Source organism: Paralichthys olivaceus, chromosome 14 (assembly GCF_024713975.1).
Source record: "Paralichthys olivaceus isolate ysfri-2021 chromosome 14, ASM2471397v2, whole genome shotgun sequence".
Taxonomy (NCBI): domain Eukaryota; kingdom Metazoa; phylum Chordata; class Actinopteri; order Pleuronectiformes; family Paralichthyidae; genus Paralichthys; species Paralichthys olivaceus.
This window is the reverse complement of record NC_091106.1, coordinates 5,097,401-5,202,237: the sequence shown is the minus strand read 5'-3', so window position 1 is coordinate 5,202,237 and position 104,837 is coordinate 5,097,401. Positions and strand designations below refer to the sequence as shown.

The window sequence follows — 104,837 nt, the reverse complement described above, 5'->3', positions numbered from 1 at the left end:
GTGGTGGATAGCATGTTTGTCTAACCTTGTTTTCTCTGGTTCTCTTGTTTTTTGGATTAGGAGTTAGCTTAGTGACTTGTCTTGTCTTAAGGTTGTTTCTGTTTGCTGTCGGCCCACCCTAAAGCATGAACAGAGTTTTAATAAACCTTTAAATGGGCTGTAATCATTTGTTGCTGGTGGTTCTTGGGAGCTGAGCTGAGAGGAGACTCAGAGATCATTGATCACTACTTGTTGACTTGTCTGGTAACTGTTACATACACAAACACGTTAGCCTACAAAATTATAGGTTTGGGGCTTTGCATCAACAGGGTGATCTGGAAAGAAGTCAATTGTCCAGCCTGAATCATTGTCCCAGTCCGCCCCTGTGTGTGTGAGGGACAGACAGAGATAACATAAAGTTATTGTTTCACATGAAAGTTACTCAACAATGAATCTGTTACATTAAGGTTCAGTCTCTATGTGCAGTCTTATTCTTTATGTTTCAAATACAAGGAAATGAACTTACAGGACATTAATCACATGTATCATTGATGAAAAAACTGAAAAATCTAAGTAAAATCTCAGTAACAGGAGATTGTAATCTGACATGAAATACCATGTGAAACAGACCCAGTCAGCTGCTGTATTATAGTTGAGTTGACATTTAAAAATGATTGTTGGATGAAAGGTTATTTGTAATTGTGGGCTGCACAGAGGTGGCTCAGAGAGCACCTCCACCTGTACCAGAGGATTAAGGCTGTTAGCTGAAGGCAGCAGAGCTTACACAGGGACGGAGAGACACACACGACAGACTGAGCTGAAGAGATGAACCCCAGCAGAAGGTGCTGGTAAATTAAGTGGAGAGTTTTTGTGAGTTTATGATATAATAAAGATGCTGAAGAGCAACAGTTGTGTCCCTGGCTGTGTGTGGGAGACCCCGGTGGAATGCTCATCCGCCAGTTATTCACAGCTCCCTTCATGTTCATTTTCTCTTTGTTAAATTCAGAGATTCACTTTTACACATGATCCACTTGTTTCTCACACCCATGACAAAGATTTCACTAGTATTAACCAGTAGCAGGAATGTGGGTCATATAATGACAAGTACTTTAAATGACAGAGTTAAACAGACACACTTGGAAAGGAAAAGAGAAATACATCAGAAATAGTGCAGAGGTTTCAACATGTGTTGCATAAAGTCACTTACAGTATATATCATCAACCCACCATGTTACAGCCCTGATCCTGTATTTTTAATATAAATTATTCTGTACAAAATAAGGTGAATCAGAGTCAGTTTCAGTTCAGTAGAGTGTTAGGTGCCATATATGGCATCATCCTCTGGTGATGAAGGAGACGGTAAATTTCACCATGACAAAAAAGGAAGTTGTCTTCATAGAGACACTTTTTCCTCCACCAGCTCCTGAATGTGTTTTATGTTGATCTGCAGCTTGTTCTCAGGATTCTCTCCCTTTATCAATGTCCCCATGTTAAACAGCTCTACCTGCTGGACAGTTTAAATCATTACACTTGATGGAAAATCCCAGCAGCATTGACCGACCTCAGTATGAACATTCTTCATGATTTTATTTCCTCTCAGGCAGCAGCGAAATTAATATAAAAGCTTGTCACAACATAAATTTAAATGCAGTGTTCACCCACAACCAGTGAGGATCTACATCTACTGAAAAAAGAGACCTAATATTTCACTATTTAAACACTAACAATTAAATCTGCAAGCAGCACTGAAGAGCTCTGGCACCTTTGTGCACGTGGTGGGATGCTGCAGATCCATAGTGACGTGATCTGTGGATTCTTCAGAAAAAGAGCAGCATATCATGACAAATGATTGGTTCGTTCAAATAAGTTAGAGATCTTGTCTGTAATCTGACTGTTACTATTCCATATGACATCATTATCTGACTTCATGGTGATGACACAACTCCTTAAATTTAACCCTGAATAAAGTTTCTATCCAAATAAGTCACTATTATGACATCATTTATTATGTATGTGGTATTATGGGGGATATATAAACTGTAGACGGTCTATTTGGAATAAGAGTAAGTGCACTGAATATTTCTATGATTGAATCTTAAATTAGTGGTAAAATTAGAGGCATGAAAACATTTTTTGGTCCCCTGCAAAAATCTAGGTTTCCTCAAATGGCTCCCTGAGGAAAAACAATTACCCACCCCTGCTCTCTCTATAGGCACTTGGGTCCAGGGGACAAAGTTCGTTGTTTTAAGACGGTTTCTATCTTGACTGACAGAAGACATCTCTGAGCAGCCCGTCCTTACGTCAGCAGGGGGCGGGAGGCACGCAGCCGCTCAGCTGTCAGATCCGCAGCCTCGCACAGGAGCGCGCACAGAGCAGGAGGAGGAGAGGCGTGGATCAGTGTCAAACAAATGTCAAGTTTCCAGAAAGAAAATGACGCTGCAAAATCTCTGTTCAGGAGGCTCGAGGTTTTATTTGATGTCATAAAGTAGCTGATAGAGACTCACTGTCTACTCCCCCCAGAGTAGTGACTGACACCCTGTGCTGTGGCTCATAGGACCGTAGTGTTCAGTGTTGCTGGTGGATTGTTGTGAAATAGGGTTAGGGCTGTTTCCCCTCAGTAAATCTCGTTAGTGTGACGTAAAACTGAATATTTTGATCGTGTCTGTCTCTTAGTGCAACCTTGTGCCTGAATTACATGACAGATGTGATATGTTGTCACTGAGCCCAGGAGGTTGGCCAGTGTCAGTCTGCCAATGCTGCTGGAGCCAGATCAGGGAGCAAGCCAAGCAATTATAAATGAATGTGTGTTTTTTTTTTCTCCTACTGAACTCATCTATGAAATGAACCTGTTTTTTTAAAGAAGAAGCAAACAGCTGCGGACACATACATGTGTCCTGCCTCAGCTGGGGTGCACAGAGTGGAGCATGTATTTGCAGTGCTACTACTTAAGCCCCACCTGATCCAGTTAAAGTGTTAGTGCAGAAGATTATAGGGGCTTGGTTTTTAAAAGGAAGAAAGGCTTCTTTCAAATCACGTTCACGCTTTTGTCAAGAGGAACCCATTACTGACAAGAGTCTAATGCGTAAAGTGTGCGTAAAAGTGCGCAATGTGAGCATTGGAAAATGCACAGTGAACAAATATTCCATATATAATGGTATAAAACTTAAACTTGTGATAGATAATAACTCGCTCCTGTGTTAACATGACACCCTAATACTGAAAATGAAAATCTGCATCATGTGTTTCACTGTTTACCTTTGCTAGTCATGTCCTCCTGTGCCTTTATCGTGACCCACACTCCACCCTCCATCCCCGCGCACTCACTCAGAGATTACACATTTATTTCCCCTGGTGTAGTTTGCTGTTACTCCCATCGTATCCGGGGACTACAGTCACCACCGGGACAGAGAGACGATGGCGTCCCGGGTCTCCTTCACCCAGGTTCGGCTGGAAGCGGAGCTGGAGCGCTTCCGGGCCGAGTGCCAGTGGGACAAGATGCCGGCGATCATCGACCAGATGCAGGCAGCGCGGTTCCACGAGGACGGTGAGCTAGTGTTTTTTTTTTTTTTTACACCTAGAGGGTTTGAGTCCAAAGGTGACGCTCCCTGGTCTTGCCATCGCTTATTGTTTCATGCGAACGCTGCAAAAAAAAAAGACCATTGGATTAAAAAAAGTTACAGGGTGACCAGGTTGAAAAGCTGCTCTGTCGCGTAATAAGTGCAGGATCATGTGAAAAGTTATTCTCTCATTTGTTTCAGGAAGTTGCTTCCAGAGAATATGTTGCTCACTTTAAAAAACTGATGCCTCAGATGCTTGAAATAAGTTACATTGAGAACGACGAGGATTCACTGTCAAATTTGTACAACTATATATATATACATTCAAAAAGGATTCACATTTTTTCTGCACAGGGATTTTACAGGAGGCTACACAAGCTGGACTTTGGACTCACAGCTACATAGAGTAAATTACTGTGCCTACAACTTTCCTCAGAATATGTATCCCACATAATAATAACAGAGATAATAATTTTTTATATTTATAATTGTTTATGGTCATAAATCATGATTTGACTCATAGGATGTGACAGGTATGAAATCCTCCCCATTTGTTTTCTTGATGTGGGAAAGAAATGTAGAATCCTCAGAAAGAGCCTCATGTGACTGATCCCTCTCCCCCTCTTTCTGCTACATTCATAAGAAAAGAGAGTGTCCAACATAACTGCAAAGGTGTATCAATGATTAAAGTATTTATACAGAAGAAAAGGTCTGACAGAGATGAAGGGAGCAGTAAGGATAATGATGTATGGTATTGCCAGTACTAGTATATGTGGACAATAATATTTTATATCTAAGCAATGACACAAGTTGATTACCTTTATCGTGGTGCGTCAGAGCAGGGGTCACAGAGAGGTTGTCTCCAAGAGTTAAATGTCCCTGGCTGGAAGTTTACAGTATACACAGTAACAGAGTGTGTACATGATCAAAGGTGTATGTGCCTCCACATTGTGTACCCTCATGCAGGATATACAGACAACGTGAACTATTCACTCTTGGCCTTCAGCCGTGAAATCCTTCCAAACTGTACACGTGCCCAAAGAATGACAAACACACTTCTCATTCTGTTCCTCGTAACACATGACATTGGTAAGTCACTAATGCATGTGCCTCCACCTTAACAAAGTAAATACACTTTCAGGTGACTGTGAATCAGAAGTGTGGGCATGAGGAAGAATGAAGGTGCTAATTCAAACTAACAGTAACTGCACAATAAAATCACACAAATCGCCACGACCGTCTCCCTCAGAAGCAAAAGAGTTAAACGAATCGAAAACATCTCAGACAAATTCAGCATGTGTTCCTAAACCTCTGCCTCCATGTTCCAGGAACTGGTTCTTATGCTTTTAGAGCTGTAGCTTTGACCTCAGTATAATCACCACTTTCAGCAGAAGTCAGGGCAGAAACATGTCTGGGCTTTTCATAGGAAGACACACTGTACCGACAAAGTTATATGAGTATCCTCTAACCTGTGCCACATGCTGAAGCAATGCAAAACATGTATCTGGGTCTTACTCATCAAATTAAGGTAGAACGAGCAACAACCAACCCAGTACAACCACCTGTAGATTTGCGTCACCCTGTGGCTAACACAAGTGACTCATCTCTAATTTGAAGTGCTCTACTTTCTCTCTCCCTATTTCCAATGTTTCCTCCATCCCCATTCTCTCACACTCCATCTGAAAAACTCAAAATCTCTCCCTTTTCCATTTTTAAATTACATTTCCTCCTCCAGTTGCACAGTTTTAAACAAAACTGTGGAACTTTACTGCAGTGAATGCAACCTGAACTACCTCCAACAGCTTGGCAGAAACAATGCACTGACACAAATGTTTTGGTGTCATGTCAGATTTTGAGCAGCTCAAATCTGCCACATCAAATAAATCTGTCTTTGTGAAAATGGTGGATAGTTTTTACGCAGAGACCAAGGTACCACAGTTGGTATCCATTTTTAACTTCATCACCCTGACTAAACATCCAGATCCACATTAAGAACATCCAGTTTGAGTCACAATATACACAACCACAGGGAGAACCTCCTCCTTGCTAGTCTTCATGTGAATATTGGCCTTGTTTATTCAGGCACTTACAAAATATCTTTATTTGGGAAGACAAATTGCCCCAGACAATATATACAGCTGCTCCTGAGTGGAATACTATTAACTGCACGGACAATGCACACAAAAGAATGCAAAATGAATATTCCACTGCTCAAACTCACCTGAAGTGTCGACATTTTCCTGCTTCAAAATTGGATGAAAACCTGCTTTTTATGTTCAGCAGCATATTGAAGAAGGGAGGTCAACACAGCAAATATTTAAAGGAACACTGTGTAACTTTTACTGAGCTACAGCGCCCTCTACACGCACACATGCTGATTCATCCTGTTGGGCGTAATGAATTTAGATAAAAAATTAAATAGGGAATGCTTAGTGCCCCTCTCTGAACTGAAACACAAATAAACAGTGGATATTACCCATGATCCCTAGCAGCCAGGAGAGTTGCTGCTGAAACAAATACACCAAACTCTGTTTAGAATGGTTAATATTTAAAAGTTTCCTCTCTGAATATCAGAGAATATCAAAAAATTAAGTTTTTTATTGACTTCAATGTCTTTTTCACTGATCGTACCCGCTCACCAAAGTTACATAGAGCAAGAACAGACTTTCAGAGTGAGGAGTGGGAATGAAAGCGGTGTGGTGCTTTAAGTACACGAGAAGATGATGAAGGGTTACTCAACATCAGCAGACTATAGTGTGACCTGAAGGCCGTCACAGTGTGTGCTCCACATTTGCTGGTCTGACCTTGTCAGTGTGTTAAAAACATGGAGCATAAGTTCATCTGTGATAGAGGAACTTCATGGCATGTAAATCAATGAGGAAAAAAACTTCCACCCTGCAGTAAAACACCGCCTATGTTACTCTGTGTTCGCAGCTCCCTAAAGAGTAAATATAGGTAATAGAATGATTAATCTGTAGGCTATAAAAAGAACGGTAATATTTATATGAATATGAATCAGCCCCAAAGAAGATTGTTCCAAAATAATATGTACACCAATATTCTACAAGGCCACAGAGAGAACTGGAAGGTAGAAATGGCCCAAAGGGTCGTGTCCTCTGTGTTTTTTCGGGTTTCAGCGTCCAAGGGGAATAATGTCTGACTAATAGAACACAAGGTACTTTGTAGACTGATTCTAGTATATTCTAGATGTAATATTGGCCTATTCAAATGTGCCCTGTGGAGTTTTCTTCCAAACTAACAATATTTGTTAACATTCAGCCTCACTTAAACACACATTATGTATCCTTGAGGCTGAGCAAACATGTGGAATTAATTTCATTGCTCATTAAACATTTGCCGAGTTTTTATGTTTTTCTTTTTGAGTATTATAAAGCTACAGCATTTACATCCAAGTTTACCAGCAGTTTTCTTCCTTTTCCACTTTGTTTCCTCTTTGGTAAATTTCTTAGTGCTTTAGCTCCACAACATGGGAAGTATGTAAAGGATTTTATTTGTTTTCTCTTTTTAGTGAAAACTCTCCATCGGGCTTGTAAATTTAAATGTCATCTTTCACAATGAGACTGTCACTCGGTAGTGTGCGTACTTCCACCAAGGCCCAACTGCCTTCTTAATGAAAACAATCCTTATAGCTAAGGCCACATTTTACTTGTTAGCTACATGTGGTTGTAGTTAGCCCTGTTTATTACCATACAGACAAAACTACAGCTCTACCCCTCACATTCAAATCCACTAGATTTTTATTTGGATCCACACAAAATAATCAACACCGATACCGTAAATATCCCTGAATTTTTTCATCAACATCCATAAAGTATTCTATGAGAAATCAACAACAATGTGGGGATAAAAAACTAACTTGAAATGTAAAGAAAAGTGGGAAAAAATTCCTGCATCCGCACCAAAATTGAACGGGTTCTTTCCTGACTCACAACAACATCCTTTCATTAGATTTAGTGGTAAACTGTCCTGTAGTTGCAAACAAACAAACAAATGGCCACTCTTGAACAAAAACTACAGATTTCAGCACACACACACACACACACACACACAGAGACAGTAAATAGGACAAACCAACCACTGCAACTTGTTTGAAATCTTCTTCTTGTGTTTTTTCCCTTATTTTTTGTGGCTGAGACTCGCCCTGCAGTTTATCCCTACTAAAACCTCCCACCTCACTGAGAGCTTCGCCTTGACTCTACTGATAAAACCAACTGGCAAATATGTCAAGTATATCAGAGCGTAAACAAAGCACTGGCGTCAGAACAAACACTCACACACACACACACACACACACGATGAAAAGTTAAACAGGAAGGCTTTAATCGAGTGTGTGTGACCTGAGCTCCAGCACTGGGCACAGAGTGAATGTCACGTACAATCTGGGCAGACAGGATCAGTTTATCACTCGAATAAACGGTGATATCTTGATTCATTGCAGGTGTATGTGCAGTGTTTATCATGTGATTACAAAAAGCTATTTGAGGAAAGTATGAGGGAGGTGGAAACTGCAGTTTCTAAATAGACTTGAAGACTGTGGCGTTTTTGAACCTTTGTCTCTGAGCCAGTGGGAAATGTTGTTTTTAGTGGCCTGAGTGAGGTTTGCTTTGGCTACAGAAACAAATGACCTGTGACTCTGATCTATGACCTGCTCCAATTCACATTTAACTTTTCGAATCCCTCCCCCAGATGATTATGGGACCCTGATGATGGCTGAGGCGCTGCTGGAAGAGTGTCTGCACGAAAACATGGACCTATTGCGGCGCGCAACACCTTTGATTGACAAGACCCAGCCCAGACTGTACAGGGCCAAAGGCCACCTCAACACGATCCTGAGCCGAGGCCGTCTCACAGTCAGTCTGATCCGTGATGTGTATCTGCTACCTGCTTTTGTTACTTGTTGCCTGTCCCTGCTTGTCATACATACCTGCTCTTGTCCCCCTGTTTGCGTTTGCATGTCAGTCCTCTGCCTTTGCTGTCATCATCTAACTCTTACACCCTGTCCGCCTCCATAAAGCTCATTTTCCTAATATGACCCTAACAAAGGTGCATTAGGGTACAGCACACAGGAAGCTTTATCTTATTCTTTCCCCCAGTTATTGCCAACCATTCATTCCCTCTTGTCCTCCAGCCTAGGTACCTGAATGAGGCTCTGCTGCTGATGGCCAAAGTGCACTATGTGCAAGGCCGCTACCGGGACGCCCAGGGAATGTGTGCCAGGGTGGGACTGGAGGAGCTGACACATGACGACCAGCCAACCTATCACCTTCGCCTGCTGGCTGAGGCATTTGTTATTAAAGGTACCTGAGGCCTCTCTAACTTTAAAGGGCAAATGGTAACAGCAACATTATGTACACTCTGGTTTGAAACCTAAAATCCTACCTACTGTATGTGCTATAGATATAATGATCACAGATCACCTTCCTACTGGTATAGAGCACTCACATGGTGTCAGGTTTATCAATATATAATAAAATAACATCCCCTCCACCTCAAATCAGAATTTGAATTGGAAAGAAGAGTTGCTGTCATCATCACTTATAAACCAATTAACATAGTTTACAATCAGCTTAAAGTGTTTTTGGATGTGAACTTGACAAATGTTAAACTTTCGTCCCTTACAAAGTGCACATTCACCTCTCACAAGCTCCTAACACCAGACTTCTTAGACTTTAGTTATGCCTGTCACACCTGATCCTTTTACTACACACTTGAACACATCGAAGTTGGAACGAATAACACTGCGAGTAACTGCACGTAAATGCTCAGTTAGTTGTTGATGACTAATTTTTCTTCCAAGATCCAACTCTACTGTCAAACACATTTTCCTAACAAAGCAGTTTGGTAAAGTTGTGTTGCACATCCAGCAGCATCAGAGAGAAGTTCAAACTGTTTTGAATATACTGGAAAAAGAGATGTAGGTATTTTATGACATAAACAGGACCCAAGTTCTATTAAAACTGAAACTGTTCTTTTTTTAAAGTGGCGCATGAATTGAGTAAACTTCCTCATGCCTCAGACATCATAATTGTGACAAACAAATTGAGCTGCCATTGATATTTACAGCATCATAAAATCATTAAAAACACATAACACAGAAATAATTTCTTTTGAAAATACTTTTTTATTGTACATGTATTGCTAAGACCAGTAAAATATAACACTGCACTTTCACCATAGTTATCTTTAGAAAAAGCACAGATAACACACACACACACACACACACACACACACTAATGCCAGGGAAGTAAAGCCAAGTAGGGCCAAACTAGCAAAAGCAGGAAGCTGCAGGGTTATTGGAACAAAGTGTGTCAATCAATTACACGATTAAACACATCTGTTCCTAATGGCACACACACACACACACACACACACACACACACACACACTAATGAAATGGCTTCACACTGTTAGCAGTTAGTAAAGTTTGTATCAGCTCACACGTCTTGTGAAGAATCAAAGAATGCAGCTAAGAAATATTTCAAGATGAAGGAACTTCATTCATCACATTTGTAGGACCTCAAGGTTACACATGTTGCATTTTGAATAATTGAATAGAAACATAATTGTGTTGCAAATTAGACAATAATAATTACCACTGCATCAGAGGTATTCAAGTACACTCATGAGACACATGAAATCCAGTCAGTGGAGACGAATGTAACACAGCTGGAGAACATCAGCTCAGTGGGACAGATTATGTCAGTTACATCCGAGTCTATTCAAGTTTTAACCTCAGCGTGTTCATGGAAATGTGACATATTGGCCCTAAACAGAGACAACCTTTGTGTTTCCTCACGGTGTCCATAATCAAGTCTCATATTAGATACATTCAGAGTGAAGAAACTACGTAAAACCCTTCTGGGAACAGATTTACTGCACCGGTGTGTGTCCAGACAGATTTCTCTACACATGCCGTTTTCAAAACCTGCTGACTACGAGTCATGCATTTCTCAGCCACACACACACACACACACACACACACACACACACACACACACTGTCTGAAGTTCAGAAGTTCAGTTTCGTTTATATATGATTTATTTGAGCATTTTAAAAACTGCCTTTCCTAGAGATAGTATCTTTCGTACTTCCGTCCGTCTTAATGCATTGAATACCGACATGATGAAAGTGAAAAGTCACAGAACATTAAACAGCCCGTTGTCCTTGGAGCATTGGACAATCTTGTTACACTCATCATCATCATCATGCCATAACACTCCCTGTTTCCTGTTAATCGGACATGACCTCAGGCCCATGAAACTGAAGATGATTTCATGATAATAACTGTCAGACCTTGATTTCCTTTTGATTGTTTTGAAACCCTCTAAATGATAGAGGCTAGTGGATAGTTTGAGCCTCTGAGGCCACCCGAGGAGACAGATCAGCTCCTGTGGGGCTTGCGTCGCCCCTTCCCATGATTTATTTGTGTACGTAATGTATATTGCTGTGGGAATGAAGTCAGATTTGAATATTTGGATGATGAGGTCTTGTCTCTCGGCAGCTGTCTGCTTATTCGATTAGGCCTGGAGTCTGGCCGGAGGCTGCTGTCCGTCACAGGCCTCGGTCTAGAAAAGTTCCTGTTCTGTCGTTTATTTGTCCACTAAATTGCATCAGAGCAGCATCTGGACACCACTGCCCTATTTACTGCTTCCTCTGTATTCATACATCTACAGTGCTTATCTCTGCACAGCACTGTATTAAAGAAAGTAAAACATGTCTAATAAATTTCGCTTTCCAGAAAACAAATCCAATCGGTGCGAATAATATGTTAGAGTCTAAAGTCATGCTAGCAGCTATGCACAGGCACATGCTCACAATGCTAATGTGCTCATCTTTAGCAGATACACTGTTTAATGTAGCCATCGATGTCTGTTTAGTAATGGACCACCAGTCCCAGAGTTATGTCGCTGCTATGACTAATTTTAGCTGTTTCTTTGTTTAAGGTTCCACTGAGTCATGGTCACATGGGCATCAAAAAAGTCGCAAATATAAATACAAGGAGGAGTGAATAACACACACTAACACAGCAAACAGAAGAACGTAAACGTATAGGAATCAATGGTAAAAATTAATGAGGGAAAAAATGTTCAAAACAATGACATTTCTACCAACAACTCTTAGTTAAGGACGTCCCTGCTGCTGATTGAATGCATGAAAGCAGGAGGCAGACTTATCTAGCTCTGTTCAGGTAGTTGTGACCTTGAGAATCTTCTCAGATTGTGTATTGTAGGTATTAAACCAATGATGGTGTCTTATTAAAGCACTTTCCTAGCATTTGACTATTTTACCAAAGATGACAAAGACGTGTTCTCACCTCTGTCCATTGGTTGGTTGGTTTGTCAGCAGGATATTACAAAGGGACAGATGCAGGAATCACTTTCTTTCACATTGTGAGATATGGCAGGTTTTTTGTTTTTACATTTTCACAAATTTCCCACTGAATAATTCTTGGATGTTGTTGGAAAAAAATCACACATATTTTGAGGATATCTATGAGTGCGTGCCTTGGTGGAGGCACGTGCTCTACAGAGTGCAATAGCTTTTAAATAGAATATCTTATTGTGTATATTAATTAATTACCACCATTGGCTTTATGCTGGTGGGTGACAGCAGGTGATGGTAACCTCCTTGTGTTTTCAGGTTTGTCTCTGGACCATCAGACAGTGTCTTCAATTTCTCGGGTTCGTCTGTCCGAGAGGGAGGAGGAGAGTCTGTCCTGTTACCTCAAGGCCTGTGACACTGCTCTGTCCTTCCTGCAGGAGCTCGATAAGGTGGAGTTTTACACATGTAGAGAGATGTCGGGGTGTTAATGACACATGTGTTTCTGTAGGTCACTAATACTGAAATTAGAGGTGTGTAATGTATGGTTGCATGAATGAAATGTCTGATGGCTGCAAAGTGTCTTTTACTTCTTCAAAAATCAACAAAACATGCAGATGACCCATTAAAGTGCTATTTTATTCCTCTACTTACATTTATTTAGCATATTGCTATTTTATTTTCAGATTAAGATTGAATTGATTAAAAAACACAAAATATTGAAGACTAGTAAATCTACTAGGGCTCAACTAACTTTAACATGAAAGTACTGCTTGCATGTTGATGCACCAGTAGTAATAACATGACAATAAGTGGGGTCATTCTGCGTCATAGTTATTATTACTTTTGACCCTCTATGTTTTGTTACCTATGATAAATGGTGTAAAGTGTTTTTATCTGGTGAAGAAGTTGTTTTCACTCTGAGATGATACAGTACACTGGAGCATGATAGAATTAATAGAAACCAAAGACATTTAAGTTTTACTCAAGTTGTTTTTTATTAATGCCCACCTGAATATAGTGAATATTATCTTTATTGTGCCTGTATTAACAGACAGTAACCACACCCCACACTAAGACAGCCAAAGCCAATCTGCTCCCTCCACCTGTGGACATGGACCTGGGCTATTTCCTGCAAGCTGCGCTACAGAGCGCTTACATTTGTCTACTGCGCAGGGGGTGAGTCGACCAATTCAACACTCAACACATACCCAGCTTCTGTCTGTTCTTCTTTGTTCTCTGCAACTAATTTGTCTGCTCTGTTAAGAGGGCTCTTGTAAATTTTACATTTAATCCATTTATTTCATTTATTTCAGTGTACTCCACAAGCAAAACAAAACAATACACTTATATAAACCTTCAATGAATGAAAAAAGAGCAGGAGGAAGAAAAATCCTTTTATAAATAACATCACATGAGTACAGATGTCTTTTCTTTTTACAAGAAACATAACAAATCAATCATAAATGAACCAATATAATCATAAATGAATCAATAGCCATCATCATAACATCAATATTGCTCAATAAGATCAATACGTTTTCTTATATATATTTCCTATGTATTTGTTTTTCTTTTTAAATAAGTTTGTAAGTCTTAATGAATTTATTATTTTAACTTGAAGTAAAATAATCAACCTTCATTTTAACTTCAATATGATGCAAACATTGTAAAGATTAAATACTGACCTCTAATCAACTGATGGTTAAATGTGAACCAATCAGAACTTCATCTGAGTCAGGATCAATTGTAAGAAAATCTATAGAAAGTGAATGGACCTCTTTAAATAGATTTTTGTGTTGATGGCCTTATGTAATCTCACTCTGATTAATCATAGTTCATCCACCTGTATGACGTCACTGGTTATGTTTAGAGGCTGCGGTCTTTGCTGACTCATCCTCGTCTGTGATGCAGGGAACCATCAGCTGTGACCTCCTGTCCTCGTTTTAGAAAAGTGAGGAGGAATAGAAATCGAGCAAAATGCCTTCAGGCTCTGCATGACCCCAGTGCAGGGGAGATGTGCTGTCATTTATGACCAGCAGGTGTCAGTGTTAAAAAACTAAAGAAGCGTTGATCATGTGTTGCATGCAGCCAGTGGTCAGTTTATTAGGTACTAATACAGGTGGCTGCGGCTGAAGGGCCAGAGCAGTCGGAGGTTTAATCCCAGTATTTCCCATTTGAATGCCGACGTGTCCTTTGGCAAGTTACTGTGAGAATGGCAATAAAAACTGTACTGTAAAAACATTATATAAATCCACACCATTCACCATTTTCAGTATAATAATGCTCAGTTCTTGTTGAAACTACTTTGGAGGAATGTTAATTTAATTGTTTGATCAGTTCAGATGTTTATTCGGCAGTTTGCAATCAGAATATCACTGCTACTGTGATAGAGAGTTATCTGCTCTCCTATCGACAGGTTACTGTGTTTTTATATTTAGGTATTTATTACAATTTCACAGCCTGAACATCACATTGATATACGCCCTCTTTGTATGTTAGTCATCTTGCACAGGGTGCTCACCAGCTGCGTAGGGTGCTCCGGGTGGTGGAGTCACGAGGGTCTCAGAGCTTTAGGAAGGTGAGTTGTCTCTCTCTCTCTCTCACACACACACACACACACACACACACACACAGCCGCTTAATCTTCATTTTTATAAAATATAGCATTGCACTGTATTCCTCTACTTTACAACTACAACTTAATCTACATTCAATTTAATGTTTTGACTTTTAAACGTGGATCACAGCTGTACGATATTAATCTGTTCATAACAATATTTAATGTTCCCACCCTGAGCATGAGGAAAATGGCCGACATGTAATTATGGTCTATTAGTGCAGGTCAGTAGCAATTTGCACAGCTGCGTTCAAAAAATCTGCACAAAATGCTTTTATCAAAATGCATAATTTCCCTCTTTCCATGTGGAAAGTTCCTTCGGTTAACATTTAATATTTGTGCAGTTTGTTTCTGCCTGCGTGATAATCATTTCATACAACATAACCTCATCAGCATGCCAGTTGTCAGGATTTAAAATAATTTATAGTCACTGCATTGTTGTTGTGTTGTAGTCTGCAGCGAGGAAGCTGGCGGGGGTGCTGCTGAGCTCAGTGAGTGAAGACAGCTACTGGCCCCCACTCGGTCCTCCACCCTCAGCCTGGCTCCACAGAGAGGGAGCCGCCGCCTCCAAAGACGCCATCTACCCCACCGTCAGACCACCGCAACGTTACAGCACGGAGTGGTTTGTGTTTTATTTCTTTTTTCATTTTTCTTTTGTCTTAGTCTTTATTAAATGAAACTGCTTAACCCAAAGGTCACCATTTGAGATAGTGGATGTCTCCTGTTTTCTTCCTTTACTGAATCAATTTACTGTGGCATACGAGTCAATAATCTCTGTAGGAATCAAAGTTTCAGACCAGCAGGATGGTGTGGATAAGCAGAGGCAGATTATCTCACATTCCATCCTGCTCTTATCAGTATGGTCTAAAACTCAGCTTGTACTGATCTGAAGCAGCACAGTTTTGTTGCCTGGGAAAATCAACACTACACACCAAAAACACAGCCAGCCAGTTAATGAGCAAAGAAAAGATCTATTTGACTATCAAACGTTAGCTAACAAACCAACGATAATGTAGCCTGCTTATTAATTCACCATATTTGGTCTTATTTAGTTTGCAATCTGTCTCAGAGTAAGTTATCAAGAGATGAATAAGGGCTAGACCACAGGCAATGGGTTATCATAGACATGATATATAGACAAAGTTGTTGCTTATAATTAGCTTATCTACAGAGTAAGGTTTCTGAACCTGTTCACAAGGTTCCTCAAGACCCACTGCTTTGTGTTCAAAGGCTGTTTTACACTGTATCTGTGTCCAGTGAACCCACCTGAATGCCACTAGAGGTCATCATATCTCAGGTTTAATTGAAACCTGAACAGTTAAAGGTCACATGTTAAATGTGTTTACTGCTCAGGTTTCATATCAAATCAAGGCTTAACTGAGTCGGTCATTACAAAGCAACTATGTATCAATTAAAGCAGCATATGCTCAGTACCTGCAGAGAACTGCTACTTAAACACACACTACACAGTGTTTGAAATGTATTTTCAAATTCTTTCCCCCATGATATGTTGGCAATATTCCAAAATCTAAAACCAATTATCTTAACAACAATTTTTCATCAAAGCGCAGCATAGTCTGGCGTCACTTAATTAACTTCATCATACGTCAGTTTAACTTGGCACTTACATGCTTTTTAAAACCCCTAAACAGTTACTGTTCATTTGAATGCAGCCCCTCATCTTACTACGGATTGAAACTGGGAAATGTAGGACAACAATAACTTATGACAGGCTTAGGATTAGATGACAAGGCATTAGATGGCATAGCCTTACATTGCACATTATTGCACATAATATATCAGAACATTATACTGCATAGTAGTATGGCATAACATTGCATAACAGAACCGAATGTAAAATGGCATAGTACACCAAGGCATAGGGTAACATAGCATGTCATCTCAAAGTGACATATTACATATTATACATATAAACTATCTAGCCATAAAAATCCCTTTCACAGTCCTGACCAGACAAGACTGGTTATCTGCATCATTTTGTTTCTGCATTTCCCACTTTGCGGGGATCCTGCACTCGTTGTTCAGGCCCTGTGAGCCATACTTAGTCACCGCCACATGACTAATCCTGCCCACACTATCACAAGTGAAGATCTAAATCCATGTCTGAGATTAGAAGGAGAGGTTGAACAGGAGAATTCACCCAGAGGAACAGTTGTACTCTTCATTATTGTTCGTGGCTTTTGTCATTGAAAAAGGCCAGAATGGTGGTCAATGTGTCCTTGAACAGGACACGGAGCTGACCAGAGAGCGAGGAGAGGCACAGAGAGGGAGGAGGGAGAGGGGTGGGAGGGGTAGAGATGAAGGTGCGTGTGTGTGTGTGTGTGTGTGTGTGTGTGTGTGTGTGTGTGTGTGTGTGTGTGTGTGTGTGTGAGTGTGTGTGTGTGAGAGAGAGAGAGAGAGAGACATCTGAGATGGTGCTGTATAGTGATACACCCAGGGTGGTCCGTGTTATGTTACAGCACCACAGGTGAGACAGAAACTGGATGCTCCTGGAAATCTACCTCCAGACAAACTGTGTGTGTGTGTGTGTGTGTGTGTGTGTGTGTTTGTGTGTGTGTGTGTGTGTGTGTGTGTGTTTGATTGACTTCCTGCTCTTACTATTTCTTGTTTCCTGTGTCCTGGTAGTTGCTTCTGTCCTCAGGACGTGGTGGAAGAGGCAGTGTTGCTGCTGCTCATCACAGAGTCTATGGTGAGCTACACACAAACACACACACACACACACACACACACACACACACACACACACACATACACACACACACACACACTTGCACTCTGCATTTGTGCTACCAAATGTTTCTACAAATTTCAACACAGAGACCTTCCTTTGTCTTCCTACCTGTTCTCTTTCCTCCTCCTCCTCATCCCTCTCTGTCTCCCTCTTCATCCAGGCCAGTGGCGAAGCGGTGATCAGTCGTCTGCCTGACCAGGCCGAGGCTCGCCAGGCCAGTCTGCAGGATGCCACCTCTGTCTATGATCTGCTCAGCATCGGCATGGCCAGGAGGGGGCAGTATGCCATGCTGTCTGAGGTGTGCACACATACTCTATGCTGGAGGTCTGAGGAGTAAAAGAGTGAGCAATGAAACGTCTTAGTAAGAGATTTGCCTTTGCAAACCTTTTAATGAATGTGCTCATCACTTTGAGCTCAGGGATTATGTATCCTTTTCTACTTCTCCTTTTTTTCTTTCCTTATCTTGCTCCAAATTCCTCCTACATATTCTCCCTTTTACGGCTACATCTAACGAGACCGCGACCATAATGTGGGAAGTTGGGGAGGTAGAGGTTGGAGGGGTCATCTCAAGTTAGTTTTGTCCACCTGTCTGAGTGATTCATAGGAGGAATCAGTCTTCTTATAAGGAAGACCACACACACACACTGAGCTACCACCTACACTAGTGGATCAGTTTGCTGATATAAATAAATATATATATATAAAATGCCAGTATGGGCCATTTATTATCAATTCACAGCGGGCCTGCTGTTAAGTTTTATTATCAAATTTCAGTTTGAGGATACTTAAGTGTGTATTAATATTATCATAATGCTGAGTTTTGCAGATGACTCCCGATCAAAATGACTGATAGTTGAAAGATGCTGAACAGTTTCAAATGTAGTTAAGATAAAGGAACAATATCAAAGGTTAAAAATATTCTAGTTCACCCAAATCCGGAAATCAAAATCTTGCATCAGTTAAAGTGGATGAATATTATATGTCCACTATCACTTTGAGATTGTTACTAAAACTGTTAAATTGTTGGATTATCATTACTGCTGCATCATCCTGTGCAGCACTTTATGGTTGGAGATGAAAGAAGTGGAGCTGCTGTTATAAAGGGATTTGCATTGAGTTAAAAGTACAATATGCCTCTCTAAAAAAAGTATTATAAGTTCATATGGTGAATATGTTATCATTCAAACCAGAGCAAGATAAGTATGAATTCAGAATCATGTTTGACTCCACTTGGCCAATGTACAACATGCCCCTTCTATTAGTTCCATTTTGGTCTCCACCCACTCCTGAGGGAAACATCCAGCTCTTTAGCTGCTCCACTATGTTCACCATATGGTCTCTAGCTTTGTCTGCGGTGAGTTTTTCTTTTTTCATAGAAAACAGCCTGGAAATGAGACTGATGAGGGCACTGAGGCTAAACCAAAACAGTGAAGGCGTAAAATGGACCTCAATCTAAATCACAGAGCTGAAAGATGTTGAAACACAATGTGGAGCAGAGAGGATGAGCTGAGTGCTGGTGCTAATTCTCTGGCTTTGTCAAAGCATTAGACACTGTACATATTACACATAGTCATTAGACCAAATGAGTATATAAAAATAATGATTAGTTCAGCTTTAAGTTGAGTCAGTGTCTTAGTTTTCTGTCCCTGCATCTCACTTTGAGTGTACCCTAATTCAGACTCTACTTGTTAACCCTCTAAACAGGGGTTAAACTGGGATTTGTAATGGGCCGGGGCCTGATTTAGCAAGGTTAACAAGGGTCAGCGCTGTTATGTAACAGCTTCAAGTGAATTTATTGAGACCAAGCAAGTATTTCTGAGGCATTACAATTCATGCTTTGCTTAGTTCATAAATGTTGTCTATTTAAGAATGCTTATCTATTCAGTCCTCAGTGAATCGGATCACTCAGAGGTTTGATGTGTGAGGTGAGCTCAGTGCAGCAGGATGTCTTTTTTTCTGCATGTTCAATGGTCAGCAGGCTTTCTATCAAGTGCACATTATTTAATTAGACCTTTCTCCTGGTTGAGCTCACGTCTGCATGACTGATAACATCTGACTGATTGGCGCTCCATGCCATCCTCTGTTCATCCACACACACATCAATCACAGCATTATGTACTGAAACAGCAGAGTGGGTGGTGTGCGGTGACTGACAGGCATTTTAAGCTTGTGAAAATGGAGCCATGGAGAGCGGCTATTCATGTCAGTGGCTTTGTATAGGAGAAAGAATTAGCAAAAATTATTGTTCCTAAACAACATTTTCCTGACTTGAAAATTATTTTCATATTGGTTTAGTGTAAGGACAATTTAAACACAAACACTGTGTCTGTTCAACTCAACAAAAGGACATAACTAACATGTATTTGTGTGTGTGTGTGTGTGTATGTGTGTGTGTGCTTCTTCTCCAGTGTCTGGAGCGAGCCATGAAGTTCTCATTCAACGAGTTCCACCTCTGGCACCAGCTGGGCCTGTCACTCATGGCGGCGGGGAAGGTGAGCTCATTACTCCTTATATACCAGCAACAGACCCTCACACCACGCCACACCCGAAGGAGACATCCATCATCTGCCATGCCTCATGTCCTCTACACTGCGGCGCTCCTTCCTCACAGGCGTGCAACACATAGCATCCATAGCTAAGTGCTCAGTTTGCTTGGAAGGGCAGATGGGTTGAAATTTTATTTGGTCTGGACGAATTAGATATTGCCAAGTAATTGAGACTTACAATAAGGTCCAATAAAAGTCAATCAGCTAGATTTTTGATTGAGGTAAACACTGTGTTGTCCTACAACTGCAACTCCCACCACCATCTACAACTATAACAAATGTAATAATTGGGGAATAATTTTATATAAACTTGCTGCTATGTGAACATGATGATGATAACATGGCATTCTTCAAATTGGAGTCCTCAGGAGGAATAAGGAATCGTGTACAGTCCTCTCTCTCTTTCTCCTCCTGTCTCTCGGTTCCTCAAAATATGTGAGTGGATGGCAGCATGTGTGTGTACACGCGTACGTGTGTGCGCCCATCTGTGTGACAAAGAAATTGATCTGGGTCTCAGGATAAAGTGACACTGCAGATCAATGGAGAGCTCTGGAAATAGGCTGCTCCCTAGAAGGAGAAGGGGCCGCCTCACTGTCGTCAGATCCGCTTCTATTTAGGGCCAGCCGAGTGTGTGTGTGTGTGTGTATGTGTGTGTGTGTGTGTGTGTGTGTGTGTGTGTGAGCGCGTGTGCATGTGCATGTGGTCCATTAATGATTGACCTACATGTATTAAGTGACTGTGTGTCTAAATGGGTCTATTAGGGCTGTGTAAGGACAGTTGATGTGTGTTTGATACACCCGCATATGCGATCCATGTCATCTGTTACTGCATGATAACTGCTGCTGTGTGATCATGAATCACAATTTGTCACTGACGTGTATGTGTGTGTGTGTGTGTGTGTCTTCCAGGGTGTTGGTGCCGTATCTGTATTTAAAGAGTGTGCCAGGATGAGACCTGAGGACCCTTCACTGCCCCTGTTGGCTGCTAAAGTCTGCATTGGTCAACTGCACAGGGTGAATACAAATACACACAACACCTATGAAGTGGTAATGACCAATATGCACACAGGGTCACAGAGTCAGGCCCGGGAGCCTGAAGCTTAAACATACATTGGATGAATAACTGGTGTCTTTGCTTTTAGCGCTTTTGCACAGCATTTCCCAGAGATACTTGTGGCTGTGAATCTTCTGTAGAAGTGTTTCTGTAGGTGGAGCTGTTTTCCATGTCTGTTCAGTCACGTGCTGCCTTACAGTCCTCTTATAGAGATTTTTTTTCACCAGCAAAGGTGTGTGCATGTCTATGAGAGCACAACACTGGACCTTTATTGAGAGAGAAACTGCTTTGATTGACAACTTATTATAAATCCATCCATCCATGCAAAATCCTTTAAATAAAACAGTCTAAGAGGAAGGAAAATCTCTCTTTGCATCTACTGCTCACAACTCATGTCCACACTGTGGCCATAATACACACTGAGACTTCCTAAGTGGACACTGCTTCATTGGTTTATGTTAACATCTGTAGTTTTGGGTGAAATGTCCTACTGTTGGATGGGTGCACACGTTCATTTACAGTTTGATTTGTCATATTTTTTTGCTGAGAACTAAAGATATTCAAGCTTCAGATGTACTTTGTGCTTAGTGATATTTAGCAAATGTTAGCATGCTGCCAACATACTAAACTAAGGTGATGAGAACATTTTTCAGTATGATGCTAAACATCAGCATGGTACTATAGTACTGCACACTTTTATTGTATACTTTTTTTTGACTAAATAACTTTTATCAAATAAAAGTTGTAATCATATATTGATAGAACAGGAAATTGTGCTTAATTGTCTTGAATGTTAAATTACATTTAATTCATCCTATTGCTTAATGTATGTATTTGTATTCTTCTATGTGTTAAAACAATTTCTGTAGAATTACTCAAACAATTTTTTACAGTAATTGGACGGCAAGTTTTTGGCAAAGTTTGCTTTCAGACTCTTTTTGTTTTACCATTTTCTTTACAGTATGTTGGTAACACTGTGCAACCTAAAGGCTCACATGGCTACAGACTCTAAATATTGTTTATTTTTATTTTAACACAACTCACTGACATGTTCTGTGACAAGTGGTTAAAAGTAGCCAATGCTTTGTATTACATGGTTTTCAGACAGAAGAACTTAACGTACACATAAAGGTTGACATTCCACAGGATTACAGCTCTAGTAGCAAGGATCCATTCTCCATCTGGAACTAATGAGATATAATGTGCATGTGAATGCAGTAGCACGGACAATCATGTCTGTAATCCATGCATGTTCTTTTTCATTTAGTTAGACCTGTCCCCACAGCTTCAGTTAACACGTATAAGATGTTAAGCGGAAAGGTGAAATGGTGTCATAGAATTGTGTATTGCATCTGCTGGAGGGTTATACAATACTTAGCGGGCATGGTGGGTGTGTGTGTGTGTGTCTGTGTGTGTGCACGTGAAGTCAGAAAGTCATCGCACAGCATCACTGTGTCACTAATGTTTGGGGATTGACACTGGGGTCACTCAGGCAGATACACATCACTGTGAAGCGTGGCTAGCTTGGATAGTCCTGCTGTTCATGATCTGGGCGTCACAGCAACAGTGGTATTTGGGATGGGGGGGGAGAGAGAGAGAGAGAGAGAATGAGTGAGGGTGAGTTAGACAGAAAGAGAGAGAGAGAAAGAGAGAAAGGGGTCAGAGATTAGAAAAGAGGAGCTAACAGGCGAATGGAGGGAGCACATCTGTCAGTGGCTGGAGATCATGGCAGGCCGGAGACACTAAGGAGCTTACAGCCTTAATCACAATGGGACACTGTGGCCATAGTGCAGTGGGGCATTACATAAATGGGCCACCATTATCCACCAGCAGCCCCACTGGACAGTCTGGACTCTTTATTTAGAAGTTCTTCATGTTTTTATCCACGTATGTGACAATGTGAGGGAGGTCCGGGCACATGAAACCCTCTCATAACTCATGACATCAGCACACACTGAGAGCGAAGCTGCTTTTCTAAATTCCTGAAGAGCAGTTTTGCAGATGCAAGGTTCTCACCCGACAACAGAAACACATTCTTCTTGCACACCATCCTAAGTTGTGCACAGTCGGGCTGTGTGTTTTGAATGACTGGTGATTGTGTGCTGGCTGCGTGGAGTCAGAGAAAGAGACAAAGACAGAACAGAGGGGGAGGATGATGGGAGGAAGAGGAGTATGGAGAAGGAGGGAGGGGGGGTGTCAGAGCAGTTGGCTCACTGTTCTGCTGGCATGCAGTCAAAGGCATTACCCCCTCCCCCTGCGCCCACCTACCCACCTGCCTGCCCACCACCAGCAGTACCTCACACGGAGTGACACACTTTTTCCTCGGCTCAGAGCACCTCGGCTCAGCTCAGCCACACAGCGCCTGCAGTCTACTGCTGCGTGTGTGTCGGTGTGTGTGTCCTTCAGCAAACTCCGCGTCGTCCTTCAGCTAAATCTACTCGGCCCAAACTCACACCAGGCACAGCCATCGATACTCCGTTCCCTGCTGCACTTCAGCTGCATTTTACTGTCAGTAAGACTCATGCTTTTCCTGTTGCACACTCATGTCGAGGATGTTGCAGGTCCAGTTCATCACAATGATTCTAGATCCTTTAAATTATATCAATTATAGGTCATGATATATCTGGATTTGTATGCAAATGCTGTTTTTTGTTGCAGATCCTGAAGAGGATATACACTTAATTTGTGTGTGTGTGTGTGTGTGTGTGTGTGTGTGTGTGTGTGTGTGTGTCTGTGTGTGTGTGTGTGTCTGTGTGTGTGTGTGTGTGTGTGTGTGTGTGTGTGTGTGCGTCCAGTTTGAGGAGGCAGAGGCTCTGTCCCAGAGTGTGGTGTCCATGGGGGAGGAAGCTGGAGAACTTCTGCCCAAAGCCTACCTGGCTCTGGGGCTCAGCTGCAGTCTACAGGCCTCTGATGGTATGGATACAAAGATACACAAACCATCACACAAACAGATTTGTGACCTGGTTTGAAGAGTCAACAACTCCATGTCCATGCAAGTAATCACTGTCTCGGAAGTGAAGGCAGCAGGCTTCAAAACCTGAAGGCGGAGAGTCAGGAAATGGTTGGCAGTCAATATAGGTTTCTTTTAACTATGGCCATGAACTTTCCACATCCATAAAGTTAATCGGATCTTAAATAGTTCCACATTTATTCACTTTCTTCTCTCTAATGGTCAGATTAGCTTGGCATAAAGACCTCAGGCCTGGCTGGTTGAAAGCCAAAGCCCTTTGATCCAAGGTTAACAAACCCACTTTTCAGTTACTCTAAAGCTAATTAATGAACATGTTATCCATTTAGTTAAATCAATATAAAACCAATGTGTAAAAATGTCCAGTTGAGGTTTTCCTTGTAGTTTCATGCCAGAGTACTTTTGGCTGGGACACTGGTAGGTTGCTAGGATACCAGCAAAGATTCAAGGAAGTACCTGCCAGGCTAGTTCTCTCACCCTGTTGCCAGAATATGTGTATGTGCGTTATGGATCATTTTAAAAGACAAATGATCTACTTTGTTCAGGTGATGACTTTTTGAACACATGTTGCTTCAATTCTATACAACATAAACAATTTAAAACTAACTAGTGTCTCTACAGCTTCTCTCAAAGCAGATCGGAATGACTTCAACAAGAGAGCGCTGCAGGCTCTGAGCAAGTACGTCCTGGTTCTCTCTGTTTTCAGTTTCTCAGAAATCAGATGTCCGAACCTTTGTCAGCAAATGAGCCGCATTAATGATACTGATGACACATCAGTTCAGCTGTCATGTGTGGGTTACTAAGACTGCTGCTAATTAGCAAATGCCAACATGCAAAACTATGATTGTGAACATGGTTACCTGCCAAACATTAGCATGTCGTCAGTGTCATGATTATCACACCAAAGTTAACATTCATCATAACACAATATAATATTATATGCATTTATGAATGTATGTAAGTATATATGTATATTTAACTGAGTTTGTATTAATGTTCTTATATATATAAGTAGTCCAACTTGTTTTTTATTATTTTATCCCTGGTATTAACTAACACCCTGGTATTTTGAGTTTGATATAAATGGTAATAAAAAAAAGTGCTTTATTCTGGTGATATAGCGTTTGCTAACACATGTGAAACATCAGGGACGTGTCTCTCTCCTCCTCAGGGCTCACTCATTAGACCCCCTGGATGCTCGGATTGCTATGTACTTGGCTCTGCAGTTGGCACTTGTCCGCCAGGTAAAGATATCTGCTGCTGGAATTGACAAGTTATTTATTAGTAATCGTTGCATATTGTACATTAGACCTGTGTGTATGTGTGTGTGTGTGGCAGGTATCTGCAGCCATGGAGCCCCTGCAGGCAGCTTTAACTCTCCATGGAGATGACTTGCACTCCCTCCACCTGCTCACCCTGCTGCTCAGCGCCCAGAAACACCACCGTCATGCCTTGGACACCGTGGGCCTGGCCCTCAGCCAGCACCCCGACAACTTCAAGTAAAACCCACTGAACCATCCCACTCACACAAGCAATAAGAAATGTTGGTAAAGGTGTTGGTGAAATGAGGATAAAGTGCCAAACGTTCGCTGCCTTTTTTAGACTTTGCATGTGTGTTTTTTTCACATTGGTGTGTGTGTGTGTTTGTGTGAGGGTGGCTCCAGTGAGTGGTGCAGTGAGGCCCTGTCCCAGCACTCTCTTAGTAGGGATAGGGTGTCTCGGTTCTACTTAGTTGGAGGCCGAGCACACACAGACTCGACACCTTATTTAGATGTGCCTGAGTGGAGGCCTGCATTGCAGTACCTATGCCCCTCATACCCTCTTACCCTTTTAACACTGCAGCTCTGACCCCAGCCCTAGTGCTGCTCTCCTGACAGATCCGAGTCGTCAACATATAAACCCACCAGTCTGCTACACCAAGCAGGTTAAAACACAGCATAGTATTTTACTGTATGACACGTTGAAGGAATTCAACCTTTGTGTTGTGTCATGATATCTTTAATCATTTAACATAATATCATATAACTTCAAGGACTTAATATCTGATTTTGGGCTTAAATTCCAATTGCTTTTAAACTTATGTGAAAATAATAATATTTTGTAGCTTTTTCATTAATTTCATAACAAAGAATATTTGAAATAATTTCTCATCTTGAAATTTAGTTCGTGAGTAAAGCCGGCACAGGTATAGTATAGCACAGGCCCCAAAATGTGTTTTAAGATGCTCTCATAATCTCACAGTTTTCAGACAGCCATACTGAACACTAGCAGATTGCTTAGCTGCAGGGGAGGTGCTATAGTGTAAGAGATAAACACCATTAACTGTCCAGACCACTTATTGCACACTAACCATAACATGGAAGCATGTTGCATCATCTTTTTGATGCGTCTTCTCTTTCATTTCAAAGCCCAGCATTTCACAATTCAACCATTTGGGGTCAGTGTTGGCTTCCACGGTCCCTGCGCACACAGATGGGGTACATCCATACATCAGAATCAAGAGGAAGAGAGAGAGGAAATGCAGAAAAACATGAAAATTGATGACATAATGAAGGGAAGGAAGGATTTAAGAGCCTGACAGGAAGAAGAAGAAAACACTGAGACAGTGTGGGAGGATGAAGGAGAGATGACCGTTTCATAATTGCACAGGCTTTACTGATCAGTGCTGTATGTACAATTGGAAAATGAAATCTGTTCTCTCTCTGTCTCCATGCCCAACTGCACACTTAGACACACACACACACACATGCACACACACATATACACCTCCTCCGTAGAGACACTTGACTGCTTTGACCCATTTAAGAGCTCGTTTCTGCGCTCAGCCAATCAAAACGCTCTCTGCGCCAGGAATCCCCATCGCCCCAGTAACCATGAGGTCATATGGGTAGAGCAGGCAGCATCAGTTGTTGTTCCCAAACTGTTGTTATGGAGTGGTAGAGAAACATTGACTAAGGGAGAGAAAGAGAGAGAGATATAAATCTATGCATGTATAATTTGCTGAATGGAACGCCTGCATTAATGACTTGTTACTGAAAGTCTGTTGACTGTATCATTACCTCTCAGATTTATTGATTTATCAATAGAGAGATATAGATCAGCCTGGGCTGAACTTAAAGGTCCAGTGTGTAAGATTTAGGTGAAAGGGAACTATTGGCAGATATTTAATGTAGAAAAATCCTCATAATGTTTTCACGAGTTCATTTCATCTAAATTGTATGAATTGTAGTTTTCTTGACCCCAGAAAAGTCCATTTATATTTAAATACTTTATATTTACATCGAGGGGACCCTCTCTACGGAGGCCGCCATGTTTTTTACATTAGTCCAGACTGGACAAACTAAACACCTTTTGAGTTTTTATGACAATTAAAGGCTACCACAGTTTATTTTTCATGTTTGGAAGGAGAGGGTGAGGTGAGGGGTGTTCAGCTGCAACATGCAACTTCAACACTCGATGTCACTAAATTCTACACACTGTACCTTTAAGTCCAAACTGAACCTTAAGGAATTGAGTGACTAGAAAGTAGCATTGTCACAAATGGTCCTGTCTGCTGCTATATAAATCTGTCCATTATAGTCGAGTTAGCATGAACAGTGCGGTTTACGACATCTCTTCCTATTCACTTTTTGTTGCTATATAGTACACTTTAAAGTCAGCCCTAACAGTAAGGCTGCGAGGACTTAAAGCTGCACTAATCAATATTTTCACATTAATGATGAATTAATTGACTGTGTGAAATGTGAACGTCTCTAAAAGTGCCTCCGCAGTTCCTCTCACTCCCAGAGAGCGTTGTAGCTTCTTCCTGCTAAAGTTCGTAAAAGTTGGCAAATAGATCCAGCCATTTCCCTCAGGAGTCATTGGACATTATTACAAAGCCAATTTGCCAACCAATTATTCATTAGCAGCTAATACAGCTTTAGTAAACCAAACCTATATCACCTTGACTTGTTGGGAAAGGATTATTATAACAGATAGTTTGCAAAGGTGTTGTTTGTTTTGAGAGTGAAGTGAAGTGAAGAGTGAATTCTAGGAAGTCACAAATGAATATGTTTTAAAGGCTTGCAGAGGAGCACATCTCCCAAATCTCTTAAACAAGCTCACATGCTCATTGGTCGATCCAATTTTGTGTTGACAGGTAAGTTTAAAATAGATTGCTCAAAGATATATTATGTAGCTTCATTAAAATGTGTAAAAACCACTCAACCTATGTTATGCATGTTGTAGACTTGTGTACTTACATTATCCAACATGTTTTCAATATTATTTAAAGGTACAGTGTTTAGAATCTTCCAAACACGAAAAAGAACCTGTGGTGAACTTCAGTTGTCATAAAAACTCAAAAGGTGTTTAGTGTGTCCAGTCTGGACTAATGTAAAAAACATGGCGGCCTCCAGAGAGAGGGTCCCCTCGATGTAAATATAAAGTATTTAAATATAAAGGACCTTTTCTGGGGTAAAGAAAACTACAATTCATACAATTTAGATGAAACGAACTAGTGAAAACATCAGTTAGCCAGTAGGCTGTTTTTCCCTCCACAGTTTGTATTGGTCACTCGTAACAGTTTTTCTTTGTCGTTTGCTACGAATCGTGAATTAAAACTGTAATACAATACTTGGCTCTTGAATATGATTTGCGTCAGAGTCACTTCAGGTATCTGCCAAGGTGGGGAATTCTGCATCTCCTATGATCCCACGCTGCTTCAAGATGTCACCAAACTACGTCTTTTGTTGTTGTTTTGATTGAGGGACCCCTCGCGGCCACAGTTACACATTATGCGTTTAATGTCAAACCCAGAACTCATACAGAGGCATAAAATAAAACGGCTGCATGATTGACTCCAATTGACAACTGTGCCTGTTTGCTTACATGCAGACAGGGTTTAGGATTATCAGTATGCATTAATATGAGTATTTTTGCCTTAACCCAACCCAGACCTGCAATATGCACATGAAAATGAATCCAGACCCAGCCAGAATAAGTCAATACCCCTGGGACCCGCTGGGGCTGAGGCCAAGTTGCAGATCTCAGAGTCAGAAAATTAAACAGTGAGACAGAGAGTGCAAGAGAGGGAGAGAGGGAGGATAATGAAAGGAGGTGTTTTCTCAGTAACAAGCTCATTGAATATCATTTGCTTTGGATGTGTGAGTGAGCATCAGGGATCAAAGCTTGTACTGTGCGAGGTGCTCGGCATTCGAAGACAGTTGTGTGTGAATGTGTGTGTGTACTTGTGTGTTGTAATGCCGGGGGGGTTGTGTACATGTGTACAAGATCGTAATCTTGCACATGCATGTTTGTGTGTCACTGTGTGTGTGTGTGTGTGTGTGTGTGTGTGTGTGTGTGTGTGTGTGTGTGTGTGTGTGTGTGTGTGTGTGTGTGTACGCATGCATGTGTGTGATTCTTGTTAGCCACTGCCTCTCTGCACCTCAGCAAACTGTCAGCTCGCTGTAGCATACCGAATTTCTCCTTCCTCCTTTTCTCCCACATCCTCTACCCCCGGCTTCTCTCCCCCTCACACACTCTCCTTTTCCATCTCGTTCTCTCTTTGGCTCTCATCTTTTTTATCTCTCTGTCTGTGTTTTTTCCTTTTCTTTGTAATTTTAATCACCCAAACAGGCATGCATTTCAATGTGAAATGTGATTCTGCTACAGAATGAGAGAGCTGAGGAGAGAAGGGGGATGGTTGCATGTGTGTGTGTAAGAGAGAGAGAGAGAGAGAGTGAGAGAGAGAGAGAGAGAGATCGTGGTCTTACAGTTTGTACTAAAGAGAATGATTAATCCGAGCCTTTGATTCTGCATTCATCTAACAGGACGTTGCAGCATGAGCAAGTGTGTATGTGTGTGCATCTGTGCAAGTGTGTGTATAAGCATGCACATGCATGGCTCACGCTCTACTACACAAAGCAAGCATGTCTGCACAGGCTTGAGTGTGTTTAACCTCTATTCATTCCCATTCAAGTGAAAAGGAAAGTGCTTTCAGACTTTTTTGACCCCACTATATGTAGTACATGTATGTTATGTGTGTCTGTGTGTGTGTATATGTGTGTGTGTATACTGAACACACACTCTGATCTGTGGGAGTAAAGCATGAGTAATACTGTAGATGTACCACTTTTTTCAAGGGAACATTATTAGCTATTTTTAAATTACGCAGGCACTCACTACTCTAGCTGGGCGCCACTGAGCTACACTACTTGCTGCCGTCCATCCACAACCACTATGCTGGCTCTGCACAAGCCAGCCTCATTCCCAGGAGGGTGGAAATGACAGCCTTTGTAATTTGATGTGCAGTTGTGAGTGCTGTAATCTTGATGAAATCTATTTTTTTCTGGATCCGCAAAGGAAACACAAGTGTGTGATCGGGTGCTGCAAGGTGGAAAAGACTATCCTCAGATGCCTTAGATCATTTTGATATTAATTACCATCATGTACCAGGCGCCATGTACTCATGACAAACTACTATGTGAATAAATGTCAAAGAAGTAGTAGTATTGCCCTCCTTTACAGAGCAATACGCCATGTATCATTAACTATAATTACTAACATTCAAATATTAATTTAATTCATATATTCAAACAAAGTATATTTGAGCAAGATGACTGCATATTTTATAATCTACTCCTATATTAGCTGATTTTACTTGCAATTTTAAGTTATCCATTGCAGTCTGTACTAGTTTGTCATTGTTTTTGATCTGTATGAAACTGCTGTCAATTCAACTCATTTTCTTACATAACACCTCTTACCCCGATGGGCTATGACACATCTGCAAGAGTGTTTAACTTAAGAGTAAATGGCTCATATATTTGTAAATGACAATAGCATCTATGTTAAAGAAATGAACATTAATACAAACTCAGTTATTACCAGCTATATTAATTTATGTTATAAACGTTTGTGATGGCATAAAACTATGCAAGAATTAAGTATACAGTGTCAAACATGTGCTTCACCAGCAGGAAGAACATGGCCTTAATTGAAAACAGGCTTACAGTAGAGACAGGCTTCCCTGTTCTTTTTCAACATTTTATGGAAAGATTTGATCATAATTGCGCTGGTATTGCAATGTCAAATATTCTGCATGCATCCTTCATCGCAGCCTGCACAGATGTTTCACATAACAAGTCTTCCAGTGGCTCAAGTGTCATAATCCCTCCATTTTCACATTTATTTCTTGGCAAAAAACGTTGTTTTAAATTACTACTGCAGGGAGAGCTGACTTTGATTTATGATAGTCAATGCGAACAGTATTTGTGTTTAAAAAAACAAAACAAAAGTAGATACATTAACTAATTACACGAATATTTGGAATATTATGACAATTAAGAGTAAACTCAGTTTTGGTGTTTCATCATGTAAGACAAGGGGAAATCATTATGCATGTACCCACCGCCCCAACACACACACACACACACAGCATGTCACATTTCAACACTAGGATGGGTTTTCAGCATCAAAATGCTCCTAAACGCTTTGCCACACTGGTAATGGGGAGCCTAGAAACACACAACACCGCACACACACTCTGGTGGACCCCTACTGGCAGGCGTATCCTTACACAAAGTCCCTCTGCAGCACTTGTCATCCACACGTCAGAAAATCCAACGCCCTTCCTCCCACACACATACACTTCCTCCCTCCATCTTCTCCTCACCCCTCCACACACACACACACACACACCCCACTCCACCAAGCCGTGAGTTGGTAATGAGGCGCATTTCACTGAGAGTTTTCTCCCCTGACACAGGTTCGTCTCTCTCTGCTATTGATCCTCACCCTCCCTGCATCCCTTCGTCCTTCCCTTTCTCCTTCCCCTCTATCCCCCCCCCCCCCCCCACATGAGGGTACAGAATAATTGGAGGAGCCTTCAACAGGGAGGCAGTGGACAGCTAGGCAGGCAGGCGTCAGATATGGCGAACACCATAGTCTCTGTGCCTCTCGCTCTCTTTCTCTCTGTCCTCACACTCATGGATGAGTGATGCCCATGACAGACTGCATCCTCTCAGAGCCCCTTCTGGCAATTACTAAACACGCGCACACACACACACACACACAGATGCTCACACACCAGAGACTCCCACACCACTTAACCAGTTGTCTTCAACTAAAAAGGGCTGAGCAGAGACACTCTATGGCCTCTACTCTTCAACCTCTTAACACTCCGCCACACACACACACGTATGCACTCTTAGAGCTTGTTGTTGATGACAATCTTTACCTCTCTCTTTCTATTGATCCATGGGTACTTCAATCCACATACCTCAGTGAGATGTTGATGGGTCTTAAGCACTTACCCAGCTACTGTCGAGGCTCAAACACTTACACAAGCACATTAATTCATATTTATATGCTTCTTTATTTTTATAGCCAAATAAGCAACTGGGGATATTACCAGCTAATTTGCAGGGATCCATTTTTTTGTGAACACTGTCAAGTATTCAAAGACATGGTCTCATGCAGACTTAGAGTTGTTCAAATGTTGTGCATGCATATGCATCAGTGACAATAAGAACAGGTTAGACCGGAATTTCCTGCAGGTATCCAAACAGCAGCTACTTTACGATAATAAGGGTACATGAGTTCATCACTTAGGTTCATCATATGGCAATAAAACACAAAAAAGTACCACAACATTGAACAAGGATAAGAAATGTGCGTGTGTGTGTCTTTTGTGTTCCAGTCTCCTGTTCACAAAGGTGAAGCTTGAAGAGGCTGTGTTCGGCCCAGCTACTGCCCTACAGTCCTGTGAAGAGATGTTGCAACGCTGGCAAAGCCGATATGATGTCAGTCGCTCCAGGTGAGTGTGCATATGCAACAGGTGTGGATTGTATGTGTGTGTGTGCGATAGTTTGCTAATCTTGTACTGTAGAATAGGTGATACTTCACTGCTCAAGTATTTTTACTGCTATGTTAAGAAAGGAGGGGGGAGCTTTGCTACGGCAGTATTGATTAAATTGATTAGTGTGTGTGTGTCTGTGTGTGTTTGTGTGTGTGTATTCATGCGCTCTGCATTCCTGACATATTGATAAGACCAGTCAGTAAACATCCATTTATTCGGTCTTGTGGGTGTTGCCCCCCTTCAGACAGATTTCCATTTATCCTGAAACAGTTCGGGCCAAACACGACCACTTATTGAAAATAGGTCAGGTTTGTTTTGATAAATGACAATCAAGAAGGCTGCTGCTGATATGTAGGTCCGTTGAATCTGCTATTGTGGCTATTGAACAAACTGCCTGGATGTTTTAATCATTTACGTCATCCACGTTTATTTAGTTTATCCAGATATAGAGACATTTTGGTCTGCAGCAGCTGAGCACACCTCTTGGAAATTGAGAATAACCTAAAAGGATCCAGATCCATTTGCAAACACAAATTGTTCTGATGTAGCCTGATATCAGATATCATTGATCAGTTATATCATGATATGTTAAGATTTTATCTGTGATCTGAGAGAGTGGTTTTGAGATATTAGGCTTTATACTTTTCAGATTTTAAAGATGTATGATTACAAGCTTTTTTTTGTTTTAGATTCAATTTAATTATTGTGGATTAATCTGATAAAATGACAGAAAGTAATGAAAAAGCAAACATTTGAAACAGTGCAACAAGTTTCATCCTTGAAAAACCTGCTGATAGTTGTTCTCCATATTCAACGTGTTTCTATGTCCCTGTACATAGCGATGGCCGAGGAATCATTTGTATGTTTGTCTGCATCTTAATCTGGAGGGAGTCAAGGAACTGATCAGATTTTGATGGACAAAGATGAAGCTAATAATAAAAATCTGCTTTTCATCTAGAAAAACAAATAAAATAATCCTCAATCTGCTGGCTTACTTGTGTTTTCTCTGAGAAAATTATTAATTTAATTTTTTCTTCAAGTTCAAAATGTAATGTCATTACTTTCTAAGTTTTCTTTCTGCCTGGTTCTTCCCAAAAACTGTGATTTGTGGAGGAGGTCTAGGACACATTGTCCAACACTACTGAGCATCCACTTTTAGCCAGCACGGACTGCAGTGACTCTCAGGCCACAGATAGTTTTGGTTGGAATTAACATGAATAATTATTAACAGGAAAATATACTAAAACATTTAATTGGGATTGAATTTAATGTTGAGTTCCAAAAATCTGTCATAAAACAGTTATAAATCAGTGAAACAGCACACGTACTGTATCACTCTCAGTGCTGACTGGCTTCACAGATGGAACCTTATGGAGGAAAACTTTAAAGATACTGGGAGAACAAATTTCAAAATACAAGGCGATTACAAAAATATACACAAAGTAATTTTTAAAAAGAACATAAGAAGCTCATGTATAAGCTGTGTATATCACTGCTTGCATTACTGGGTGTGTTTGCTCATGTATAATGCTAGTACAGTGCATGTCTTCATCGGTGTGTGCATGTGTGTTGCAGTGAGACAGATGACAGCAGCAGTATACCGATGGCCGAGAGGACAGAGGTCAGCCCCGGAGGCAGGAAACCCTCCATCCACCTGACCCTGCCTGACTTCCAGGACGCCTCCACTGGTCTGCTCTGTTGCTGGTTAAAGTCTTTTTAATGAGGGCACTTCCACTGCACATATTTGGATTGTCATTGATTATTTTTAAGTTAAACACATCAATCTTCCTCTCTGGTGTTGGGTAAATACCCGTGAGAAAGGTGAACATGCAGGTCGGTTTAATTTCCCCAGAATTTGACCTTATTATGGATTAAAAGTGTGTTTGCCTGTCCACAACCCAGTTTTGGGCAACAGATGTGCTGTTTAAATAATAATGATCTGACTCACCTCCACATCTGTGCCACGAGCAGGATCTGGGGCCTGTGCACTTTTCATTCAGTCACAGGAAATGTATTGATGTTCTGAGAATGAGCAGAACGAACGTGTTCCTGAGCTCGGCTCTTTTCAGTCATTGTTATTTTCTGCTGACGAATGAACAATTGATCTCTGCTTCATGATCAATCTTGTCAATCTTGACCTGGGTTTGAATATTTGTACAATTTATTTAGGACAAAATATTGTTTTCCTGTGTTTTTCCATTCAATATCCGTAACAAACAGCTTGTCATTCCTCCGTTTCCCTTAACAGGTTCATTGAGCCCTTCGTCAGTTGCAGTGTCTCGCCTGGATGCGGCGCTCTCTGAGGTGTCAGATATCAGCTCCTCCCGTCGCCAAGGACCCACCTACATCTGGACCACCCTGGAACGCATCTGGCTGCAGGCTGGTAAGACAGTGAATCATGCGGCTATAACACAGTTTTTAAACCTCAAGGTTTTGATCTCTTGCAAAATTGGAATTTGAAATTCCTTTTGTCAAGAGGGAATTTCTGTTCAGGTTCAGCAAGTAGCCATATAATCACAGTGTATGTTACATGGGAGTTAATTTTCTGTTGCACTGAGGGAAAAAGGAAACTGACCATGAGTTTATTGACTCTGAGCTGGAAAAAACGTTGGCTGATTGTACTGCTATGGCTATGCAATTGACAGTAATCAGGCTCCATAGTTTTGTGTGTCGCAGTGTTATTAAGCTTTATGAATAATAATCTCATTTGAAGTGCAAAATGGACAGAACATTGATTTCAGACAATCAGCGTTCACTCCTGGATCAAATGGCTCTGCAGTAGACACAGGTTTTTATTAGCTCTGGCTCTGATTGGATTATCTTCTGAGCACCATGAATGTCTCAAAATGTCACGACAGTCCTTTCCAATAGGTGTTAAGTTGTTCTGTCTACTATCAAAGTGGTGGATAAGTGGCCCATCTAACAGACTGTCATGACAAGTCAATTGATTAGTATGTTTTAAAATAACAGACATTAACCAAAGTTCTGTAAAATAGAGAAGATACATAAAGATATAAAACAAACAGCCAAGAAGACAATAACACAATGAATAATCACATTAACTAGAAAACCTAATAAAAATTACAAATAGTAGTTAAAAGTAATACCTAAAAGATGGATGTATCCACTGTTTCGATCTGTGTTCAGAGTAAAGTATTCAAACAGGTCTTACATGCACCTTGATAAAACTGTTGACTCTACTGATAATACTTGGCTCATCTGTCCAGTGGTCATGTCACTCTTCCTGTTTGTTCAACAGGAACGGTTTGACTTTAAGGTGAGGAGATGTGGTGGACCTCAAGGATCAAGCGTTGGACCACACACACTTATAGTTAACCACAACCACCACATTACCATATATGTCAAAAGTATCCCAAAGATGTACGGTCCCAGTAGGGATGGAAAACTTTTTAGGGATGACCTCATCAGAAAATTCCAGATCAGACAAAAATAAAAGTCAGAATCATTGATGGTAAATTTGAATGAAAATGCTCTCCACACAGACTGTTGTACAGATGCTACTATAAAAGCTGTGCAGCCTGACTGTCGCGCACAGCTTACTGACCTGCTTACAAGCTTAGTTGAATTTCAATCTCTCTGGGGAGCGAGACATTGTTTATGTACTTGGTACAATGTGAATACACATTTTTCCTCCATGTTTTTTTGAGCACTGCAGTCACAGAAATTCACTTGGGGGTCACCTCTTTATAATGAAAGTTGAAAAAACCCTGTGTGAACCACAAGGGAGGTGTATAACAACTCCTGCCAGAGATTATATATTTGTACCCTTGTTTAAAACTACGTAATTTAGTGTGACTGCTGCAGCCATTACCTCTGCCTTCACAAACAAGGGTAAATAAGAAATATGTTAACAATTTAGTGGTCAGAGCCATTTCAGTCCCATTGAATACTGCATACCTTATGTAGGAGTGTGTTCTGTACCTGCATAAATGAAGCCACTGCTCTATTAAGGGCAGAATGGCAGTGATGCATACGGCTATTACTTCCACCCCTTCAGCCTTCAGTCTGCATGTGGAAGTTCATGGGAGTGCAGAGCATTCGCAGGAAATGAAGGGAGAGGAGTACAGAGAAGCTCCGCACAAACACTCCATCTATCCACTCAGCTGGAGTGGACGAGGCATGGGAATGGGAATCCATACCGCAGCCGAGTGAGCGCAGTGATGCAACCAGAATACCAGCGTGTTACAATAGAGGATGGGATGCGCGGAGGGGCCAGGGGGTCATGTCCCCTGTGGCCGGGTGTAATTTGAAGGTTAATGTCTAACCTTTGAACCCTACTATTCCTCTGCTGAGAACAGACAAAATAGAACATGCTCACAAAGCTGTGTGTGAGTGTGTGTGTGTGTGTGTCTCTCACTGAAGGCAGAGCCAGTCCTACCCCCAGTGACCCCCTCTCCTTCCCAGCATTCCTCTTCACATCGGTCACTTCCTCTCTCAATCTCACATCCTGATTGACCAAAAACACACACACACACACACACTGCGGGTTCTTTAAAAGCGACACACTGAGCTGCACATAAACACTCAAACTCTCGCACACACACATACCTGCCAACATTTAAATGAACTGTATATGTACACGCACTGATCTAATAGCTGTTTTTTTTTCGGAGAGCTCAGGTGATGAGCAGGAAAAGGCCTTACGTAACCATTCACTGAATCCTTTTCTGTGAAATGAAGCTATGAAAAGAAACCCTGAGTCTGGGAAATGGTTCTCTTTCATCTCGCAGGGGTAGCATGCATCCACTAAGTATTTCCCATCTGTGCATGTGAGACACAGGTAAACAAACAAAACATCCCCTACCAAACACACACATGGGTTCATGCAACGCTCAGGAGCAGACAGCACGTACAATGTATTTGCAGAGCACAGCTTTCTCTATCTCTCTGTAACACACACACACACACGCTCACATGTCTGTGCTCAGAGCCGAGGGTTTTCTTTCTCAGGGTTTATCTGGGTGTCAACCCAGTGTCCACTGGTGAGAATGATTGACAGCTCCCCCCTACAGCATCCTGTCCACACAGTGGTCTGCTCCATCCTCAGGGGCAGATCCTCTGGTGTGTGTGTGTGTGTGTGTGTGTGTGTGTGTGTGTGAGTCTGGGGTTTGTCCTCATCTTCCCAGCAGCAGCAAAGAAAGGAGGCAGCTTTAGTATGCGATGGCCATATTTAGGCAAGTCTCTCATGACTTCCCAGGCACAACATTGCTCCCACTCTCTCTTTCAATGAGTGTGTGTGTGTGTGTGTGTCCATCCAACTGTAGTGTTTTGTGTTTGTCTTTGAGCGCTGCACAGTTTACATTTTAACTTGATGGCGTTGAACTCACTGTTAAGTCTTTTTCACTCATCATTGGGGGGATTAATAATAATAACTCTGTCCCTTATTTTTCCCTGTTTTCTATATCCATCCTTTTCTTACCCTTGCTTCCTTTCCTAAACTCATGTACCCTCCTTGCTTTCTGTCTTCTCTGCCCTCGTCCAACCCTCTCTGTCTTTTCTCCTTCTCCTCCCGCCATCATCCTCCATCTTTTTTCTTCCCTGTATCCCTTCCTCTCTTCACTTCATTCTCCTCCTGCAGGGGAGCTGTTCATGGCAGATGGTCGGTTAAAGGAGGCCCAGTTCTGCATAGCTGAAGCGAGCTCAATATTCCCCAACTCGCACTCTGTGCTGCTGCAGCGGGGCCGACTTGCGGAGCTCCGGGGCCAACTGGACGAAGCCAAAGGCCTGTATGACGAAGCCCTGGCCATCCATCCCACAGGAGAGAGGATACTGGTGCACATGGTGAGAGACAGTGAAAGCATTAGAGGCTGCTAAATTGAATTAGAATTTATAACATTCTGTTCTGTTAAGTGTCTCACTCAATTTATGGTATTAAATTACCAGTGACCAGGATGCATGCTCTCATGTATGCAGCCTAGCATACAACTGTACACTCATGCACACTGAAAACGCTGGGCTTGAATTCACTAAATTACATTACACTGTTACACAAGAACTTGAGAGTTAAGTCAGACTCACATGTGCAGTCATGTAACGTACATTCAGATTTACAAACATATGCAAACAAATTTAAATGTTTTTCTTAACGCCACTAAATTGAATTACACAAATATTAATTCAGTCAGATCTCCTTATCGTAACCATAAACACACCACAAACAGTACAAACAGTACATAAGATTACCTAGTTTCATGTGAGTCATCAGGCAAGAACTTTAAGTCTTCACAAGCAAAGTCATTGCATAGAAATGCAAAGACTTTCCACAGTTTGGTGGAAGGCAGGGAAGGCAGTAATAAAGTGTTATTTATTAGCATAAACAAAGCATTATAACAAGTTCAATTTATATTGTGATTCTCTGTAAAGGAGAGTTTAAAACCACAACCTTCAGGAGCAAATAGGTCAAATAGCAATTTCACATTTACTGTGATAAATATCCACATCAACCGATATGAACATTTTTATCTTCATAACATTTTTAGTCATATCACCCAAAATACAACACACACTCATACACTCAGGAATAAAATTTAATGATTTTCAGTCTGGACATCACATGATGTATATTCAAACACACACATACATGAATGCAAGCATGAACTCAGGCTAACACACACATACACACACTAGCATGCACACCATTAAGATACAACTTGAAAAGTGTTTTAACCCTTTTTTTTGGATATTAACTTTTATGGAGTTTTGAGCTGATTTTACAAATTTAAATAGTCATGGAAATACCAAAATACTTAACCCCATTTTAAATATATGAATACAACTAAACTTATTAATGACTAAATCGAAGAGATTAACATCTTTTCTTTGAAAGGATTCAACCATCAATATATAGACGAATATCTGTGATTCTTCATTACTGCTGTAATGTATTCTGACTTGTTTAATATCTAATCAATAACTCATTATGCTGAATCAGGCGGGCTGGTGGTGAAGCTTAACAAATCCCTCCTTTTGTAAAGCCTGTACAGGAGGTTAGCCTGTAGTAAGTGCTCTGCATTGTTAATGTGCAGCCCTCCTCGAAAGAAATACTGTTGACTGTTGATGAGAAGACAAAATGAATGGTACATACATGATATTTGTGAGGTTTTCATTAACCAGGCTGGTTGATATAATCTTGCAAGCTGTAGCATTGGCAGCTGCTCATAATCATTATGGAACTAAACAATCACCCACTTCCACAAGTCAATAGCATATTTTAGTCTGAAAATTTATATTGAGAGAATATATAAATGTTAGAACAAGGCTAGTTTGTCATTGGTGGTTGATAGAAGCTCCCAAGCTGACAGTTCCAGCTCTTCATTTTATTGTTTCACGTGAGTGCACTGGTCAGTGTCATGATTGTGATCATTGCAGTAGTTCAGTCATATTCTGAAATGTGTTGGGTAAAAAGTTTCAGAAAATTTCAACAAATGACTGGATTTAGCATGTCTGATCTCTCCCCCACATTTCTTTCATCCAAGCAGATCATCTCTCTCTCTCCCTCTCTCTTCCCCTCCCTCTCTCTCTCTCACTCACACACACACAATAAAGAGCCTCTCTCACCCACTTCCATCCACTCCCTCGCTCAGTCTCGCTCCAGTCTGTCCTGCCGATGAGCCACTGGATTAGCCACGGTTGCTCTGACCTTTGAACTTTCTCTGTTGTCATGGTGAAAGGACCAGAGAGGGATATTCCTCAAATCCCAACCCACACTGCCTGATACTTGCTTCGCACAACACATGCATACACACAACTGTGGTCTCCATAGTGATCATAGATGTGCTAGTCGATATTTCTTGGATTCAAGTACTTGCAACCTTGTGACCACATAAGGCTTATGCTTTTGTGCACTTTAATGTGTGTGTGTGTGTGTGTGTGTGTTTGTGTGTGTGTGTGTGTGTGTGTGTGTGTGTGTGTGTGTGTGTGTGTGTGTAGTCCCATTGGGGTAGACAGAGGTACGCGTCTCTCCAAATTTGGCCTGTGGGAGAACCAATCCCAGGGGGTGAAAAGTTGAAACAAAGCCAGCTGGCATTGTCCTACTCTGGGTCTCTTACAGGGCAGCTGTGTTCTTAGTCTGAGTGTGTGCGTGTGCGTGTGCACAGGCACAAGTGCATGTGTCAAGAGATGACTGTGTGTGTATGCTTGTCTGCGTTCATGGATTTGGCATGTAAGTACACTTTTTTTTTTAAACTGTATGTGTAGCGAACCAGTGCAATACAGACGGGGAAGGATTCAAATGCAGACATAGAGGCAGAGATGAAGTGTGCATCCTTTAACTAAACAAGTCAAGTGGACAAGGTTTGTGATGGAGGGGTTGGAGGCGGGCAGTGGTCAAAACCATCCAAAATCCAGAGTGCTTACCAATATGATGGTTCAGCCACGTGTCTGTAGATGGCTCACTTCCCCAGTGCTCACTAGTCAGCCGAGTTACTGTAGCGAGTCAATTCCTCGCTCATTCCTCTCACATAATTATTTTCCCTGACATTTAACATTTTCCGGACTTCTCTTTGAGCTCATCTGTGACGGCTGTAATTCTATTTGACATATTCTCCCTGGTTTATTTCTGCAGTTGCAAATGTCAGAAGACGCTAAGAACTCATGATGAAATGTATCTCTTCTTCGACAGCAGAACATGTTGCATCAGCCCTCTGAAGCTCCTGCAGGTTAAATTGTACTTATATTACACTTTGAAGGCTGATAAATTCACTATAGAGGCATTTGAAAAAAGAACATTTAGTTTTAAGATCGTATTTACACTGGTATTCATTACATTCAAAAATCTGTTTTTAATTTAGGTGTAATTGTCTAGTCTTGAAATATAAGATCATTTTTTAAGATGGACTTCCAGAAGACAAATATTGTCTAAAATGACGGTCATCATGGCATCCTAGCAGCAGAGTGCTGGGCATTGCGGCATAGTTATTAAATGATAGGGGAAGCTACAGGCTGATATGGATGTGGGAAACCTCCCTCTTGTCTGTGGTCAAGATTATTGAGTCTTTTCTGAATAAGACTCACTCTTCCATAGCCACTTGTCAGCTGTTGAGCTCAAAGTCCAACGGGAGCGACTTCGTGCTCGTGGCTGAAGCTGAGGATTTGAGGAGCATTTGTCAAAACCTGAGAATCTTTGGAAAAATGCTGATGTTACATATGGCTTTCTGTTTCATGCTCAGCTGCAGATCACGTTAAACGACAAGAGGCACCCATTCAACCCACTGGAGGCAAGGAAAGGGTTGATACAGCTTAGCTACTGGAGTCAGGAATTGCGTTTAATGATTAACTCTATGTGGGTCTCCTCAATTCTGAAGATCCATGTACCTGGTCAGTCAGGTGGAATTCTTAGGACTACACCAAAGCCCTCTGTGTTTTTTGTTGAGTCATGTATTTGAACTTGGCCAGCTTGCCAAATTAATCTGTTCACCCAGTTCTCATCACAAACTTTGAATTAGCCCTTTGGATAAACATTACGTGTAGGACTTCAGAGGCTGCTGCATCCCCGTTTTGTCTGCTGTGATTCCTATCTGTTGATTATGACTGGCTTGCCAAATTAAACTGTTCTCCAAGTTGTCGTAATCTGATTCCCTTAGGTGTGGCCCTCCCTATTTATTTCCATTCCTACATTTCCAGTTTAACATTATATTAAAGCCCTTCAAATGTTAGTTTGTCGATGTATATATTATCTGGAGTGCTGGTCTAGTGCACAGTTCAGACGTACAGTCTTATTTTCATGCTTTGTTTGGGGAAGTATCCAGGGTTTGGGTCGGGTTTTGTTCACAGGTTCCAATCTCTTATATGTGGTCCTTGTTTTTCATTTCTCTTTTTGTATTCTTGCAGAAATGACTTTGGGGGTAAATTGTTGTATTCCTGAGATCATGCCTGGCATGTCTGTCTATTCAAGACAGATTATGTCTGATAACTTAACAATTAAACATTGCTCACAGGATGTGCCCAGGATCCACATCAGACAGAAGATGAGGAAAAATATATATATAATAAAAGTATTTTCATTCAAGAGTCTTACCTAATCTACTAATCTCCCATTATCTCCTCAAGATAATGTTTTATTTTCCAAATGGTTTCAGTTCTTTTGACTAGAAAGTCTCTCTCAGTTCACCATTTCCCTTCTGCAAAAACCAACTGAAACTACAAAAGTTTTAATGAAGAGTTTTGGTTGACCCAACTTCCCTCTGCCATTATCTGTGGGAAAGAAATGACTCTCAGTTGTAAAGTTTGGAAGCTATTCCTCATTTGTCACTTGTTAAGGGTTAAAGCCCCATGAGACAAATTGTGATTTTTGAATATGGGCTATACAAAGAAATCTTTAATTTTTTGATTTATCGATTGATGAATGCATTGATATAGATTTCTGTATGTTGTGCATTGCAAATTTGACATGCTAATGAAGCATTATGGTAAATAAATGCATCCTTAAAAAGTGATGGAGTCTAAGTGGTACGCTGTGCAGGACATTATATTTGGAGCACTGCCCATATTTCTGGCTTGCATCAGCCTGCCAGAATACAGTCTACAGTTGCTGCTACTCAGTGGCTCTGGCTTCATGCATTTATTTTTACACTGTATCTGCTGTGGCCACTTTGTGTGCCGGTGGCCCATTTATTCCGCTCTGCCTTAAGGGGAATTCTGATGATATTCTTGGATGATATTCTTACACTTGAGCTATTATTCTGCAAAAGAACATACTGTTCTTTCCTAGAATGCCTTTTCAGATCTTATACAGCTTTGTCCAATTATCAGGAGTCGTATATAGTTAAGTATATTTTATATATAAAAGATGTAAGCTATACTCCTTTGCAATTTTTCATTAAGAAAAATGTATTATTAACACATATCATTACATGAGAACTGTAAAATTCCTCTGAAAACTACTTATTTACATTATTTTGGTCATTTGCCATTTTGACACAGCGGACAGTGTCATTATCGGGAAGAGAAAAGTACGATGTGCAACAAAGGTTTCCAGAATCACATTTTGCATTGTGTGCATTTAACCACAATGGCTGTGGTTCCTCTGTTAGTCACAAACTGTAACAATTTCTTGACTAAATAGTATTTGGGAGCATAAGAAATTTTATTCAAGAAATAGCCACAATATGAAACGAAAAGGAAACTCCCTCTAACAACACAGTCTGTTTAACATTTATACACTCATTGAATAAATTATGAGCTTTTAAGACTAAGTAGATTTTGAACAGAGACAGGCAAGCTGTGTCTCCAAACCTCCAGTCTTAATGCTAAGCTAACATAGACTTCTGCTGATTCTTGCATCTAACTTTTAATACTGTAGACATCATTCTGGCCTTGATGGTTTCCTATACATTTTAGAGTATTTTAATGTGGCATCAAAAATTACATTCACGTAAACTACAGAGTGTGGAGTGTAGTTGTACTGTTCTCCACAGTAGATGGAAAGGGGAAATGTGAAACCCATAACTGTAAGCTATACAGGAGGTGTGATTCATAATAACACACCACCACCATCTTTTCACAGTCACAGCATAGGGCCAACCACTTTACTCACTCTGTATGCTCACATCAGGCATGCGTACATGGTTTTCAAGTGTGTGCTTGAGAGAACGAGAGAAAGAGAAAGGCAATGATCAGACAGTGACTTACTGCTCTGGTCAGCTGCTGGTTTTAGAGTATTTTTGGATGGATGTGGGTGTGTTAGTGAGGGAAACCAGTATAGGCCTATGGTATTTTTGTGTGTATCCATGTGTGTGTGTGTGTGTGGTAATGGTTAGCAGGAACTCTCTAATTTAAAGTCTTGGTTGTGGCAGTCCACAGGTTAAATCCAAGTATTTATTCTGTTTGTCAATTACAGAATTAGCCATGACAGCTTTTAAACATTTGCCTGTCTCTTAACCTCATCACAGTGTTTGGTCGACGTGTGTGTGGCATGTTGTGCATTGGTGTCTGTTCCGATGGATAGCTGATCCTGAAACATGGCCCAGCCTTTCCTCAGCTGATGGTATGAAATGAATCTGACCCACTCCCAACATCCTCCACATCCCATCCGTCCTGTTCTGTAGTGGGGCCTCTGAGTCAGTCTGAAACACACACACACACACACACACACACTTTACTTTTCCTCCTCTCCAGCATATTCATACACAGCTTCACATACAGTATGTATGCTTATTCTCAAGGACGAGGACTGTGCTCATTGAATTAATCGCGTTCCAATTATCAAATGCCCTCATCTCTCTCTCTCTCTCTCTCTCCCTCTCTCCTCTCTGTGTGTGTGGATGGGGGTGGTTGTCAGCTGATTAGATAATGCAAATACATTATTTATAACACTTTGCTCATTCTCGCCGCTTTATGGGATTGCCTAGCAACCACGGAAATATATTCTATTGAGCAAGACCTCCGATAACCACAGAGAGGGAGAGAGAGAGAGAGAGGAAGAAAAAATCGGGGTTGCAAACAGGGAGACGATTGGGAGTTGGCTGGTGCCTCCGTTGCTATGTATGGCTCATCTGGGCTCACTCATTTTTTTTCCTTTTTCTTTGACGCCTCTCCCTTTTTTTCTCTCCATCTCTTTTTCTTTCTTTTCATTGTTCCCGTTTTAGCTCTCTCTTGTTCGTTCACACTCCCTTACCTCATCGCGTACTTCTCCTTTTCTTTTTCTCTGTATCACTTCTCTCTGTCATTCTGTCTTCCCCTTGTTTCCTATTGCTGTCTTTCCATATGTGTGTTTTCACACGTATATGTGTCATGATAACTTTCACAGTTTTCTATATTTATGTATCTCCTATAATCTGTAGAAAGGTGAGAATGTTCATGGGAATTGATTCTTGATGCAATGTATTTGTGCCATTTCTTTTTTCTCACTCGATCACACACAAACAACAGGGATAGATACATATACATGCACATTATTTGCCATGCGCTCATGCCACACAGGTGGATACCAACAACACAAAAGATGGCTCAGTAAAAGTGCTGAATAAGATATAACCTCTGCTGGGTCAGAGAGAACTTATTTTGAGTGGATCCTTGAATTTCCAAGGTTTCCACTTATGCCTGCCTACATTTTAGTACATGTGTATAAATGTACAAATCATACAAATTATTTTCATTTGAGATATAGGTAATCAGGTAGGTAGGTAAATAGATACGATTATAATTTTGGGGGAAATACCTCCTTTTTTCAAGAGCTAGATGAGAAGATTGGTACCACTCCTATGTTTGTACTCCTAACATGAAGCATCTGCCAGAAGACATGTAGATCATTTTTAGTATTAACACTGGAAACAGGGGGAAACTGCAAACCTGGCTCAATAGAGCCTCTGACATTCTCTGATCAACACAATGTATCTGGACCACCCTTTTCCCTGCTTCCAGTCTTTACACTCATTAAATCTAATGGAATGCTGGCTGTAGCTTTTATATTTCACTGACACTTGTATTCTCATCTGACTCATCTGCAAAGCAAACACGTTACCTCCCAAAATGTTGAAGTGTCAAAATAGCGAGCACGTTAGGTGAATAATTAAGTTTGCCACAATTGAAGTAGGCAGTAGCCTTGGCTCACCTCTTGCCTTAGCTTTCCCTGTCTGCCCAGACTGATGAGATTAATGGTTCAGGTAAAAGCTCTCTTCCTGGGTCAATGGCAGGGCACCATGCCACTGTGTGTATGTGTGTACTAGATGTTAGCCTACAGGTTCAACAGATGGTTCCTGGGTGTCATTACAAGCCCTCTGGGTGTCACATTGCATTATTGGTGACCTGAACCATGCCAAGCACACTCTTGACCACTTACAGCCTGAAACCATCACAGAACTGTTTCTAGCCTTGAATCTAGGCTCAACAACTTATTGGCTCATTCTTATTTTCCAGGTTTTTTCAATGAGTCGTAGCTCTTTGGCTCTGTAGGCAGCATGGCTGACAACAGCAGATTGCGAGTCTAAATTTAGAGTTCAGCTGTCTCTACACTGTCTAGATAGATGTTAATTCCTGTGTTTTTCTTCTCCGGGAATTGATTCATATGACCATCTTTACTTTTTGCACATTTCATTTTTTTGTACATTTAACTGTGAAAAGATGAAGTAGCCAATTTTCCCATCAATTTACACCCAGTAACTTATTAAGACAGAGAAAGTAAAAGAAATGTTTTTGTCATCCTTTTGGCAATATGGGGTTAGTCTACTTTAGATCTACATCCAATCAGACATTTGCTTGAAGCCTGTATGGCTTTCGATCAGTGTGGCTTTACACGCTAGATTTGAACTTGAATTTCAATGCAAACATTTAATAAAGGAATTAGTGTTCACTTAAGAAAGTTTTGTCATAAAGAAGTTACTCAATAGATATGAGTCCCATAAATACATTTCTCTGCTGTCTTCCTAGTCATAGTTTGTATGTTCGATTATTAAAAAGTGCTTCTTTTGTCTTTGTACAGCATGAAATATAAATTACTCTAACTGACACTTAATAACAAAAACTAATTTCCCCAGATCGATTCCATAATCAAATCTACGTTTGGTGTGTTTGCGTTTGACATTCGGGAAGCTTTAATTCTCTTTAATCTGTCTGATGGAAATATACACTTAACTAAATGCTGTGTGTTGTTGCAGCATTTCAAAAGTCTGCGTAAATTCAGCCTGAAACACCACTGCACTGCCCACTTGCTCAGCTTGGCTCAGCTCAGCTCAGTTCAGTTGTGCTTTAATGGCATGACAAGAAACGAACCTATGCTGCCAAGCTTGATGAGATCTGCTGAGGTAAAACTGCAGACAGATGGCTGTGAGTAATTAAAGCAAAACCAATAGATAACAGTTTTATCAGCGCGATGCCAAAAACATGCGAGAGCAATCTAAATGTTCCCGAGCACACATTTGTTCACTCACTTCCTTTTTTAATCTGCTCACTCTCCCACTGACTTTCATTTTCTGCATGGTTGCACCTACAGTACTGTAAATAGTACTTAAAAGTGAGTCTCCTTCACCCAATCACATCAACATGCCAAGGACAGTGCCCTACAATGGTTCGATACATCTGAAGCAATGTGGGGTTTAGTGTCTTGATTTTATATAAAGATGGATGACATAATTGGTAGCCAGAGCTGTAGTATCGAGGTCCTAACGACAATCCATTGGAACTCTGTCTCAGTTTTTTAAGTTTGCTTGATTTTTAAGTTTGGTCCATGTCCCATCAACTAACATGTAATAGGTGGGGTTTATGGCAGATACTGTGGCCAACTACCAGGGGGCGATCCAGATGTTTTGCCTTCATTTTTGGAAGCAGTCGTGTTGTCCATCTTTAGTTACAGCCAATGGTCTTTCCTGAGAAGCTGGGGGTTGAACTGCCTGTGATTAGTGGATGACCTGTGTCTCGTTTTCTGCTCTCCCTCTGAATAAAAATATTTGCTGAAAATTGCTGAGAAATTATACCAGGCCTCAAGGTTAACAGGTTTAGATGTTTAGGAGACCAGTGTTTACAGAGACCAGAATATTGTTTGTACATACTGACTAGTAAACTGTGCTGTAGCCTGAGCAGGAAAAAGGGTTCCCTTCAAACTTTTGACATTTTTAACATGTCTGTACATGTACAACTTTAAAATAGTTTCATGAAAACAACTTCAGAGGTTTTGTTTATTAAGGTTTATTTGCTTGGAACTGACCCTACTAAGCTAAGTGAACAACATCCAGTGACCAGCTCTGTCTTTAACAGACTTGAGATGAACTTTGTTCTATAGTTGCCAATGTGCGTGTATTAGGCTGTCAGTTTTTCCTGTCGTCGTAGTGTTTATATCAGACCACAGTACACACTATGCAGTAGAATTTATTTGATTGAGCTGCTGACAATGATCAACTTTTCCATGGTTACCAGCATAACTGACATGCCGCACAGATGTGTGTGTTGGTGTGTGTTAGCCTAGTAGCCGACTGTGTTTATGCTAGAGACGCTGGAACAATGTAACCCCTGTGAGAGGCTGGAGAGCACAGACAGTAAGATGTGGACACTAGTGGCCAAACCAGTGGGAAGGAATACATCATACACCAGAGGCATACACCCACACTGACACACACACACACACACACACACACAAGGTGGTAAACCTGTATGTACATCCTGTGACAGGTTTTCTCCATACCCAAGAGTTTCAGTCTTCCTCTGTGTTTTCCACACATCAGCACTGAGGAAAAGGAGGAAGAGAGTGTGTGCGTGTGTGTGTGTGTGTGTGTGTGTGTGTGTGTGTACTCTTTTGAAAGTTGAATCAGAGCCCCTAGACAGCTATGTGAATTTCAGCCCAATTAATCTGGAGCTTGTGAGTAGGGACTGCATAACAAGACTTGTCTGTCTGACCTCAGGCCAGCTCTGTGTGTGTGTGTGTGTGTGTGTGTGTGTGTGTGTGTGTGTGTGTGTGTGTGTGTGTGTGTGTGTGTGTGTGTGTGTAATAGTCAGAATGAGGGAGGGGATGATATTGTGCAAGAGTGGTTGCCTGTTGTCACCTCTTGTGTGCTTGTGACACTGTAGTGTGTGTGTGTGTGTGTGTGTGTGTGTGTGTGTGTGTGTGTGTGTGTGTGTGTGTGTGTGTGTGTGTGTGTGTGTGTGTGTGTGCGTGATTGTGTGTGTGAGAATGTGCAGTATGTTTGTGTGGAAGACAGATTTGACTCCATGCTGTTGGTCAGTTGCACAACGCCCTTTTCTGCTGGGTCCTTAAACACATGGCACGCCAACTGAGCTGAACTCTGAAGAGACAGAACACACACACACACACACACACACACACACACACACACACACACACAAAGTTCTGTATGACCTTTAAAATGGTGACAGTTGATATCATCCGTAATCTCACTCTCTCACATATATCCTACACACCCTGAAACATAATGGCCGTTTATTAAATTTAGACATCTATACGCTTAACATGAAATGCCAGTTATCACACATACACACATACATACATTATATACATTAATACAGTTTAAAAGCAGAGTGTGGAGCTTGCATGCATACCCACCACTCTTCCTGGCAGAGCCAACGCCCAGCAGGGTCCTGCAAATGAACACTTTGAAGTAACATCTTCTTTAAAGGTACATTCCAGTGCTTTTAGATCATTCTTGTTTATTTTTCTGCCTCCATTTTGCAGAATTTTGTTCATTTTTGAGGATATTTTCAGAGTTTTTTAACTTGCCTGCTATTTGTACTGAAAGTGATGACCTGTGTTGGGGAATTAAATGCATTACTCAGTCATTTCTTGAAATGAATGGTGTAAGGGATTGACATTTATTGTAAAATATTATGAAGTGCATCAGTTATTAATCCCAGCAGGCCTCTGTTATTGCAGTATAGAGATTGGTTTGTCAGGTTGGCTTCATCCTCAGCACATTAGATGGACGTTTAGGGCGGCAGTAATAGTTCAGTGTTTCCAAGATGAAATGTTCCCTATGGTAACGCCAAAATTTTCCAAAGATGCTTTCAGACATGCACTGAACTCCTGATAATTTAACATTATTATCCAGAGTTCAGGGGCTTTTAAAGTGAGAGACTCTAAACTTTCTCTGGAGTTTGGCCTGCCAGCCGGTTGGTAGTAACCCCGGCGAATGTCAGAGGTAGCCCATGTGAGAATACAGTAGGAGATTATGTGGAGGACTCACTGTTCGAGAGTGGGCAAAAGCATGTGATCCATAGAGGGGAATTTATACATTCCATGCTGTGCCACCCCTCACCTTAACGCTCCAGAGATTTGTGTTGTAAACACGTCTGACCTGGACAATCCCCTGCTGCATTCTTCAGACTGGAGAGGACTAGCTGGTTAAACTATAATGTCTCACCTTCAGCAAGTAAAAAGTGAATATGTAGTGTTTGGCTGTGCTCACTTTAACAAAGTAAAGAAAGTATATAATGAATTTACCTTAATTGCACCTGCTAAGGAGGTGATGTTTTCTTTGCTATTTGTCTGTTAGCAGGACTACACAAGAACTACTGAACTGGCTGGAAGGGTGGTACACAGGCTAAGGATGAACACTTTAACTTTTGGAGCAGATACAACTAAGCGGGTGGATCCAGGATGTTTTTTAGGAAGTTCTTTAACATTGATATATTTAGACATTTTTGTGATTTTCTTGAGAATCTTGATTTTTGACTTTGGGAACTGCTAAGTGCGTTATCAGTGTGTGATAACTATGTGTGCAATTTGGTGCAGGTTGTTTGAGTCTAAGGGAAATTTGAGGCTTTTGAAGAGGTATGCACTACATGTCTGTTCAGGGATACCCACGATTTTCTTCTTGTGTTGTTAGTGAAGGCAGCATGGTCTAAACCTTCATCTGTGTGTGTGTGTGTGTGTGTGTGTGTACTGCAGAGAACTACCTCTTATCCATTGATTTGTGGATTGTTTTCCCCCTTCAGTTGTACAGTCCCAGTTGAACATGACTCTAAATTCAAGTGGTGTAGAGTCTGTTGTTGTTGCTATTTTGTGACTGTCGTTTTTGTACTAAACTGGTCCACAGGACAGCAGGGATTATAATCCAAGATTTGTCTTGTTTTAGTTTTTTTGTAAAAAGCCACAATCTGCTTACTTGATCTTATCAAGCAATGAAAAATGTTCTAATGTTAGATATTCAGGACCTTGAAAAAACATGACAAATGAGGTTCTGAGGTTTGAAAAAGAGAGTAAGCCATATTCCAGTTTTTATCCTGTAATTTACCTCAGAAGTCGGGTTAATGGAGATTTAATTCAACAATTAAATGACGCATTGTCCCATTTTAAACCAGTGGTTAATTACTTTTTGTTCCCAAATCAAGAACTGCAAAAAACACAAATTGACATGACATTTTTGATTAACATTTTGAAGCAACATTTTACTTCTTCTTTTACCCCTCTATCCATATTCCCATCCAGGGTCGTTTGCTGGTGAAAACCGGGCGTGTCCACCTCGGGGAGAAGGTCCTGCGTGATGCAGTTCAGATCCACAGCACCTCTCACGAGGCGTGGAGCAGCCTGGGCGAGGCCTTGCAGTCTCGGAGCGCCAGCCAGGCCCCCGACTGCTTCTTGACGGCATTGGAGCTTGAAGCGTCTTGCCCCATACGGCCCTTCACCATCATTCTCAGGGAGCTCTGAGGGGGCCTGGCCTGGGGTCTGAGTGAAGGTTAAGGAATTGGCCTCTGGCTGGATGATTATACACTGGTGCAATGAATAGTTTGACATTTAAGGAAATAGACCTGTTTGCTTTCTTTCCTAGAGTAAAACATTTAAAGCTAGAGCCAGGAGCACTTACAGATGTTAAGTGATGTCATCATCTTTGGAACAATGACTGTCTAAAATTATGTCGCCACTTCCTCCCAATTTAGAAAAATGAAGCCAAATTACCCCAGACCCAGGTGCTACCATCTGAGCGACATTTGGAGCCAGAGTCTGTGCAGCATTGATCGTGTAGTGGAACCATGTTATCAACATCCCATCAATACACCTGCCTGACCAATCCGGGCTCTACTGTCAATCTCACAACCTATACTCCAGCCAGCCACCAGGGGGGCAATTAAGAGATTCACTTTTGTGCTCCTGTCATGTCCCCTATTTTATAAACAGTCATTGTTTAGTGTGTAGCCTTGCTAGCTGTTTCCCTGTTGCCAGTGAACAATGAACAAACAGGAGAATGATATGTATTTTCTCATCTAGCTCTTGGCAAGAAGGCAAAAAGGCTTTTAAAAAGCTTCTAATATTCCTTCAAACGTAGGTTGTGTCATGGTGATCCTCTAAGTTTCCAAAACTACTACATCTGTACATTCATAGCATCTGATCTTAGTAAGCTGTGTTGGATAAACAAATTACGAAAAATATGTATCAACATGAAAAGAGAATGATGCAGGTAACAGGGCTGTATAGACAAATGTTTTAAGTACTATATCAATGAACATCTCCTATGGAGTTATTACTAGTGAAGACGTTTATTTCAACAATACTACAAATGATATATTTTTCATGAATCACTGAATTTTTCATTTAATGATTCATAAATTGCAAAGATGTGCTGGTTGCGTCTTGAGATGGACTGTACAGTATGTTGTTGTGTTATATGTGGAAATGCAGATACATGGATTATGTATAGGCTCCCAGTCACAACAGCAGCTCCACTTCATCCTTATCTTAGCCTCTGATGTATTTTTGATGATCACGTTGATTGACACAGCTTTTATGTGCGCGCACACACACACACACACACACACACACACACACACACACTCAAACACAGAGGGATATTACCACCCTTTCATCCTCAAATAAGAGTTCCCATAGGATGTAGAAGGGGCATTCACTTATCATTCCACGTTATGTGTGTGTGTCTATATGTGTATTCATATTGTACATCTCTTACATTATGTATCTTCATGCATGTGTGTTTGTTCAAGACCATCCCTCTGGGGTGTTATCAGTCCCTGTTATGTTTGTTCTGTTTGTACGGTACAGTAGGCGACTCTTCCCCTAATAGTGTGTTTGTGTATGTTCTTTGTGTTGTTTTTTTGACTCATCTCTTAGTAATGCTCTCCATTATAAACCACAATGGCTTTTAAAAATCACTACTGAATGGTGCATCTTCACCTGCCTTGTCACTTGTGACTAATGGACATCACTTCCGAGTGCCTAACCACATTAATGTGAGCAGTGGGACCGGGCTGCCGGCTTATGTAATACTGCCAGCACAGTTTCCTGCCTCCAAACTCCCTCCCCCCTTCTCCTCTTCCTCCTCCTTTCTCTCTCTCTCTCTCTCTCCTCCTGCATCTCTCTATGTCTCTCGCTCTCTCCCAGTTTGCCTGATGTGATGTGATGTGGCTTGGTTGCCTAGCAGCCATCCCCTTGTTTGAGTAACTGGGGAAGGGGAGAGATATCTGGTCTGTTGAACAACACACACACACACACACACACACACACACACACACACACACACACACACACACACACACACACAGCGAGAGGCAGATAATGCCCCTGTTGTGTTGTTTTACAGGCTTGTCAGTGTCTGTTTGATGTCTGCTGTTACCATGTGAGGTATGAGCCAGCTATAATCAATGTCTCAGGCTGGTGTAAATTGATTTGTGTTATGGGAAGAGTCCCTGCCTTTGCTTTCAGCAAACCCACTATTTCTTAACCCTTTAGCTTCCTGCAGAGCTGCAAACACTAATCCCCGCCCTCGCTGTCTTATTTTGAAACCCCCTACCATCGCCCACCTTCCCAACGCTTCTCAGATGAAAATCTCTCATTTATCAATACTTCGATTTCTGCTCTGGAATTATTGATCACTGTCCACTCTTTTCTACCGCCTGAAAAAAAAATCTATTTTTACTTTTTCCCTCCTCGCTCGCTGGCTGTCCCTTGTTCCATCCTCTGCTCATTAACGCCGTGTGTGACACCTACACAGGGGCTCCGGGAGATGAATGGTCTAATCCCTGTGGGTAAGGAGTGAAATATTACATGGTGTGCTCACACATGCACAAATACACGCACACACTGACAATGAGAGGCACACGTACACACCGTGCAGTACTGTTCACATGCTCAAATACACACTGGTTTTGACTGCTCTGGTAAAAGGAGACGAATTAATGGAGGGAATGGCCTGCTGCAAAGCCTTCACCACGACAACAGGCAGATGAAGCTCCACTGGCTCACACACACACACACACACACACACACACACAGTACATACACCTGGGGTCAATATGCCTCATGTATAAGTTCTTACTTATTGTGTTTGCACCTCTGCGTCACTGAAACGTCAGAGCACCCAGGTGTGTCGCTCTGGTTACTCACTTCTACACCCTTGCATCACAAGACCGTCTGAGTGTGTGATAGGCAGGTGCTAGTGTGCATTTACGGTTGCTGTGACCCCCCCACACACACATATCACGAGATACACTGCAGCCATAGTAGATTGATTAGAGGTCAATAACAAACTTAGAAATGACAATCAAGAGTGGTGAACACTTTGATTGAGGTGCCCATGTGTTTGACATTCAGGTCAGTGTGTGTGGGGATGCCAGGTCTGCAGGGGCATATAGAGGGCACGGGCTGGGTGGTGCTGGTATAAGGCGCCAAGAAGGAAACCATAAACCATCATTGTGATGTCCAAACAAGGCCAGGGAGTCATGGATGGGTGAGAGGGGTGTGATGGAGGTTATGAGGATCAGATACAGTTCCATAATCTCATTTATAAATAAAATGGCCAGTACAGTATACATATACATGTTTCATCCCCGAGGGGCAAATGTGTTCCAGCAACAAGACACTCAGTGTTCACATGTTGACAAGAGGATGTGTTGAAAAAAAGGCCTCAAGGTGAGTCGTATATAAAGTGTAGTCTAAGAGATACAAGCATTTCTTTTTAATGGGTCATGCTCTGACGTGAGCTTTCTAAAGATGCACAATTTTTACTTTTTATCGACATAATGTAATCTGCTATTGTCGCTTTTATTGGTGGAATGGAAAAATGAACAGTATGTGTATATATACACACATATAGTCTACAATGAGGACATATGAACCACAAAGGTTCAGGTTAAATTAAAAGTAAAAAAAATCAATACATTTAAAGGGAGGTGTTCACATGTATATTCGAAAAAAATCATTTTATTCACTTGCTTTCTCCACGTGTGTTGTAACAAATTATTTAACTTCAATCATTTATTGAAATACTTGGGTTCAGTGTCACAACTACAATTTAATTATAGCTTTACTGAAAAGCTCAGTTTCTCCAAGACACCATTGTTCTTCTTGGTGTCGAGACAGTGTTATATCATGGGGGATTCTGGCCTTAACCAGTACGTAATTGTACAAAACTCATCCAGCTCATCGTGCAGCTGTGAACAGAAAATACAAGTGTGAAGGAAAAAAGGTCAGACTTTCACAGGCAGAACAAACTTCTACTCTACAAGCCACAAGCAGCCCTGATAATCCTGCTTAACCATTTGAAACAAGGGTTGAATTTGACTCACTTTGTTGCTCTTGATTTTTGGACATGCTCTATTGCTCATTTATAAGCCTGAAATAATCAAGCACAGAGTCCAAGAACGCTGCAGTCAACAGCAGCTTGGCAGAGCATCAATTACCATCAATTACCCCTGCTCACCTGATCGCCCTCCAGCGCGCCCGGTCCACACACAGTGTGACGGTGCCAGCACCATTACCCGCTTAAACAATGACCCCGACTTGTTTGCTAACTGTCGTCCTTTGGAGCTGATTAAACTTTTAAATTTCATTTAATAGAAGGGTAATGTTGCTCCGATGTGTCTGTCAGCGGCTCGAGGGGGAGGGTAAACGGACACCTGGTCACCCTCCTGGCGTGTCACACTGCCCGCTAAATTCCTCCGCTGGCCAGTCATCAGTCTCGGCGCGGGACTTGGTGATGAGAGTGAATGTGACCTGGATTTAAAGGAGACAGGAGGGAGCAGCACCTTTGAACCTGCTGCCACTTTGTGTGACCCTCTCGCTGCTGCTCAAGGTGCTCATGTTATTCAGCTGGGGGAGTAAGGGAGACGGGCCGGATCTGTGATACTGAGCGGCCATTGTAGTTCAACACAATGTCAGTGTAAGAACAATGGCGGCTCTGTTTGAGAGATTGTTGACCAAATGTTGAGACTCAGCAACTGATGGCATTTGTCCCACACCATTATTGGATTATGGGTATTTCTGAGTAACCTCACATTCCCAGTAAATTCCATCCTCACCCATTCCACGGGCACATTTTCTCAGCACGCTGTCTCGACGTAATTGAACATCCTTGACTCTCTCGCCCAGCTGCACCACTGAGTGGCAGGGGTCACCTCCTGTTGGAAGCTGCCAAGAACAAAGATTTGAATCCCGACCCTCACTGACACGCGAAGCTGTTGTGACTCCTGAATGTTCTCATTAAGCTGGTCCTGGAAACTGACGCTGATGTTTGGGCTCCCAGCACGACCTGTCCTGACACCAGATGCTCTTATGAACTTTAATGCAACTTAAATCTCAAATCTTAAATCCCTTTCTCGCCATGCAGATGAAAAGTCTGTGTCAGGATTTGTGCAGTGCATGTATAGTCTTCACTGTTGTGCACGTGTTAGCTATGCTGACCATTTCCTCTGCTGCATTGAACAAGAGTTTATAAAAAACTGTTGATTATTTTAAACCTTTTCAGCATTTGTATAAGAATTTGATTTTTTTAGGGATATTCAAGTCTTTTTCAGCAATAAATCCCTGAGTCCATCCAAGTCCGTGCATGTTTGTGCGTCTATTGGCAAGTATTTTTCAAAAAGCAGTGGATTACCAGGGCACGCGTGTATTTGCATGTATGGCATTGTGCGGCTGCTTGCGTATTCTTTGAAGCAATGTGCGGGGTGCCTGATTGACAGCGAAAGAGCCGGTGCCGGGCCGTGCCTGTGGTTGAGACAGGCTGTGGGAGATGGAGGGTGTTAAGTCGTCAGTATGAGGCATATGTCAGAGATCAGTGCTGGACTCTGGAGATCACTGACATGAGAAGGGAGGAAGGGCGCCGGGGGTTGAGACGGGCAGAGATTACTGGGGGCTTGGTGCGTTGACTCATCACACACAAACACACACGTACAGGCTCACAAATACACATCTCTCTCATTGCATCCTTCCTCACAAGCAGTGGACACTCAGGCCCAGCCCTCCAGAGGCTGTGTGCAAAGCTGCATGTTAATAAGATTGTCTTCCTCTCCGGGTGGAAGTATACGCTCCTTTGTCTCCAGAATAATGACAGCGGGAATAAGAGCCCGGCTCTTGAACCTCTTCATGCTCTTAAGTGTCTGCAACTGAAGGAAAACAGTGGAGGAGACTAAAGTCGGCCAAGAAGATGTGCTGTGATAACGTCCTGCATACCTCGCCTCGAGTGTTGTCACAAAGAGAAGACTGAACTGATGTCAGTACAGCTGGAGGAGTCAGTGCAAGGCCTCTTTATGTACAATGTCTCACATGTTACAAAATCCCCTGAGGTAATCTGTAATGGCTGAGAAGTAATTCTTCAAACAAACCTCTGCCCTCCCTTTAGTTGTATGTACTTGGTTCACCCTGCTGAAGTTCCCTGGAGCATGACACTCCCTACCTGCGTTGGGGATACTGACCCTGAGTGTTAACGTAGCAGTGGAGGTGCCTTGAGATTGAAGTATTGTGATTGTGTCACACAGCGATCCCAATTAAAACCTTTGGGAAAATAACAGGTTGCAGCTCCAAAGGTGTTTCATGATCCCACAGATATTTACAGTTAGTCAGGAGTGATAACATCACAAGCGTTCCAGTAATATGGCTTCAGTTGTCTCTTCTTCACAGTACAAGCCATGTGCCTTGTGCTGTCATTCGCCATGTCAGCAGATTTAAAGGAGCACTAATTGTTTTTCTCTGCCGGTGTTGGTGTTTTTTTAAATCCCTGGTAAACAGGGCAATAAGATGCAAACATAATATTTTCATATAATCACTTTATGCACATCAAGCAAACATGGTGCAACATAAAAGAGTTTTCTGCTCATATAGTCCAGGTCTAAATGTAGGTTGAAATAGTTCTTAAAGTCTTATATTGTCCTTCATATCTGTTTTGGTCTCCACCACATCCTTAAAGAAATATTTGGTTCACCAGCCAGTAGCTAACAGTAGCTGTCTGCTGCTGCTATATATACTGCTGCTGAGAGCAGTGATACGGAATAGAAATAAAGTTGTGGGCATTAATGATTAAACAATTGATTGGGGCTAAAAAGCTCTGAGGATAGCTGCTGTCAAGGATTTGTAAACCTTCACATTGCTCAAGGTCATTTATTCTAAACATTTTTTATTATTATCATCATTACTATTATACAGTTTATCAATAAAGTGCTTCACTTCAATTTCGTAAGGGTAAATCTGGCCTTCTTAGATTTGTGAGTGGAACCAAGTTCATACTTCTTACTGGAAAACTGAGTTCATGTTTAGCTGCTCAATCGGTGGTGACTTTACATATTTTGTTCATTTCACTTATCAAGAGAACACTTGTTGAGTGTCTACATCCAAATGAGATCAAAGAAATGAGCCGAGATCCTCCATCAAAGTCATGACCGCTTTTCTTTCAATGAAGCAGCCAGCAGACTCTTTACTGAATGGGTGATTATTCATGCACTAAAATAAAGCTCAATCAAGTGGGCTTTAATTACCTTGAATCTGATAGCTGAATCTGGGTGGGCCAGTATGGATGAATATGACTGTGCACTCCCTCTGTCTGAACTGGCTGTGACAACAAATTCTGCTGCTGTCAGGCTGTCAGTGTTCAACTCTGTGGATATGAAGCAGTGCTGATAAAGTGCATACATGCTCAGCTTCTCTGAATAAGTAAAAGCTAGGAAAACTATATTTTCTATATTGATATCATGATAATAAACCTGAAATATATTTAATTTGTACCTTTTCCTTGTTATTATCTGCACCACCATTATGTTCCATGTGAGGTGATTCCTATCACCGCTGCTCTCCGTGTTATTGCCCATGTTTGTTCGTCGAAAGAAAGGGTGAGTATGCAGAGTAGGTAGCGATAAGAATAGCTGTTTTATTGTGTGCCACTGCCTTGGCCCCTAATACTGAATGTGTTATCTGAGGGTGCAGCATGCCATACTAAGCTATGTGCATGTGACGCATGGCTGAGCAGCATTCCTCCTCCTGAGTGCATCGTAGGCCAGAGATAGTAGGAAGGCGAAGCAGCCTGACTGCCAACAGAGAGGGAGAGAGGAGCGAGAGCAGGCGTGAGGAGAGATGAAGGGAGAGAGCAATACCGGGAACATGTAGTTAAGTGGAATGAAGTACCCTTTGTTGCAGATAAGATCATTCTGCTTCCCTGGCTGGCGTCACTAAAGAGATTTGAGCACAACGAATGTAGTTGATTATTCGTTGGCGGCCCACAAAATCCATCACTGATAAACATGAGTCCGAGTAATAAGAGACTGGAGGGTTTGTTTGTGAAGCATGATTTTATTGTCGTTTCATCAATGAGGCAGGGTCACGTGTGATCCGACAGTAGGCTGATGAGAGAAAAGATGAAGGGAGGATCAGGGCCTTATGGGAAATAAAGAGCACGCTAGGGAATGCTGCGGAAAAAGAGACTAAATGAGGGGTCCATGATCTCTGTGTTCAGATGGCCGCCAAACTTCCAGTTTGGTTCGTAAGCTCCTGGTCCTGGGGTCTTCTGCGCAACACACACACACACACACACATGAATACATTTTTCATCTCTTACTCATTGTTAAGACATTTTCAAGTACATGTAAAATGTTTACAGAATGTTCTCAAGTGCTGAGCTTATCTACGGTTCTCTTAGCGTCCTGTATATAGGACATATGTGTCCTTTGCTGCATCCTGTTAAGGTCACTTGCTTTAGAAAGTATTCAGACATTGTTTTTACACATTAATTTAATGCAGATTTAATTGATATATTTAATACCATATATAATTAATACGATCAATGTAAAGACCTGACCACAATTCACAGCGTATGGTCTGAGTGCTTTTGTAAACAAGAGTCTTCAGTCTTCAACACAATAAAGTTGGATACTTTATGAAGCCACTTTGATTTCATATATTTCCATCAGTCATATGGAAATCAGTTCCAACACCACAATGAGGTAATTATATTAATGTAACTTTTTACTTGCTCATCAATGAGAAACAACCCACTATGTCCTAATGCAGCCAAGAGGATATAAAGTACAAGTAAATATAAGTTTGTACTTTTACCCATATACGCAAATGGGCTGATTTATTGTGTTCACAAGTAGAGTCCATCTGAACGTATGTCTGAGATAAATGCTGATATTCCATCTTTGCCCTCTGTCATGCCTTTGCTAAACTTTGACTTCCAGGCACCGACAGTAACTAACATTAGCATCCATGCTGCGCTTTTGTAGTGTCTGTGTTCTCACAACTTTGCCACTTGAATGCCAAGCAGACCATGTTTATGACTTCATGTCGTAACCATGAGCTCATAGGTTCTATTTGAAAGCAGCACTACAGTTGCAACCACACAGTTGTTGTCTGGTTTACCTCGCAGAACTATGTGGGCAGGATGACTTGTTAACCCCTCATCATTCTTATTGGTACTCAGGGTTTTGTGACTTAATACATTTCCGCCTTGGTTCCACACATTTTTACCCTGACCACATCTAAAACACCAGTGTGTGTGTGTGTGTTTGCAGAGGTTTTTAAAATGGCTGCACTTCAAATGATGTGGTTTTGTACGTGTCCACAGATGGAGGTGTAAAGTGATGTACCGGACTCACTAGGTCAGCATAATGAAGCCGTGGCAGAGTGGATTTGAAGCAGGAAGTGATGCCTTTCCCAGGTCTGGTCTGTGGATTATAGTGACATGGAGCAGGTCCCTCCCTCTGAGGTGGTCACAGAGAGGAGCTATTAATGGGGGATTGATTGATTGATTGATTTTGTGAGCAAACCTCAATATGCTGCTGAGCATGGCGAGCATATAATCATTACCATGTAATCACACAGAGACTTTTTCCCATTCGTTCTTGATTGTAAATGTCTATATGATATCTAATTAATTCATTAATATTCATTGATATTAACAATGGAGCTTGGTGAGATGGAGGAGCTTTACTGTGTAAAGTGGATGAGCTGTTTGTGGCATGCACCTGAGCTGATTTAAAGTTGATTACAAAAAGAAAATGTCAGGTAGAATGTAGCTTGTTTTTCTTATAATTTCTTTTCAGTTGAATACAAATATATATATATTTTTTTTAATTGAAATTTACCATATGGAGGCTCGAGTCCTCCTGCAGCGTCCGGTCCTGTTCATATCTCAAAAATGTCTGTTGGCAGTAGCTCGTGGCAGGGAGCTTGGTCATTAGGCAAGCTTCAATGACAGAGCATGTTAAGTAATCTGAATTGCAGAGACCATAACTTTAGCTAAATATGATGTTGCGATGTGTAAAGCAGTTTTCAAAGCCCTGATTCACACAGTTCATCAAAGAAACTGACGTGTCCCACTCACTGAACCGTCACAGTCTAACAGTTTGAGCCGATGAGTATTCAGGACTCATGTTCACTGTGCAGTACATTCTGTGAAAAAAATCATCAGATCATCAGGGACAGTCTCTTTAGTATTCATATTGTTGCCATGCAGGTGTTCTGATATTTATATATTTATTTATCTATATTTATTTACTGATGTTCTTTTCATCTTCTAATGCTATCGATAATCACTGACCCATAATTTGTGCTGTTGCTACTTGTTCAAATATGCTACTGGTGACAGGTTTTGTTGTTGCTGTGGTAATTTCCCACCGGAATCAATGATGTTCCCACCTAGACTTGACTCATTTCCTCCTGCAAAGGAAATGACTTAAATCTCCCACTCAATGACTGAGTGTCACCCTGTTAACGTGATTCAAGTGAGTGACTCAAAGTCACTGATTTGTTCACAGGGATCCATATGAACAAATCACATTTTCAGAGATTCTCTGACTTGACTCGGGGTGAGTGACTCAATGACTTGTGTCAGTCACTCAGTGAGTGAGTGTATCTCTGCACGTTCACTCGCAACTGACTGAGCTCAACCCATGTGAGAATTATATGGATCGTTGCAGGAAGTGATACAGCTCAGTTTGTTCACCCAAACAGTCATTGAATCGTTTGAACAACCCTACACTAGCATGATATATAGCTCAAGAGTAATAGACACAACAATCAGGGACAAGGTGTTGGGTAGAAAACACATTACAATGTCAGCTTTTATACAGATATGTTCAATATTAAGAAATTAAGCAGCTTTCTGGAAGGCCGTGATCTTGTGGTTCAGAGGTGAAATAGCATGCGTCATACTTCCATATTCCACCTTTTGAAAGACAACAGTGGCAGCTCTGACACATATTCCAGTGAGAAACAGTTTGTAGCAGTGGTAATTTTAAACAAGGCTAAACACAAAGCACTGGTGAGCTCAATCTGGTTATTATATTTGTAATCTGCCATTGATAATGAATTAGCGTCTGGAAGTAACAGTCAATGTTTTGGGGCTTCGGGTGTAGCCAGCAGGCCAAGACTGGACCAAGACTCTGTCTTCCATTGGCCGTACTTTACAGTACTGGTGGGACGGCCTGGTCGCATCACTGTGATGCAATCAGTCTTTAAATCCAACCTCAAAAGAATGCAGTCCCAATTCTTGCAGTTTTCTACCCCACGTCTTTGCATGTGGGGTAGAAAAGAATTTCATTATGTTACAGGGCAAAGCTAGCATGTGATGTAAGTATGTAAGGTGGTTACCTTTGTCAGGTCAGAAATGTATTAGTGTATTTTTGTGACCTGAACATTACTACCTTGACGGATTTTCCATCTCCTTGTCATTATCTTTACTGGAAGTGTCAGTTAGCAGGAGATGTTGTCAGCAGCCTGCTTATTAGACAGAGGTTCAGTTACCAAGCAGAGTCAAAAATGCAAAATCCAGAGGCAAGAGGAGACTAGTCTTGACTGTAATTAGCTAAACCCCTTTAAACAACAGGTCATGCTCCCTCAGAAGACCACATGGAGTTTTTACGCCACCTGAATTAAAGTTGCATTATTCATAAGAATCCAAAGCAGACAGCATGATTGTGTGAATATCCCCTGAGGCCAGAGAAACTGATTTGCTCCGGTCATCATGACCTCTCACAGTTTAAGTGCTAAATGAGAGATTAATTGTTATACCCTTGGACCTGCACTCATGAAAACTCTATTGTTAAACCCTGCTGTAACTCCAGGCATCTGAGGGATGCACTCTCTGTAAACATGAGACCTATTTTACATCACATATTTTTAAGGACATATCATTCACCATGTGACTGTATGGTCTTTGCTCTGTTTAGGATAAGGTTACTCTCTCCCTCTCCTTGCCTTTCACTTCTCCCTTCCTCTTCCCCACTAACACACATACTGGTCATCATCAGCGGCGTGCCATGCAGAAATAGCATCAAACCCCTCCACCCCCCTCCTCAGACATAAAACTATCTCCCTGTCCCTGAACACCGGACCAGTCTTTCATTCTCAGCTCTGATTCTGACCGAGGGAGACAGGGAGGTGTCTTTTCCTCTTCTCCAGCCCTTAGAGGAATGGCTGCTACGTGCCATTTAAACCATGTTGCCAGTTCACTTGATCGTGTACAACTGTCCCGCTGGCCCCCATCGTGCCTGGGGATGCTCCCAGAGGTGCAAATGGAGGCATATTTCATGGGAGCCAGCAGACAACAGTGAAACTTTTACAGATGTGTGTGTGTGTGTGTCTGTGTGTGTGTGTGTGTGTTTGAACCTCAGCACCTGACCTACTTTCCTACAGTGGCACAGCACATTAAGAGTGTTCTCTGTGGAGTAGGTAGGTGGCGAAGTGAAATTAATATGATATTCTGATTTGAAAATTAGCAGCGAGGATGTTTTGCCTCCATATAAATATAAAATATTTCACATAGCACTACCAATGTTTTTTTTCCAAGGAAACAAAACTATGACACAGCCCTGCTTGTGGCTCTGTACCAGTAGAGTCTGTTAATGCTTATGTTGGCACACTATCATGTTTCCGATTACAATGCTAATGTACCAGGTTTAATGTTTATTTTTACCCAGTTAGCATGCTACCATGTGAATTAGTACAGAATCATTAAAATACATCCTCTGGGCACCATGAATACCTGTATCACATTTAATTCTAATCAATGTTGTAGATGTGTTCAGTTACATGCAGCATCTATTGCACTTCTGTCTGTCCTAGGAGAGGGATCCCTCACATGTGGCTCTTTCTGAGGTTTTTCTTTACTCTTGTTGAGGGTTATGAACAGAGGATGTCTCACCTTGCTAAGCCCCATGAGACAAATTGTGATTTGTGAATATGGGCTATACAATAAAATTTGATTGATTGATTAAATGTAGAACATCAAAATTGTTGAAGAGATATATCCTCACAAAAAAAATGTCAAAACCTCAAGAGAACTAAAAGTCAAGAAAACACCAAGGTCACAACAGGTTACAATTCATCCTCTAAAGAACTTGTCTGAATAAAGTCTGGTTTGCCTGGAAGTGGTGAACTGACCAATAAGAAAAAACGAAAAGTTCTAGACATCAGCCTGGTCTTCAGAGTGTTAAAGTCTGTGATTATGACTTTAATCAAACAGGTTTGAATCTCGAGGGAGAATGTGTTCTTTCTGAGCAGCATGTGCAGTCGATATTGCAAGAAAGCACAACATCTAGGATTCACAGGGGCTTCGGGGGGTGAAGGGTATTCAGCTGCAACATGCAACTTTCTCTATATGTCACTAAATTCTACACACTGAACCTTTAAGTCCAATCATAAGAAAAGAGAACATATACAGCTTATTGTTTTCTTTTCGTGTGTGATGATGCTGTGATGCTTTTGTGTGTTCTCTCTCTCCCCCTCATCTTTCTGTTCTTTTCTCCTGCAGGGCATGTGTGGTGGCAGGGGGCGTGGCTGGCTTCTCCTGCTGCAGACAAGGCTGCTTCCACTCAACTCATCAACCTGTCCATAAAAGCCTGGTCTTCGCTCCACTGCTCTGCCAGATGATTCTGTCTAGTTCTGTAGTTGCGATGCATTTTTTGTTCTTGGTAAAATCTTTCGTGTTTTTAAAAAAGTACCTCACCAAAATACCTCTATGTTTTTCTTCGTTTTACTCAGTAATCCTGTGCCTTGCTGTTTGCCTACACCATGTCACTGAGTTTTTCTCGTCCGTGTGCTCAGCACTCATGCATTCCTTGGGATTCTACCAGCCAGCCTGTTCTCTGCCTCCAGTGCCTGCTCTGCTTTGCTTTTTGTTTAGCAATCAACTCTTCATTTATCTACACCTGTATTCAGTCTCTGCTTTGGGGTCTGAACTAAATCTAGACTTAACATTGTGTTCCCAAACATTGTCAGTTCACAAGAGGTTTCATATTTAAAGGTGTGGAATTCAATTTCATTTTATTCTGGGATCCATTCACAGAGAAGTACAACATTTTGATCTCCCATTTCAGGATGGACCTAGAATTCCCAGAGTAACCATTACAACGCCTCAACTCTGATCCACTAATGTCTAGTCAACTCCATCATGTCAGCTGTCTGACCGATCTGCGATTTCAGTTAACTTTGCTGCGGCACTTCTGTAGCTGCTTAACCTTTGACAGTAAACTTGTCTTTGAGTCGCTATGACACCACTAATGGCAGAAAACTGCTCCCAACTCTGCAGTAATAACACCCGCGGGATTTCTTAGCGCCTTTCCTTCTCTGTCAACACACAGCAGCTGCCAGCACGGCTCAAATATCCATCAGCTACCAGCATGGACACATGGGTGAGGCTGCGACACCCTGCAATATGAACCAAAGCTGACTGGTCAGCCAGTGCAGTGCCATAACAGGACCTCAAATGGGACAAACGATAGAACCAGCCGGGGGAATCGGTTTTCTTTGACCCTTGTAAATGTCATAACTAGCCTGCGTACAGCACAAACCAGATACACGTCATAGCTTGTAATCAAAACCTATTGAAAGTCTATCGTAATGAAGTCCCTTTGTTTGCAATGGAAAGACAGATTGGTCTTAATAACTAGTCTTGGTGACCAGATACTTACAGGCGGAAAGCTGATCCTCTGCACAGTCGACCGAAACATCACATGCCTGCAAGGAGAGGAGGGGGGCTGTCAAAACAAAAAGAAGAACAAGAACAAGAGAGGACAACAATGAGGCGAAGAGAGAGAAAAGAAAAGAATAAGGTTGTGCTTGACCAGAAGCAGAGAACAGAGAGCAGGTTGGTGGTTGCTCTTTCATGTTGTGGATGCGAGGAGGGAGGATGAGAGAGAGGGAAGGAGAAGCTGAATAAGGAGGAAGGACTCTGCGATCAAGGGATGAATCATGGGTTGGCTGCTCCGCTGTGATCTGAGAGTCAAAGTCAGGCTGTTTGTCGAGAGCTTACTTGCAGGGAGTCTTCTCCACTGGTTTCGCCATCACATCGTAGTCGCACGGTGAAGTGTTTATATGCTGGCACAGGGAGCAAAGAAAAAGACCCGTTCATGTGACAGTATCAACATGGGTCTGCTTTCTGTTTGCTCTTGCACACATAGCATACAGTCGGCTTCTGTTTCCAACACAGCTACTGTTTTCAGGTAGTCGGGTTCATTTTAATGAGCAGCTCCTGTATTTTTAAACAAAGCACTCTGATGAAATCTGAATGCCAAATACACTATTAATACTTATGAATAATAAAGAGTGCTTAAGTAAAAGAACCCCTTAGGCCTTGAAACTAGAATTAAGATGCTGTCGATGTGGTGGAGCAACAGTTCCTGCTAATAATATCTTTAGCAGGAAATGCATTGCATCAGTTTTTAGGTTGTGGTATAAAACATAAACAGTAACAGTAACTGTTTAAGATTTTGGAAAAACCAGTTTAGGAACAGGAATTGAATTATGGATTTAAATACACCAAACACAAGGAGGTTATGTTTTCATTGAGGCCTATTTGACTTTTAGCAGGATTATGCAAAAACTGCAGAGCCAGTCTTGGTGAAACCTGGTGGAAGGGCGGGGTATAGTTCAAGGGTTCTTAAGAAATTATGTAGAGGGTTAGGGTTAGTATTGATGAAAGAAATTGGATATGTGTAGAGCGCAAATATCTACGATCAAGTGAAATATGGTGCAGATTCAGATAATGATCCGGGTGAAGCTGATCTCAATATGTGTGCCATATGGTGATGGCCTGTTACTGTTGTCAGAGGTATATCCACTGTCCAAGTGACCCTCGAGTTATATTTTGTTGTACTTGGGAAATGCCTCTATTTTCTTGTATTTGTTCATTTTTTACAAAGAGTAAGATAAGCATCTGTATTCTAAGTGTGCAGGCAGAGACAGGAGCTGATGAAAGCAAAACAGCTAGCCCGGCTCTGTCTAAGCATCAAAAGCACAAATCATTTCTCTGATTAACATCTGCTTTGATTAATTACCACAAAGTCACATAAATGTGTATGGTTTTGAAGGGGAGGTGGGTGATGTTACTCTTTCTTGACAAACAACAGCTGGAGACTTGTCTGTAACTTCCTTAATTCTTAATGTAACCGTAGTTGAAGTTGCATCAAAATGTATCACACATTTTGACCAAATATTTAGAATATCTGCAATAAGAACACATGGTCCCAAGGGAGTAATCTGAAGCCCACCTTGTCTCTGATGCCGAGGGTGACGATATCGGGCCGAGGACAGTTTTTGAAAGAGTAGGACGCCTGGTTCATCAGAACCTCCTGGGTGGAATCAGTGTAATCATATGCTCCAGGCATCAGCAATTCCCCGTTACGTACACCCAGGGTCTTAGCTTTTCTGCCCACACCTTTAAACCCATAGGTTTTCTTCACAGGGTTCAGTTCAGCTTCTTCAATGAAGTCTCGAATGTGATAGAGACCAGGGAGGGGTGTGTCCTGGGAGAGGATGAGAGGGGAAAGCTTTGGGGAATGTTTGGTTGTTGCTGGGATAGGAAAATTGTTACTGTATTAGCATGTTAGCATGTTGTAGGAATCACAGGATCATTGTCTGTATGCACAGCCATTGCCATTGTTCCTAAATTACTTAATTTGAGTCTGTGCAGTAGAAATCGGGGGTGGAGCTGCAGTATCCAAGTCCTGCTGATACATTCGCATGACCAATCACATTTCAGTCTCAGCTGTTAATATTTAAGTTTCACCTCATTTAATAAAAAACGAATTAGAACCATGGAAAAGCCGGCATATATGACTGTGAAGTGGAATTGCAGTCTGAGTCATGAAACAAACTTGTGTTCTAAAAACTGCCTTTGACTTCCCATTAATAATTTCCAACATCACTGAAACAAGCTTCAGGTTTCCTTAAAACAATTTAAACTCTAGTGTCTGATGATAAAACACCTGTTTGTACAAGCAGAGCTCATGTAACTGAACTGCACTGAAGGTAAATGTTGGAAACATTGAGCTGTTTGGTCTATTAATGGTGTGTGGGACACATTGGACAGAAGAAGGAAGCTGTTTAAAAATGGAGACAGAGAGCTTGGATCACATTAATATAAACTGATAATTAATTAGGTCTATGTGTTTTTAGAATATGCACTGTGGACCACTTAGGTGCTGGACTCAGAACAGCGTAAGTGTTTGAATTTATTTCCGGCAGGCAGCACACTTTGGAAAGAGACAACGGGAAAGTGAAGTGCAATAAAAGCCAGTAATTGAAAACTATACACGTCTCAAGAACAATGATGTGTTTTATGTTGCTCTTCTCTGTTTTATTATTCTCAAACCATAACTATTGGAAGGTACCTGAAGGCAGCACGGCACTGCTACAGCTACACATGAGCTAATGAGCCTCTTCACATCGACAAACCAGTGACAAGTGTTCAGCTCAGACACCCGAGCAGTAGCGTCTGCTGTGAGGACAGGCTGTGAAACCACATTGCAGCATGACACCTACTTTCAGTGTTCGCAGCCACCAGCTCCCACGGCCACACAGGTCCACCCTGTCATCACCCTGCAGATAAGACCAGGACACAGTGGATTGTTTCAGTTCTTATGACACTCCTATGCCAACAATGTCCTGATGCATCTCCAGCGTGTATCATTGGAGCAGCTCTGCTCATCCTCATTAAGCAGACACACAGTTATGAGGGCTGTAAAGATAGACCCTTACCTTATCTGTTCTATTACCTCCCCTGGACATTTCAGCGACTTTACAGGCAGCTTTGTGTTTCCATGTGACCGTGTCCTGCGCTGTACTCATGTTGCTCCCTATATCTGCTCGACTGGAGATCCCGTGACACCTGACCACCATTAAAACTGTGACTGTTACTATAGCAGCCACTCCACTATCGATCAATTTTTCAACAAGCTGGCCTGGTGAGGGGCTAAATTTAGACTCACCTACCAGTTATACTAAGAGGAAGACACAATGGCAAGCACAGAGGTACAGTACATACAGCACATGCTGCAGTTACTTAGTCCTCATGATCATCATCTACTCTCATCTGATATTTGGAGGGAGACTATGCGATTGACAAGAATATACAGGCGGAGAGTTGGCAATAAAGAGAACACAAGTCTCATTCTACACTGCATCTGGAAGGAGCAAGCAGGTTTCCAAACTATGGTCTGAGGACCTCCTGTGGTCCAATAACCGAACAAATGCTAACCTCCACCCTGGAAGTTATCCTTTCCATGTATTTGTTGGTTGGTTGGTTTTTTTGTTTATTTGTAAGCAGTATTATGGAAAAACAACTGAACCAATTCCCATCACATTTTGTGGAGGGGCAGGGCATGACCCATGGTGGCAACTATTACATTTACGTGTGGATCCAGGGAGGTTTTTTTTCTACACCTTGATGAAAAGATCTGGCCAGTTTGCAGGACTGCTATCAATGAGGCAATTTGTGCAATCTGGTGCAGATCTAGTAAATTTAAATGTGGTTTCACAAAGGGGGCTGTTGGGCCTTGCCAGAGGTACAGTATGCGCTCTACTGAGTGACATTGTGGTGCAGATCCAGATTATGGTGCAGATCCAGGAATGCTGGAATGTGAGACAGGACGTTTTTTTCAACATTTGCACAGATTCCCCGGGGAGTTATTATGGATCTTGATGAAAAACAAATTCGGCACATATTGTGAACTGATATTTGAGTGGGTGAAAATTGGTGCAGCTTGATTGATTTTAGGGGACCGCTGAGCTTTAATGGAGGTATGCACTCTACTGTTAAATTATGCAATTTATTCTCTCATTTGGACATTTGTAAAGACAGAGAACTCTATCAATCTTTCAGCTTCTGAATACTGTTGTCACCTGAACCTCTTCTCTGTGGATCTTACCTCAAGTATCATACTAGACTGAAGTGTGATGTCAGGAACAAGCACACACACACACACACAGAAATCTGCAGAACTTAAACCAACACCTGAAGTGAAAGTCTCGCTCTGGGAGCAAAGGCGCAACATTCAGCCTCGTTGCTAGGCAACATGGAAATGCAAAGTTTGAAGGAACCAAGAATTCATGTTTATGCTACTTGAGAAGGAAATGAGATCAGAGAACATGAGAAGTACACAAATACACACACATAAAGAAAGAAGTTGTTATCCTTAGATGTCAGTTTCCATCACAGCACCTGATGTATATTCAGTCTACTAAGTGTGGACAGTGCATAAGCGCAGACATGAGTTGTGTAATTAACAGCTTTTTACAAGCTGACAGCAATAACACTTTAAGCTGAGAGTTTTCAGCCATGCGATAATTGGTTTTGACGAGATTAGAATCACTCGTGTCCTCGATTCACACCTGAAATTGTTGTAGGTCACGATGCATTTCTGTTGGCTTGGAAATCAACTGTGCAGACTACATACAACTACCCAACTTTGAGCTACATTCAAGACTGTCATGTGTAGTGTAAATAAAAAGCTGTTTCACATCACAGTTCTACTGCGTGTATAAGCTGTTACTTCACTTAGAATGCTCTATGTTTGAATGTGCATCCACAAGGAAATTCCTCATCATGCATGACTGACCAAAACACAAACAGCCGCCCTAATGACTCCCGACAGACAGTAAAACATCACAGAAGAAAAAAACTCAAGTTGTAAAACTGTTTTTAGAGTCTTCTGTGGAATTCCAACCACTGCATAGGATCAAGGGCACAGCCTTATAATAGCAGCTAAAAAAATCCACAAAGTACACAGAGCAGAGGTCCACAATAGAGCTTTATTTTGTCATTCGTCAAAATAACAAACTTAGTATCTCTGCAAGCTACTGTAACAAACTCAATAATCAGAAATAAAATAAAAAAACAGGTACACCTCTATTTACACCATGGTTTCTGATGTACAATCACCTGCACCTCGTGATTGGGGAAAATGCCAAGTAAGACATGAGGCAGTCAGCTTCTACATGGTGCTGTGCCAACAGCAGCAGACAACACATGGCCTTTATAGTCAGTCAGGGAGCTGGACAGTACAAGGCTAATCTAATGTTGAGTACCATTGCGTGCACTTCACAATAGAAGCCTTTGATCCCACTCAGTGCTTTTATTTTAATGACAATACAATTTCATCTGAGCTTATCTGAACATTAAGAGGCATTGGCTGATGCTCCTCAGTGCTTTTGGGAAATTAACAGGGGACACTTTAAATCTAGAAACGGTAAACATTTGGTGTGTATTCTACGCAACAAGAGAAAAAAAAAAAAGTCCTATTAAAAAAAAGAAAAATAGGAGCATCCTGTCAATACAAAAACGGGAATTATTACAGGGTATACAAACTCAAGGATCCATAACTGAGAAAACAAGACAATTTTCATATCTGGGTAGATTGTAAATTTTATTGGAAAACAAAAATATACAACTTGGAATGAATTATTTGAGGCATGACCAGAGGTCATTAAAAAAAAGAAAACAAAAGAAAAATAAAAGTAGTGAGTAAAACATTAAAAAGCATAAGATTAGTCGTTTTCTGGTATATAGAACAGCAGATACAAAAAGAGTTTGTACGAGTACCTAGGAGATACACCCGTGTCATTTTTTTTGCAATAGTGCAATGCTGAAAGATTTCCATATATACTTTGTCCGTAGTCCATGCAGAGTTTAAACTCCTCTACATTGTTTCCATGCCAACAGTGTTGCCAAGTGACAACCAGCTGACAGGTTTCCAATGTCGCCATGCGTGGAGGGGCCCCGAGCACACAAGACAGGAAGATTCGAAGTTCTCCGGCTCCCAGGGGCCTCCACGAGCATCTGGTTGTACGACCGTTCCGTCACTCCAAAACACCATGACAGCAAAAGAAAGGGACATGGGGACAAGAGCCTATGCAGTTTACATGCAGTTCCTTTGGACAGCAGAAGGAGCAGGGACCAAGGGGGGCTATTAAGATTTTACAGATAAATTACACAAAGAAAAAAGGCAAATTATTTATATACGAAATCTGTACAAGGCCTTCACTTCGCTGTCATCATTTGTACGAACTCTGTGGGAAAAAGGGGGAGATAAAAATATCCATCAGTATCCAATGAGTGCTCCAAGCAGATTACAATACACAATACAACTTATATACAAACCTTCATAGTTGACCTGGCCATCCCCGTCAATGTCTGCTTCTCTGATCATCTCGTCCACTTCCTCATCAGTCAGCTTCTCTCCAAGGTTTGTCATCACATGGCGCAGCTCAGCAGCACTGATGTATCCATTGCCATCCTGAATATTAAGATCATTCAGTAAGAAAATAATCATAATAAATGCTGCAGATACACATGTGCACGAGTGTAGACAGTATTAACCTTGTCAAAGACACGGAATGCTTCTCTGATCTCTTCCTCGCTGTCTGTGTCCTTCATCTTCCTGGCCATCATGGTCAGGAACTCGGGGAAGTCTATCGTCCCATTTCCTGAAGATGAAACGCAGACTTTTATGGGCAATTCCATTCCACACACGCATGTGCTTAACAGGTTCTGAAGCCAATTTTAAGTTCTCACCATCAGCATCCACTTCATTGATCATATCCTGCAGCTCTGCCTCTGTGGGGTTCTGGCCAAGAGAGCGCATGACTGTGCCCAGCTCTTTGGTGGTGATGGTGCCATCTCCATCCTTGTCAAAGAGCGAAAATGCCTCTTTGAACTCTAATGGAAGAAAAAAAAAAAAAAAGAAAGAAGATAGATGAGATCTTTTAAAGAAAGGTGACACACCTATAGTTAGATATGTTCATGAAAACTGACCAGACAGTATGTCAGTGGTTGTAAACAAAAAGCACAGCAGAAGATTGCATCTAATCATATGAATTAAAAACCATGTAAATAAGTCAGCCCAGCCTGTATAAAAATCTCTTCCTCAAGTCTGCATATTACACTGACCCAGCCCTGAATTTGTAAAAGCCTCAAAGAGGTCATTACATCCCTCATGTTTAACTTATAAACTAGCTACAGCATAAAAACAAGCCCGTCTGTTTAGTGTTCCAACTGCAGTCGTTTCTGGCTAAACAAGGAGAGACCACGAGACCAAGCAGCAGGGCAGAGTTGGGCGCCATCAGCACTGAATGACAGCCTGTGTAGTTCAGTTGAGCAATGAAGGATGAGGAATGATAACACACATCAAGTGTGATGAGGCCAGTGGGCAATGTGTGGTGGCATGCAGCAGCTTGTGAGCATCATAAAAACTACAACCTGCCCTGCCCTTTGCAGGGTCAAACACACAGGGCAACACCCTTTGTTATGAGATAAGGCCTGTGGTCTGCAGCAACTGCACGAAATGTCCCTCTGGTCCCTCAGACAATTAAACCTCACATCACAGAAGGTGCTTATTACGCTGTAACTTACCAAAGTCAACAGGACATGTTGACTTTGTTGAGGTGTAAATTAATGCTTTGCTGTTTGTACAAACTGACAATTTAAAAACCTGCACATCAGCATCAAGCACAGGCTTACTCACTGCAAGCTGATACTATGAAATACATTAAGAGTATGATGAGCGTATTGTGAAACCTCAGACCTATGCTAAATCTAGTTTACAGGAGGAAGATATGATCAGTGAAACCACTACAACTGTGCCCCAGTTTAGACAGGAACAGCATATGTTTCAGTCTGAGCACATACTGTCAGCGTACGCAGGCACTCGCCTGCATGGCTTACATTACAACATCTACTCCTCCTCTTAGGATACCAGCATATCAAGCCCAGGTTGTAGCTGCAATTGTTCTTGAAACATTCCTATCCGATGAGAACACACCCAGGCAAAGGACACATCACATAAAAGGGTGACTGCAGATGCCTTGCCAGAACACACAGTGCTTCCAGATTACATCATTTATTACATGGCAACCATGAAAATGCAATGTTTTCCATGAGGGAGTCCTTCTGCGTTCCAGAGGCAGCAAGCAACAGCAGTTTCATTCATTCCTGTTTTATGACCAGTAGGCTACCGTGTGGAATGCCTTAAAAGGCAAAAGTGTAAATCCGCTGCAAGGGATGCAATGATCCATAATGCAGGCCACTGTGCAGGATATGAGGACAGTAGGAGATCAATGCAGCGATGTCTTACCAGCAATCTGCTCTTCTGTAAGCTGATCAGCCTGGAAAATAGAAGATGGAGTAATTATTAGCATGTCAGAGCAGAAATAGAAAAAAATCCCCACTTAGCGTTTGCACCTAGAAGCTACTTTCATCGAGATTTTAAGTAAATCACCTGACACACATTTCAGTTCAGCTGGCAAAATGTCATTACAATGTGCTTTAGGACGGCCATCAATGCAACTGTAATATTGTAAGTATAAAAGCATGGTATTATCGTGGCGGAACCAATCTTATCCCTGGAGGTGAGGGGAAGAACATGGACAAAGCGTACGAGTCCGTGTGACGTTCAAACGTCGTCTCCATTTGAATGCCCGATGACGCAAACTTCGCCACAGACAATGAATGACTTTTGGCGGTAACCGTTAGCTTGGGAGAGCTAAAGTTTGCTAGCTACAGTAACAGACCCCACAGACACACACTCAGCAGAATGACTGATCGTACAACAGTCACCATTATTTTCTCACAACAGCCCCTGTCCTCCAGTGACAGCACACACGTATTTCGCAAATCTGTCACTGACGGGATTTAGCATTAGCTCGAAATGTGTTGGGCTTCCACAAACGCAAGCGTTATTAACGGACCTGCCCTGTCTCGGGTTATGCTAATGTTCTTAACACCGTTGTTTCCTGCATTGATCCAGAGCAGCCCAGCTAAAGCTAACGCTAGCTCTCCCTGACAGCCCAGCGACTACCGAGCTGTCACCTGCTCGTGGGGCACTGCGGTGGTTACAGCTCCGAGCGTCGGCTTAAGCTTAGTCAGCGGTACCGTCCTCTTTTACCGACATTCAGTTCAAGCGTTCCCGGGGAGCTGGAGGACCGTCCGCCATTTCTAGACAGCAGAGAGAGTACAAATGTGGCGTCTCTTACCATTTCGATGTGGGTGCAGCGGCTGATTCACGACAAAATCCGTAAGAAGCGGGGCCAGCACAGAATCCGCGCAGAGACCAGAGTCTATGAACACACTGAGGAAGAGGCGGCAGCACCCGCCTTTAAGCGCTGCCCTAAACTCCGCCTCTTTTCCATATCCCTCCGCCGACTGTCCTCTTCCTCGGTTTTCTAATCCCTGAAAAAACACATTTACAACCATCGCCTCTCACGCGCAAAAACCGACAAGCGGCTGAAACACGCGTGTGCGGCTGTCGCGCGTGTTCTGCTGTCGTTATTCACCGACGGCGTCACCCGTCGCCGGAGGTCTACATGGCGGCGCAGGAATACTTTCCGCTACTCCGCGGTGGGGCGCAAGACGTCGCTGGGAGAAACCGCGCTCTCTGATTGGTGCGTTTGTACCTGCAATGCGTCACTCCCATGGTCTGCGCTGCCGCTGCGTCTTGTCCGCACACATCGGAGCCACAGGCGCCGCAGACAGGCCTGTTGCGCGGTGCGTGTGCACATTGTGTGCACAGACGTGGCTTTAGAAGCGATCGGCTGCGGTTGTGAAACGTTGCTGACCCCGTTCACATGATCAGTGTGTTCATTCCTTATTAGATCACTCGAGGTTGATATTTTTCAAATGTGTGTTACAAGGTTACCACACACTCACAGTCCCTGTGCCTAAAGTTCCCCCTGTCTACCGGTCTGCCACTGCAAGTCCCCATCATTTGAAATTCTACGCAGAAGTGAAGTTTGTGTGAAGTGCAACTGTTTAATAGTTGGTAATAGGTGTGTGTGCACGTTTAGATGTGTGATCTCAGGTCTAATTGTGCTGGTGTGTGTGTGTGTGTGTGTGTGTGTGTGTGTGTGTGGATGGGGGTATCTGATGGCCTGATTGCTTATGCCTGACTGCCCTCCTGTCTCCCAGTGACCACCTGCCTCCGGCCCTCCCCCACGATCCCCACGGGAGATGCCGTGGAGGAGGGTGCAGGGACAGACAGACAGAGACGTGCCAGGAGCATCCTCTCGGAGAATGTGCTAGAATCTCCACGTCCCCCAAACAGCCCCCCTCTCTCTCTCTCCCCTCTTTTTCCTCCTGATGCTGCTGCCTCTCTCGTTAGTAGATGTCACACCACGAGCCGAGCAGCAGGGATTGTGCAAAAGCTCCCAACGCTGATGTAAGAAAACGAGGATCCAAAGTGGTCCCCCCCCCCCCCCCACCACCTCACATCTGCACTGCTTACAGAGGTGATGGCGCCTGCCTCATGTGTTCTGCTGAGCAGCCTCAGAATCACCTGGGCTTTTTTCTCTCCCCCCCCCCCCCCTGCAACCTGCCTAATCTGGAGCACATTGGTTTCCTTTCATTTAAATCTGTTTTTCTACTACAGGGTTTTTGTCACCGTGCAGATTATGTAATGGCAAAGGTGACGGCACAAAGGCCTAAACTTGTCACAAGAATCAGATAAGCTGGAGCATGTGTGAGCGGCAGTGTGTGGAGGTGTATGAATTCACGTTTTGCCTCTTTTAAAATACTTGTGACCTTAGATGCTAATACGCAGCTGCCATGAAGCCTTTTTCTGCATTTCTCCGACATTCTTGTGCAACACCTACAGTGAATTACCCTTCAGAGACAATGCTTTATTGTTAGTGGGTCATAAATATTTCAATATCAGAAGAGCTCTCTACTTTGTCCTCCTGCCCAATTTCTATAGCTGCACTTCATCCAATATGCACAATCAGCTGTTTGCTCGGTTGATGACACTCCCCCTCAATGATCCCCAGGTCTCAGAGGAGCCGCTCCGGGTCAAAGGTGACTGTAAGATGAAGGTTAATATGGACAGGGCATACTGGAACTCAGGAGACATGACTTAATGGTCCATAAAAGCTGAAGCCAATCTTCCTGATGAAAACCAGGAGTTTACCCTCAACGTGGAAGACAATGCAGTAAACGTCGCAGTGTTGCCTTTTATATATTTGCGTTACCATTATGTTTCCCCTCTGGTTTTCAGCTCTGTCAATATGTAACCGCCTCGCAGAATACATACAGCCCTTATCAGACGCAAAGCCTAGCCCAGGACACTTTAATAAAACTGCAGATTTCATTTCCACAGGGGCCAAAGTTCATTTGAGCTGCGCAGAGACGAGGCCGAAATCAGACCCTCCATTTTCATTAATGTCACCTCCCAGCCTGTACAACATCACTCCCACTGATAGCATTGTTCCATTCACAGGACAAAAAAAAAACTTATCATGTGGGTCAGTTCAGTTTGTGGAGATGGGGGGGGGTTGGCACACAGCACATGAGAGACGCTGTGCGGTAGACGTGTGCAAGGTGTTGCACTCAGGACTTGAAGTTAAGCAGCTTTCAAGCAAAACGCATCCAGAGCAGAGAAGGCTGATCGGTGTACCTGACCTGAGAGGACTTTGAGGGATAAAGCACTGGCGACAAATATGAGAAGATGTTTACCTGTGTAACTGAAAGACGCGCACGCCATTATTAATGAATGAGGCTTTGTAATGCACCTGCTGGTCTCATGCCAACGGAGTGGATCACCTTTCATAGGAGAGAATGGCCGTTTGTTTGTCATGGATGTAGCTGCCATAGTGAAAAGACGTTTAAATTGTTTGAGCCTGTGCACATTCGGGCCTGTATGTGTTAATGCTAATCCAACATACATAAGTGTGTGTGTGTGTGTGTGTGTGTGTGTGTGTTAGATTAGCCTATATAATGCCTCTGCGCAGTGCTTCCCTATGCGCACACAGATGGTAAAACCCACAAGGACTGGGTGTGTTCGTGCATGTATGTATTTTTTATAACCCATGGGCAATTTGGCCAGCGCTTCAGGCCAAAGGTCTGGTGCAGTCAATGGACAAAGTTAACGGTCTACACAGCAAACCACCTCCAGATAGGGTGAATGGTTTTACTGCCATGCACTAAGGGCATTAGCCGCGTAAGGTCCAACATCAGTCTGGCCGCCACATATGAGCCAATCCTACCTGTTACTGAGAAATGACTTGTTTTCCAAAATTACATCATGAAGCAGAAATGATTAATGGCCTTAAATCAGTTAAGAGGATTTGCTCGGGCCTGCTATTCGCAGCCTATTTCATTCATGTTGTGATGAAATGGATATAGTGTTAAGCATGCAGTTCTGTTCCCATCCCCCTGAACATGTTTCTGTTTTTGTTGGGACCTGGCTCTTGATCATCAGACGCCTCGAAACTCGCACATGTCACTTGTTTTATTTGAGGGGATCCGAGGGACAAAACCACTTACTGGCTGTCAAATAGAATCCCTGCTGTTGATCTTCACTCCCTCATTTTTCACCCCCCACCTGTCCCCTCTCTCTGTTTCTCTTTCTCTCTCTGACTCTCCCTCTCTCTGGCGTGCCTCCAGGTTGTCTTCTGCAGTCAGCGAGGAGCTGGAGTTCAAACGCCGCAGCACATGAAACACTGCTTGGAACCTTCCAGAAGTGTGACACGACAAAGCTCTCTCTCGCCAAGGTGATTTCATCCTCAGTGGCCGTTTCTGTCCTGCCTTCGCATCACAGGTGTCAGCAACTCTACTCGCTGTGGATTTGTATTCTTTACAGAAGTTTCCTCTGCAAAACCTGTATGTGCTGTTGTGGGCTCAATCTCAGTTTACGCGCCTAGTCAATCATGTCGAAACTGAAACTGGAGGAATCAAGCAGCACTGCAGGGTTTATGCAGGGGTAGCTGTCTGCATGAGTGTGTACTTTTGTGCGTAACGGCAATAAAAGAAGTGACAGGGGCAGGACAGAGTGTTTGAGAAGCTGCCCCGTCCTTGACCCTGGTTGTAGCAGAGGCCAGTTTCGTCTCTGCAGTGGCAGGGACCTGCAGGGCTGCCTCGCTCCGCGTCCCCTTCAGATGATCTCATTCTGCAGGGGGGCAGCAGGCTCCACTGCATGCTGCGGCCACCTCCAGATCAAGGCTGCAGAGCAGGTGTCTAGTCATCTGTGTGTGTGTGTGTGTGTGTGTGTATGTGTGTGTGTGTGTGTGTGTGAGAGAGAGACAGTGCTGCGTTTCTGCTTAAACCCTGCTCATAAACAAATGTGATTGATTTGCCTTGGGTGAAAAGCTCAGCTGAGACACCTGGTGGCTAGTAGAGGGATTGCAGGTCAAACAAAAAAGTTAATGTCTACTACTGTGGATACAAAGGTTGAAAATTACATTTAGTCAACTACTGTATAGAACATGAATTTTTACAATTATTGTACACTTTGTTTATGAGTGCATATTATGATAGTTCATGCTTCTACACTCCAACAGTTTCTTTTTCAGATGCAAAAAAATATAGCTACAATACAAATATTCTACCTACATGTTAATGCACCAATAATAACATCCCTATAATATACATAATGATATAGAGGGATTACTTTTAGTTTTGATACTTAAACAGATTACTCATCTGTACTTTAAGTAAGTTTTAAAGACAATATTGTAATAGAATAAGTAATAAGTATAAAGCTGTTAAAATCAATTACAACTAACCGGCGACAAAATTAAAACCAATGCAATAGCTTTATTGATCTTTACTCTACTGATGGTCGATGAAAATTGGAATGAATTGTCCTTCATTTCAGAGTGTGACGTGTTTTACTGCACTGCCAAGAATAACACTTGGGGAAGATGACATCATTATGTTCATTCGGCATGCACACTTTTTAAAGACTCTGAGTCCTCAGTTACAGCTTGTTAAGTAGTAGTTTGCAGTAAGATGATTCAGTTTCCTCCTCAGTGCCAGGTCACAGGTCAAAGTTAGTTGTAGAAAAAACAAACCTGAGGATGAACCGTCAGGGCCACGTCATAAATTTTAAACCTGGTGCTTTCTTCTCCTCTTATCTCGTTCTTATCAGTTAGCCACAAGGCCATTCTGTCCCCAGCGTGAGTAATGTGACATTATTGTTTCTGCTCTTAAAATCAACACAGCAACATTAATGAGTAATAATAAGTTGAACTTTTTATTGATTTACATTATGTTTACACATCATTTTTTATTTCTATTGAAAGTCCAGGTTATCTGGAGACAGCTTTCAGTTGAACACTGAATTACTCTGCTGTGTGATATGAACTGGGAGCCAGACATGAACAATAATTAGCGGCTGGTTTGTTGTTGTGTGATTCCAAAGTGAGATGAATGCTTTCAGAAAACACTCACATTTTTATGGACTGCGTTAGCAATCATGAACACATCAATCGAATCAACAATGTTTTGCTGTTAATGAGGCAAATTTTCCAAATATTGCTGCATTACTGTACATTTTGGACAAGAGCAGTCATAAACAAGAAGGTGAATATAATTGTGCACAGAGGGCAGGAGGGTGACACATACACATTCTGGTAAATGCTAATGTTGCTATCAAGGATGCTGTTGGCCTCATATCAGCTGGAAGCTAAAGACCACTGCAGTGGTATACTTTTCATCAACATCTCCAGCCAAGAGATTGTCAAGTTCTGCTGGGTCAGACTCAGACTGTAAACTGTCGTCCATGCAGAAAGAAAAAAACCTTCCAGCTCACACTGGGCAGGTCCATCGCTCAGAGGAGAGGATCGGAGATGACCGACATTAAAAGTCACTCAGGTTTAATGCTTGTTTGTTACCAAATAAATAAATGTCATTCATTTTTATAAAACATATACAGTGACTCCAAAAGTGCTTGCATTGTGGAGACTTGTGCGTTTCCGTGTGCAGGGTTCACTGTCTTTGTGTGTCTGTGAGGGATCCGCAAACATATTGCATGTGTGTTTATGGGGTTTTTAGTATGTGCTATCTGAGGCGTTGCCTGGGTGTGTAGTTGTCGATGATCCGGGGGCTGCAGTGGGTCATGTAGTGCAGAGCGGGGTCGGAGTAGTTGAAGGGTGGGGGGTTGTTCTGCTCCTGGATGTGGTCTGGCACCAAGTGGGGGAGGCTGGAAGAAAATACATTAGTCAATCAGAATGCAAAGGCAAACAAGAAGTTTACTGCACTTTTTCAACATTTTCTACTCAAACCAACAGAGTAATGTTCATATTATTCTTACATTTACTTTGAGGGGACGGTGTCTATAACTTGGGCCAAATGGCTCATAATATACTATTGAACAAAAGAGTGGAAGTAATATTCATTTAGCTACAATTTACCCAATTTCTCACATATTTTGCAAACGTTCATCGTCTTCACACTTGTGTATTGTAAGTGGCCCAGGGAAGTGCAGGGTTTTTGTTGCAATTTGAGCAACGCTGAGAAAAATTGAATAAACAGGTGACCAGTGCGAGGAGCAGGGCAGTGAGCCTACAGTATGTGGACAGAATTCAACGTCTTCTTCTTTGTCCTCAGGTAAACTGCAGCAGTGGTCGGCAATAATATCTGACCCGCCATATCATTATGATAATGTCAGTTTATTTATTTCACCATATCAAACTGATGCACACAATCTGTGGAGCTGATCCCCAAACAACATTCATAGAATCAAATCTTTTTTAGCAAGTTCTCTTCAAGGTAAAAGCTCAATGTTCATTTTGTTTTTACAATGCTTTATGGTGAGCAGAATTACAGAGCTTTCATTTTGAAAACTTGTGAACTTTGAACACTGAAACCGCCGACATGCTAAATTGGAATGATTTACTTGTTCAGTAAATCATTCAAACTAATATATAAGCCACACACATGCACAGCAATAAAGCTAATTAAGTTTCATTTTATGAAAAACACTAACTATAATATTTTCCTTGCAGATGAACCAGGAAGGATGAACACAAAGCTTTCTAACTTCACTCCAGCACACAAACTAATAAAAGTAACAGTAAATTGTAAAACTGTTTGAGCAGGACTCACTAATGACAAGGGATAATTCTGGAGCAGGATCTAAACAGGCAGGTGTCTATCAATTCTAAGATTTCTGTATATTTTGTACCCTATTCAGTGGATTCTTAGCTCTGACTACTGCTGACTCTAATTGTCCATCCAGCTGACAATCATCTCAAGCAATTCGTGGACATGTTTGGATGGGCAGCAGTTGTTGTGGAGCACTCAATGACTCATGAATATTCATGCCGGTTCTAGCCTAGATATTCAGAGTGTTGAAAGATGCTGAAATCTGGGGCTAAAGCTGATTCACAACATGGAGCACACATCCTGAATGCTTCTCTGGACTCCCCATGGTGTGATTTGCAGCTCAGACGCATTGTTTATCAATAATGTTGTTCTTTATGCAAATATAGATATCCTCTCTGATAATGAGGTACACACTGTGCAAACGTGTGAGCCATGAATCATTCAAGACACAATTCTAGCCAAATCATTTCTCGCAAAACATTTGTCTGCTCCTTGATTACACTCCATGTTGTGTTTAAAACGCTTTGTCTAAAATGTAGTCAAACACGCTGACATGTTGCATATATTATGAATATAGAATAGTATTTTGTTAATACAATGTTGCAGCGCCCGCATGTGATGATACATAGCTTTACAGGAACACTGGAAATGTTGCATAAACAGTTTTTTCTCCATCTCCATCATATCACATGCATCTGGGATTATTCTTTTATTATATATATATATATATATATATATATACTCTTATTCAGATCATAATCCCACAATGCAGGCACATACCACAGCCATTATTTCCATAGGGTCTAGTTTACAGATAGCAGAGAAAGCAGGCCAGTCATCAGGGGGATTATGGGTCTCTATGCCCCACTAACACCTGGCCCAGATGCCATACATCTGTAGACACACACTGGGGCCAAGGACACACGCACATTATGCTGCACTAAGTCGTGAATACACTGCTGCACACACTCACACACACAGCCATCTGCATCTGAGATGTAACCTATTTTAGAGTGAACTTCCATTCAACACGAAACATTCAGCTTTGTCATGAAATCATATGGTTGTGTGATATTTTTCATGTGATGTTGAGGTTGTGGCTGCATCATTTCAGTCTGTTCATTGTGAATGACTTATCAGTCTGTGTTGTCAAGTTAAACCCTGTCCATTTGTTTGTGTGTAAGCAAGATTACACACAAACAACTAAACAGATGTGCACAAAACTTGGTAGAATGATGTGGTATGGATCAGAGAAAAAACAGTTTTCCAGATCAGGGGCTGGATCCACTTTCCACTTTCTTTACCATTGCGATTTAGGAAGTTTTTCAACATTTTCACTGATTTCCCAGGAATCATTCACAGGTCTCAATGAAAGAAATGTCTGATATCTATCTATCTTGGCTGTATGTCTTCTACTGAGTGGCATTCTAGTGTTTTCATTGTTTTTTGATGCGTGGTGGTAGGGTGAGATATGGGCCAAGAAAGAACTAACTTCAATATGGGGTGCTTTTGATTAAATAAGCAGATACAGAATATTATTTCCCTTTCTTTGATACTGTGAGATCGGGCGTTATTAATGGATGGATACTCACTCTGAGTGCCATTCTTGTTATTCAAATATATAGTTTGACATTTTGGAAAATCAATCATCTTCATTGCTGAGAAAATTTACATATATATACATATATCAAACTAACTGGCTAAGCATCATATTAATTTTACTGACATGAGAGTTGCATCAATCTTCTCAGCTCAGAAAGCAAATAAACACATTCACTCCCTTCAGAAACTCTACCGGATGATTAAAGGAACAACCTCTGATTACCTTGTTTAGTGTATATTCTATTTACTGTTCCTTGGTGTTACCCAAGCAAAGTTTCATAACTCAGACCAAAGCTGTTAGTAGGAAGTGTCTTTGTTTAATATAGTAAGAGAGTGGGCAGTTCATCCTCCGACTGAAAAGTTAAGAAGAAGACAGTGCTGCAGCAGCAGTACAGAGGACAGGATTTAAAGCCTCCGAGCTGCTGAAAACGATTGTCTCTGGGCAGACCTACTTGACCACTGTACCTTGAAACAGTGTGTGTGTGTGTGTGTGTGTGTGTGAGAGAGAGAGATCCAGGTATTATTCATATTGTGGGGACCTAAATCTGTTTCCACATTATGCCTCCTTATATTCTGTGAGGTACTCCCCATTATGTGAATCATGACATTTTTTAAGGTTCGGGTAAGGTTACGTTTAGGGTTTGGCAAGAAGTAGCTATGGTCAAGGTTAGAATAAGGTCTCCAACAAATGAATTGTTATAAAAGTCATGGAGCCACAACGGTTTGTGTGTGTGTGTGTGTGTGTGTGTGCGTGTGTGTGCCATTGTCTGGTCATTCAATGCAGCAGTATATTTTGTGGTGACCTGCGATAAACCCTGCCTCACCCTGCCCAAAGGAGCTGCTGACCCACCTAATACACACATTTAATGTGTTACGTGTTACTTACTCTCCAGTTACAGTCTTCCTGCAGCAGCAGAAGCAGGCCAGTAGAGCCAGGAGAAGCAGCAGGAGCAGAGGGATGCCGATGCCCAGAACCAGCCCCATAACCAGGTCCCGCTCCTTGTTACTCACGTTGCCTCGCTCTGGAACCGGTCAGGCAGTGTTAAATCATGGCAAACTGTGACAAAGCCTCAGCAAATCAGTCACAAAGAAGTGAGAAGGGACAGGATGAATGTTAAAATGTCATTTTTAGATGTCTCTTATAATGCATATAACACCATTAAATGATTTTTATTAAATCTTTAAATGTTTAAATCATGACCTGCAAAATGACACTGGTTAAAGAAGTGTTTAAAAGACATTAATTCAAGTAGTAAATGTAATTTCTAGTAAATGGTTCAATGGTTCAAGGGTTCTTCAGAGTTTGTCTTTCACATGTGGAGAACTCAGCAGGAGAGAATCTCTGGAGCGTTCAGGTGAGGAGTGGCGCAGCAGGCGGAGGCAGGACGTACGATTTAATTTCACAGCAGAGATCACTCTCTCGAATCTTGTTGTCCTTAACATCTTCAACTGTGTCTTCTACATGTATGTCATTTCTATCCAGAGACCCTTGTGTTCTTTTTGGGGTTTTTTCAATTGTGCATCTGTCCAGGAGAAGCTCCGCAGAAAGTCCAGAGTCTATCCAGTGTTCAATGCAAGCAGCTTTAGGGACATTAAAAAACCTGCTGGGTGGAAATAAAGTATTCTCAGGTTCTCACCTAATACACAGGACTGGGTTTCGTCCATATCAGTGCCGTTACAGACACACCTGTAGCCTCCGTACGTGTTAGCACAGAGAGCTGGATGCACACACACCGCCTCCTTGGATGTACACTCATCCAGATCTGTAGGAGGGGACAAAGAAGCAGTTTCACCAACACCAGAGTGCTTTATACTTATACCCACAATACTATGGCAAACCGTCACAAATATGGCGTGAGCATCATTTATTAAAGTAAAACAAATTATGTTATAAACACTATTCCCACTTGCCAATTAAAGGTAATAGTTTACTAAAACTATAATATCATTGCTGTGTTTTCATTGCATCTTTTATGATAATGACCCCTACAGCAAGTAATGGCTATTTTTTTGACAAAATACCTTAAAACATGAGGAAAATAACAAAAAAATACCAATCCTTCAAAAAATAAACAAATGAATGAATAAAAAGCAAAGAATGAAATGATTGAAAATCTTACCATCAACCTCAACACCACTGATGTCATAGTGGCTGCTGACTCTGGCCAGGTAGTCTCTGATATACCAGTGAGGCGTGTCACTGGACATGTTAATACGATATTCATTTGAACCTGGTGCGGAGCTCTGTTTTTTATCCTTCTTAGTGGCGTTGTAGAATTTGTTCTGGAAACCCATCTTCAAGATGTCCACCAGCTGAGACAAGGTTAGAATTAACAGATTATTGATTTGCAAAACAGAAATGGGTTCAATCGTTTCATTGGTGATATGAGTTAATATTTAACCACAAGCACACATGCACATACACACCTGATCCAGCCCGTCAGATTTGTCCTCCGTCCAGTTCACAGAGACGTTGAACATATTTGACCCTACAGAAACACGACAGCAGAAACATCCGATTATCTTCTATTAACATACAGTATATGGACATGTTTACCATGGCATCACCAGAGGCGGGGCTGAACTATGATCTCGCATTTCGGGCCATAGACAGAGACACATGGAAGCTCTTACCTGGAGGGTTGGCAGAGGCACCTGCAGAGAAACACAAAACACATGATTCTGTCAAACACAGACTGACACACTGGCCATGTTCACTAGTGTTGAATGTAAAGCTGTCGAATCAACACGTATGATTGTGCACATACCACATCCATCCGTGTCCTTGGTGTTCTTGTATCTACAGAGGCATTCAACAGAGCCCGGCTTGTTCTTACACTCAAACTTAGCATTGGGGCAGGTCGAAAGCTCTGCACACTCGTCTATATCTACAAATACAGATGTGAGGTTAGATTACTGTAAATAAATGTATTCTTGTTCAAAGTATTGTGTCTTCAGTACCTGTGCAGTTGTATCCATTTCCTGTAAAGCCAGGCCTACACGTGCAGGTGTAGTTTTGTTTTGTGCTGCGGCAGTCGGCATCTTTGTGGCAGGGGAAGGGGTAAGGAGGGATGCACATGTCTGAGAAGCAAGAAAGAGATAAATCATACTCTGTCGGGGTAAAAAAATGTCACCACAATCTATGACCGTAAAAAAGACCTGCGAACTGAAATCATTATTGTGCCACAAACCATGCTCAAAGCACTTATATCCCTCTTTTCCATTGGAGACAGTATTCTCAGGACACTCTCCACAGGTGAACTGGTCTGGCTCTGTCATTGACTGGCACTTCACCCCTCGGAAACACGGCATTCCTTGACAAATGTCTGAAGTGTTCCCACAGAACTTCCCACTGAACCCCTTAGGACACAGGCAGCCCACCACCTAGGAGGAGGAGTAAGAATGAACAGAAAGGGCGACGGACAGTTTAATATTCAGCATATGGAGATAAGAGCTTCATAAAGCTGGAGCATACTTAATTTTTATCCCTCCCACTCGCACTTGAATGCACCAGCAAGGATTCCCTTTTTAACAGTCTCATCTTATCCTCTACTCTGTGAGTGTTGCAAAAGTCAAAACATCTTTACAAGTCTCTTGTCCTCTAAACCACATTTCTTTAAATTCAATGTGAAACATCCTCAAGTCAAGGACAGATGTAGTTGCTCAGAGGAGACGACTGTTAGCTTTTCTTAAAGAGTTGGAAGAAAACCCCCAGTGTTGACAGAATCCACAAGGTATTCAAGTTATTAGTTATTAATATTTTTTTGTATCATGAATATTCAATATATGTTAATTTCTAAATACATCCTTCTGCGTAAAATAACTTCTATAAGCACTAGATCTGCTTATTCCTGTTAACACACCACGACAGGTTTCTCAAATGTAAGCTGTTAACGTCAGGTGATGAATATATGAAAGTGTATGGAGACCGCATTCGATACAAGGGTCAACTACATTCATAGCCTCACCTGGAACTTCCCCTGCTGGTGGTTTTCGGCAATGCTGTTGTACTGGCAGGTTCCTCCATTGAGGCAGCTGCAAACCTGCAGAATCGGGGTGAACAGGGAGCTGGAGAGCTCGTCGCTAACCTTGATGGTTAGCTGGACAGGCTGCGTGCTGAGGGGAGTCCACGCCAGGTAGCCATCACCTGGAGCGGAAAACACAAAGAGTTGTATAACAGGAGGGTAAAGCCTGAACAAACAGGAACTCATTCATAAACTGCCATGAGAGGGTCATGGGGTATCTGAGGCAGTCTTCATGAGGTTCAATTTAAAAAAGAACACACATTACAACAATGCACAAGAGCATTTTCTGTAGGAAAATATCATATAAACAATAGTAACACTAGTACAATACAATAATAATACATAATAGTATTTTGTCTTGTGCGTGTCTCTTTCTGTGACCTATCCACTGACTCAGCTCTGAAATATCCCATCTGGTGAAAGAGTGCACTGCTGCTCATCATCCCACTGACAAATGTCAACAGTAACGTCATCTGCAATGGTGATGGATGAAAGGAGGGAGGCCTCCTTGTTAAGACTCAAGCAAGTGTCTTTTTTAGTTTGTGCGTGTGTGTGTGTGTGTGTGTGTGTGTGTGTGTGTGTGTGTGTGTGTGTGTGTGTGTGTGTGTGTGTGTGTGTGTGTGTGTGTGTGTGTGTGCGTGTGTTTGTCTCACCACTGCTAATGGAAGCTCCTGGAGGCCTGGGGTAGAGCATGGAGAAGGTGATGGGGTCTCCGTTGGGATCCTGAGCAACAATCTGAATGTTGACAGTAGAATTGACCTTGCTGTGGATCACTGTGGGTTCTGTCACTATGGGAGGCATGTTACCTGCCAGACACACCACATCAAATTAACACAGGTCAGTGATGGAAACTCAAAAACCTTTCCATAATCATGCAGACAGTTTACCATAGATCAGAGCCAGATTTTGGAATTGCTTCTTGGCTTCCAGAGTCTGCAGGCCCATGTCAGAGGTGCCTGATGCTAGAGTGTCGTGGACACACATCATGCTGCCTTTGCAGGTTTTTCTCAGCTCCTCCACCTCAGCAGGACTGACGCTCTCCAGCAGGTGCTCAGTGGAGACATGCTTCAGTGGAACCATTGGAGGCGGAGAGAACAACAGGCTCTCTGGGACTGGGACTGCCCCTAGAAACACAAACACACACACACACATGGAAACAAAAATGAGGACAGATGTGGGTAGAGACAAGTGTTGCTGTGAAAACAAGCTGCCTATCAAACAGTCCTGGAGGGAAGTGTAATGTGAAGCTGGAGCTGCAATTTTCAGTTGGCATTTTGGGTGAAACCAGACATGTGACTTAGTTGTTGATCTGTATAAAGTAAGGCAACTACAAATTCAGCATAATGACTCCAAACATAGGTGTGGATGTTTCAGACATGGTAGGTTTGTAATATCAAGGCCCTGAAAACGGCAAAGCTGTGACTATGTGGTAGAAGAGACAGTATGGGCGAGGTCTTGATCTGAAAACTCTCCACTAATTTCATAATCCAGACAGTTTCTGTATCACACAGTATATTTAAAGGACTAATGTGTAGGCTTTAGTGACATCTAGAGGTAAGGTTGCAGACTGCAGTCAACTGAGTACTCTCTCTTATACCTCCCTACCTGAAGCCATTTTAAGACATGAGCTTTCTGCCTTTCAAACATGCATAACACAGCGGGAGGTTCTCTGCCTGGTGCAGCAGACAGAGGCCGGAAGTGATGTATTAACTCCGCTTATCACCACAAACTCTCTCGGCACATTTGTCGCTGTATTACTGTTTAGCATATACATATACTTTAGCATACTGTAACATATATTTATTCACTGTTTAGCATATACATATACTTTAGCATACTGTAACATATATTTATTCACTGTTTAGCATATACATATACTTTAGCATCTGTGACATATATTTATTCACTGTTTAGCATATACATATACTTTAGCATCTGTAACATATTTATTCACTGTTTAGCATATACATATACTTTAGCATCTGTAACATATATTTATTCACTGTTTAAGCACTTCTGGTTGGATGCAAACTGCATTTGGTTGCTTTGTACTTGTGACATGTGCAATGACAATAAAGTTGAGTCTAATCCAATGTAATCTATTCTACATGTATGGCTCAGCTTTTTCATCAGGAGATATTTGTTTTCTTTTTGTTTTTTTCATTTTTGTGTCTGTCGAGCATCATCAACCCTCAGAAAACTACCTGGCTCTTTACTTGCTGAATGTGTTCCTTTTGTTCACCAGCTAGTTGCCAACTTTCCCCATCTGTTGTGTGGCACTGGACAGGTAGTAGGTTGTAGCAGCTGTAGGTTTAGGAGTTTTTTTCTCTCTTGATTTGTCACTACAAACCACTCCTGACACGTTACCCATAGTAATCTGATCCACTGTTATTGCACAAATATTGAGCATCTTATTAAACAGCTATATAAGATGACAAAAAGAACTCCAGTTCAAGATCTAATCCAGCCAACCAGCTACTGCTTCTGTCTTGCAGCTAAAGGTTAAGAAGAAGAAAGCAGCTCAATTTACGCCTGACATGGCATTGAAGCCAGGGATTCTGCTGTGGATGACAGTGCTCAGAGAGGACCGGATGGCAGAAGTCAAGCTCCAGGTATTAAGATTTGAGGCAGCGAGTAAGCCTGACTGTGAATTAGTGGTGATACAAGTAAATAGAATAAGTGTATGCATCCAGATTCTACTCACAGGACAAGCCAAAGGGATGCAGTCTCTCCTCTGTGGGGGGGTTGAGGTCCGCTGATGGTTGGAGCCTGCCATCTGACATGAGGAAATCATCAGAGCGGTTGGAGCTCCACAGGCCCATGAGACCCACGGTGCGGTTGTAGAAGGTCTGAGGAACCCCCACCATGGCCGCCAGCTGATTGTGGCCTGCAACCCGCCATACAACCACATGGAGACCACCAGCATACAAGGCTGCACAGCGGTTCACTGACATGCAGCGCACGGCAAAGTCCTTCACACCCATGTGCACGACACCTGAAAGGATGGTAATGACATGTTTACCATATGTTGAAGACAACAGCTTTTAGGTCTTATGTAGATATTTGTGTTTTCTGTAATTGTATTATAATTTAAAGTACAGGATTGATGTGTGAGGTTATAATTACCAACTGTTACTGGGATTTCAACATTATCCACAAAAATCTGGAGTCCTTCTTGTTTCTTTGCACATCTCCATTCAATCTGTAGATGACACATCAGCTGGGTTAGACAAATGTGTTTCACGAATATTATCTATATATATTGCTTAAACAGCTGCATGTAAAACTAGATTGTACTGGCTTTAAAGACTAGATGTGTACAACTATTATACATGTGTACAAGTCTAAAGTACTGTCTTTGGCTTTTATATAAAACTGCACACATATCCTACTAAATATATATTTATATATATATATTTTAAATTAGTAAATTGGTTTATTGTTAAATTCTTTTACTTTTTTGATACACAACTACATTTTTATCTCTATCTCTACATAAAAAGAAATTCCAGTGTTTTCCCTGCAGACAGACAAACATCCTGACCTTGCCGATGCCCTGGTGGAAGGCAGCCATGCGAACCACCACTGGGACTTCAATGAGCCCCTTTGCGTCTGTGTGTAGTTTGTCAGTCTGTCCTTGCAGGGTGAAGATATTAGAGCCGGTGGTGGAGGAAAGACGCACGATCACAAACTCTCCCAGGGCCTTGAAGGAGTATTCTGTATCATCGAAGGTGATGAAATGGAGGCTGCCAAACACCATCGCTGCAAGCGAAACACAGCAAATCAAGGTTTTCTGGGGTCATCATTAAAAATTCATTATACTACTTCAGATAAAGGTGCAGGTTTTCTTTTAAACAAGCACTCAACAAATATTTTCTTATAAAGAAATAGAAGTAGGAGTAATCACTTTTTTGATTAGACTATAATGAAATATACTTGTTTTTTAATTAAATTCTGGCACTCATAACTTGTCCTTATTAGATATTATTTAAAAAATCTTTAAGAGTTGCCACAGATATGTCATCTCAGTTTTCTCATACTGACCCCCACTCTCAGTATGTAAAGTCTACACAACGTCCAGCACACTTACAATAAAAAACGACTATATACTGTAGAACTGTTTGAGGAGGAATAATTCTGAAGGACAAACACATAGTAAATATAACTGATTGCTGCATGTGCTCTGCTGCTTTTAACTTGCTTTGTATTTATTGTCCCTCACCTACACCCTGTGTTGCCTTCATGCCTGGGCTGCAGCCGTCATGGCTGGCCCAGCTGTAACCTTGGCAACGGTCCAGTGGTCTCTTGTTGAGGTACAGGTGACACAGAGGAGAGTCAATACAACACCACTGGAATGGAAGGAGATCTCCATCTGATGAGAGAAGTTTGATTAAATTGAGAGGTCAGACAGACTGTCCTGGAAGTAGAAGGTTGCAGGTTTGATCCCCGCTCTGTCTTGAGCAAGGCACTTATATCTTACAGACGCTAAATTTCCTTGTGTTTATAATGCATCTCAACTTGTTACTTTTGTCTGCTTTGCTGCTGTGCAATGGCAAATTTCCCCATAGTGGGACTGATAAAGGGTCATCTAATTATTATGTTCTTAGTCAACTTCAAATGAGCTGTCATGACTTTTTGGGGCAGATCCCTACAAACACTTAATTTAAATTATTCCCAAGTGAATTATATACTGCAATATACTGAGATCATTAACTGGCACTTAAAATCCTATGGTGCATTTGTCTAAAACTCCAGAATCATTGTATTACCGATATGTTTCTGTACGCTGTGTTTGGAGAAGTAGCGTTCATTGTACCCAGCCAACAGGGGACCTTCTGGTTCATACACACATCTTTTCCCTGAGCCATGTCTGTTGGTCAGGACTGACTGAAAGATGTGTCCCGCTGCACCCCCCCACCGCTGATCCCTCAGCTTCTTCACCCTTAAGCTCGGATCAGTCGTATCCTGCAGGAACGACAGGTCCTCCAGAGCCTGGGTTCGGGTGCAGGGACAAGAAGACAGCTCCTTTGTCCACTCAGCAGGGTCAGGCTCCTTCATTGCCCATGCCTGGCATTTGATTTTGGGATCCACGTCTGACCCTGCTGGTTCTGTCAAATCATACACCAGCTGACCCAACTGCCCCAGGGTCCCTTTCACCTGCTGGGGCCGGTATCTGCCTCCAGGTCCAAACAGGTTTTCTGGGGGAACAGTTGGTTCCTTGAAAGACGACTTTCCATTTGTGTAGCCAATGACAGCATTGTGATATTGCCTCTGGCCAGGACCCCAGTGCATGTCCCCATATCGCAGAAGAGCAAAGGAACGTGCGCCATCCGTGGTCAAGATGCACTGGAAAGTGTTAGTCTGAAAACAATAAATCAGAACTGCTTTTAAGATACTGTACGAATTATAACATTGTTGTTCATGAACATTAAGACATTTGTGACATACAATAGACAGGTGGCAGCAAATATCAAGACACTGCATTGAAGACCTTTAGGATGAAACAACCCCAAGATGGCACCAAAGTTAAACAAAAGAGCGTTTCATTCATGACTGATCTGAGCTGACGGTTAAAGGTTCAGTGTGTAAGATTCAGGTGAAAGGAATTTATGGCAGGAATTGAATATAAAATAATCCTAGTGATGTTTTCACTGGAGTGTTTCATCTAAATTGTATGAATTGTTGTTTACTTTACCAGAGAATGGGCCCTTTATATTTAAAAGCTTTATATTTACATGGAGGGGGGGTCCTCTCTGTGGAGGCCGCCATGTTTTTTACTGTCATCATCCAAACTGGACAAACCTTTTGAGTTTTCATGACAACGGAAGTTCACCACAGATTCTGTTACATGTTAGGAAGGGGAAGGTGAGATGAGGAGTATCGAGCTGCAACATAACACTTACCCTCTAGATATCACTAAATTCTACACACTGAACCTTTAAAGTTCAAACATTGCACATGACAACAGCATTTAAAGTATACAAGCATGACAGCAGAGAGTGACACTCCCTATTGCATCACACTCTTCATCCAGACTGGTACAAAAGAGAGTTCAGATCTAGATAAAGCCTCTGTCAGATATGTTTTAGATGAGATTCAATGCAGTGTTGTGAAGCCTTTTTTACTTGTTTGTTCTTCTTACTGTGGACACCTATAGGGGACTATATAACAATTGTGATACAAACTTGAAAAATAAGAAGCAATTCCATTACAAATGTTCATATACAATGTTGATTGTTATTGATTTTTTATTATATTTGTTATTTATGATTTCATATTTTTTTGTGTTACATGAGTATAAACTGAAATTAAATTGTAATAATCAAATTTGCCTTGTTCACATAATCAGTGTGCATTAAGACTAAGGTGAAAATAAAAAACACTGTTCTATGATTTTAAAAGTCACTCGCCCTCTAAAGAGGACAATATTTAAGAGTTGATTGAAGTCTGATCATTTAAATGGCAATAAAAACATTTTCTAATGAGCAACTACCAATACTGCTCTTGTTCTGCCTTGGCAATTAGGAATTACATTCAAACTGGTAACACTCTTTACTCAGAGTAGCATTGGTTAAATTTCTACAGGGTGAATTCTTATGCTCCTAGGTCCTGGCTGCTTTCCATTGAAAATCAGGTTCAGGTGTTCCACCTCCAGAGAAACATTTTCATCCTAAAGCCTGGTGCACACTAGAGGATTTTCAACTCCTGACTGTTTTTAAATACATGGGAGACCACAGACATATTAACAGATATAACCAATTTTTAATCCTATAATCATCACAATGCACACCCTAGATTGATTTGGCCACACACTTGCTTGTTTGTGGGAGACGGTTTCACAGTGGCTATTCAAAAGACTTTAAAATCTCACAGAAACTCATAAGACTCTTCTTTTTTTCTTTTTATGGCGGTTGGCAAACAACTTTTAGGTGCATAATGTGTGTGTTTATATGAATATTTAAAATGCTAATTAGAAATTCCAATTTTCTTTTTAAGTTTACATTGTCATTTGAACTATGGCCCAGATAAGCCTCCATACCTTCCAGTTCATCATTAATACTATGTACCAGGATTGTGCACATACACAAATAAATGTGTTTATATAAAAAGAATCTGGAAAAAAGACAGGATCCATTGCATATTTAAACGTTTTCATGAGTGAAAAAGATCTTTACCTCTGAGAGGTTGAACTTCTGGTAGGAGACGGGCAACACATGGTCCCAGGTGATTTTGAGGATCCACGCTGGAGTAAAAGGAGGCTTAGTTCTCTGAACCTCAAACTTTGTTACTTCATATGTTGTACGATTAAACACTATCTGGGAGTAGACGTCTGACATATCCTTCTTATCGTATTCCTGAGAGAAAGAGTAATATCCATTACAAATAGTAGAATATAGTTATTAAGTCATTAGATATGAATGGGCAGCTTGTTTTGCAGATCACAACTTTATGACTTTGTATTTGATTTTAATTCCTTTTAAATGAAAAAACAAACAGAAATTCTGGTCTTACTCCACGAGACTTGACCCCTGATGGCATCTAACCTGATAGAGCAGTTGTCCGTAACCACTGGCGAGGTCAGCATCATCCCAGAAGGCTGCCAACAGAGCCACATTCATATTATCAGGGAAACCACTGGCAAAAGGAGTAGGGAACAGGTACTGTTCATTCTCAGCAACAGTTTGAAACTGGACAAAGCCATTGTCAGAAAACTGGGAAAGAGAGAGATGGCATTAAGCAGTTATTAAAAATGTCAACCATAATCTTCTGTCATTCCTTCATTTCATTATTAGATCCAGGTGCATTATTGCTGTTCTAGGAGGAGTGTAAGCCCCATAAGAGTCACATATTCTATTGGGAGCATTATGTTGCCATTGCAGACTGTAGTAATTCATGTCAAGTATGCGTATCATTGTCTTCATAAAATCAGACTCATGAAGGTTATGCTGTATCATGATGTTGTGAAAAATAACATGTTTTCATTTCTGCTCACAGAATATGTCAAAACTTGTATTGGACAGCTCGTCCAGAGTCAAAGAGGAATATTTCTTGGTGTAGAATCAGCATTTTTAAAGGATCTCTAAATATTTTGAGGAACAGGACATTTATAAATACATTCCATTAATTGAATATAACATTGTAAGGCAACTTTGTAACCTCAGGCTGTGGGATACTTTTAGTATTGTAGGGAATTGAGCTGAGAAACTCACATAAACCCTGTCGTACAATTTTCCCATAAAGGGGAATCCCATCGGTGGTGTGATATATGGTGAATTTCCATCTTCTGTGTCCATCTTTACACCTTTATCACCGACCTCTGGTCCAAAGGGGAAAAGGTTGCTCTCTATTGGGGAAGCACAGAAATTAAATAAGGATTGCTACATTTTATTGTCATCAACCAAACTAACCAAATAAAAATATAAAATTCACAATGTATACACACAGCAGTCTGCTGATATATTAAATAGATGATGTGTTATATGAAGGCTAAGCTGCTGTTGAGCGATATGTTCACTCTACTTACCCTAATTATGTTTTAACTGATATATTGAAAGATTTTTTCCTTTAAGTGACACTTATAATTTCAAATTTAACTAGCTGTACATTGTGTTTCTCAATAAACAAAAAAATTTGAGATGCAAGATCACCTGACAACAATGATGTGTAATTAGAGAAATGCTGATCAACATAGTCATAGAAAAGGGTGTGTCATACATGAGCAAAAACAGACAGACTACGATTATCAACAGAGGTGAAAAACAAAGACATTGCAAACCCTCTCGAGCCATTGTTGTTGCTGTGCACCATGTGCCGCTCTTGGGACAGGTACAGGTAAAAGACCCTGGCAGGTTGGTACAAGATATTGTCACTGGGCATGTCGTTGGTGACACACATTCATCAAAGTCCACACATCCTTCTTCTCCATGACCATTATCTTTGGTTGTATTCCATCCATGACTGCATGAGCATTTGAAACCTCCAGCATGGTTGGAACAGGTGGCAGCAGGGTGACACAACTGTCCATTATCCTGCTGGCATTCATCAACGTCTACACACAGGGGCCCCATACTCATGAAGCCGGCTATACAAACACATACAAATGACCCAGGGGTGTTGTGACAGCGGGCAAGAGGATGGCAAGGTTTGGTCAAGGCAACGCATTCATTCACATCTTTGCACCAGGAGCCATTCCCAGCAAATCCCAGAGGGCAGTGGCATGAAAAGGAACCAGGGGTGTTCCAGCACCTTGCCAAGTGGTGGCACGGTGAATGCTCACATTCGTTGGTGTCGACACATGCTTGTTTCTCCTCATGGTATCCCATGGGACAAGAGCAGTTGTATGTTCCGGGAAGGTTGGTACACACCTGGTCAAAGCGGCACGTGGTGTTGTCCTTGCATTCGTCAATATCCTCACACCCCAGGCTATTGGGTTTGTACCCAAGAGAACACAGACAAAAGAAGGAGCCTGCTATATTGTTACACAATGAGTTCTCCGGGCATTGGGTGTCATCTGGCTTGAAACACTCATCCACATCATGACATTCTGTACCATTCAGAAAAAAACCCACATTACAGGGGCAGAGGTAAGACCCTGGGATGTTGACACATGTAGAATGGGGCTGACACACTGAGGAGTTGAAAGAGTCTGAGCATTCATCTACATCTACACACTCTGTCCCATTACTCCAGAATCCTTGAATGCATTCGCAGTAATAGGACCCAATGGCATTGATACATGTCCCATTGTTGCAAAGCTCCTCCAGCTCAGTGTCATTGCATTCATCGATGTCCACACACAAGTCATCTAAACTGGAAAATCCAGCATCACAAAGACACAGGTAACCACCATCGGTATTGATGCATGTGCTATGCTCAGGGCAGGTGGAATTATCTAGACACTCGTCGATATCCTCACAGTCAGTGTTGTTTCCTTGGTATCCTTCCCAGCACTCACAGACAGAAAATCCAATGGTATTTAGGCAGTTGGAGAAATTAGGGCACTGGATAAGGCCAAGGACGCATTCATCTATGTCCAAACACAAGGAGCTGTTGCTTGAGAAACCTGGGTCGCATGTACATTCATAGCCCCCATCTATGTTAGTACAAGCACTGTATTCAGGGCAGGTGTAGTTCCCTGTCACACATTCATCTATGTCCTGACAGTGTGTCCCGTTGTTTTCAAAGCCTTCCCAGCAGTCACAGAAAAAGGAACCATCAGTGTTGAAGCAGTGGGAGAAGGCAAGGCAGACTTCACCTTGTGAACGCTCACATTCGTTTACATCCCTGCAATCTGTGCCACTTCCTTCATAACCATCTTTGCACCTACAATAGAAGGAACCCTGGTACGGTTCACACTCAGCGAGGCGGTGGCAGGTGCTACTGGCATTCAGGCAAATATCTTCACTCACACAGGTGCCACTGTTGTACACCAAATCCAAAACACATGTACATGCGTAGGAACCAAGGGTGTTGCTGCACGTCATGTTCCTGCTACAGGTTGTATTCAACTGACATTCATCCACATCCTCACAAACGAAGCCATCACCATGGTATCCATCCTGGCACTGGCAGATGTAGGAGCCGTTTGAGTTGAGACAGAAAGCCTGGGCACTGCAGTTGTGTGGCAGGGAGGAACTCTTGTCACACTCGTTTACATCCTGGCAGTCAAAGCCATTGCCCTCCATGCCAGGTGGACAGGCACAGTAGAAAGATCCACGCGTGTTAGTGCAGCTGGCAACCGGATGGCATCCTCCATTTTGGATTTGGCACTCATCAAAGTCTATAATTTATCCAAAATGGGACAGTGTCAGAGTAACAGCCCCAAATGAAGCTAAAAGAAAGCTCAGACAGTCCACTTATTGGGGCAAAAATCCAATTGGCATTATAAATGTTAACAATTAGAATTTGAAGCTTACCAGAGCAGTTCCTCCCATCACCTGTGAAGCCGCTCAGACAGAAGCAGGAATAGTTGCCTATTGTGTTGACACACTGGGCAAACTCACTACACTCCTGCTGCCCTGTCTCACACTCGTTCAAATCTAGGAAGGTAATGGACAAATGGGGAGGGAGGGAGAAAGAGAGGGAGATCATTAGTATTAACAGTGTCTCAGAGGGACGTCAAGTAGAAGAGTTAATGATTTCTGTGAACTGTTTAAGCTAAGTTTTACAGATATACTTTTTACTTAGAAGTGAGGTAGCAAATGTCTAGGTTTGGTGGCTATGGACAGAAAGGAAAAGGGATTTTTGTAAAAAGGTATCCTCATTATCATGGTTCTTTTGTATCAGTTTGAAATGTTTGGAAACTTAATGAGTTGGAGCCAGGAGAAGTGGGTGATGTGTCTCCACCTATGTTGGAATGAATATCATCTGTTTTTCTCCCAAATTTACAGCAGTGTTATAAACTTTTTAATTGAAAGCCCAATCGATAAGTTGATTAATAAGTCTGTACTCTCAGTTTGACTGAATGAGTTCTTAACACATGCACTGGCATCATATTTATAGTAAGCACTAAATATTTTTGACTATAATAATACAAATTCAAATTTCTGCACAGAATTATTATGTTTAGGGCTGTTTCACATTATTCCAGGGGTCTAGAATTTGACAACATGAACACTTATTAATTTGAAAATAAGAATAAACTGTATTTTACCGACACATCCTGTTGCATTGAGGGTGTAGCCATTTCTGCAGACACAGGAAAATGATCCAGGGATATTCACACACTCAGTTTCATTTTCTGGACAAATGTTTTCCCTCTGGCATTCATCTATGTCCGAACACGTCAGCCCATTACCCACATAGCCCAGGTCACAAACACACTGATATCCAGCGGGTGACTGGTGGCACAGACCATGTTTATGGCAGGCAGGGTCACACAATGGACTGGGTGGCACGCAAGTGTCATTGAAGGCCACTGTACCATTCAAACATGAGCAGACATGATCACCAGGGGAGTTGATACACTTTGAGAAGGCTGGACAGATGGTATCAGAAAGGGTGCACTCGTCCACATCCTGACAGGAGAAGCCATCACCATTGAAACCTTGCTGACAAGAGCAGTAGAAGTCTCCTATAGAGTTGGTACATAGTGCCTGTGGGTGGCATGTACCCACCACAGAACACTCATCAATATCCTTACACTGGGTGCCATTTGCTGCAAAACCTCGCTTGCAGGTGCAAATGTGTGACCCAACAGTATTGAGGCATGTGGCATTGATATGGCAAGGGTTGTCTTTGCACTCATCCATGTCAACACAGTCCATGTTGTTGGCAGGACGATAGTAACCAATACGGCAGGGGCACTCGTATGATCCATCAATGTTCTTGCACTCTTCATTCACTCCACATGGATTCTTCTGTTCCTTACACTCATTAATATCCTGGCAAAGAGTCCGGTTAACCAAGAGAAAACCTGACAGGCACAGGCAAGAGAAGGAACCCAGGTTGTTGACACATGTAGCCTGGTTTCTGCAACCTCCATTCTCCACCAGACACTCATCCACATCATTGCACTGGATCACCCCATCGCCAGAATATCCCACTTGGCAGGTGCAGTTGTAGGAGCCAGGAAGGTTAATGCAAAGGGCATTTGAGTGGCACTGTTTAGCCAAGGAGCATTCATCCACATCCACGCAGATCAAGCCATTTCCTCTGTACCCTGGATAACACTCACAAGAGAAGGAGCCAGGTGAATTAATGCAGGCTGCATAGGGACTGCATCGGCCCACCGCACACTCATCCACATCATTGCACTTGGAGTCATTGAAGATGAAGCCACTGCCACAGTCACAGAAATATGATCCACCAGTGTTGACACAGGTAGTGGTAGAAGGACAGATGTTGGGTGTTGCACACTCATTAATATCGTCACACAGTCGCCCATCTCCGATGAAACCTGCTGGACAGGCACACTCATAAGTCCCCAGCCTATTGATGCAGATAGCTTTGGGATCGCATTGATTGTTTTCATTGCATTCATTTACATCAGCGCACCTCAGCCCATTTCCAACAAAACCGCTCTTACAGGTACACTGATATGATCCCATGCTGTTTATACACTCTGCGTATAAACTGCAGGTGTTACTTGCACATTCGTCAATGTCCACACAGTTTTTCCCGTTACTTTCAAAGCCATTGCTGCATGTGCAGGAGTAAGTGCCTGGTTGATTTTTACAACCTTTGTAGCCAAGTGAGGAAGAACAAACGTAAGGAGTCTCTGAACATTCATCTATGTCAAGACACAGGTAGTTTCCGTTGCCCTTATAGCCAGTATTACAGGTACACATATAGGACCCTGGGGTGTTGGTGCATGTGGCATTCCAATGGCAGGTCCTTGAGTTAGTGCATTCATTAATATCAGTACACTGGAAGCCGTTGCCTGTGAAGCCATCTTTACACCGGCACTGTCGCCCTCCCTCAAAGTTAGTGCAGAGAGCACTGGCATGACAACCTCCATTTTCTTTTTGGCACTCATTGAGGTCCTGGCAGTTGGTGCCATCTCCAACATATCCACTGATGCAGACACAGCTGTAGCTGCCCAGAGTGTTGTTGCAGCGGGACTTTGCGTGACAATTATGCAGGCCGCTGAGACATTCATCAATGTCATTGCACAGGATACCATTGCCCTGGTAGCCCATGTTGCACACACAGGTGAAGTTGTTGCTGGCCTTCAGACACACGGCCTGAGGGTGGCACTTGCTGCCTGCTGCCTCACAGTCCTCCAGGTCAGCGACTGCAAAGAACAAGGATAAGAGAAAATAGTATGAAAGATACATTTTTCAACAAAATTGTATGAGTTAAATGTTAAAAAGAGTACATGTTCTGTTCTTCTGTCTGTATATTGAGTAAAAACTGTATTAATTGTTAAACTGAAGGTACCTGCACTGCAGTATTCCAGCACTGCCACTAGACTTATCAGCCACAGGAGTGGAAACCTGTGAGAGTAAAGAAAAGAAATTCATGAGAATTTGTCATTACGCTTTTGAGTAATAATAAATTGCTATCTGTTCAGTTGTTGTAGAATTATACTGAAAAGACTGAAACATTCAGTCAGTGTTAATTTAAGGAAACATTTCTTTTTTTGAGCATTTAGTGGTGTCACACAAAGTCTCTAATGTTATCAACATACAACCATGAAGCCTTTGAAAACATTTGGGGAAAAAGTACAAAAATTTTAAAAAAAATCATAATAGTGATGGTTCAGAGTTTACACAGGCCACGGACACACACCAATCAGCCACAACATTAAAGCTCTTACCTGTTTTATGTTGTGGTTGATATGTGTAAAGTTCTGATTTGAGTGTGTGTTACCTTGTTTACTGTATTTACAGCCTACTTTCATCCTACTGGAACAATGGTGGGGTGTCTATAGTTACAGTTGGTTTAGCACAGTTAAACCTGTCTTACCCTCACTCAACACCCAAAGAGGTCATTTCCCATCATACTGCTCTGTCTTATCCAACACTGCAATTCATTCCTTCCAGATAAAGTTTCAAAATGGGAATAATATTTTCTCAGTTTTAGTCCATTCAACAGCACGTTTGTTTCATTTCAAAGCATAATTTTCTCAACTTTATAGGTTTTCTATTAAATAGATTCTGGAATAAAATATTGTTTCGTGTGTAGTTTCTTTGTTAAATTCCTCAAAATTCTATTTCATGTCAAGATGAATGAAAGATATCCCAGAGTTCCTATGGGTCTTTTATACCCTGAGGTACATGTTCACTATTCAACCTCACATCAATCCAAACTATGCAGTTTGATAATCATCACAATGATGGTGTGTCTAACCCAACACAAACAGGGGCTCTGATTGAAAATGTCTTTCCCTCTGATCTACATCAGGTCCCATCCATTTGTCCCAATGGCTCAGAGATTTAGTCCATGTTTGTTCTGATTGGATTACAATCTATATGTCAATATTCACTCTAGGCTACACAGTGCTATTGTCTGTGTCTCAGGGGAAGGTTATGGATGGACACTGAGAGTGCTGAGGCAGACTTCCATTATATAAATGCAAGACTGTCGACTTTGAATCACACTGAGCCTCCCTGAGGAACTGGGACAAAGACAGTATTTACGTATGACAGCCGCCATAATCTCCATTCTCCATGTATAGCCATGTGAAATGTGAGCAAATGATTACTGTCTCAGTCCACTGGGAGTCTGAAAGGTCATTCGTCTTTACTTTCGCCTTTTTACAATTTTATTGTTTTCCATGTTGCTCTTCCACACGCAGCTTTTCCCTGAACAGAACTTATCAGTCATTCATTCTTTACCTAAACACACCCATCAGTCATAAAATTAAAACCTGATTGAATCTTGTAAATCCAGGCGGAGTATTAAAACATGTTTTGTAGTTTTAATTATTTTCAAGGACTGAATCAATAAATACACTGATCAGTTGCCTGTTAATCTTAATTGTCTGCTAAGACAGATTTTTGTAAATGTGCTTATTCACTTTTTAAGTTAACACAGTAAATTAACAATTACATACTTAAATTGACAATGGAAAAATATGACTAATATTACAAAAATGTATTCATATCTTCTTTTGTTTACTATTCAAATATTTATGATAGTATGTCAACAACAGAAACAATCACATCAGAAAAACAAAATTCAAAGTTGACAAAGTTTGTCATGAACTAATTCATATCACAATGAATGAACTTCTTTGTGTCCACATGAAACCTTGTTTAATCTTTTAAAACAGATCAAATTTCAACAAAAATATCAAGAAATATAACATTTGTGTTCAGGGTCACATTAAATGGATTAATGATAACTTCTCAAATAAGCTATGAGCCATATTTGGCCGATTCTACCAATAACATAAATAAGAAAGACATAAAAAGAAACGTCCGGAAGCAGAGATTTTCACTTACTGCATATTTCCCCTGGTGGGCTTTGAATCTTTCTTGGGGGAGAAAGTGCGGACTCCCCTCTTCTGGATCTCTCTCCTTCTCTTCGTCTTTCTTCCGCAGAGTGGAACCTCTGTCATCAAGCAGCATCTTCCATTTCCTTCTTCTCCACCTCCGTCTTCATTCCTCCACCCCTGGGACCCGGGACAATGGCCCACCTCACCATACCATGCACTGCCCTGACATCTTAAACCTCTGGGAAGGGGAACACCCATATTCCCCTGCTTATGTGTCAGCTCTCACACAATAAATGGACCTCTCCCCTAAGGCCCTTATTTGTCCTCTTCACTGTCGACAAGAAGACAGGACACCCAAATGTCTTTCATACACCTGTTTATGTGAGGAGAAAGAGATTTGGAGCTACCCAGTATTTAACTTTGTGATTTTGTTCCGTGTTTGATATCAGTTTCTAGTCAATAAGTATATTAAAAACATTTGGATCATATTACAATCCCCAATGACACCAGCAGAATAGTTGAATCAAACTATTTAGACCCATTTTGTCATGAACTGTACTAAATGCTGCCAATCTTTTTTTCTGTTTTATTTATGTGGTAAAGTATCAGTCCATGCTAACTGAACTGACTTGACTCCTACATTCTGTGCTAAGAATAGTATAATCATTCATCCATTGATGACATGAATGCCAAATTCCAAACTGTATTTTTTTGTGAATGTTTTTCAATATTGTTGAAACTTCTGTCTGTTCTGTGACTCTCTTTTCCTCACTCTTATTGAGGACAGAGGATGTTGCAATCACAATTTGCCCCATAGGGCTTAACAAGGTGTTAAGCCCTATGGGGCAAATTGGAATTGGAATGGAAATATTTAAATTACAATGCAGTATTAGGGCTATTTGCATGGAAA

The 104,837-nt window shown here is 41.7% G+C and overlaps 4 protein-coding genes across 6 annotated transcripts; 1 reads left to right on the top strand and 3 right to left on the bottom strand.

Moving 5' to 3' along the window:
* Positions 1–2,303: 2,303 nt before the first annotated feature.
* On the top strand, positions 2,304–53,219 carry ttc7a (tetratricopeptide repeat domain 7A). The gene is made up of 21 exons (XM_069538716.1): positions 2,304–2,444; positions 3,337–3,523; positions 8,244–8,407; positions 8,686–8,854; positions 12,198–12,328; positions 12,931–13,055; positions 14,379–14,457; positions 14,949–15,118; positions 17,143–17,206; positions 17,409–17,546; positions 19,657–19,740; positions 20,703–20,807; positions 23,643–23,760; positions 24,437–24,494; positions 24,987–25,059; positions 25,154–25,314; positions 32,496–32,612; positions 34,230–34,342; positions 34,903–35,037; positions 38,254–38,456; positions 51,544–53,219. The coding sequence occupies exons 1-21, from the start codon at positions 2,388–2,390 to the stop codon at positions 51,760–51,762; spliced, it is 2,670 nt and encodes an 889-aa protein (XP_069394817.1). The 5' UTR covers positions 2,304–2,387; the 3' UTR covers positions 51,763–53,219.
* A 6,380-nt stretch (positions 53,220–59,599) lies between these two features.
* stpg4 (sperm-tail PG-rich repeat containing 4) lies at positions 59,600–69,419 on the bottom strand. Of its 2 annotated transcripts, XM_020092118.2 has the most exons (7): positions 69,307–69,419; positions 69,091–69,147; positions 67,818–68,072; positions 66,581–66,645; positions 66,240–66,285; positions 60,924–61,028; positions 59,600–59,833 (listed from the first exon to the last, which is right to left on the bottom strand). In XM_020092118.2, the coding sequence occupies exons 1-7, from the start codon at positions 69,394–69,396 to the stop codon at positions 59,726–59,728; spliced, it is 726 nt and encodes a 241-aa protein (XP_019947677.2). In that variant the 5' UTR covers positions 69,397–69,419; the 3' UTR covers positions 59,600–59,725. The 2 variants fall into 2 exon arrangements, with proteins under 2 accessions (XP_019947677.2, XP_069394462.1); XM_069538361.1 differs by lacking the exon at positions 60,924–61,028.
* Positions 69,420–71,953: 2,534 nt separating this feature from the next.
* On the bottom strand, positions 71,954–75,724 carry calm2a (calmodulin 2a (phosphorylase kinase, delta)). Its single transcript, XM_020092160.2, has 6 exons — positions 75,577–75,724; positions 74,679–74,709; positions 73,121–73,264; positions 72,926–73,032; positions 72,707–72,842; positions 71,954–72,615 (listed from the first exon to the last, which is right to left on the bottom strand). The coding sequence occupies exons 1-6, from the start codon at positions 75,577–75,579 to the stop codon at positions 72,587–72,589; spliced, it is 450 nt and encodes a 149-aa protein (XP_019947719.1). The 5' UTR covers positions 75,580–75,724; the 3' UTR covers positions 71,954–72,586.
* A 4,541-nt stretch (positions 75,725–80,265) lies between these two features.
* On the bottom strand, positions 80,266–104,637 carry LOC138413686 (fibrillin-2). Of its 2 annotated transcripts, XM_069539086.1 has the most exons (25): positions 103,935–104,637; positions 101,926–101,981; positions 99,698–101,779; positions 98,961–99,083; positions 96,821–98,824; positions 96,255–96,388; positions 95,589–95,756; positions 95,220–95,399; positions 92,814–93,405; positions 92,267–92,416; positions 91,589–91,806; positions 91,171–91,246; positions 90,749–91,039; positions 88,932–89,168; positions 88,698–88,850; positions 87,988–88,166; positions 87,211–87,403; positions 86,981–87,100; positions 86,788–86,907; positions 86,654–86,674; positions 86,447–86,508; positions 86,140–86,332; positions 85,657–85,782; positions 84,906–85,041; positions 80,266–81,512 (listed from the first exon to the last, which is right to left on the bottom strand). In XM_069539086.1, the coding sequence occupies exons 1-25, from the start codon at positions 104,183–104,185 to the stop codon at positions 81,371–81,373; spliced, it is 8,007 nt and encodes a 2,668-aa protein (XP_069395187.1). In that variant the 5' UTR covers positions 104,186–104,637; the 3' UTR covers positions 80,266–81,370. The 2 variants fall into 2 exon arrangements, with proteins under 2 accessions (XP_069395187.1, XP_069395188.1); XM_069539087.1 differs by lacking the exon at positions 96,821–98,824 and having other exon boundaries at positions 80,268–81,512; positions 103,935–104,632.
* Between the last annotated feature and the right edge of the window lie 200 nt (positions 104,638–104,837).

Bases quoted from the DNA above. Each gene is read 5' to 3' on its own strand.
- ttc7a (XM_069538716.1), top strand. From the start codon at position 2,388: ATGTCAAGTTTCCAGAAAGAAAATGACGCTGCAAAATCTCTGTTCAGG. The intron at 8,855-12,197 runs GTACCTGAGGCC...TTGTGTTTTCAG, and splicing joins TGAGGCATTTGTTATTAAAG to GTTTGTCTCTGGACCATCAG. The intron at 32,613-34,229 runs GTGAGTGTGCAT...TGTGTGTTGCAG, and splicing joins TATGATGTCAGTCGCTCCAG to TGAGACAGATGACAGCAGCA.
- stpg4 (XM_020092118.2), bottom strand. From the start codon at position 69,396: ATGAGTACAGCGCAGGACACGGTCACATGGAAACACAAAGCTGCCTGT. The intron at 68,073-69,090 runs GTAGGTGTCATG...ATCCTCTCCCAG, and splicing joins GGTGGCTGCGAACACTGAAA to GACACACCCCTCCCTGGTCT. The intron at 66,286-66,580 runs GTAAGCTCTCGA...CTCTCCTTGCAG, and splicing joins GTGGAGAAGACTCCCTGCAA to GCATGTGATGTTTCGGTCGA.
- calm2a (XM_020092160.2), bottom strand. The intron at 72,843-72,925 runs GTTAATACTGTC...CTTAATATTCAG, and splicing joins CATTCCGTGTCTTTGACAAG to GATGGCAATGGATACATCAG. The intron at 72,616-72,706 runs GTTTGTATATAA...TTTTTCCCACAG, and splicing joins TGGCCAGGTCAACTATGAAG to AGTTCGTACAAATGATGACA.
- LOC138413686 (XM_069539086.1), bottom strand. From the start codon at position 104,185: ATGGGTGTTCCCCTTCCCAGAGGTTTAAGATGTCAGGGCAGTGCATGG. The intron at 96,389-96,820 runs GTTTGCAATGTC...CTTCCCCAATAG, and splicing joins AACAACAATGGCTCGAGAGG to AGAGCAACCTTTTCCCCTTT. The intron at 87,101-87,210 runs GTTTGTGGCACA...CTTGCTTCTCAG, and splicing joins ATATAAGTGCTTTGAGCATG to ACATGTGCATCCCTCCTTAC.